Raw genomic sequence first — 144,179 nt, 5'->3', positions numbered from 1 at the left:
ATGTCGTTATTTATCAGCAACGCATCCACTAACCGCATATCATTATGTACAGAGCAGGATCTTAGATATACATCCCCTTGTAAATATGATTGAGTAAACAGTCGGGTGGATTTTCAGCCCGCTATTCCAGTTCGCCTTGGATTCGCCGTCGAGTTTCTCAACTCTTTCGTCGATAAATCACGCGTGTCTACAGATATTTGCCTCGTTTTCTGCTTAATCTGGTTACCACGAGGGAAAATTGCGTACAATGCCGACTAATGCGATTGTAATTGGACATTATTCGGCGCAAAACTTTTAAACAGAGGTTCAACTCTTTCCCTTATTCTTATAATATATATGACAACTTTGTTTCATTAGCAATTTTTAATTGAATAAAGTGTTATCGTTTATCAAATTAATTAATTTTTTTCTAAACTTTTACCACAATGATATTTATCATGAATTTGACGAGAGCATTTTATAAGTTACTTAGCAGCACTTTGTCAAGAATTATTAATCAACTGTGCTTTAATTTTAAAGTTATAAATTTATGAAAATTCACCAAAAATTGATTTTGTGGTATATTTTTATAATCCCTTTTAAATTCGGAATCCCTTGACCCGGCTCATCGCGGAAAATCTATCACGGCGTCTGCTATTTTTTCATCGAAGGCCTCGTTGTAATGCACGATGGCGAAAAACGCGTGCTGTGGCATTTCAATCGTGTCGGTCGCACATCGGCATCGTGAGCGCGCAGCTATTGCGAATGCAGCGATTTTTATTATTCTCTCCGTTGTTATTCGATACTGTCGATATTTTGCACGCACGCATGTCACGCTTCACGAAAGATAATATTACCGTCACATATTGCCGTTCTTCTAAGTCATAAATTCGCGGAGTTATAAAATTTTAAATCTCTCACAATTTCTTTTTAATTTTATATACATATTTTACATTTTACGAGGCAATTTAAATCAAACATTTTATATTTTTCTAAGCATTTTTTTCCGTACAATTAAATGTCATCGTTTTTATTTTATCTCCTTGAATTATAAGCTAACGTAACTAATTCATACCTCGTTATACCAAAGTACTTATTACTTATATATATGTACGTTTACTTTTTTCTTTCGCTCGCGCGTCAATTGAATAAAAAAGTTCTGCAATAATAAAATTAGCATCACGATACACGAATACAACACTCTGAGTCATTTTGCGGTTCATAGTACAAATAAAATCTTGATATAAAAAAAAGCATACCTATAAGAATTTAAAATCAACGATATCTTGTGTATAGCGGTCCTTTGTTAAATGATTTGACGTTTCCTTAATTGAAGTAATCCCGGTTGAAAGAATGGACGGAGGGAATCGATTAAGCCAAGGTTGGAGTTTAGCAATGTTACCTCTATCTCTTCCGCATTTGCGTTACTTTTACTCGTTACGAGGCATAGTTCACCGATGCGATTGCAAATCTAACGGGTCGCACGCCACGCCACATCGCGCGGCGAAAATTTTTCGCTTCGCGATTGCTTTACGACTCGCCTGATGTAACGGTCACCCGCAGCGGACTTTGTAAGTAGCCGGTTGTTAGTCGGCAATTTTCAACAGCAGGCGCTTGTCATTAAACGTCAGCGTCACTCTTAACCACTTGAGGCCCATCACGCTTAAAGCGAATCGGCCAATCGCGGCCCGTAAATAACGATCGTCGTCCTAGCCGGAGGTCTTACGCGCGAGTTGCGCGCGGCTAATTCTCTTATGCGGCGCGCGTCTCGACCGCGGTTTATGCAAGCGTCTGGCATGCCTAATAAACGATCTTTTTTTCCCCTTCGATCGCCTGCACTCACTGAGATTGTGTCGCGCCGGAGTTGAAATCTCGTTTCTCGGAATGTGGGAGGTTGTGTGTACGAATATATACGTGCCGTTGCTTCGTCGCTCGTAATCATTGTTCGCATAATCCTCGTCGTGTCGATTACGAAAGATTAGGCTCGTCGCCTTCGGGGATTATATATATAAATGGTTTGCTCTAGGGGATGCGCGAGAGAGGATGGCTCCTTCCTGCGGCTTTTTCCTCGCGTGAACGATCTCGTGCGTTAATCTCATTCCTATATCGCTATATTTACATTGCTGTGTAAATTACACGTTACATGTACTAATAATAAGCTGCAAACTGCCCTAATGAAACGCACTGTAAATTAAATTTATGCGCGCTTTTACAGGCCGAAGAGATAACACACTGTGTGTGTTCATGAGTACCTACAGTTTTATATGTGTTTCACACATATTTTATTTATTATTTATTTTTTTATTGTAAGGAGGTAGTTATGTACATGGAATAAGTGGTGATAATCTTTCAAATAAATGACCATAATAAAAAACACTTTAGAATCCTGACGAGAGCAACGACTTCGATTTACTGACACTTTAACTACTCAGCGATGCAGTTTCAACAGTCACTAAACAGACTGATGCAAAGAAATAATAAAATGTTACATTTCAGTTAATTTTATGTAGAATTATAAGAGATAATTTTATCTAGTAATTAATCTTCAGACTTTCCACGTCCTATTAAATATCGACAGAAAAAAATTCTTTTCATCTCAAGTCTCTCTCTTAAATGTTCATTAAACGTGCTTATTACTGACGAATATTCGTAGAAACTACTATAACAAAGAGTTATTAAATCTCAAGAAAATTTTGGTACATTAATTAAATAAATTTTGAGCATCGCGACAGATTTTTTCATGCTGCACCATCTGCTGAAATACGGAGGGCTTATAAATAGGGTGTCTAGGATGAAATCACATAAGCGCGAGCAAGGAGTAAACTTCACCTGTCGGTCGCTTTCTATATATCGGCACGCAATTTCATTTATTTCGATTCGCATTTAACTTTTCAGTCGCCAACGAGCCTGATATAGACCGAGTTATGAATAGTGCAACGTCGTTCTCGGAGCGTTCAGCATCGCTGTTCCGCGGAGTATCGTAATTCTCTTTATCACGTCATGTCTGCAGTCTCTGCCTCGCGCTCTCTGTATATCAATGCGATACGAACGAATATGCAGAATGCATACATATATGCATGCAGTGCATGAGGAAAATCGCGCCGGAGCCGATAAGAAGAAATCCAAGCGGCACGTATCCTCTCGCGAATACAAGCCTTTCGTCGTCTTTCGCAAACAAAGCAGTGTTTTATTTAAGAGATTTACGTGAAATATATCCCGAATTCTCTTTTAAAAACAGGAAAAGACTTTCTATGTAAAATATATTTGAGAAAGATATTCTAATCTTTAAATAAGAAATATCTAAATAAAAAAAATAAAAATATTGTAATTTATAAGCAAAGAGAATTTTTCCTCTTCGTTTAATTAGCATTTTTTGCAAGTATTTGCAAGTATTTGACGACGCTCAATATATAATTAACAAGTATCTCGAAGATATATCGGTAATAAAATTTACTTGTAAAATACATTGATTTGAAATGTTTTTTAAATTAAAATAATCAAGTTGCGCGAAAAAAATCTCAGGATCAATATCCTGAGAATTTAGCGACATGAAATATCCGTCGTATTTCCTGATTTTGTTATTTCGACATCTTGTACATATCGATGTATGTATTTCGAAATCTGGACATGATCGTTTCATTGTTGGGGAAAAAACAGTATCACAATCTCGCAGAAAATTTTCTGCTAATGAGCGCAATGTCACAAATACAGTTACATGTTTCTTAATAAATAAGCAATGTAGCATCAATCATTTAATACACATGCAATGATACGCGCTCTTTTGCTACAAAGATTATTTATAAATATATATCAACGATGATTAAAAACAGCAAATCATTGTAACCCCATGCGTTTGCTGTTGTCTAGATAAATGTTTATTATGCATTTACGATCACTAAAAATAGTGGCGATGTTATTGTGAGCTAATGACACATATTTGTTCAACAAATAATCTCTTCAGATTTGACCTATATGTGTCAGTTTTTCATATTTATCAAACACGAATTAATTGTGCAATATGAAATTTTTGACGATATATGTAATATGAATATTTACGCGACGAAGCACGTATATTTGCATAAGCATATATATAATGTTTATATAATTTTATATATGTCCCGGAAAGCAAAATCCTTTTTTCACTCCTAAAGAAATATATTTTCATAATTTATTACATATTTATACGACAATACAAAGAAGAAATATACAGAATTTTAAGTATATGTATATGTAATAACTTTAAGACATTAAACTTTTTTAAAAATTACCATTAAAATGTTCCTCTTATAACTCAGAAAAAAATTAATTTTTATTTTGTGATTTAATAATTTTTCTTTATTTTCTTTATTTTTAACTTCAAATTATCTACGATATCGTATAGATATTAAAATAAATTACTCGGATAGGAGTTATATAAAAATAGGAAGGACATCATACTTTATTTGGCGAGCGCGCTTAGGGAAGATCTTAATCCGTGATTTTAGTAATAGTAGACATTTGACACTCAGCTCTATTTCCGCAATAAGAAATCAAGATGTTTTATCCTAATGCGATGATATTTAGATAGAAAATTATTTCTTGCAAGTTGCAAGCATTTTGCACCATGTCGTCGATTTACATAAATTCCAGCTCAATAAGGAGAATAAGACGCGAACTACCTTATTACCCGCTTCCATATGACGGTCGCGTTAAAATAAACGCGGCGACTAATTTCCTCGAGGGCAGCATCGTCATTGCAAAGTCTGCTTTCGACATCGTAAATACTTCGAGTTCTCACAAAAGCAAAGTATTCCGATAGTGCTCGAAGCGTTTGCGAGAGAAAGACGATGTACAGGATATCCAGGAAGCAACTCTTGCTTAAACATTATATATTCTATATTTATGTTAAAAGTTCACTACAAAAACAGTATTGGAGAAATATAATTTTCTGTCTTATTAGACATTAATTTATCCATATATTTATTTTAGAAAAATATACATCATGTAATACGGTGATTCTAAAAGTTATTTAAAATTTAAAATTTAAATTTCTTCTTAAATTAAAATTTCTACATTTTATATAAATAAATGAACGTTATATATACATATATTTCTGAAACTTGCGATCGGGCATCCTTCCTTGGACATCCCGTATCGCGTTTTTGCGCTCGCGCGAATGCAGGAAGGGAATGAATATTTCGCAGCCGCGTCTTGTCATTTGCAGTCGCCGCGACTATTCCCGATGCGGACCCGCGGATTCAATAAGTCGTCGGGGCCAGTCTCGTCTTCTCGCTCTCCGCCTTGTCGACGACGATACAACCGCGCGTATCCGCCGCCGGGTTTTACACGCAGGATGTCCCGTTTAAGAATATAAATGCGGACTTATCCCGCTCGCGAACGCGTATCCTTCCTCGTCTGCGAGAATTTTTACGGGACGCCCGTAAATGTATATACGTCTTGTCTTATTATTCAACTTCCGATAGAACGGTCAATCAAGATTCGCATCATGTCGGTTCTATTAATTCGACGCGACTGGTTTTTTCCTTCTTTCTTTTTTGCACGAAGAGTTAGTTATCTTCTTTAAGTAGCAAACAGTAGTAATTTAAAAAAATATATATTTGAGAAATTACCTTAATTTTATTTCATTCATATGTATTATTATAAAACAAAATACTGAGAAATCTAATAATGAATTAGCCAACTAGATTTTATAAATGCAATTTTCTTATTAATTCATAATTAATTATTTGTTTTGGTGCTAATTTCCCGCTCTCAAGGTATGATGCGCATAATCTTGAGCTGGACAACTATCTTACGCCAAACGTTCATATGCATAACGGCTAAGGAAAAAGGGACGAAGAGCCGCACTTTTCTCAAGTCGGAAGACGCACTTGTCAACGAGACTGTACCTTGCCCGAGTCGCTTGAAAGCCCCGTGGTTCATGTACGGTTGTGTCGGTGAAGGAGCTAGCGTGTGAGACTTAATTTGTGGTTTTGTGACGCGTGCACGTACGAGTCACGTACACGGGGAACGGCGACAGCGCGGCGTGCGTGTGAATGGACCCCGAAGACTCACCTTGAAAAGGAGCGAGGTATCGAAAGAGAGTCTTGTGCCGCGCGGCGCAAGGTATAACGTGTGCGACAAATATGTGTGTGCATCGCGGCCGTTGTACGCGGGACGAACGAGACGCATTTTTACAGACGTGAAAACCGTTAGGGCAACGCCGTAATTGTTAGCGATTGAAAGTGCGACCGGACTCATCGCTACCACAGCCAATCGCCTCAATGATCGATAGATTCAAGTACTGTGATCTTTACCGGACAAAGGCGATTCATTGTCAAGGCGATTGATTAAAGAGTTTCTAAACCTTGACCCTTCGATTGGACCATTTTTTTTATGCGAAAGGAAGCGTTTGAGTTTTATAAATGTTTTGAAAATTCTCTGATATTTTAAAAATACATAGCTCAATGCTAAATACTCACAATCCCTTTCTAAAAAGGGCACGTTAAGTCGATTCTCGCAAGTATTGTTGCCTGCGAATCGAGACAGTCAATCAGCATCGCGGAAAAGATGCAACAATACTTGCGAGAATGGACTTAACATGCCTTTTTTTAGAAAAGGATGTTATAGAACTTTCAACTTGATCGTATTAAACAATTTCTCACTCACCGATACTGCAATCTCGGAGTTGTAGTACACAGCATTGATCTGAAAACAAAATATTCAAATTATGTATATACAATACATGTGTGTGTACAGGGTGTTTGAATAGTTTGAAAACGGTCAAATATCTCAGTTTAGAAAAAATGTTTTTAGGTAGTTTGCATACCTCATAGTTGCCTCGCTGTCGCCCGATGCCTCCCCGGGCCTCCTCCTCCTCTCTTGGTCCATGGTAGCACTCGCGACACTCGCGAAAATACGAATAATTACGATCGCCCGACACTTTACACGGCACTCCCGATACGCGAAACTTTACACGGCACTCCCGCCACGACGCGTGAATCGCACTGTGTATCGCAATGCTACCTGTAACAAATAAAATAAAATAAAATATTACTATTTTCATTTTTATAACATATTATTATTTTAAAATTTAATTAGCAAATTAATGCTTTAATCAGCTGATTTCTATAAAAAAATATTAATCGAGTTTAAACAACTTTATATATATTTTTTTTAATATCATTCTTTTTAACATAAAATCGAAGAATGGCGCGCGCTTGTGTTGTTCTAGTTATTTAAAAAATCAAAAGGCACTATAAAAATTAAGATTTAAATATAATGCTGAATGTAATATATATGATCGTAATTATCGGTGTAAAATATAATTAATCTTCAAGATAATATGAAAGTCACGCTAATCTTGTTATTTCCAATCGCAAAGATAATAATGTGTATGAACGTATCTCTCGTCATTCTCGAAGATTGGGAGTGTAAGCTTTTACGAGAAGGTACGCGCATGAATTTACAATCCGACAGAGAGACACGGATGTAAATTTGTAAAGGAATTAGGAGATGCCATAAACAGATCATTTTTGCAAGTACGAACTGGTTACATACACTCGTGTATATCAAGCTTGCATTTATCGAGCCGTTTTATTTTGTCATTGAGAGAAAAATGAAAAATAATACTCCATGTATGCTAAATTCTTAATTCGCGTATATCTCGATATATGTGTGTGTGTGTGTGTATGTATACGGTAATTCTTTATCAAATCTAACACATTTCTCTGCATTTTCGTTACCCACGCGTCAACAAGCTCACTGATCGTAGATAAAAGCAGACACGTCTCGAACACCATGTACATATATCGCGGCAAGAAAAAGTTTAAATCGTACGTGGTGCCCCGTTTTGTCAACGCGCCGTCCTTTTGTAACGACTTATCGTGCAAGTGTTATGTAGAAAAGCATGTCACATATATGCATAAAATCCTGTTTTATAGAAAACTCGAGATATACATTCTGTGTCTCCGGATTGCCCGTGAGAAGGATCCGCCAGAACTTAGGGAGTTAGGTATTCAGAAAAGCGCGCGGTTCGTAGGAAGTCTGCTACGTGCCGACGATGTCAACCCGAGGCAAAGAAACGAGAAATTATTTAAAAAAAAAAAGTAAACAGAGAGAGAACAGAGGAAGAGAGAGGAGATTACGAGTAGAAAGAAACGAAGAGACGGGCGAGAGGCGACGACGAGGCGTTCGACCGTTCCATCTCTCGCATATGTAATGTATCCTTAAGGAATTTTTTCACTATACGCTCCTATCTTGACTCTTACCCGGACGACAATTTCGTCGGAAACTTGTTTCCCAATCCTCAATTATTACGACGGAATCTATCTTGTTTTAAAAACATATCTTATGAAAAATATGTTATGCCTCTTTTTCTGTTTTTTTTTTTTGCAGTCTTCATAATTTTAAACGTGACTATTCTTTACTATTATTTTAACAAGTAATTTAATGTATGTGATAATAATTATGCTATTTATTTTGTTTTGTTAGAATTATTATTGGATAATTGTCCAATGAAAAGATTTCAGTACGCGAGAAACAACGTGACTGGAGCTCGCTGTTAACCTTGTGATATTTATGGACCAAATGGAGAGCCAAAACAGAGGACGCGGCCCCTCCCGGACCTCCGGAATTATCTTCAGAACGACGCGGGTCTATACATACTCACACCTGCCAACTCCTTAAAAATTCTGAACAAAAAGAAGTGTTCGATCGACCATTGTATAGTTTCGATCTGATCAAGCGACACCCTATCATTTGTTTTTCTATTAAAAAAAAAATCTTTAAGATCAATGCAAATAAATAAATAGACGGTCTTCAACTAATAAATAAATAAATTTCAAATTTCGTTGAAAAATTGACTATACTGCTGGTAATGTTCTCTAATAGCAAAAATTTAACTGCAATAAATGTTTGAACTACACATGGAAAAATTCGAAATACAGATAAAATAAAGAATATACATATATATCTTATCTAACAGCAATACATTTTTGAGATATACTTTTGAATACTATCTTTTCTTTTGAATCGACTGACTTTTATTTATTTTCCTTTTTGAGGATAAAAAAGATCTTAAAAAAGGTCAGTCTAACTTTCTTTTATCTTAGGAGAGCGTTGCTAATCGCATATTAAAGAAAAGCCCGGCTTATCTTAAGCCGGAAATATCTTCAGCAAATTGTTTGTGATATTTGTGTATTTCAATAAAGGATAAAAGTCTATACATGTATCGTCTAATGATTTGATAAGCAAATAAACTACAGTTTTTAAATTGTTGCAAGCGTAAAAAATATTAAATGGACGGCTGATAATTTCGGAGACAAAGTGACGTCATGGCCGACGCCAACGAGGGTTGGTACATTATGACAAGAAGGGACCATTTGACCCCACTCATTGTTTCTAATCCCACAATAAATTGAAGCAGCTGTACCGGCAATTGATACAAATTTACGTACAGTCTGACACATAAGGCGTACTTCTTACTCGTTACGACACTGCTGCGACTTAGTCTCTGCGCGCATGACTCGTTTATTAAATTGTATTCCGTTCTGTATTTTACATATAAATCATCACTTCGATTCTGATGAATCATAAGCTATTAAGAGCAATATGAACATCACAGCTTTTATATCATTGAAATAAAGATAAATATAATACGCAAGTTTCAATTATTGATATTATATAATATTGATATTACATTGAAAATCATTAAAAAATAATTTTTTAAAGTTTTTAAACTTTTTCTATATGATACATATTTATGTGAATATATTGTTGTCAAGTATTATGTTAGCATGTTTAATATACATCATATTTAAAAATATAATTATACAGATATTAGTAAAAAATGTAAAAAAAATAAAGTGTTAAAGATAAATTATAAGTATAATTTATCTTTATAATTTTAATAATTCAAATAATCTGAGCCTTGATAGATTTATATATGTATATAGTACGTTTGCAGCACTTTGCTTCGTCGATTTGACAGGTGAGCAGAAATTTTGTGCGCTTTTTGCGAAAAGTGAGTGCACATATTAACGTCAGCGATTGATCCTTTTTCCATTTCCTTTTTGCATATCAAATTCGCATTATTTTTAAAAATTTGTCTATTCCGCGAAATATAATCCATGCAAAAATATTTTATAAATCAAGAGTTCTAGATTCGAGTGACTAATATTATTAAAAAACTCCAGAAAAAATCCGAGGATTTTCTCCTCAAAAGAATCATTTTTCAGGATTATGTGTCTATACATATTTTATATCGTTTAAAAAAATGCGATGTGCAACAAGCATAGACTTCATCGCAAATATTGTACTTTAATCCTGAAAAGTTGCGCGAGAAATATGCGTGACATTAATTTTTTTTTTTTTTTTTTTTTTTTTTTCGAGAAAATAATCGCGAGTATCAACAGGATGCAGAAGAATCTGATTTTTGTTATTCATATTCGATTCACGCCACTAGTGATGGTTCCTGGCTGTCACATATCTACAACGAAGATAACACGGATTGACGCGAGCAGACCATGCGATAACACATGGCCGTTGATTTTTCTGTGGAGTCAGTTGAAAGTTATCAGACAGCCTCCGGGAGGTCAGACTGGGGTTCGACTCGGTTTACAACCGTCACTTCTCTTCTTCCAGGCTAACCTTACGGTCATCTTTCTTTGTCGGTTCGTCTGTAGAATCGTCAGAAAAAAGCGATGCTGTATCTTTATAATATAATGTGCATAATATACACTCACATTGTACGTGCATTTTTTTATGTGACACACATGTTTTGCAATATTGTATTTTTTTAAAGGCATCCATAATTTTTCGATTCTAATCGTCTTGGATTTTTTATTCGTATAACTGAAGAGAAATTCGGGATGTTAAATTTATATATTTTTCTTCTCAATATTTGTGAATCAATTCACTCTCTCGCTAAGCTGCTCTCTAAGTTTTATTTTTTATCTTTTACTCTTCAATTTATTGTCAAAGATGCTCTATCGGTCAAGTATATTTTTTATATGTATAACCGATCAACCGTTTTTCGCAAAATAACAATGATTTTCTTTTAATACGTCTGACTCAATTTAAACGCTCGGCTGCGTGCTGCAGGCTATTATTTATTTTTATTCTTTCCGGAACAATTTCAGTGTCGGATTGATTGTAGGTTGCATCCATTTTGCCAGGAGAGGCTTTGTTTGCGTGAAACTCTGTTTGGTGGTTAGTTAATCGCCGAGCGATGACGACACGCGATTTATCGTGCGCGTATAATTATAACTCACGATAAAAACGGCATCGGCCAGCTTTAACAGTGAGATTGGTTGATTATGTGTCGGTCGGTATTATTCAAATTAATTTTGTGATAACCGGAGATAACCCCTTGCAGAGGCTAGATAACGCTCGTCACGGAAAATCAAGGAAGTCTCTCTCTTTCTCCGCCTCGCTCAATCTTACTATAGATCTTCCATGGTAATTGTAGGCATCGCGAGATGTATTTCTCGATTCTTAAGCACACTCCATGAACATGATATCTCGATCTGTTTAATGAGCTGTTCTTAATAAACCATGTTCTTAATAAACATGTTTTTAATTTCATAAAATTAGTATTAAAAACAAAAGCATTATCATTGATGCAAAAAGTATATTTATAGCATATTCTTGAAGATCTTTTAAAGCTTTCAATCTATTTTAAAACTTATTTTAAAGTAATTATATTAATAAGAAGGGCAGTTATTTATGTTACCAGAAAATCGATATCTACATAAACAGATAAAGATTCCTATTTATAGAAAAAAGAGGTGTATACGAAGATGGTCAGTATTATTCTAGAATAGACCTTTCTGCAATAATTTTGAAAAGAAAAAATTGCGTAAAAGTGTCCGCACACTTTTCAACGCCGAAACAAAACAAGTACTCGATAGTGATCTTCGATCAGTGATTTCCAAAGGCCCTAATGATAACGGTGGGAAGAGGGTCGCGATCGTGGGAAGACTGGCGCGCGGGAAACGAGTTCACGCGGTCACCTCACCTCTTTACCAAGCATGAAAATTAATTAATCTGCCGTCGCGTAATTATTTTACGCAGAAATGTGTGGCGCACACTTTCGATACCCGATCCGGTCAGCAGTGACCACCGCAATTATAGTCGAATATCAGGGAGCAATATGTCGTACGGTGAATTGCTCCTGCTTGCGAGACAACTTACGCAATCCGCGAAATGAGACGGCATGGAAGCGCGCGCACGAGCTCTGGAAGTTTATCAATGGCTCGCGGAGAGAGCACAGAGATCTCTTCTCTCTCAGCGCACAACGGGTACGTCAAGATTACTGCGCGCGAGAACCTTTGATCCGGGCGTTTCATCTCGGGAAGCCTCTCGCAGACGCTCTTGGCGTCTCCCATCTTATGTATTTATACGTGAAAGCGTGCCCAAAGTTGATGGCCTCCGCGCATTAACCCTAGAACGTGTAACTTGTTTTTCTCATATTTTTTATTCACGAAAAGCAATAACATAAATGATGAGTCTGAAAGTTAATCACGTTTCTTGTGTAACAATTCACTTTGTGCGTTTAATTATTTATATATGAGAGTGAAATATATATATAGAGAACGAAATGCATTTGAAATAGAAATCTCTCATTCTGGAAAATGCTGTTTGTGACAATCTTCTTTGGCCGCAATTAAATCGGAAAAAATATATTTTAAATTTTTTCACGGAAATAAATATTGCTTACTTTACTTTTTCATTACATCTTATTATAAATCTTCGATCATTTATAGATAAATTGTTGTTAAGTTAGGAATGCTTTTATATAAAAATATCGCATAATATAAATTGCTTTAATAATTATATACAATTACGATTCTTCTTTTCGATATTTTAACTGTGCTTTTAAAAAAAATATTTTTTTAGAGTTTATATTTCTATATATATTCTATAATATTTTTTCATAGATACAAGCTTTTCAACTTTTAAAATTATTATTTATGATTTTATATGTATAATATAATTAGTATATAATAAGAATAATCTTTTTATTTATGTGTTATGTACTGCATATATGTATATAAATCATATAGAATATAAATCGGAATAAATAAGGCATCCTAATATTAGATATATTTTGTACATGTATTATATGTTATTATATATATTAATGCAAGTTTCTTTGTTCCATCACACAAAACGTACACGTGCAGGAAAACAATATGTAATATAACGGTAAACATGACCGAATTTTCTCCCCTCATATATTCTAACAATAAGTTTTTATGATTGCGCATTTGAAATTCAAGCTATCTCTATGCCAATTAAGTCACATCGTCAAAAAAGGTCGTTAAACCTTTCACTAGAGATACTGTTGAGGAAACGCATGCTGAATATGTTTAACATTTGGAACGAAGTCTCATCTAATTGACTTAATATTATCTCCTTTAACCCAAATTCGACCCTAACGGGTTATGGAAGCGTTATTCCTCGTCTTTCTTAAGCTATTTATATTTCTCATCGACATCTTATATATAAACAGTTGTGTACTTTTTTGTATGCAGTCAGTGATCTCTTAGACATTGTATTTTAATGTAAATTTATTTCAAATAAATATAAATATGAAAGACGCGTGATATATATAGTGGTTTGCGACTATTGTATATGAAATATTAAATATAAATTTCTTTTTAAAGCAAAGCATTTTTAAAAATCTTCATGGAAAAAGAAAAAAAGATACATATAAATCAATCAATAATTTTTAAGTTATATATAACTCACAGATAAGATAAAGTTTACATTCAGTTATATAGCTACAAAATATAAAATCTTTTAAATACTTTTTGGAGTATAAATCCATAAAAAGATAAGATCCTTCTATTTTCCATGGCAACATTTGCGCATCAAAAGGCTGGTTATGTGTTGGAATATTTTTTAGTTACGTTCGTTTAGCATCTCAAGAGGCTTCGTGAGCTACGAAAGCTCGTTGATCCTGACAGTGAGCGATCCTTCCTATGTGTAGAGAAGGAATAAATTGAAAGGATCTAACTGGCAGCAGTCGAGGATCGATGGTTATAGAACAAGCGAGCCACTACGAAGTGAGAAAACGAGATGAATGACTGGCTACGAACTGGTCTGGGTTCGAGTGTCTATTTATGTATTGTATGAAGTCGGAAGTATCGAAGTATATATACCTGCGAGATGTGAAAACTTAAGTAACATGACATATTCTGTCAGGAAACGTTTAATATAAAACAAACTCGTTGCGCGCATAAAAAATAAATAATATAAATCTTATTGAATATCAGAAAGTCGGAAATTAAATTTATATAAATTCACAATAAAGAGAGAGAAAGAAAAAAAGAAGAAGTCATTATATGTGCGAAATTTAAATCAAGCTATGTTTACTTTATTTATTAAGCTTTCGCGCTTTAAACTAATTTCATCAAATATTAATTTTTTGTTAGCAATTATATGTTATAAATATTACCAAAAATTAATTTCCGATTTCTTTGAGATTTTTATAAAAATTCGCAAAATATAATTTAAATGCTGCAATTAATTTGTTTACATTAATTTATATATTTTTTATTATTTTCGCAGATCTTTTAAGAGACTCTTATTTATCTTCTTATTACCCTTCTTTATTTTTTACTCTTATTTATTTTGTGTCTAAAATATGGTTAAATATATGTACGTGTTAAGCGGAGGTGTACCTCTGTGGAGCAAAGCTGTTATCAAGAAGTCCGTAAAACTAAAGCAACCGCGCGACAGGATGGAGTTATGAAAGAACGAGAAGGCTGTCCAACCCTTTCCTCTGATAGTAGAACAAAGGAAATATACGGTGGCGATAGCAAAGTGACTTTCAACACGATTCTTTCTCTCGTCCTCTTTTTTCTCCTTTAAAAATTATACGCTGTTGATGCCAACTTAAAAAAGCATACAGATTTTTTTATATGCAAAATTAATCATTTTTACAATCGTACTATGTAATTTTTAAAGCTCTGTCGGGCATTTAAAACCGCTGAAACTGCCAACTTATTATTCACTTCATTAACACAGCCAAGGAAGAAAGAGAAGGTGCAACTGTGAAGCTCAGCGTCTGGTGTCTGAGAAACACTGCTGCTTACAACCAATGGACCAGACCCACACGCACACCCATACGGAACACATGCTCTTATCCGAGAGAGATCCGTAATTCCAAGAAGCGTACAGTCATCGGAAAAAGTGAAGGGGGTTTCTGGCAAAGAAAAGTGGCGGGGGTGGAAATGCTGAACAGCGCTGGTGCGCATTACCAGTTGAACATATTCATGAAAGTTCCTTGACATCGCGCGAAAAAGGAAATATCATTGAGGATTTCCTATTGTTTCGTGTGGTTTCGGTCGCGAATTTATCGTAGTAGATCACAGTTTTTGTGTTTAATCGCTATAACGTTCTGATTGTAATATAGAGATTGTTATTTCGAGATGGAGATACTACGATGTGTGTATATTTATATATGTATGTGTGTGTGTGTATCCCTTTGAAATAACGTATATCAATGTGTGTTCAATTATTAATTAATCTTAATCTGACATTGTTAAAATATAGTCAGATAATAAATGAAATATATACTACATCTCTCTTGCGCGACTATCAGCATTCCTTTTATTACGAAGGAATTACCCAAGCAATTTGCAAGTCGTTTATGTGTAATAAAATTTTTTTAAATTGTAATCTTCTCGTAAGGTTTTAATTTTAAATTCTAAATCTCCTCTTTTTGTGATGATCAAGTATTAATAAAAAATTTATGCAAGTACATAAAACATGCATAAAATAGAATATTCATAAACCTGATAAATGCAAATTCATAGTTTTAAATACCTATAAATAAGAATTATACAACGAGTTTTTTTAGATATCAAGCAAAATATGTAGTTTTTATATTTATTACGCGTAAACGCGATATTATTAAACAGTGATGATGAACCAGCAGATTACGTACATTTATCAAATCTCTTCAACACTTTTTGCATATATATCATATATTTATATCTGCTTCGTAAACGCTTACGTTGATGTTCAATGTAAATGTTCGTTGTAAAAGAAATAAGCGGAGAAAGGGTACGAACATGTAAGTAGGTCCTATTTTCCACCCGATGAACACCTTCGACTCTTCCCATCCCCGTTCGCGTATACGGTTCCTCCTTTTTGCCTTATTTTCGTGTCCGTTAGCATGAAAGAAGCATATTCATGAAAGATTTTTTTTTTCATGTCGACGACCTCGCGCAACCGTGAAGGGACGTCGAAGGAAGAGACAAGGAGTCGCTTGTGCCACTCCGTGTGACGTACACTAATCGGACGATTTCTCGAAGGGTTCGCATCGTCAGTTTCCAAACAGCGCCTATTTGCATCCCGATAAGCCTATTCGATACACAGTCTCCTCCTATAGAATCAACATCGCCCTATGCATTTTTCATACACATATGATATTCATCTAGGCGGGAAGCTTCTTTTTAACATTGCACGAAATGTAACGTCTTGACATCTACAATTTCTTTCTCTCACATATGTTTTTAATATTTTATATAATAATTAAATAAACCTAGTAATAGTAATGCTAAAGAGAGAGTTAGTTTAATTTCAAGAAATAGGTAATATTATAATTTTTACTATAACAAGTTGGAAAGAAAAGATAAAAATTTTCGGATCTGATTGCTTTTCGTTATAACAAACAGACCGAAATAGTTTCACATAAAATTATGAAGATGTTACAGAGAACAAGAAATCTAGAATTAAACTATTACGACGATGTCGCGACTGTTTTGCGTGTGGATATATAGGCTTGTATATTTTAGCGTGCGTCATCTCGTTAGTGAGCTACAAGAACGAGACATGATTAAAAAATTTGGTCCGCTCGGCCCTACCTAACTTATTATGTTTAATTATACGTCATTGCAAAGACACAACAGCATGTCAGCAGTTAAACGCAGCTGACTGTTTTAGAAATAAATGCAACCTCGATAAATCTCGATATTATTATAAAATAGTTGCTGCTAATTTAATCGTAAAATGATACTTTAACATAAACAAGTACGATCAAGATTAAATTTAGTGATTAATAAGTCTGAAGGAATATTCTCGTTGAGCGACTAAAAAAGAGATGAAAGATATAAGAGTGACTAATGATACAGCAAAATCCGATACTTCAGATTTTTATTTATAAGTTTGCATTTTTAGATTATCCAGTACTATTAATCATAAATTAATCTCAGCGTCCAAAACTTAAATAAATAATAGTCCGAAAAATATAATCAATAAATATAAATAACGTTAACGCGAACGTAAATATTCATAATAATATTAATATAACTATATTGAAAAAAAAAAACTATGTAATATTCTAATTACTAATTTTATAAAAACAGTAAAAAACATTGCGTCAATTCTATTTTTCCATTAATGAGATTCAGAGTAAACAGTGCTTACATCGCATTCCATGAAGTTTTTCTGATCGCAATTATTGAATTTCATTTACGTTGCATTTACGCGGTGCCCGATGCTCCCTCGCGTGATCCTGACGTCTTTGCAACGATCGACTCTGCGTAAACAAGTTTTAATCCCTTGCCACATAATAATGCGCCACGCCTACTTTGCAAAATTTTTCTATATACTCATATCTTAAAATAAGATCATAAATCAAGTAAGATTACTTTTATCGAACGATTTCTTCAATCGTATTTATCAATGTAGTAAAAAAATTCTATAAACTTATAATGAAATACACTATATATATATATATGAATCAACCTCTTTTTTTACATATATTTTATATATAATTATATATTTTAAAAATTATCTCTTCTCTCTCTCTCTCTCAAACTATATTTCGTGCGTAAAATAATAGAATCATATAAGTAAAAAAATTTAATCGCTTTTATGCAACACATATGCAATTGATTAAATAATATATCTCGTCATATATGTGTGTTGGGCATGCATAATTTTTGCAAGTATATGTGCATACAAACTATAAGCACAAACTATAACCTAATGTTAACAATTAGATTTCTATCGATTGTGACTAGATGAACATATGCTTTACTTCTGTGAACAGCTGATTTACGCGAATACTTTTTACGTATGGATTTACACAAACATTTCATGCTATAGATAGATTGGTTCAGCAGTTTATGATACATATTTAATGATATCTCAACACGCGTGATTTGCATATGAGATGTATCTGAATGAGAAGCGAAAACGTACTTAACAAAGTGCATTTATCGCGTTAAAATGCTATGGAGATATTTATAACTCTAAAAATATTACAATAAATGTTAAGATTAAAATTAAAAAACAAAGATTGGAAATTTATGTGTAATATATGTAAAATATAATCTTGTCAAATTAAAAGATACATATTTTAAAATATATATTTTAAAATATATATTTTATTTACTCGATTTGGATGTCATTCTTGTAGAAGAATTGAAATATTTCGTTTGTATTTGTATTTTTTAATTTATGGCTACATTTCAATGTTATAGTAAACATATATCTTAAATAATTTTGAGTTTCTAGTTTCAGGCAGATTTCGATTAACAATAGCAAGTTTTAAGTACTATTTTTTCGACAAAGAAATTAGTCTAAACGGCACGATTTTGACAAAGAGTCTTTCTTTGGAAATTTGCTTACTTTCGCCACCGGTTGTTTCCAGAAAAAAGAAACGATTTGGGTCCAACGATCATCGACCCGGCAATTAAGACAAAGTAGACCACACGCGGGTCTGACCCCTGGTTTCACATAGTCGCGCGTTCATCGACGAACAAAGGGCAGAATCTGTTTCGCTGGGCGACCTATACATGCGAGCGATATACCTGCGTACGCGTAACGGATACGCAACATGTGCGTGCGAGAGGGACCAGTGCTTTACGACGTATACACACGCCTTCTACGGCGACTACACGTGGCCCAACATTGGCATCATTGACGAACAAAGAGAGCGCGATGAGCTTTGGTAATGGGCGACCCTCACTCCCGCCGGAAGTCACCGTATCTTTCTGTCGAAGTCGCGAACTTGGGCCTCGACCCTGCCTAAGGTGAATTCTTTAATAAGATACGGGTAGAGAGAGAAAAAGAGAGAAAGAGAGAGAGAGAAAAAGAAAAAATCTATCAAAGTATCCTATTATATATCTTTTGATCTTTTCTTCGAGAGTCAAAATATTTTACATTTTTAAAATAAGTATTTCTATAAGTTATATAGAAGGAAAATATGTTCTTTTACAATACATTTTTAATAAATTTAAAATTAAATGTAACAAACAGATTAAAATATTTTCAGAATACAACACATTCTTTTCGTGTATTATGACTTTTTAAATATAATGGTTTTCAGAATAAAATAAAGCTAAAATAGAAAAATTAACATGGTCGCAAACAAAATTACAGTTTCTAAAATCTATTGCTCAATTAGTCCGTTTCAATTCGACCCTGTATGTTCTGACTGCTCGATTAATAACTTAAGCAAAGATATGAGAAGTGCATGATCAACGACCCGTGTGGTGCAACAGCTGAAACGGTCGGCTTTTTTTTCCCGTGATGATGTCATATATCTGGCATAATATCGCGTCTTCTCCTTACCCTTCCTAGATAAAGGAAAACGCAACGGAACATTCTACTCCTTTTCTTCACCTCCCCGTAGCTTCATTCTCCGTCCCGTTTTCCCTCCCCGAAGCGTGTTCCTTCGTTTCTCGGCCACGTTTTTGTCTGTGTCCCGACAAATCGTTACTGCTAAAATTACACGAACCGCGCCGGAGTAACCGCAACGCACAAGTCGACTTATAGTTGTGGAGACTATGGTCGGTCAACGAATCGGTTTTAGAAGCGCACGATGTCTCGCGTTTAAGTTAAGAATGAACAAGTTTCATCAAGAAACGCAATCAAACTCTCTGCAGTTTGACATTAAAATATATCTGGCAAAATGGATTCTAATTTTATTTGATTTATTTGCTAACGAATCACAGTAAATTCAGTATCATGTTGTGGTATAATTTTTTATCTTAAAATTCTGGTAAAATCCTTGATAATTTTAATTTTGATATTCCTGATATAAAAAATACAAAATTAATAATAAAAATCAATATAAAAACTACATATATTTAAAACTATTTATATATAACGTGAAATAATTAATAAATGTATATTAAAAAATTAGATTTGACATATAAAAAAAGTATTGGTTATCGAATATGATATATCACATACACAAGAATTAATTAAAAACGCATGAGACGACGTTTAAGCACGAGCTCGCGTATCACAATTGACAATTAACGAGTGCATCAATGCAGAACGTTAAACCGCGGCGAGTTCCGCCGCAAATAAGCAGTCGCAACCGCGAACAACGTGAAAAACGCGGTTCTCACTTTATTGACAGTTAACATTATGATAAACGAGTCGATTGATCAAGAAATAGCGCGGAAATGTTCAGCTGCCTTTCAACGGTAGGATCAGATTTCAAAAACACGAAAAAATTTATTTCTCTAACAAGCGATCATTTTTTTTCTGCCCTCACTTCCGTATAGTCAATGGAGAAAATCGCGACTCTGCTCGAGATTAAAGTTTTTGCAATAGCTATATGTATATGTATCTTTTATCGATCAGAAATAGAGGGGCAATTCATTATTACATATTTATTATATTGTAAAAATTTTTTCGAAAATGGAGTAAAAATAGTTATTTAAATGCGATAATAATTTATTATGCTATTTGCTATTTAGTATAGATTTCTCAAATCTGGATTGTAGGTTTTCCAAATTTTAACATAATTATCAGAAAAAATTTGCTTATTTTATAAGAAAAATAACGTAGTTACAGTGATTATGTCTGTCATTTAAAAAATGATCTAGAAAAATCATGTCTTTTATTTTGAAATTATTGCATTTATTAAACATTAAAAATATATTTATATGCTTCTTTAAATTATAAAAGTATATATTCTTAATATAGTATTCAAGATTTAAGAAGTTTAAACTATTCGAAATGTTCAATCATATCGTGTTTCCTTAATTACAGAATTTTATTTAATAATAATATAAAAAAAATTATACGAATGATTCAACTTCTTAAGTTTGTGACTCAGATCATATCGTGTTTCCTTAATTACAGAATTTTATTTAATAATAATATAAAAAAAATTATACGAATGATTCAACTTCTTAAGTTTGTGACTCAGATCACTTTCATAATCATTATTATTATATTAATATTATCGACAATCTGTTGCTTTATATATCGAGCATTATCGTGCACAGCCAATTTAAAAAAACGATTCTGAGTTTCCTTGAAATTGACACATCATTGTTATTCAGCGTAAAATGTATTCTCTCTTAGTCATAAAATATTTATTGTTAACGTTGTTGATCCGTCGATGCGGGCTTCACCGATAAATCGTTATATAACCGAACTTTAAAATTCTGAGAAAAATATCAGGCAAGGAAGAACATTCAACGTATTTTTTTTTCGCGGAAGACTTTTTTTTCATATCCTATCATAAGTTAGATATCATCACGACTATTCTAGTTTCCTTGACAGCTGTCCTAACCAACTCATGGAAACTATATATAATTAAATTCTTTTTTTCAAGTTTCACACAAACATTACTAACATTTACTCCCAAACATATATTTTTATACTTACAATTAAAGAGAATAATAATGAAACTGATTAACCTAATGAGCGAAATATTATACAATTAAATAGTTTACACGTCAATCTGGAATATTACACGTTTTTCAGGTAAAATGAGATAATTTCAATTGACAATGATTATAACAGAAAACAGCAATATTAGTAGTTTAATTTAACCTTGTTAAATTTGTATCTATTACAAATGTATCATTCGCTAATTATAAAAAAAATGTTTATACATATATGTATATAATATAAAATAAACATTAAAAAAATGAGAATAAGCAAATGATACACTTGTAATAGATAAAAGTTTTATATAATTTTTTATGTATTATTCTTTTTCTATTGTTACTTATTAGATGTCTTGAAATACATTTTTTTACGAACGATTTTTCTAGCTTAGATAACTAACTAATAGCGAAATGAATAGTCAATTTGCATGGTGAAGTTGCGTGATCGACCTGACGCATTAAAAGCTTGCTCGCGCTCCGCGATGCGTGTAGTGTGCTTACTAGCATCATGTATAGTGTATGCACAATTTTCCAAACTGGTTTCTCGATAAAACAAACGGGTTTGCTACATCATGCATTTATTTCCCAACGATTTTTTGTTGACGAAGCGTGCCACAAAACAAAAAAGCGAACAGTGCTCGCCATAAATAATGCGAAAATCAATCGCGTATATCGAAAGCATTCACTTTCCACTTCTCTCGATTCGTGTTTGTATATTCGATTGAACTTTGAGAAGCAAGATAATGAAATTAACACAAACGAAGTAGAAACATATTAGTTTAAAAGTTTTAAAGATGATTTTGAACGACGTCAAAAATGACTTTGAATCGTACCGTTTTTCTTTTTACGTTTATGCATATAAATGCAAGAAATGCAGAGAAACTTCAAGAAAAATATAAAAAAGTTAATTGCAGAATGTAAAATTTAATTAATTATTTTAATTTTTAAATGTATTTGTAATGCCAGAAACTTTGCTTTTTTTTTATCTTCATATAATTTATATATCTCCACTACAAAAAATGTGCAACTTTTAAAAACTATTCAAAAAATTCAAGAGTAATCTGGTTAAAACCGATATCAAATAATTAATGCAAACTTATGCAAATTAGACAAATCAATTCTAGAATAAAAAACTAGGATAAGAAACTCGAACTAGCTTCGCGACAAACTAGCATCATCGTCATCAAAACTCATTATGACGTTTTTGCAAGATCGTATCTCTCCCGTTACGTATTACCATGAAGAGAATGCCAAGAAGTCGCATCCGGGTTTATCAAAGAGTTATTTTGAAGTTTCTTTTTGTGAGGATTCTCTCACGGAAAGAGTTGCCATCGCTGTATAATAACGCGAAACAAATTGGAGACAGTTAAAACAGTGTTTATAACTTTTTTTCTTTCTTTGTGCGCATCGTACTTTCTTTCTAGTTGAAATTTTTGCAGGTAAATCGCATAATCTAAGAAGTTAATAAGAACATTTAGATTTGACTTATATACGCGTAATTAATCCTTGTCATCTCTGAAGATATATAGCTTTCATGATTATCGTTTCACGTTTGGAATGTGTAGATCACGCTATAAAAATATTTAATTTCTAAAATAAAAAATTCGTGAATTAAAATTAAGTCAATACCTATCGCGCACATTAATATTTAAAAAAATATACCTTTATAATGCGTACAATTATTAAGGAAATGGAATAAAAAAATATAAATATTAATACTTATTTCTATAAAGAAGAGCCATATACATAAGCTACATATTATAAGTTTACAACACACAATAAGTCTAAGTTTAAATAATTATTTATTCTAAGAACAGGGATGACTCTACATTAAATCTACTTATCTGCAAGAAGAATATATAAGATAAACCGCAAACCGATAAGATCAACGATGAGGACAACGATGAGATGGTAATGTGATTTGCTTCGCGTGCTGGAATAAGACTATTTACTCCAATCGGAGATTCTATGAATCGATAAACTATTTCAGAGAAACAGCACGAGTGCACCCTGCATCCACGCGTGTTTCATAACGTTTATTCGCGCCCCTTGCACCGTGCACAGATACGTAATGGCACAATTATTGTAATTGCGTCTCGTGCATAGATAATGCGTTTACAAATAGATATATAGATGTACGTTCCTTCTTCTTCAGGAATAGATACAGTCAATTATAATAAAGAACGTTTTGCGCAACGATCATAATCTTCCGATTTCTTCAACCACGCTACAGTGGCATCAATTCAATACGTTCGCGGCACTCAAGGTAAACGTATACTATGTTCACTATTTTTGCAGTTTCATTCTTGTGGCTGTCTTTTTTTTTTTTTTTTTTTTTTTTTTGAAAGCGCAATATCGCAGATTATATAATAAAATATTCCTCGCAATCGTAAGAAACCGTGAACCGTATAAAGTATGTACAAAATATAACGAAATAAACTTCAAACGATTTACAATTTTAAATGGTAGAAAAATTTTTTTTCTGTTACTTCATACAACTGTCAGTACTAAGAAAACGTCGTTACTTTTTAAATATTTATTTATGTAGAAATAATATTTCTATATCAAATATATATGACAAAATTTTTAAATAAAAAAATTGTGAGAACGAATTTTCAAGGCTGCTGATGCATATGGTTCATCGACTATGTTTTCATCTGCAGGCATGCTTTATTTCGGGTGACTCGACCGGGGGAAAACACATTCGACATCAGTACTCAGCGGGCATTTCGGAAACTTGAATGGACGCCAAAATCCGTGCACTAAAATAGGCACCGAAAGATAACATCTTTTTCTTGCACGTGGACGGAAACGAATATTACTATGTATAAACGCCAAACATTCTTTACGTCTTCGATCGTGTCCTAGGTCTCTCCCTTTCGTACAAATATATAAACTATGTACGGTGTGTACATATCTACACAAAGTTAGACAAAAAGGAGTATCTTTTGGCGATATAAAGTAAATTGTCCATGTTAAGAGTATTTTTTAATGCTAAAAAAATAGAGGTATCAAATATATTCAAACTTAATGTTATATTGTATAAACTATTTATCCGAAATTGTGCAATATGTGTTTTTCAAATAAATAATATTAATTTGAATCAATTATTCCATTGTCTTAATAACCGAAGCAGCAAACTTGAAAATTGGAGACTAGTATAATTACATTCCATTGTCGAGAATATCAAATGGTTGCAATAATTAATTGAATCCTAGTAAAAGTTATAATTCTGCGCCGCAGTGAAAGTGGCTCTGACAAGACAAGAAGAATTCACATCTAGCGAATAAACGCTAATATTTGTAATAGCAATCAATCCGTGATTAGAACCGCTCAAGTGTGGTGCATACTTTAGTTACCGAGCAGTTATCTTTCATTATAACTGCTTCGGTATTTTTCAAAACCGGTCTAGCGCAATCTGAGCATGAATGCGTAGTATCCTCTGTCATCTTGAAAACACCTTTCCATCTCAAAAGACGACGAAAAAGATATCTTTGTAAACATACTATTTAGCGAGAGGTTATTAAGTGAAAGCTTCTTGAACAAATCGCTATGTAACGCACCCTCAATTATTATATCAAATTAAAACTCAACCTAGTGACACAATTATAATTAAAGAATACTGCATAACGATTATAATTTTTTATGATTATTTTATATCATCTGTCTTGGACGAAATTAATAAAATCATACAAAATTCAAACCGAAAAAGAACTACGAATGTACATTGAGAACATTGCCTGATCGGCAGAAGTCACGAACACAAAAGGAAGACAAGGTAAAAGAGAAAAAAAAATAAAACGACTCCCAAAAGCTGCACAGCACGTTCGGTTCTTTTGTTGAAGATTTAATCGTAAGTTTGTGCAGTAATTAATAATGAAAATTTTTTAGAAGCTCTCTTATTTAAGATATATTAACATATAATAATTATATAATATATTATAATATATTATAATATTATATTAACATATAATAACAAATAGCTAAAATTATTATTAATATGCAATTTGTGTTGTAGAATTTATATATTAATAATAATATATTATATACATATATATTTAAAAAAATATTTTCTCTTTTAATTTTTAAGTTGTATGTCGCACACAAAGAAATAAAATAATCTCCAATTTCTACGAATAACAGAGCTCTAATAATAATATACATATATTCACATATGCAAAATATCGACTTTAATAGAAAGCGGGTCTATTCTGGCGAAAAAAAATACAACGCATTATCGAGCGGTCGAGAGAACTTGAATTGAATGCCGAGATAAAACGACAATCCGAAGCGTCTTGATGGTGCAGTTTCGAGATTTAATAAACGACTTCTCTCACTATCGGGGAGGTTGCTTAATGAGCAAGAAAATATCCTGAGTGCGTTTCCAGTGTCTGGTACATATCATGTGTTTCTTCGAAATAAGGAGGAAACCAGAGGGGAAGAGAGGGGGGGGAGATTTCCAGGGGAGCACGATGGAGAAAACTCGGGTACTCGATCGTTATTTCTAGCATGCGGGAAGTGGTCGGTCTGACAGGTCGAGATGGTTTCTGACCTGCTAAAACAAACCCCGGACCTATCTTGGACCGGTTTTTATCTCAGCCCTCTCTTTTCTGAACCTAGCCACGTCTAAAACGAGTGGATACCCCACTGTGTTGTCTTAGTCCCTGGCTAGGCCGTTCTTCGAACGGATATGCGAGGCCAAGGTTCGAGTTTATACTAGAAGATTCTCGCTCGAGTACGACAATATCAACATTTAGGCAATTATCACCAAAATATCGCTTGCGAAATAAAAAATAAGTCTAATTCACGACAAATTTCTCAACACTTTCGTAGTTGCTCGCGTAATGCTAGTTTTGTGGCATAATTATGAGAGAAACACGTTTCAAGATTAAATCTGATACAAATTCTTTTTCTTATTTCTTCTCCCTTTTGTAGCTTAGTACTAAACAAATAAAAATGTACATATAAAATTTGACCAAAATTAAGCAGATATTAAGTATATACTTTCTATAAACTTTATAAATAGACACACTTAGAAAATTAATTTAATTAGCCCAAAATCGTATAGAGAATCCGTTTAGAATCAAGTCCCAAATATATATTATTTTCTATTTCAAATTTATATAATAACTAATATATATTTTACCAAATTAAAGAATTTCAAAAGATATAAAGAAACGTTTAAAGAAGAATATAAATAGAATATTATTTATGCCAACATTTTGTCATAAACATGATTTTATATCTATCTTTGTATTTTGCACAAACAGTTTATAAGATTATTGTTAAAGATAATCGCAAATATCATTTCACAATTCTAAAGTGTTGAAAGTAATAGCATAACAAGAGACACAACGAAATTTAATTCGTTGTTTAAAGTTCTCTGAAACGTTCTGATGCGGCCTCGTAGGCATACATCCTGGTAATTTAATCGTGACGCTCATATTAACTCCATTAAACCTCCGTCCGTGTTTTGACATTCCATAAACGGGCCAATGGTCATGGACAAACTTAATATCGTGAACCAATCCACCGAGCCTCTTGCTATGCGCCTCACATACGGAACTCTATATATAAATATTTTTTCATTGAGTAATCGAGACATTGAGTATGTCGTGGTTACATAAATGTTACTCAATGGTACGAGTTTGAAGAGATATCTATCGATCGTGTAAAGTCAAATCAATTAATGAAAGTATAAATTGAAGTTTTATGCAATGTTTTATGAATTATATATAATGGCGCTCTTGTAATATAAACAAAACAATTACATTATTTCGTTGAGACAATTAAAATCACGGTTAATGATAAAAATAATTAATATTTTAATTTTTTATTTCGTTTAACATGTAATGTGTTTATTTTTGCGTAATAATGGATATATATTTTTACATCAAGCAACTACGAAACTGTGTAAAATGAGGATATAACATTGGAGATAAGATTAATTCGCGTAATTTAATTTGATTGTACCGCATTTTATTATAGTTCTACGGAGCGGATGATGCACCAGCATTACTGAAAATAAAAATACTCAAGTAAAGCGGCAAACTTACATTTACGTTACACGCGATGCAACGCGTACTGCACACGAAACGCATACTTTGAGTAAACGCTCACTCGTTCGCTTATAATAAGCAGTGGATGCACCGCGCGCACGCGCGGATGTTTTATGCATCTCCCAAACAAAAGATTACATAAATTTTTATTGTGCGTATCGACAAAAATAATGCCGCATTAATACTACATGAGACTGGCATGAGATTGTAAGCAAAATCCAAACGTTTGTTCGTTCGTTCGATATTCACGTCACGTATTATCGCGGATACGAAATATTATTCGCTAACCATCAAACATTTCAGGTTTATTTAATCTGATATTTCTCTCTTTTCTCTCTCTCTCTCTCTCTCTCTCTGTCTCTCTCTTTTATATATCTGTCATATCTTCTTTACATTTCACACAAAGTAGATTTTTATATATAAAATTTTAAGAAATATAATATATTATTCGCACACTTTGTTATATAATTATATATTTACAAGTAATAATATCTTCTAATTATTAATTTATGTGTACTGTTCATCGTAATCCAATCGTAAAAATATGCTACAGCAGTAAGTCGATTCAAGCGCTCAAACCGAGCCAAATAAAATTAGAAAGGATACGAGGGAGGTAGTAGCTTTTTCATTTTTAACGACCTCATGCCGAGCGGCAAGTGCAGAGCACGCAGTGTAAAGCCAATAAAAAAAGAGGAGAGTGAGGAGAAGAGAGTCGTCCTTTTCTCCCTCGAGGGAAGCAGTTTCTTTCTTCAGGACGCGAACATGAGAAATCCGCTCACTTATCATGTGACTCTCCGGGTTAAAGATATAGTTTAAAGTCAAGGGAATATATTTAAAAAAAAACGAGAAAAAATAGATTTTGTTCTTGGCTGTCGCAATACTCGTTTGCTACTTCATTGTTGATTTCGAAATAGTTGATTGTGAAATAATACTCATTTTTTACATACATCAACAGTATTGATGTAAAAACATAAATTTTGATTCAGTTAACAAAGAAGTTAAATTATTTGTACATTTTTTTTATATTTATCCTTTATTATTATATTTGTTTTACGTATTATACCCACATTGGTTTATATAACTACACTCAAGTTTATTCGACGACAACTTATGACCATGACTTACAAAGGTTCATTCAGCGCTAGAATAATGGTTAGTTCCCAGTTACGCGACAAAACCCTGAATTTACTTTCAACAATATTCAGAATATGTCTCAATTACACGTTTAATGTTTCTCAAGGACTAAAAGAAAAAGATACCCTGTACTAAAAAAAAAAATATATATATTTTTAAATAAATTAATTATGTATTTTTTTTTTCTTCACAAAGATAATTCAAAAAAGATATATTTTCTTCGAAAACACGCGAGTGTTTCGATCTCTTGCTCTCTAAAACCGGATAATTACATATATATATTTCTCCTTCTATTCTAAATATACGCTCACGTAATATCAGAGAGTGAATGGTACCCTATGAATCAAGCGCCGTATCCGTATTATATTTCATACAGAAAAAATGAATCGCCGTTGAGCCATTCGGTCGTGATTACAACTTGTAACATGAGATTCGAATGAACTGGTGAAGCTATCGCTTTGCAGTGCAAACGTATGCATGGGGAGGCACATGGATCGGACGAGGGACAAAACATTTACGCCGGTGATCGTGCGCCTCGGCAAGGGTGGGCGAGATGTTTGGCTTCGAGGAAAATACAAAGATTTCAACACGATTGCCGAGAAAATCTATCGTTGAATCTGGCGCTTTTCTCGCGAAACACGCGGTTTCCGATGATGCAATCTAAAAGCTGCGAGAGAGAATGTGTAATTTCTAATCTCGACGAAGGCAACCAATCGACCAGGAAAATAAACGCAATGACCGCCGAGCGTTTTCCATGGACGGACCTTTCCGAAATTTGCATGTTTATACAGATATTTAATGTTGGTTCTACCGCGATAATGATACAAATTAGAAGTGCGAGTATTTTCTATGTAATTCTATGCAATTAATAAAAATTAAAAATAGAAAATTAATAAGCATTTGTTGCCTTTTGTTTTCAATGTCTCCTCTCCTCGTGTCTTAAATTATAATCTTAAATTATTGCAAAAATGCAATTTGCGATGTATTATGCAATAATATTTTTATATTTGTCAACTCACATACGTACAATTGATCGTACGACGTTGTTCTTACTGACAATGAGTGACACAATAAATGAAGAATAAAGAAGAAAGCAACAGAAAATTATAGCAACAATTCGATTACAAAAATAACAATTTGCATAATGCATGCACAAATGTACAACTGGAATATTAATCATTTATTCATTATAGATGCATATATATATTTTTGCTCATCGACCGCAACTTGCAATTTACGAGGAAACTGATGAAAGTAGCAACATGGTAATGACGATAATTTGAATTAATGTAAATGCTACTGGAAAAATATTAATTTCTTGTCTAATGTATTTAGATAATCAATTATTTTTCAACAAATGCTATTGCAATCGTTGATTTTCGGACTGAGGGAGAGAGAGGGGGGGGGCAATGCAAATAGAAAAAAAACAACAGTGGAGGAAAGAAAATGTTTCGTCTCATAGATTCAAAATCTCAATTTTAAAAAATTTTAATGAAAAAATAATAATAGTCAAAATAATAATAAAATGATAATTGAAATAATAATGATCCATTGCAATTATCAATAATTAGTATTATTATCTTAAATTTACTTAAATGTCATAAAGAAAACATTCCTTTTTTTTAATCGATTGTTTTTTCTAAATATTCGTTTGTACTTCAATAGCTTTTTCGTGTTTATAACTGAAAAAGCTGGTAAAATAATATTTCATGAAAAAACATTTCTTTATAAGAATGAAACAGAATGTTTCAAGGGAACTCGCATTAAAAAATTTCTTAAATTTTTTTTAAAGATAATTGATCTGCCTTGAAAAGATAACCCAAAAAATCCCAAAGAACCTTCGAACGTCCTTCTCTCTATTTTCAAAAGAGGACCAGATAACTTTAGAACTCATTTCTATGGTGTCGGGACCACCTGTAGCGCACGCTTTCGGTTTTAAAACTCAAAATCTAAAGATCAAAGCAAATGAATGAGACATTGTATGCTCCATAATGAGATTATAAACGAGGGATATTAAAAAACCACATAACCCCTTTTTGCAGATTTTCTGATTATTTTAAAATTTATTATTGCTCAAATGTAAATGTTCGCATGTCGACTCTTAACTCGTATATAATATTATTATTTTGTACTAATACTTTAGCAATATATTTGTAAAATAATTATTATAAATATTAACAAAAATTATAAATTAATATAAGTTAATAGTTAATACCTACATACATTAATATAAATTAATATCAAAGTTATTAATTTATTAAAATAATACTTATTATCATAATTAATAACAATGTTTAATATAATATTGTTATTAATTACATAATTAAATACAATAATAAGTATTATTTTAATAATTAATAACTAATATTAATTTATTATAATTTTATGACATGAGTTAATGCTAATTCAAAAAATGTCAATATATTGTTCATATAATTTTAAAATAAAAAGAAGCAGAATTATTTTCAACTTTTAATCTCTCGCATTAAATCGATGCATGAACGAAAATAGATTGTTACTAGTTTCTCGCAAAGTTATCTCACGCTTCAGTCTTTTTCTATTTTGTAACAGCTGTGGCAGTAGATGCGTTTGCACCTGCTGAAAAGTGACATGTTAGTGTCGTCATGACACAAAAACACGCAAGCAAAGTCACGTTTCGATGTTTTCACACTCGGGCGTGAGCGATAAAGCGAGTTTCTTATCATCCGCATCTGTATTCACATATACTCGTAGATGGCACGAGAAATGTAAACAGATAGTTTAGTAGTGTGTTTTTCCCATTCATTTCGTTAGAGAATTTTCTTCTATCTATTGTATGTTTCAATATATAACGAAAGTCGACGATTACGGAAAAAAGTATCCTACATCAATTTTTTAATTTTTATTTTATTCAATCTTTGCAAATAATTCCAAAACTATTAATTAAATTGATAATAGGTAGAGAAACAGGAAATAATGCAATATTTTATGTTTTTATAATTGTAATAGTAAAAAAATGTTGTGTCTATTCAAATTATTATTAAATATTATATTATTAAATAGAAAATTATTATTAAATAAAATTATTTTTAGCTTGCATACTTTCAAGTTGTAATCAATACATTTAAAAAAATAATATCCGATAGAGATTTATTTTTCAAAATTTAGGCAGCAAGAATGAATTAAACATTAAACGATTAATAACAAATAATAAAAATTTATATATGTCTTTATATGAGTGTGCCAATTTTATCAATTTCTGAATATTCTATAAGGGAATGCCGATTGTAAATTGGCCGTTAGAGGAAAGTTGGACAATCCTGACAATCTAACGTGAATCCGAAAAATGCCAGAGGAGAAAGCCGCTCCGCTATGTACATTTGAATAAATCCATTTCGCAAAAAAGTAGAAAAAAAATAGAAATGCATCGCAATCGGTTTGGTTCTCTGTCTATTGGCATATCCATTGTATAAATACCCCGACAGATTATGCTGAGCGAAATGGCAACGACTGACATTAAGTCCCGGAGTCGGCGCGAAAAAAGAAGAAATAATCTTTGAAAGTGTTTGCACATGTGCTAAAGAAAGTCAAAAGACGACCGTATGTGAGGTTCTTTTACTTTGGTAGATTCATTATTTTTATATTCTCGTATTCTTAATAATATTAAAAATATATTCTTAAGATAACAATATCTATAAACATATACACATACACAATTAGTGTATGCATATGTGTGTCTGTGTGTTTTATTAGTCTCTTTCTATTCTTATTTATAACGCAAATTATATATATAAATGTTTTATATCATCATATGCAATATGTGTAAAATCTCTATATATTTTAAAAAGCAATAAATCTGCAATATAATTAGAATATCTCAATATAATATTTTCAAATAAATTTCAAATAAATATATATATATATACAATAATGTGTATATGTTTGAATAAATAAAAATGCGGTATTATAATTTATGTCATTAAATTGGAAAATGCGCGCGTCAACTTTATTTTTTATTACTCATACCCTTTTTTAAAAAAGATATGTAAAGTCGATACTCGCATATATCGAAGTTTATTGTTGTCGCTTTTCCGCGATGCTCATTGGCTGTCAAGATTCGAGTTATGCGTTATATTCGTAGCATCGAGAGGCTGTCATCGCGAGAGTTAGCAGTTTAACAGTTTGTTCAAAATAAAATTAAATAAAATAATGATATTAGTTTTAAATAAAATATTATAATACTAAACTCGATTAATATTTTTGACAGATATCAGCTGATTTCTGTCAAAAAATATTAATTGCGGATAAAATATTATAACACATTATTTAAAACATATTATTTTATTTAATTTTATTTTAAATAAACTGTTAAACTAATATTAATCCTCGCGATGACAGCCTCTCGATGCTACGAATATAACGCACAATGCAAATCGAAACAGTAATCAGCATCGGAAAAGATGCAACAATACTTGCAAGAATCGACTTAACGTGCCTTTTTTAGAAAGGAATGTTATAATATTTTAAATTCGATTAATATTTTTGACAATTATCAGAGCTGATTTTTGTCAAAAAATATTAATCGCAGATAAGATATTATAACATATTATTTAAAACTTTTGTTACTATTTTAATATTTTCAACATATTATATATACCCCCATTATCGCTGTAGATCGAAATATTATAAAATAAACAATTTCTCACTCACCGATACGTGCAATAGCGGAGTTGTAGTACACAGCACATTGATCTGAAAACAAAATATTCAAATTATGTATATACATAATTGTGTCGAATAGTGTGTGTCGAATATCTCATAAACAATGCAGTTTAGAAAAAATGTTTTATTTTGCATACCTCATAGTTGCTCCGACGTTGCCCGATGCCTCCCCGGGCCTCCTCCTCCTCTCTTAGTCCATGGTAGCACTCGCGACACTCGCGAAAATACGAATAATTACGATCGCCCGATACTTTACACGGCACTCCCGACACGCGAAACTTTACACGGCACTCCCGACACGACGCGTGAATCGGTATGCTACTTGTAACAAATAAAATATACATACATATATTAGAATAATCTTAGTACTTCGCATTATAACATACACAATATAAATATGTAAGCTAGAATTAACGATAGATATATCTATCGCAATACTTTCGCACGCGCGACTACAGATTAAGTTGGGTTATGTTGGCAAGAGATTTTGCATCGGATTTTTCGCGAAATATGCGTTTCGAACAATTACGACTACATATTAACGTTGAAATTATGATATGCGATTGATAAATATTACAATACAAAGGTTATAAATGGTTTCTAACGATTATGCTTACTAATTAATCACAGCGGGACGCAGCTCCAACTGCCTGATACTCGCGGCGTTTCGGTAATGGCCGAGGCTACAAACATCGGCAACTTCACTCTAATAGCGCGCGCGCGATACTATATACATGACTTAAAATATTAATAATTAATTAAAACTCGAAGGAGATTCGTTCGAAAAGATATAGCTTTAAAAGATATAGAAAGAAAAAATATTAATCGAGAATAAGGTATTATAACATATTATTTACAACATATTACTATTTTATAACTTTTACCATGTTATTATTTTAAAATTTAATTAGCAAATTATAACATACACAATATAAATATGTAAGCTATATTTAATTAGCAAATTTTCGCTTTATTAATATAATATTTTTTGACAGAAATCAGTTGATTAAAGCGTTAATTTGCTAATTAATTTTTAAAATAATATGTTATAAAAATTAAAATAATATAATATATTTTAAATAATATGTTATAATACTTTAAACTCGATTAATATTTTTGACAGTTATCAGCTGATTTCTGTCAAAAAATATTAATCGAAAATAAGGTATTATAACATATTATTTACAACATATTACTATTTTAATTTTTTATAACATTTATATTTAAAAATTTAATTAGTAAATTAATGCTTTAATCAACTGATTTCAGTAAAAAAATATTAATCGAGTTTAAATAAACTTTATATTATTTTTTTTAAATATCATTTTTTTAATACAAAACCGAAGAATAACGCGCGCTTGGGTTGTTGTAGTTGAATAAATAATAGATAAAATAGCTACATATATGCATAAAATTATGAGAAGACATTTAAAAAATATTAAAAATTTATCTGAAAATATTATATTGAGATATTCTAATTATTGTGCAGATTTATTGCTTTTTAAAATATATAGAGATTTTACACATATTGCATATGATGATATAAAACATTTATATATATAATTTGTGTTATAAATAAGAATAGAAAGAGACTAATAAAAAGCACACACACATATGTATACACTAATTGTGTATGTGTATATGTTTATAGATATTGTTATCTTAAGAATATATTTTTAATATTATTAAGAATACGAGAATAAAGTATATATATATATATACGTACAATTAAGATGGAATTATCCTAGTTATATATATATATATATATATATATATATATAACTAGGATAATTCCATCTTAATTGTATGTATAGCTATAATTGTCGCAAATTTTCCAACTATTGTTACAAAATCATGACTAACGATCGTATGATTTTAATGGAAGAGCGTTTCGAAAACCATGGAAAATTTTGTCCTTGTGATTACTCATCATTACTATGACACATTCCTAGATTAGAACACTACATTACGTGTATTTAATGTTGCTAAAAAAAACTCGAAGTAGCATCTTATCAAATTTAGAAATTCATAGAGGAAAGAGATAGTAATAAGTCCAGAATCAAATATTTGTGAAACAAAGATTAAAGAATAAGACAGAATAAATAATATCCATTCAGTAGAAGTTAAATCCGAGAGTCCATATAAGTACTATTAAATTTTACTTTACATTTAGAGAATTCAAGAAGAAGATTATGGCGGGATAAGAACGGGTAATATTTGCTGTTGGATAAAGTGACAATATTTTTGTAAAAGTATGAAAAAATATAATATATATCTAGAAATAGCTTTGTCTCTAAAAAAATAATATTTAAATAAAGTAATAATTTATAAAAATAAATTAATCAAATTTTCATTGCTATAATAATAAATTCCGCGCGCAAAATACCGATATATCGTAACTTTTCCTTGAACGAATTGAATATTGTGCGAGCCTGGAAACAATTTGCGTCTTTTAAACAATACAGTCATTATTTTTGTTAAATGAACAAGATTGAAATTGATCCAGTGGGTTAAAATAATACAGCCGTTATTTTTATCAAAGAGATTATCCGGCGTGCGAACTCGACGTTTCTCATTTATCATAACTTCAGCAGAACCCGCCCTTCGCAATTTCTCATCTCGAATAATGCATCGGTTTTCAAGGTCACAAATAAAGTATTGTTCCATAGTTCAGAGATGAACAAAATATATTTAAAAAAAAAAATATTTAGCGCTAACTAGATATATTTAATTACTATTTTTATTATTGCATTATAAATAATTAATGCGAAATAAAATAATTTATTTGTACGTGAATTAAAATTCTATTTAAAATATTTTAAGTTACTTTTATACAAATCAGAAATAAATATTTCAAGTATATATTATATTTTTCATTTCAGATTTCATAGACAATTAAACTTATTTCCCTTATATGGACAATAAAATATTTGAATATTTCATTTATTCTATATATATTTTTCTCTTTATAGTTCTCTATAAATTTTTTAGTTTTACTTTATTAAATTATATAATTTTTACTTGGATTTCATTATTGTATTTTAAATAAGTATTTTTCCTATATATTTGTATCACTCTATCCATTTTCACGAATAAATATTTAAATAATATTGTATATAAAAAACTATATATAAGTAATTATCTTTAATATTCTGCATTTCAAATACAGATATCCAAATTGTTTATCCACAAATGTCATAACTGCCTGTTGCAGAATTCTGTACGGTCAAGCGCGTGCGCGCACGATTACGAGCGCACAGATGCTTTACAATCGGCCATCGTCATAATTTACGTGATTTAATTTGCCGGCTTGTCAGTCATGTCGTCCTGTCAGCTATTAATCTGTAGGGGACATCGTTTTCATCATGTAACGATGTAGTTATGCATTTATTTGATGCAGCCATCTCGATGTGCGCGTCAACGCCGCTCAAGGATTTCCGGCGTTCGGTGTTCAACATCCGTAAATCCGTATATTTAATCGCGAAACCAGTCGCGAGAGCGCCTAATCAATCACATCGAATAAGCTTCGATATCTAAAATTATAACTGATGCTGTATTCAATCATTTGCATTTTATAAGAAACATTTTTTGAAGAATTCTGATGTTTAGATGGAAACTAATATAATTTCAATTAGTCATGTTTAAAATGTCGTTGCGGTTCTAGATTTTCAAAATAAATTATATTTTACAATACATTATAATACACTGTATACACTAAACAGCAATTTATTTTTTTGTCACGCACAGAAGTGACTAATCAAAAAAATGGGCAAAAAATTGCAATAAATAAACAGATCGTCAATAAATCATGCTGGAATACTACCGGCACCATATTAGGCGCTTCTAATAAATCGGCTTCTTTCGGAGCGCGTAATTTTCCAGCAATCCGCGCAACGAAATTACAGCACCATGTACGGTGGCGCAGTAATCAAGGTACATCGTGTATATAAGGAAAACTGTGCGCACCGCGCGTGGAAGACTATGGCATTAAGCTAAGCCTCACGCGAGAGCAGCTTCGGTCATGGTTGGTTAAGGTCCTTCGAAAATGGGTGAACAGGACACGAGCCGTAGCGTCTCGTTGTTATGCGAGAAAAAATAGGAGGAAGGATAGATCGTATATATATGATATACTTCGTGCCATCTCTCGTTACGTGTCTCTCGTCACGTGTCTTGCGCAGACTAGCAAGGATGATACCATATCATTCTGCTAGTATGCATTAATGAGGAAAACATGTTTTAAAATTTGTCTTAAAAAAACAAAAAAAAATATACAATCTATATATAATTACATTTAAGACTATAATAAAATTCAATAAAATTATAGTTAAATAAAACATACGGAATCGTATGTATATTTTTGAGAAATTGAACGAGATTTTCTTCATTTTAGAGGAAGATTATTTTTAATTTGCAACAAAATTCAATAATAGAATTTTATTTATCTCATGTTGTGTATATATATATTCAAATTTTGTTACACCACTACATCCTTAAATTCTCAAATTATAGATTGTCTAAAACAAGCTTTAAATAATTAATTAATTATAATAATGCTTTAAAGATACGGGAAGACAAGGAAAGATTTATATCTTAGCGTGCTATTTCTATATACAACTGAAAGCGTATTAGTTTCGAATCTAATCTGTCGCATTTCAGAGATTTTTCGAAGATGAGAAACTCGCTGCTGCAGACTCGCGGTATTTAACGCGCGCGTGATAAAGCCGGAAGTATAATAGTTCTGACAATAGGAGATTCCAAGACGCGATTCATACGATTACGGTCGCGACTTTTCGCCATACGGTGTGGCGGTCAGTGCATAAAGACGCTCGTAACGCTCATAAATGTATGCGCCGACGTTGTTCTCTCGTTGGTCGTTACATGCCTGCATAAACGCGGGATATCTCGACGGGTTTTAATGAGTTTCGCGGCGCGAAGAGACGAGGCGGGAACGGAAACGGCGCAAGGCGTTACGAGACGCGACGCACATAGGGCTCGGTGATTTTTATTTCTAGTCCTCGCTTTTATTGTTACGCACCCTATTGTGCATCGATGGAGGGCGTGGTCGAACAAGAGACGTTGGCTCCTGCCTCGCACTTTCGATGCTCCGATGCGCCGATCCTATCTCATCCCTCTAACTGTGCTGCACGATGGCGAATTAAAAAGCCAATCGTGATTTGTGATAATTCATCATTCGATTGCGAACAATATCGTCTAAAATATGTGGACCATTGTCCACATAATTAGATTGATATGTAACTGATAATTTATAGAATTCTTTTTTTATAGTTTTCTTTTTCAAGCATCTGTACAATCGATTATGTTTCTATTCATATACTTTGTTTTTAATTTTTTCAGTCAGTTTATTTATTCACTTTCAAGAAATTTTTCCATTTATCCGTAATTATTAAAAATGATTTATGATTCGTTGAGTAGGTATTTATTGTATATAAAACTGGAAAAAGAACTTTGAAAAGAACTAGAAACTAATCAATCTTTAATGTGATAAATAAAACAATTTTGAAAAATAAAAAAGAATATATAAATGTAAAAGTAATGTAAGAAAGAAATGTACTGCTATGTCAAAAGAGACAGACATGTCAAAGAGAAAGAATATCCTCCGTTATTCATAACGTTACTTAAAAAATTCCGAAATTTTGGATTTAACTATGTGAAAGGCTATGGTTAAAATGCAATTTCTAAAACCTTAAGTTTTTCCGATATGAAAGAGAACTGGAAAGTTATTGTGTCTTTTCCTTTTGCCTGAGAAGAAATTACTATAAGAATACTACCCATAAAAAAAACAAAGATCTCAAATACGGTGAAGATTGAAATAAGAAACGACAAAAAGAAGAATTTCTTTTCAAATTACAAAAGAAATTTACTTCTTTTAACTATAGAAATAACTCTTAGCAATGTCCCATTAATATATCTCACGTGTCACGTAAACGGTAACAAACTCCACGAAAACATGACGATACGTTAAAGTTCGCTTGAACCGATTCATTTGAAGCGTACCATATTAAGTTCCAGTAACTGACAACGTGCGCGAAAGGGGAGCCGGATACGATAAGGTGTTATCGTTTGGGGGCACAGACGTGCGCGCGCGCATAGACGGGCCTACACATATATAAGACCTCACCATACATAGACCTTCCTTATCTTTTTCTTTCTTTCTCGTTTGCACACCCGATATATCTTGCCATGAATATATGTACTTGGAAAACTTGTACGGTACAAGTGTGTATTTCTCGGACTTCAACATTACTCGCGTGAATTCCTCTATTTAAATATTGCAGAAAGGTGGCTTAAGATTAATTTAAAATAACAAAAAATTGTAAAAGAATAATTTAAAAAGGACTAAATCTCTCACAATCTTAACTTTTACTTAAGTCTCTTTGCTAACAGAAATTTTTTATTCCTATAAAGCTCAGAAGTTGGTTGTCTATAATTACGCGATTATTGTTTCATGTTACAAATATTTATTCATCTTTTTATAAATTTGATAATTATAATACATATTTAATGCACGTTATTTTGTAATTCAGAAAATATTTATTTGGTATATATTTTATTTATTTATTATCACATAATGTTATAAGAATAGAAAGAAATCGACTAAATACATATACACATATGTACGTGTTTTATGGATTTTAATATTTTAAACTGTGAGAAAAAGAAATTAATGTTAAAATTTCATTAATATTGTTTATAAGAAATAGAATATTCTTTCAGCAACTAACTTTACTTATGCCCGCTAAGAGAAATTTTTCTAGTACAAATAGAATATGCTTCTTTAGAAGAAATTTCTTTTAGAATAAGAAAAATTAGTGCTGAAAGGGAATATTCTATTTTTTATAATCAAATTTTAACATAAATTTCTTTTTCTTTCAGTTAAAAATATTAAAATATTACACGTATGTATTTGTTTAGTTGATTTCTTTCCATTCTCGTAACACATTATTTGTGATAATACATAAAATATATACAAAAATATTTTCTGAATCATAGAACAATATGCACTAGATATGTATCTTTAATCATCTTTAAAGAACAAAGAAAGGTGAATAAACATTTGTAACATGAAACATAATAATCGTGTAATTAGAGATATCTTCTGAGCTGTATAAAAATTTTTTCGAATACTGTATTTTGGCGGGAAAATAAACTTGTAGGAACGTTTCTCTTTGTGCTTTGTTGCTTCACGCGTTGAAATATCTTTGCATGCTGGAAAGTGTTTGCAGATCGAAGATATTTTTGGACGTGAAAACGTTTCCACGATGTGAAGAGGTCGATGTAGTCGCATCGTAAAAGAGAGACCGATAGAGAGAGATTTGCGAAGATGCAAATCTCCTGTCGCAAGAACGTTTTCTTTTCATTTACGTCACGTCACACATACCAAGAATAATTAATGACTATTGTATTTTGTTCACGTTCATTTATATTATTATTTATTCCAATGAAATTTATTGTATTGAATTCAAAATAATAAATTGAATAAGTATCTATTAATTCTTGGCAGATCTTAAATTAATTAAAATATGTTCATTAAATTTTTGTGATAATATGTCAAACTGAAATATAGTTTTTAAACAGAAAGTAAAATCTTACGTTGCTTATATTCGCATGTTTTAATTTTGTATTATCTTCATACATATACAGTTATGATTTTATGACATTATGAGTCATTTAGTTTTGAACAGAACAAATTAAGGATTTATCTTATGTCAAGGATTTATCTTATGTCAAGGATTTATCTTTGTATCAAGCACAACATATCGTCGAATAAGCAGTAGCTTGCAGCAAAAACAAATGCTGTGATATAAATTTATAAATGTCGATCAAAACAAATACACATATACATATACCTATCGACTATTTTAATATATAAATATAAAATAATACAGAAAGCAGATTTATACACGATAGTAAAAGCGTGATTTTATATCAAAAATATCTTATCTCGAAATAAACAATGTCGACAAGATAGTAATTTACTGTAGTAAGACAAATAACATTCTTGACAAATTTTAACAGATTTATCGTTGTGCGACATTCTCTGGACCTTGTAATTCATCTTTCTTTCTCGTAAGTACAAGTATAAAACTTGACGCAAGATATGCGCTATCTGTCGAGAGAGGCACATAAAATTTTAAAGAATTATCAGAAAAGTCTTTTTATCGTCGCTTAAGTGTTTATCGTAAAAGATAGAAAAATTTCGTAAAAAAGAAATTTATGTGATGGTGAACAATTTCTCACAATCAGAAAGATTTTGAATATTATTTTTACACTGAACTTACAAATGCTGCCTAATAGTACAGATAGATTAAGTAGTGAAAAAACATAATTATGCAACAGATACAACCAAATCTTAATTACTTTTACGAATAAGATTAGTATTCTTTAAATAATTATATTTGTATAGAATTTAAAATGAAGAAATAATAAATTGAAAAACACAATATAAAATAAATAAAATAAATATAATATATAATATAATAAAACAATATTTAATATAACAAATTTTAATTAATTCTATAAATGTGTAGATGAAATATCAGAAATGATTATCATTAAGCCATCTGTGAAGCATGCGATAAATAAAAAAGCATATATTGATCAAATATATGTATACATATTGTGTGCGTGTGTGAAAACATATATCGATACCACATAGATCACCCGATAGATTATCGTGAGATACGCTTATATATGATAAGATTTACAAATCCGACATTTAATTTTCACAAACGATCATTGATTACCCGAGCAATTCCAAATTAATTTGAATGCATGCGCCATTAAAGAGTTAATTAATGAAGGATCTTCGATATGAAAGCGGCAACAGGTCCATAGACTTGGCAACATCGCCATCGGTTAAAATGTAAACAACTGAGCATAGTACAGTTTCTGCTAGAAGTTAAAGAAATACTGAATAGTACAATTCACAACAAAAGTATCATTTTACTATATGTGTTCTGCCGAGAGTTATTTATGAATAGAATAAGATAAATTAAGCAAATTTTTTATTAGTTTATATTCATCACAATTACTGACCTGCTGTAACAGACAAAGGAAAGTAAATGCGTCCACAATCCTGAAAGAGAAAGAGAGAAGAGATCCTAAAGCGAGAAAGACGAGAAGAAAAATGAGGCGAAATCGTTGAAGAGAGTGAGGTAGTTATGAAAGAATGAGACGAAGAAAGAGGGAGAGAGAACCAGCAGCAGGTCCTTAAGATCTCTTGAAAAATGAATCTCCCACAGGTTCAGGGTCGGCAGGGCCTGGTTTTTGGTCTGCATGAGCCCGGACCGAAAAGCATCCCTAACCTGCGTCAAAACCTTGTAGAATCGAGTTTTTTTTATCCCGGTATACTAATACCCTGCCACGATTCCAATCTCAAGATTTACGGAAATATGACGTCTACCCATCAAGGCACTTTCGTTACTTAGGCCCCCACGACTCTTACCAAGATTAGATTAACTTAAACTTAAGTGGAGACTTTTCCATCGAAAGAGAAAAAGAGAGAGAGAAACTAGTCGAGAATTTATCAAAACTTTATTACACTCTAAATTAACTCCTTGTCTTTGCTGGTATGTAAGTATGTAAAAGAATTTTTATAATGGAAGAGAAGCTTGTCTTATAGAATCTAACGGTAAAAATCATATAGATTTTTATGGCCACATTTATCTTTTATTAATACATTTAAATTTGTCATATGTAAATAGAAGATTTAATACATGATTAAACTCTTCAAAAATATTTTTTCTTTTGAGATTATATCTATTTCTATCTTCTTTTATTTCGTAATTTATATTATGTTTTTGAATATTGTAGATTTAACTTTTTTATTGTATAGATGTAATTCTTAAATTATATTTAATTGAAGTCTATTTTCAAAAATAAAATATTAAACTCTCTATGTTCAACGCGATGAAAAATAGACAAGTCCGCCATACAAAAAAATTGTACTTTTCGCTATGATATGATAATTTAGTGCGTGTTTAAAGATAGCATCAATTATCATCGCATCTGACATTTATGTAGATCAAGCATACAAACAATGTCTCGTTCATTGTTATTCCGAGGCCAGTCTAAAGTGCATGTTCAATCTGTGAATATCTAAAGATTCTATAGTGTGTTATTGCGTCCACTAAAATGTAAACCGAAATTTTAATTTAATCAAAAAGCATTATGTATACTGCAAAATATATCTATAATATCAAATATATGCCCAATAAAAAAATAAACTTGCGTTTCTTTTAAAAAATTAATGTCAATGTTATTGTTAAAAGTTTTCTTAATCTTATTAGTATCTTGTATTATCAAAGAATGTTCGCGATGTTAAATAATTTGAATATATATGAGATTCGGCTTCTTATAAAAGAATGCCGGATTGCAACCTGTTATTTAAATAACTATCGATTAATAATATCCTTTAATTTTTCACTATCGAGCATTTATTCATGCAACTTTTTTCTATATTGTATGACTACGTATTGATTATAATGTATTAACTTGGATGATGAATGATGTTTCTGTAGGTAGCGCTATTATTGTAATATAAAGGAATCCGACACGAAAGAGAGAGTATAAACGTATTCATATCCTTCTTTTTTGTCTCCCTCTATGTTCTACAACGTAGCACTCTATATGCACATCCGCGGAGTGTCGCGTACGATAATGGATTTCCCTGGTTGGAGTATCACACAACGAGCCGCCTCTTGCATATTATAAGTGCCATCGAACATGGCGTGCCGAAGAAACTGAACATCGTTCCGTTCAGTATCTCAAAGTCGTCGGCATATAATGCCGAAGAGATAAGCAAATAATGACCCAGTTACGAAATTGTTAAAGTTACTTGCACATTAACTTGCACGTTAAAAATATGAACAAACTCACAACTTTCATTTGTCTAAAATATTTTTTGTTTATAATTATTAAAATTTATATATTTTTTTCGCACTTATACATATCCATTCATTAGTTGGTTGGTTATTGCAATAAATTGTTTGTATCGTCCAATAAATACCGAGACTCTCGTTTAAATTCGTTTTCCTTCTTTTAGCTTAAGACTTATCTTTTAATTCATTGTAATGAATGGGATTATCGATCTTTCGGTAAATGTACTTCTTCGCGTAAAAAGTTACACTATAGCAGTTTGTCCATACACGTAAAATTGCGTGATCGATTGCGATCGATAAGCTCCGCAAAAACTTCGTCATGCAAACCAATCGACGACAAAAACACGCGATATGAATGGAAGATTTCACAGTGGGATCCGAAAACTTGTTCGCATCTTTGCGAAATTACCTCAATTGCAAAGTTGCAGTCACGTTCTTACATCACATTGCGGTATTTGTGTCACGAAAGTCTTCGTTCGTAAATCCACATTCTTGAAGTCTTAGATTGATCTTAGAATACTGTGGATTACTTGAAATATTAACAGAGCATTAGCATAATGCTGTAGGATCTTACAAAAGAATTTGACAAAATATCGTGAAATAATTTTAATATAATTCCATCTAATTAAAACGAAAATTATAATTTAAAAAATGTAAGTTAATATATAGTCTATGTATGTAACATTTTGCATAGACATTTGCTCTTAATTTCCTTTAGAAAAACTGCCATTTTTCCTGCGAAGGCTTTTAAACTTCCGACGTGCTCGAACTAATTATCACGCGTAAGACGCTGATTAATGTTGCAAAAAAGAAGAAACATGCATGCGCGCACCAGCAATCTCTCGCTCACGATCGAGAGTAATAGGACATTTCGTGTGGTCCAAATAGTGCAATAAATTCTTAAATTACTAATCTGGACTAATAAAAAGGGGAGGCGCACAAGAAACGACTCGATGTGTTTATGTAATTTACATGACAATGGTCATGCCATCTACAATGAAATTTTGAGCAATGTATATCATGACATACCTACTTCTTTTTAAATAAATTTTATTGACATACAAATATACGGAATTAAATTATTAAATTATTAAAAAGAAAAGTGACGATAATGATCTTTCGTTATTATGTCTTTGAATTCCCTTCACTCGGCATAAACAAATCAATTAGTTTAACTATGTTAATTAATGCAATTCTAAGTGTTAAATATCATCAGAGAGATAAGAATTTTTTAAATTCTTTTTAATCAATTTATTTTCTACAAATTTACATGCGTGACGTGTAATAAAACAAACTACAAAAAGACCCTGAAATCGGCCAGGAGATATAATTTTTGGAAGCAGCTGTACTGCTGCTATCGTTCTGTTATTGCGGAGAAATTGATATAACCCTACCTACACCGGGCCCTTTGCGTATATGTAACCAAGTCCCGCCTGTCTGGCCCGATATCGCAGACATGAGAGAAAGAGAGAAGGACCAAGATGAACGAATGGAGAGTGAAGGAGACGGAGACTAACTACTCATAATGCCAGAACGAACAGGACAGAAACCTTCCACAAGATCTGAGCTGGAGAGATATAGGCCCGCACGAAAAGGACGCGACACGAGAATCTGAGAGAGATGCAGAGACGCCCATAAGATGAGATTACGAGAGACACGAATGATCCGTAAGATCGAGGGAGACATACTGCTAGCAAGATCGGAGTGAAAGAAATGGAAACATACACACTTCAACGAAGACTGAAGATCCTGCGGAGTGATGAAGGGAATCGGGGAGGAATGGGTTAGATCTCGAAGACGAGAGAGAGAAAGAGAGAGAAGATAAAGGCGATAAAGAGAGAGAGGAGGAAATGACTGATTGAAGGAGTGGAGGGAAGCCTGGTTCGAGCGAGAGGAACTGAACGATCGAAGCGGGAAGGGGAAAGTGCTTCAAGCCTTGAGGCATCTTGGGGGAGATTTTTTATCCCTTCAAGGTCAGACCTTCAATATGGCCGTCGGTGGACCGCGGACTCTCCGGACCGGAGAACAAGAAAAAGATAGAGAGAAAGAGAGACGCAGAGGGAGAAAAGTTAGGAGTGTCGGGCGGCTTAAGAGGACCGTAAACACCTCGGCCGCCCGGTATCGACGGTGATACCGGCTTCGGAATACTCGACCGGTTCTCCTCGTGGTCGTATCTCGTCGTCGAAGAAGATACGTCTGGCAGGGCGACGCTAATTAAGCGGAATCGCGGACGAGCGAGTCATTTCGCGGTCGCGTACGCGCGAGCGCGACAAATACGTCCCGTAAGCTACTGTCGGGGAGATTCTCGTATAATAATAGAAACTTAGATCTCCACGCATGTCGGATGCAGACTAGAAGATTCGTGACTTCATTATAATTCGAGTCGAGATAAAATTATTTACTAAATTAGAAACATATACCTATGTAATAATCGTATTAATTTTTTCTGTATGAAAAATCACATAGAGAAAAAAAGTTATTAATTTATAAAATTTTTAATCTCTTTTTCGATATTTTAATATTATTACCCGCGTTTCATCATATTTACTATATTATTATTATTAATATATGCAATAAAATATTATTTTATATAATTTTTTTATATTATAGGTGTTATACATATTTTAAATATGTTTCTTTATATCTATTTTTATATATATACACACACATATATTGCTTCAACTTTTATAGGGAAATCTGCAATAACGACACAATTCGAAGTCAACAACGAAAAATCATATAAATAATTTCCTTATGGTACCTACACATAATACGCAGTGTTTGAAAAAAATGACAATGACGATAATGACGAATTGTAAAAACAGTCATTTTTTTTTTACGCCGAATATCGAAAGTTACCAGACTATAAATCATGCAACGTCCCACGTGTTGGTTGTTGCGGCTTCTTTCTATCTGCATACGTCATCACAGGATCCGACAGCCGGAAGCGAGTCTGAAGAGATTCTGCCTTGTTATGATTTAACCCACTTCTCGAAGGTCATGCCGAAATTAGAAACTCCTACGATTCGCTTCTCTCTCCAACTTTCATTTGCGTTCGCACTCGCGCGATTACGAGCAAGAATTCGAAGTGGAGAAAGTGCTTCTTCGAAACTCTTTCGAGAGAGACACGACGATTCCACGAGAAGAAGAAGAAAGATCAGGAAGGAGAAGGATAAATTCACTTTTATAATTGTGGAAGAATGAAGAAAGAGAAAGATATATAGTAATGTATAGAAAGTATAAAGAAAGAGAAAGATATATTTCTATTTGAACTCTTATGCCTTGATAAAAATATAAGAGGAATGAACATCGAAAAAATATTCAACAGCAATTAACACTATAAATGTAAGTTAATGCAAAAACATAAATTACTTAGTTAAGTGTTTAAATAAAATAAGCAATAATATTTATTAAAAAATATTTAGTAAAAAAACATATCTAAAATACATTAATAGATTTTCTAACATATTTTAGATATACTTGCATATCTCTGTGCTATTCATATTTTATTCGTGATAAGTCATACAATAGGATTAGATAAATCTGAACAAGAGAAAGATAGAGAGAGGATGTGTGTAACTGTGTGTAGGATTGTAACGCGGATAAGAGACACGGTGACATCGAACAGTCCGAGAAGCGGACCGGTTCCTTGTCTGATTTCCGTTCCTATAATCTTTCCGTGGGAGGAACACAATTTGAAAATTGTAAAATAAATCTCGGAGATTTTCCGAGTTCAAGCCATTATCCTGCACGATGTGCAACTATGTCGGAGGGAAAAAGGGTCGCCGAACAAAAAAGTATTGCTTTACAACGCCGTAGCATTCCTCGATTGACCCTTTTTTTGAGCTCACCCTTTTTGTATAAAACAACTTTCTATATATTTTACAAGGAATATCAGCATTATTTATGGTAGTTCTTTATAGGATATACCGAAATCATCGTTAATGCTCTCAACGTACTATTGTTCTCAAACATATATATCTTATAAATATAATTAAAAGAATTTTAGCAAAATTAAAACTTTATATACACAGTGGAGAAGTAAATGACAAAAAATTATATTCTTTAGTTTCTCTTTTATATAACATTTCAGAGAGATAAAATTATATAAATAATATATAAGAATTTCTGAAAGATCTCTCCAAAAGAAATATTTGTAATATACATATATCAGAATTATTAATATTTGCCAGATTTTTACATCAATCGTTTAAATAACGATTTATTAAAAGTAAGAAAACTTGATAAATTCTCAAAATATTTACATGGAAAAATACTCAAAATATTTATGTTTATAAATCGAAATCAGTAATAAACCTCATGATATCGACATCTTATGAACGTGCACGAAGATCAAATCGTTTGTTTACGAAATACGTATATGTATATGTATAAAAAAAATATGATGAACGTAACTGATGGTATTCCGAGCGTTATGCAATCGCCGGTAGGCTAGAATCAGCACAAAACACGACTTATCGGCGCTTTTATTTTTATTTATTTTATCGCGCAAGTGCAGTAATATTTCTTCTTAATGTTTCTTATTCCGATCGCGCGATAATGTCCCGCACTGCTAATCCATCGTCGGCCGTTAACGGACGCGTAAATAATCAAGTTAACGAGACGTTCGCAAGTTGCTGACGCAAATCACGCAAGTTGTAATCGATTGTTACGTAAGAGCGAAGATAAACAAGCAAACTTGTTAGACTGACCAGAATAATTACTCGTTAATTTTCCCACTATTACGCGCCATCGAGTGAACCAAAAATCTTGAAAACTTATTTCATGCAAGAGAAGATACAATGAGCATAATTTTTCCACGATGAGAGTAAGAAAATTTTCCTATACAAAACCACGATCTAATGATATCTCATAGAAAAACATGTAAATATCTGCAAATATGTCGAAATACCGAAAATATTATCGAGGATTCTTTAAAGCAAGATACTCTTTTTTTTCAACAATTTATCTCTTATGATAAATTTGTTTTCAAATATTCTTCTATTAGATAGTTACTTGACATTGCAAAAATTATTTTAGAAAAATTATTAATAATATATGTGCCCAACACATACATTATTGCTGTTTTTCTAGAAATATTTCAAATGTAACTCTATATAACAATGTAATCAGTTTCGATCTCCTCCTAATCTATATAAAATTAATATTTAACTATTTCGATAGAATAGATAAATTTATTGACTCTTTCAAAAAATTATTTTTAAGGTAATTTATATATTTTTATGGCTGAAAAAAGCACACAATGTTGTACTTGTTTCAATATTACATATGTAAAAAAATAGTTTAATTTGTTTCACAACAATATTTTCAACAGTAATAAATAATTGTACTCCGTATTAGTCGTAGGCAATAAATCAAATTTGTCAGCTTTTGTATCTGTAGTTGGAACACCGTACCACATGATGGCATTTTCATCCCTTGGGTTCACCATGCGGGACATGCCGTAGGTCGAGGCATTCATAAATTTCATAATGCAGGTCGACCGCGGTCGAGAGAGAGAGAGAGAGAGAGAGAGAGAGAGAAGAAAAAAGAAAGAGAAAGAGAAATTCTATCGGCTGGATAAATAAATATATAGACGAGACGCGGTCGAGCACACAGGTGTCTCATAGAAACGAGAAAAAGGGACGGGAGAATGTTATGCGCGTCACCGACAAGACGTGCGAGCACCTTTAGATGGGATTGGTGTGTTAGGGGATCGAATCCCGCCGCCGGACCCTCCGTTTTAAGAGGGCCCGAAAACCATAAAGGTTCTAGACATGCATATTTCGTTGCATCCCTTTTCCCTATCATCTTCCTCGATTGCACACCCCCGCATACGTTCCGCGAAGGAATAAATTCTCAGTGTTGTGAATAATGACAAATATGATATATGACGAAAAAAGAAGAAATAGAGAAAAAGTCTGTTTTTAAAATTCTGTCTATTATTCCCTACAAAATTAAAATTAATACTTCAAAAAATGAGTTACTGCAATAATACAATCAAATAATATAATTTTACATTAAAAAGCAATAAGGATAAAAAAGCAGATAAACATTTTGGATCAATAATTGTCTTATTAATATTGATTAATTGAAATATAAATAATTGGAATTTAAATTATTGCAAAAATAAAAATTTTAAATATTTGTAAATTTAAATATGTAAAATTATAAATTATCACATACACGTACATTGCTATATTATAGTAAAATAATAAAATAAAATATATTATTTATCATTGTATTTACTCTACAGATATATATCTATTTCTTCTTTATGTTTCAAAACTATTGATTCAACCGAGAAATTCGATCGACTGTAGAATCATATTCGACATTTGAAATGGTTTCTCCACCTCGATCAAGATCACTCTTTTTTATCGCGATATTCACCCTATCCACCTACAGTACATGTAGGGATGAAAGCCGCAGGTGCTGCAGTCTTCGCTAACCCCTCGTATCCAACCAATGGCGTGGTCATTACTAAAGGACCGAGATATTTCTATGGCAACGCGCGATTGATAGCGGTCCACGTATATAAAATCAAATGGAGGAGGAATTTCTATTTTTTTCTTTTCTATAAGTTAAATCTCGTAAGCAGTGGCTAAAATATCGTTTCAGAATTATATATAGTGAAATATCATTCAAATAATATATGATATTATGAAGAATAAAATACATTTTCACACACGCACAAATGATCAATATTATATGATATTGATGACATTAATAATCTCATAATATTAATGAATAACTAAAATTGCTTGCTAAAAAATTGTAATAATAATAATAATAAATACAATTATTTATATATTTCTGGAAATTATAATTTCTCTCTCTTTGTCTCTTTCAGTCACTCTCTCGTTCATTTAATTATACAAAATATAGAATTGTATCAAAGTTTATAAAAAATATAATATATTTAAAAAATATTATTTAGAGATATTTAAAACTCACACGCGCACACATACACGTGTATGTATGTATGTATATGTTAGCTACAATAGTATATTTACTTTTTATTTAGATTGCATATAAATATGTACCTATAAAATCATACTTCAGCCTGCTGCCAGAAACGAGTTTATTTTCCTGTAAATATTTATTTCGGTCACGAACTTAATCGCAAAGGAATCTATTTCAAAATGCGTCTACGCCCTTGCAAACGTCTTAAACATCTTAGGGATGCGACACACATGTATGCCCGTCGACTGAACATTTATTGGCCGCTAGTATCTTTTGCGTCTTTCTCATTCACTCATAACTATTATACGCGACCATATATAATCTTAATCTGAATTAAAATTAACCACGCAAATCGTATGTTTGTCCACAATTAGATTTTTCGATCAAATAAAATTAGTTACGAAACTCTTATATCACGGAACAGACTGGTCTAAAGTATTCCGTATTGTAGACATCTTTCCCACGATCGCAACGTATCCTGTACGACCGTTGGATGGTCCACGATGTTATGGGGGTGCGCAGGCCTGTTTTCACATATGGTTTGCGCAAAAAAGTTTCTATGAAGTATTGGGTCGGGACATGTCGGTTGACTTGTTAAGTATTTATAATGATATTTTATATCTTCAATTAAATATGAAATTTATTTCTTTGAGAATATATCTCTATGAAAAATTGACTTTTCCATCAATTTGCGAACCTATGTCTTGTGTTGAAATTATATCTGGTCTTAGTATATCATCATTCCAATCACTACATTTTCTAAAGATTGCGTTAAAGAGCATCGCGCGATAAAAACCGTTCCCGATGTAATTAAATTACTGAGAACGCAAAGATAGTTATTCTATACCGGCAACTTATCGCTTCATCCTCCTCTAATAATGATATTAATTTTGCGGCAACCCGGTATTTCTCACTCGATCATTACACCCTCGCAAAACTAACCGGCGATTTATTGGTACGAAAATTGCTACTAGGCAAACGGCTGAAAAAGATTGTTATCCCATTTCGAGCTTGCGCGATCATCTTGCGATAAAGATCTCATTATAGAAGCATGAAATTGCAAGCAGATAGTAAACGAGATAAACGACGAGAAGAAACGACGAAGAGATAATCGTCCTAAAGATTAAATTTTTGCTCCGCGTCGGATTAAGGGTATTACACAAATGTTGCAAAAAATACATTATTTAAGCATGTTTTTCAATTTTTTTTATCAATTTTCTTTTATAATTTTGATAATTTTATAATTTAGGAAACACATACACATGTACTTATAATGGTTATGTTCATTTAAATGCTATAATGTGAAGATTTTCATTTTATTTATTATAAATAATTAATGATATTATAATTAACCAAAGATTTTCTCAAGTTTTAATTTTTTCTACTTTGATATTTTTGTTATATTTTTATACTATGCTCGCAAATTTGCAATGCTTCTACACGCGACGATGCGAACGTATCTTACATAACGGTGTAATTTATGAACGGCGGACATTAATTAACTGGGCGATTTCCGGTAATCACCCGGTTTTTTCCGGGCGTCTTGGTGGTTTCTCTCCGCGGAAGTGCTCTCGCAACGCGCATGTAAGGATTAAAATAGAAGGATTTCTTGCCGCGGAGGCGAGCTGGTCATAAAGGACCGCTTATTATTGTAATCGGATTGCACATGACGAATCGCGGATGCGAGCGACAGTTACGGGAGAATATTGCCTGACAGAATCGATTTGGCGAAGATAGTAAAATTAGACATCGTGCACGAGCTTCAATAATCTCCGCCAGGCATTTACATAAGAATTAAAGAACTGGAAGAGGAAGCATGTCTTATTGCAGTCATTTGTTAAAGCATGGATTTCTTTTAATTATATGCTTCTTAAACGTAAAAATCAGAAAATACATATTCTATTTTTATCCTTCATTATGTGAATGGTATAAAGTCTGGTAAATAAAGACAAAAGCAAATTTCACGAAAAATAAGTTTATGTAATCAAAATTTAATTAATTCTTTAATAAATAAATTACAACTTTTAATTAGTTAAACCAAAAATTTGTTCTCATTAAAATTTGAATCAACTAGTCTAATCTAACAGTGACATATAATTGTATTTTATTTGATAATAAAATAAATAATATCTTTTTAATATATAGTTTTAATAAATAATGTTTAACATTTTTCAATATTTTGCATTAAAAAAAATAGTTTTATCCGCATTATTATATCAAGCGTATATAAAATCATCGTTATAAGTTATAATTAAAAATCTATTATTTTCTTCTTCAGACTTGCATGCGCATCGATATCGCATGGATATGGTTTATGGTTTATGCATTCTGTCAGACGATATTTTGTATTCGGTCATACATATGTAATGTCAAGTTAACCTATATTTCAGCGCATAATTTTGTATAAACCTGCTGATTTTTTTTTCCGCTCCGAATTCGATGTGTGTATTTGACTTTTTAAACGGCGAAAGTATAAAGTTCTCTACGGCAATACGTCCGCGCGATAATCGATACCGAGAATAATTTTTCGGTCATTGCTTGCTTCGGAAGTCAATGTGATAGCTCACTGTCAAAAAAAGAGAAAAAAAGAAACGAATATGGATTTCTAATTTCTTAATAAAGTCAATGAAGAAGAGAACACATTGTGACCCAATATTGCATATAAAAGAAAAATACAAATATTGTTCAAAACTATTGAGAATATATCAAATTACTAAGGACAAGAAGTTTTGGTCCATTTTGTTATTGTGTTTCGAAAAGAAATTTTGTAAAGGAATTTTCGACGTTTACGCGCGCAATTCTTAATTAATGTTACTAAAACATATAGAATGTGTTTCCATGTGTTATGTTGATGGTATTCTTCTATTGTAAAGAAAAAATAAGAAGTACGCGAATAGACTTGATGCACTTTAGCTATAATAAACAACTGAAAAATTGATCTTTGTTATAAACTCTACTAATTAGCCAATAGCCTATGATAAGATATCTTATATGGATCTATTTATGTAATTGTCAGATATTAACTAAGATATTATTGGCCTATAAAAAAACAATTCTATTAGCTTGTCTCGTTAGATAAACAATATAAATAATGATAAAAAAAAAGGTGCAGATTACCGGAATCGCGGATGGAATGTAGGGATTATCAGCCTAATGTAAAATTTCCGGAAGAAGGGAAGAGGCAGGTCAAAGAAAAAAAAAGATCAATGCGATATAGCAGCCGGCCCTCTCGACTGCGTGTCGCGCAGAACAAGGCCCCTAGGCTCGTTTCTGAGGCCTTTCTTCCTCGTGTATACGCAGAAACATGCGAGGTATCAAGCAAGGCCACGGGGGTGTATTCCTGGTCATGTACCACGGACCATAACATTCCCCAACCGCCACCATAACGGAGCCTATCCTTCTCGTATTTCGCACATAAAATTCGCGCATGCCATTTGAACTGGCATATTCAGCCCGCAACGTTAAAAATCGCATACATGCGAGTCCGTCATATATCAATAGAAGAAATTATCAATTTCTCACTCACCGATACGTGCAGTAGCAGAGTTGTAGTACACAGCACACTGATCTGAAAACAAAATATTCAAATTATGTATATACGTGTGTGTGCGTGTGTATACAGGGTGTTTTGAAAGTCCCGAAACGATCAACAATATCATAAATAATGCAGTTTAGAAAAAATGTTTTTATTTTGCATACCTCACAGTTGCCCCGCTGTCGCCCGATGCCTTCGGGATTCGTAATTATAGAAAATAATTACGAATAATTACGATCGCCCGACACTTTACACGGCACTCCCGACACGCGATACTTTACACGGCACTCCCGACGCGCGACACTTTACACGGCACTCCCGACGCGACGCGTGAATCTCACTGTGTATCGCAACGCTACCTGTAACAAATAAAATACATACATATATTAGAATAATCTTATTATTTCGCATTATAATATACATAATATAAATATGTAAGCTAGAATTAATGATAGATATATCCACGGATCGCAACACAGCTTAATTAATATTTTTTTTTGCTTTTAAAAGGCAGAACTCTTTTTAGAACGCATGTAGAATTATAAATTTTTATCTTGATATTTGAATTACTGATAAGGAAAATGCCATAGGACAAAGTGATATGCTGCGTGAAGTTGATATATCAATTTGTCCTTAGGCATTTTCTTTGGTTTAATCGCCAGAACTATTTGTTTAAACTCATCAAGAATTCTAGAATTATTAAAAATAAAGTCAGAACTCTCAATTATTTATGATCTGCCATTAAATAATATATGTTAGCTTCACACACACACACAAGAATATCTTGCTTGAGATTATGAATTATTATGACTTGTCGATCGTAAACAAATTAAGGTCGAACATGAAAAATAATAATAACAAGTTATATATAATATAACAATAACATGATATTGATTGTCAATTATAATTTTCTTATATTGTAATGTAAAAGAAATGCACTTGTTCTTAAACTAAGAAACGTATAGCAAAAATTATTCAAAAATGAATTAATGTGTTAATAATAATTTTTTAATAAAAATCAGCGGTAAACATTGAAGCGTCTCGCATAATGAATATTACTTAATCCTAATTCGTTGTGCACGATCGAACCATGTAATATTAACCACAGAGCGTATACTTTTCAGCAAAAAGTCGCATGATTTAACGCTATTACAGCCATTGAAAATATAATCGAAATTTCTAGGGATGCAAACAAATAATGATAAAAAAAATAATAATTTAAAACATTATATACAATGTGACTGGAATAAATCATCGCGCCGCACTCATCCGTAAAATCTTTAATCGACTGCAAAGTGTAGCGGGCTAATACATTTCGTATATATATATATATATATATATATATATATATATATATATATACTGTACTATTATAATAGCGTAACAGTGGCAGTATGAAAGATGACAAAGTAATATATGTATGTAGACATGAACATATAAAATATATCTTGTAATCGTGCAGCTTGCATTCGTCTCATTGTTGCTGACAGCATACGCAATAAAATTGTAAAGGTCTGAGAAACAATTTATGTTAATGGAGACCTCCTTTTCACCACGAGTCATTAGATAGAACGGCGCAATTAGCATCGCAAGTTTAGGTCAATGTTACAGCAGCGAGCGCACACTCTTTTCTACAAAGCTCCACTACCTACTCGCTCCGTTTCAATAAACGACGCTTACCGATTTCCGTAAAATTTCTCTGAACCAATAATGCAAATAACGCTGTCGTTATTATTCTGAAATACAAAATACGTCTGTGAAAACATCTGTTCGACCGACTAAATGTCGCACGCGGGTGCATTCGATGATAAGAATACCCGGATGTATTATACATGCCGATGTTATCATTGAAATTGACAAAAGTAGGGTGACGCATCAACATATCAAGGAATATAAAAACCAAACGAAAAATCTGCATCAGAATAATAATACTGTTAAATAGGTTATGATTAAATAATCAATAAATCTTTGACTGACGGATACTATTATAATTTGTGGATCTATAAATCGCTTTAGAAACTTTTAATACACATTTTAATGCAATAAATACAATAAAAGAGGTGCTTTAAGTGTTCTCTTTTTGTTATAAAAAAGAATAAATATTATTTATTTGTACTTTGCTTATATTTTTTTTTCTCTTTAATTATATATAATGTAATGTCATCTTGTACGTAGATAAAGAGTATAATTTTTAAGGAAAAATAATTTACAAATTTAACGAAAGATAAAAATCTTCTTTATTTCTTCCTGGAGAACACATAAAATCGAAATTCTACTATGAATTTAAATGGATGCGGTATCCGCTGTATAATTAGCGGTCAAGCAGTGCACCGTGCGAGAGTTATAAATTAATTTTCAATTTTTTAAAAATCTCTACAAGGAAGAAATTATATAAAGATCATCTGTATATAGAATATTTTTATCGATTGACAAAATTGATAAAATATACCAAGATGTGATAAAAGAATGAAATAAAAATTACGTGTAATAAATAATCTTTCTAATAAATAATAAATCTTTAAAGCCGCACACTCTTGCTACATAAGCATCTATCGGATGAACGGAGGCAAAACTATCCTGGCAAGTGACTTTCACCTGATCGACTTTCCCTTTCTCTCTACGGCGCGAACAGAGATAATTAAACACGTGGCTGGCTCTTTCTGGCATCGGAAGAGTCTGCTGGCCCACTTCCGGTTTAACTGTTTACGTTCACGAGACTACCAATACGCAAGTTTTCAATTCGTTAATTGGCGCTGGAAAGTCTCAAACGCGTATGTGTATATGCTAAAAAAAAGTTTTCTTTTTACAAACATGTGTCTGCGATTAATTAATTTGTTTATAGTAATCATTACTTGAAAGATCTAATTATAGAATCAGTCATTCTAATTGCGATAATAGTTATTATATACACATTTTTGCTATCTATAAGATACTTTTTAATCTAGAAGAATTGAAATGAAAATGGAACTATAAACGTTACTGTAATAATTTTGTTTAAATATTTTTTGTATATCTAACGTAGACTTTTTAGACTATATGAGTTTCACCTTTTAACTTGCTTACACAATCAAAATTTCAACATATTTGAGACTTTGCTTCTTCAATTAATCACATTGATAAATATTAAACCTTAGATTGCGCCACTTATTGAAATTAGATAAGATATTTAATATTAGATAAGACAACATTAGATAAAATATAATAGATATACAGTCACAATAATCTCTTATAGCAATATCATTTTTATTGCTCAACTTGATTGGTTATTGCTAATATCTTTTTCACATTTTTTCAACACAATAAATAATTTCTTGACAAGTATATTTTTTAACCCCGTTGTCCGTTTTCTATCCAAAAACTTAGAAAAGACCTCTAGATAACCTCATTATAAAGCTGGCTACTTCAAGCTACATAGGAGGTGATTAGAGACATAACGATAGTATAACGATTTATCAAGAAGAACCGTGTCGTGTTTCGAATGAAAGTGATACAGCAGAGTTTATCGGGAAGAGTCGTAGAGCTTAATGAATTATTACCGAGAAGTACAATTTTGTTAATATGTGATACGGCGTGTTATTCAAATATACTCGCGAAAATTTGGATCATTATTCTATAACAAAACGTTTTAATTCAACAAAAAAATTAGCAAAATATATTCGATAAAATATTGCTTTATTATTAATTTTTATGTTTTATTAAATAAAACTTGTAATTATTCAGTTATTAAAACAGAATTGGTTTTTGTAGAAAAAAAGTAAAGTATCGAATAATTTTTAATTGTGAATTGATCATCCGCGATAATTCTTTGTGTAATATAATTTTAAATTCAAATTTTACGAAACAAATTGTTGAAAAAATAAAAATTGCTTTGTTTTTAATTTAACATAATTTTCTTTTAGAAACTTTTTACAGGTTTCTTAGTTTCTTTTAAAAAACTTTTAGAAAGATCCAGTTGAATAGGAGGCGTTGATCTTACTAGAAAGATCCAAAGAGAAAAAATAATTTTACATTACAGAATCATGATGTAGAAGGTCAGAGGGTTCCTTATCTTGTAGATACACGTCGAGTACGTCGCCGCTGGAAAGGCGTAGAGATAGATAGCATACTAACCGGATATTATAATGTATTAAAAACCGGTTTAATGTGTATTCATTAATGCTAGAATTAATAACACGAATTTTAATTAATAGCTGCGTCCGTACTCACGTAATATGTTTGCAGCTTGTGAGATAAAAGGCGTATTAAAATAAATATATTATAACAAGATAAATAAAATTATATTAACAAAATATATTTTGCGCAAAAATAAAATTTTAAATTTAAATATACGACTGCTGAGCGATATACATATCCACGTACATTTTCCATAAAATAATTTAAACATAATCATAATATGATATCGCAATTTTTCAACAATAAGAATATTTTAGAAAATGAACATTAAAGGGCAGACTTTGCGGATCGAAGCGGTCCCAGAAGTTGTGTTAATTATCAATGTAAAGCGGCTTAAGCCAGTCGTTCTAACAGACTATTTTAATCCATGAGGTCTGTTTTTGCCGTTGTGTCTTTCGACCACTTCCGCCCCCGAATTAGAAGCGCCAATAAACGCAGAGCCCCATAGAGACTGCGTTGTTTGACCAAGTGCACGGCGGGGTCTATCTCTCTAATTTCTGTATCTATCCCCCTTCTCCTCTCTCTTTCTCTTTCTTTCTCTCTCTCTCTCTCTCTTTTTCTTATGCAACTATATATCCCTACGAGTCTTGAAAAATACCAAGAATACATTCATGAAAAAACCGACATTCAAGATGGTTAAACATAAGCTGTCTGCGAACGTTGCAAGTGCTAATGAATGGGAGACATGACGCGGATCGCTGCATGACAAGATCTTTTAAAGAGAGAGAACAGGAGAGATACATATAAGACCGTTCGAAATTCATATGTAATATAAAGAGAAAACATGGGATAAAAAAGAGAAGAAAAAAAGAAAGATACGAAGGGGGGACTTATGTTAAATAATACCTAAAACTATTTGATCGTGGAGGGTTTTATGTTAATATTGACAAACGTATGTTATCAAGTATAGATGTATACTAATATCCCTGTTTTTATATTAAGTTATATGTGTCAGTTAAACACATCAGATGTGTCATATGTTAATATATAAAACTATTTGATGATTGTACTAATATCTATTAAATAAAAAAGTACAAAGACAACTATTTCTGGAATTTTTAGTTTATTTCGTCCCGACTCTTGCTCCGATTCAGTATTCCTATTTTGAATTCAAATACTTCATGGAGATAAAAATGTAAAGTATATTAAACTGTATTTAAAATGTATTTTGTTAAGTTATTTTTAATACGCAAATAATCTCAAAGATAACATTTAGTTAATATTATTATCGAATGCTTAATTAAAATTTAATACAATTTTTCTAATATTTATTTGATTATTATACATATATTTTCTTTGATTGATATTAATTTTTAAGTTCCATTTCTATTTAATTTTTATAATCATCTAATCTAAAAATTAATCTAAATTTATCAATTTTGCTCTTATCCTGAAAGATCCGTAAAACAATTCTAGTGTAAGCAAAACAGATTTTCGACAAATTTTATGTATTTTTAACGTTTAAAGTTTTTGACAACTTTCCATAATTTAAAAAATTTCGATGAATTGTGAGAGAGATGATTTTCTTGCAACTTTAAAAAATTTTTAAATTTGATTTTTAGAAATTTTTGGATTTTGAAAATATTTTAATAATTTTAATTGTCATAGTGATAAAAACACTAATATATTTTTTAACGATCTTCTCTACAATATAATGCGCACGTTTCACGGAGGCCAATAGGCGTAACAATTCGTGCAATGCACAGGATAGGAAGAAAACTTGCGACTGCGTACAATACAACTCGTGCTGCGTTTGCGTGCTGCAAGGATAGGCGGCCGCTCTGACAAGTACGAAACTATTGTCGCCTGTAAGAAAACGTGCAGAGGGTCACGCGTGCATATATGTACGCGCCGCCGATATGAGTCGCTTGGCTCGGTCATCACGGCTCAAAGTGCAATGACTTTGGACCCCGCACGATGCTATCGTCGATCATTCATAGCAACACGATATAACGATAGCGCCCTTCCAATACCTGGCAATCATAGCTGATTGTCGCACTTTATGTCGCAACTCATTAGAAATTACTATGGGGTTTTTTCGAGCGATGTTTAAAACAATGGAGTTGACACAACATTTTCTTAAATGTATCGCGAGATTTTTTATCCACGAGAATTAATTTTTCAAATTAAAATTATTTTTAATTGATTAATAATGTTGAGAATAAAAAAAGACATTATGCTTCGTGAAAATCGCTAATAATTGTAATGGAAAACTAGCCACGCTGGAGCGTTGGAATAGAATAATGACCTCCAGTCCTCTAGCTGACATTATTCTTGTTACTTTACTGTTGCATGCGGTCATTAACCCATTGGCATCAATGAGCGGAATAATCCGCGTTCGCAAGTCGATTCGTATTATCAAAACGCATAATTTTAGAAGATGATTATTATAAATAGTTTTTAATAATTTTTGTTTCTACACATAATTTTATAGTAGGACTATTGAATATGTAGATTATCAATTTTTACAAATTAATTTCTTGATTAATTGTATAATATATATAAATCGTGTATAGTACATTGTTTAACATAAATTTTTACAAAAAAAAATTACTAAAATAAATTTTTTTATATAATTATTGCATTATAAAAATGTAAAATATAATGTTCCCTGGTTATAAGATTAATTTTTGCCTCGGTTACAAAATCGCGAATTATCCTTTCACACCTCGAAGCGAATCTCAAGAATCTTATTTGATACGAAAGCTAAGAAGTAGTCTTCGTAAATTTACTCTTTTATTTCACCCTTTTATTTCCCTCACTCACTGAGCAACAATCTTATAATCACAGAGAGAATTTTCTCTTAGAATTTACCCTAAAAATCATGGTAATCGTGGAACAATATGGTATGGAAAGAATTTTATAAAAATTTCTCTGATTATTATTTATCACAATAAAAATAATAATATCTATTACAATAAAATATAAAACATGTTTGATTAATTTTACTATGCAGTTTAGTAAAATATAAAACATGTTTGATTAATTTTACTAAACTGCATAGTAAAATTAATCAAACATATTTTATATTTTATTGTAATAGATATTATTATTTTTATTGTGATAAATATTAATCAAAGAAATTCTCATAAAAATTCTTTCCATGCCATATTGTCCCACGATTACCATGATTTTCAGGGTAAATTCTAAGAGAAAATTCTCTTTGTGATCAGAAAACGCTATTCTGAAAATGCTTGCAATATAAAAATTATTAATCATATTGTAGACTGCAACTGTAAATGCAACTATAAGAGAAGTGATAGCGATTTATGTAACACGCAGTTGTCATTAATTTAAGAGATTAATGTGAAATGTGAAAGTTTCGATCAGAATGGCGCCTGGCCGTGGAAACGTCAGAGAATAAGAAAGTAAGAGCGCAAAAACAGCTGATATACGTAAGCACTTACGCACTTATATACGCCATTATTGACTATGGGTCCGGCGCTACATGCTACGTAAACTAAGCAAATTATGTAAAGGCTACGCTAATAAGACGACAAATACCACGAAAAAATATGTCAAAACGGCACCGTTCAATTTTAAAATGATGATATATAGATAAATGTTATCAATTTTTACTTGATGTTCCACGTAACTTGCAATTTCTCCAGAGTACTTTCTAATAGCATTAATGGTATATATTAGCTATTATTGATTTCCTCTCTCTCTCTCTCTCTTTCCTTTATTTATTTTAAATAAAATAATGTTATTAATTATTAATAATTTATTAAGTTTTATTCAAAAAATATACAAAAAAATAAAAAAATTAGTTTAAAAAATATATCTTCTAACATAATTTAATATTTGTTCAATACATATTTTTTGTATTTTAACTTATCTAACTTTCCTAAGTTTTATACATCTCTCTTCACTTCTAAAAAAGCGCCAGCAACACGTTGGAGACACAATAGGTCTGTTCGTTTTGACTGTACTGGCACTAGTTCAGAGTTTATCTTTTTTGCTCGACATTGGAAAGAAAAAGACTAACCTCTGAACTAGTGCAGCCAGTTCTGTCAAAACGAACAGACCTACACAGGCTTTCAAATAGAAATATTTATATAAACATTAGAAATGAATAAATATTGACTTGTTAGCTACATTTCGATATCATTTTCAAATATGTCCGAGAAAGGTTGCCACGAATGCTTTGTCGGAAATAAAACTTTACGAGATACCATTCACAGCGCATTTAAAGAAATCACCAATGCGCACCAATAACGACAACTTTTTCGCAAAGCAGACTCCGAGAGAGCTGCTTCAACGTTCAAGCCAACGTTACACAAGCCACCTTTCCGCTCTGTCCGGTTTAGCCGCGTGCATTTACCCGTGTTGTTATATGTCTACCTGCCCGCCTTGTGTCGTTGCCTTGGCCTTTGCAATTCTTGGAACGATCTTCGCTCCGATCTATCGATCTGCGATCTACGGATATAGGTACCTGTGCACCAACGTAGGCGCCAGTTTGCCGAAAATATTAGCCGGAAGGTACTTAAGACGGTACTTAAATAAGTTGGAAATTTTCCAGGGAAATAATTATATTTTAAAAGCATAAAAAAAATGTGTATTGAATAGTTTTTATGTCTCCGATTTATAGTACGCGTTAATTATATAGCAGATGCATCATATTTTGCACATAATGAAGAATATTTTCAACAAGAAACGGCGATGTTAACAGCATTTTCGATATCATATAAATATCTTTTGTTTCGAGTATGATTCAGACGTTATATGAATTAATAAATCTTAATTTTTTTCACCGCGCACCCACATACATATGATGAGGTAAGATGTAAGACGCTATAATATGATGCAGGATTTGTATTGATTAATTCCGCGACTTGAGCGCAGCTTCTTTTGCATCTCCTTCGCCCTGTGACATTTTCATCGTGATATTTACCTCGCGATTCTCTAATTACATAACTTGAATATACAAATTTTTATTGCAACCATGACTTTTCTGTGTATCCCACGTATCTTGCGCTCCTTTGACGGAGAATAGAGAAAAATGTTCGTTGAATCACACCTATTCAGCATGTGACATTTTCAACACACTGATTTTTTCTTTATATTATCAACCATATTAGCAAGATTATTATATAATCGCGATATATAAATGTTCATTTATACTAGGTACTTTCTTTTCTAAAAAAATTATTTATTTATATTTTATAATATATTTTTTTCTCTCTCTTCGATTATTAATGATATCGAATATTAATGAAACATAATAATATCTTCTTGAAAAGAAATTTTTTAGAGCATGCGCGCGACTTTCTATTTAAGATTAAATTCTTTTGTCATGTTGACAATAAAAATTTATTAAACATCTGCATATTTTATGTCCGCAGCTCTTTGCAAAATAATCATTGCAAAATCCTTTCTATTTAAACCTTCTTTCTTCTAAGAATAACCAAAAAAACCTTTGTATTAGTCTAACAAAAGAATTGCCTACAAAAGAGAAAAAACCTAGCGATCAAAGAAAGGCTGCAGAATGTATAATAATATATATATAAATCTATTAATAATATTAAAATGTATTGTAGAGAGCATCTGCTATAGACGTATCGTGTGTGACTCATTTCGATATAACTGTGACGTACTTTATTCGACAAAATGACGTTATAATATATTTTTTTCTCTCTCTTTTCGATTATTAATGATATCGAATATTAATGAAACATAATAATATCTTCTTGAAAAGAAATTTTTTAGAGCATGCGCGCGACTTTCTATTTAAGATTAAATTCTTTTGTCATGTGTTGACAATAAAAATTTATTAAACATCTGTATATTTTATTTTTATGTCCGCAGCTCTTTGCAAAATAATCATTGCAAAATCCTTTCTATTTAAACCTTTTTTCTTCTAAGAATAACAAAAAAAAATCTTTGTATATATTAGTCTAACAAAAGAATTGCCTACAAAAGAGAAAAAACCTAGCGATCAAAGAAAGGCTGCAGAATGTATAATAATATATATATAAATCTATTAATAATATTAAAATGTATTGTAGAGAGTATCTGCTACAGACGTATCGTGTGTGACTCATTTCGATATAACTGTGACGTACTTTATTCGACAAAATGACGTTATAAAAATTCACAGCCAGCAATAAAAAAATCAGATGACGTTGTATTTCTAACACGTCATCATTACAAGACTGCAAGTGACGTCAACAACGAGAGAGTCGAACAAAGAAAGTGAAGAATTCACTTACGCGTGTTTGAACACAAGATCTGTCAAGGAAAAAAACCGCGTGACGTCATACGATACTCTGCGTGTGACATTTCCAGCATGCCCACTTTGACCTTTGTTTTCTTTGTCACCAAGAAATTTATAGACAGCACGGATTACCTAAAATAGGATACACGCCTAAGAACATACATCTAAATGTTTAACGAACAATGCTTTTTAGAATGCATTTTAGAAAGCCTTGTGTATAATATTATATTTATTATATTGTTATTCATTTTTTTAAACATATCTGGGTCAAAATGTTATCAAACTATAATCGTTATTGAAATGATAATAGCCTTTACTTCAACCGAAATTTGCGCACCGAAATACACAACACCAAGATAAACGCAGAATCATGCGAAATTAATTACAACTGTTTCTCTCTCGTTGCTTGTGTTTCTCTTCGCCCATTTCTTTTGCGTCTGAGACAGCAGTGCAAGACGTGATGTTGCAAGCAAACATCAGGTCCCTAGCTCTGAGTAACATTTCTCTGTGTACCATATGCGTACGCCCATGCGCTTTTCACGTGCCTTCCCATAATACTCGTATATTCCCATGATAATAGATACATATACAATGGATACATATACTACGCATGTGTTAAGAACACCCTCGGCTAGTCATTTTCTTTACTTATTTTTGTGCTATAGATTCTTTTTGTCTTTGATGAATTTTAAAACGTGTCGAAATTGCGCGCGAAATCTTCATGTCACAACTTTTCCGTTCATGTATATTTTTGCATATTTCAATTTTATATACAGTACTTTTTATACCATGGATACCATGGATAGAAAAAAATCATTTCTCTTTGCTAATTACAGTCAGGTGCGTTAATAGTGCCCAGGACGAATGTACGATCAACGGTAAAATTTGTCTCTAATATGTAAGATACCTTTCGTTCATATCATTAATCATATAGTTTAATTTTATCATACTCTAAAGAATAAAAAGATTGGCGAAATTGTGAAGAATCATAAAATGCGAATTGAACCTGTAATTTCATAATGTTACAATAAACTTTTGATAGCGTTAAACATTTAAAAATAATAATATATATGTTTAAAATTTTGTTATGAATTATTATTATGAAATATTAACTTTCTAATATTGCAAAAGTATAAATTATGAAGCGTTGACATATATTTTAAAAAATCAGGTATAAAAAAAAGAAGTATATATAATTTCTCATAAATATTTAAAATGAAATCTGTTTAATATATGCACTACTATGTTTTTTATCTACGCGTCAAAAATATTTTCTCTACAAAAAAATCGGATTAAATATAAAGTAAATAAAAAATGATACACAGAGAGAAGTTTCTCTTAGAATTTACCCTGAAAATTATGATAATCGTGGGACAATATGGTATGGAAAGAATTTTATGAGAATTTCTCTGATTAATATTTATCACAATAAAAATAATAATATCTATTACAATAAAATATAAAATATGTTTGATTAATTTTACTATGCAGTTTAATAAAATTAATCAAACATTTTTTTTATATTTTATTGTGATAGATATTATTATTTTTATTGTGATAATGTATTAATCAGAGAAATTCTCATAAAATTCTTTCCATACCATATTGTCCCACGATTACCATGATTTTCAGGGCAAATTCTAAGAGAAAATTCTCTCAGTGTAAAAGCACATTGAACATTTTATTTTTTTAATTAATCTGGAAATTTTACGCTTAATCATATATATGGTTATAAAGACCTAGCCGGGAATCTTTCTCTTTCTCTTTCTCACGCCCTTCACAAAGAGCCCGCATGTTTGATATTTCTGTATATAGCTCAGCCATCATGACGAAAACTGACTCCCATTAGCTGTTAAATTTAGTGGCATGAGAATCTGTTCAGGGTTGAAAACACCTCTCTCGCTAGAGATTCGACAGTTCACCCTCATAAACCCATATGTTACAGAGCATACCATGATACTCCGTAATTAGACAAGAGTCAGACTTTGTGCCTGTCGTGCACGACCGATTAGATCTGCGATAAATAGTTAAATTTGTCCCGCGTGACTAATAAATTATCTTCAATTCGTCATTACGAATTTAGCTTCCAAGTTTTCGAGCATGATATTCGATGTATAATTTAAAATTTATTAAATTATTTGTAATTAAATTATTATTTTTTTTTCAAATAAAAGAACTTTGTTTTCTTTTAAAATTTTAATTAATTAAATGATTAAGAATTAAAATAGCTTTCTTCAGCTATAAATTATTTCCTCCATAAATAGTTTCCTCATAAATTGTTTCCTTTTTGATAAGAATATAAGGAAATAGGAAAAAGGAAAAAATATATATCTATAGGAAAAGATAAATCTTTATCTTATTATCACTTACCTTACAGACGAAACTTTTGTTCAATAGTTGACCTTTCAATCGGGACTTGACATTGCACCTCTGTGAAACTGGTAGGAGTTTAACTTCCTAGTCGTGCGGCTGAACTTCCGGCTTTCCCTTTACGAAATGTTACTTCCTCTTCGATCCTGACTGATGTCGTTGGTATGCACGATTCTATAAATAAATTTATTCCAGTTAGTTAAGCAAAAAATTTATTAATTATTGATCAAACATTGTAACAGTTTTCTCAAAATTGATATTGCTTTAGCATGTTTTCATTACATACATTTGCATAATTAAAATGTAATTTTTAATTTTATTTTTTTTATTTTTTATAATTTTTAAAAATGTAATATAAAACATATTGATATTAAATTCAAAAAAGATGATAATAAAATTCAATTAACTTGTAACAATGATTAACAATATTAATTATATTTTTCAAAAAACATTTTTTTTGTATTAATAATAATTGTGATGCTGCATATGCTGATCATATATTATAATTGTATATTATAATTTGCATTGTATATTATAATTATATATTATAATGATATCCCCCCCTCTCTCTCTCTCTCTCTCTCTCTCTCTCTCTCTCTTTCACTTTCTCCCTGTTTTCATTAAAAAGAAATTAAAATAATTTTTCATATTGCAATATTTCATTTATTATCTCTAATAAACAATTTCTATGTCACACTCAATAATAAATCGATTGTTATAAAATTACAAATGATTGTGTTATTAGTAGCATGTATGTTTGTAACTGTAAAATCGTAACGGAGATGGATAACAAAACAATCGAAGCGAAGATCTAATCTAACGTAGACAATTACTTCGACAATTGCTTCGAATTTGCGATTTATTTCGCGCAGATAAAATTAATTCATGCTATATTATTTGACTATACGCTCGATTTATCTAACCTTTAAGACTAGAATAGTTAAATTACATTAAATAATAATACAATTCCATAGCTACATTCAGCTTAGATTTATTCTCCCGGAGCGTTTTATGTATTTAATTTTTAATATTGATTGAATGTGATATCAAAACGATCTTTGCAATTATGTTTAAAAAGCACACATCTTGTTTAGAGTGCATTTTTTCTGATAAATAAATGCGATATATATAAAATTACATTCATCATTAAATGCAGGACTTCTTGAAAATCCGACTAGCCTTTTTATAAAAGTTTTCTTTTGTAGAAATATCTTGTATGAATCTAAATAATAAAGTTGGAAACTAATAATGTATTTGTAATTGAATAATCTATTGGTATTTATAAAAAGGCTGACGTAATTTTTAACCTCTTAATTCATATTTTTAAAAAATAAGAAAAGCAAAGAGAGAGAGAGAGAGAGAGAGAGAGAGAGAGAGAGAGAGAGAGAGAGAGAGAGAGAGAGAGAGAGAGAGAGTAACTGTATGTAGTAAGGTTACTTTATACTCCATAAAGCCATGCCGCCGTCCATCGTCTACATCGAACCCTGCATTTTGTTGAATATAAGGATGCCGAGGGATGCGATGCTACCCCGAATCTACCCTCTAAATCTGCCCAATAGGAAATTCAAACTTCTACCATTGGAGACCGTAAAGTAGAAACGTGTATGTACGTTGCGACACTCGAAAGCCGCCGTGCCGACACAAGCCAACTTCACGTGAGCCGAGGGAATGCGTTCGTAAGAGGCGCACGCGCGCACATCAGCGTTGCCACGTCGGAGCCCCCCCTTCTTTACGAGACGCGACGTGATTGGTCGGCGCGTCGGCATTAGGGAGTACTCATCTACATGCTCGTTCGTCGGAGCACAAGCGGCGACTCTTGCTCAGCGGTAGTCTCAGTCAGTCTTGGGAGGCTCTCCTGTAAACATTGAATTGGATATAAGCCGGACAAATAATTCCCCCGATAAATTTCTTCCGAGAGAGAAAGAGAGAGAGAGAGAGAACCGGGTATACTCGCGTCGAAAGAAAGTGCCAAGTTCAAGTTCAGTAACACGCAGACTGAGAGAAGCATTGTACGTACGCGCGACCGTTGACGACAACAACGACATATCGTTAAACACGAGAAGACGAGAGTAATAACATCACTGTGTTGTCGATCTACGAAGAGCCGGTTGATTCGTGCCAGGAAACACGAATCATTTCGCCAGTTCTCTCCATATTCGTTCGCGCGCGCGTTTCTCACGTTTCGCCCGCATTTTTATATCAGTAACGAACATCGCATCGATATACACACGTGTCGATCGAGACACGTATTGTCTTCGTTTTTTCTACGTTTTCTCGTGGGTGCTTTCGATGCGAGCTACAGCGGTATCGTATAACAACGCATACGGTCGGAGTGGCAGTTTTATTGTGTTCTCCTGAGGAAAGTTTCCTTCAGCCACGAGAGAGAGAGAGAGAGAGAGAGAGAGAGCGAGACGCCGCTGCTACACCTTTTCGCCCCCGCTGTGAAGGACGAGAGAAAAAGGAAGAAGGATTGGACGAAAGAGAGGACAGAGGAGAACATCAAGATCACACAGTGTTTTGTGCGAAAAATCGAGAAACATGTCGACTGCCGTCATGAGTACTGGTCCCATATTCGATTGCAGCGAGCTTCTTTTTAAGGTAAGATTCAGTAGATATTAGCATATTTTTACGTCATTGTGTTGTCGTGCACCTTATTTAAATACAATCAATTCCTCTGGAATGTTGATCGAATTTGCGAAAATATTCGCAAATGAATTGCCTCAGCAAATCGAGTTCTTGTGCATTATTTTGAAATTATATAAATATTTAAAGCTATATATATATATATATAGATATGTGTGTGTGTGTGTGTGTGTGTGACACGGAAAAAATACACAATAGATAAACAATAGATAAAAAGATGAGATGACATTTCTACGGTTTAATCCTGTATTGTTAAAAAAAAATAAGTAAAATCTCCCATTTTTCAAACGATATTTATAGAATATTTCACGATATAGGTTATAAATAGCCTATAACTATACAAGTTTCTCTACCTAAATTTCTGTGAAAATTTTTTCCTTATCCCTTACCTTTTCTTGCTTTATGTATTCCCGTCTACCTGCTCCTTTTCAAAGACAGATTCGCAACCGGATATTCACAGGTAGATGGGTATAATTTTGATGGAACAGAAAATACAAAATTTCGTTCTTCAACTTCGTCGAACTTTGAATATATTCGTTCACATTCACAGTCCGATTTGCTGATGTAATATATATATATATAAAAGTTTTAATTAAATAAACTTATGTGTGTGTATGATTTTTTGACACTTGCGCGCGCTTTTCCTTCATTGTTTTCGTTCGCTCACTATATGTATACTTTAATCATCTTTGTTCTACAATTTGAACACTGCAAAATATAAAATCGTTTTTCAAGAACGAATTTTAAAATGACATTTCCGATACCATAATTTATTCTAATTTTTATTACACACACACACATTATTTGGAGATTATAATATAATTTATTTCCCTCAAAGTAATAAAATCTTTGGATATATGTATGCATTGTATAAATTTTTTCTGTCTAAAATCAAAAGACCAATCAATTCATTCATTTTTCGATTTGCATGTAATTACGAATCATAACGTCTTATTATATTTCGTATATGTATTCATGTTTGTGTGTGAACGTTCATTTGTTTTTCCTTTTTTTATACATATATAAATACAAAGCAAGATAAATCAGATATGTATGACAACGATCGCGCATTCCTCAGGAATTATTTACAAGATACGATCGAAAATATATAACGCCATGTGTGACGTCAGGAGGACATTACAATGATCGTATCGTTTCGGGATGGTTTTTCTTTGTTGCTAGCAGATTAAATCTCTTTTCTACATTATCATCACATTCGCATTTCCGATATTTCCGAGAACGCGGCAAACGACATCGTGATGTAGCTCGATTCCTTGAATCGAGATTTCGCACGAGATACCGGAACAAGGTTACAAATCGAGATAACGTAAACATAAGAGCGGAAAAAACGGGCATGGAAATGACTGAATATTAAGAGAATTTATTAGTTCAATTCTACGCACCAATATACTAATGAAATATTAATATATAATTCACGGAAAATTGTGTTATTGAAATATGTAATCACACCTATAGAGAGTAAATCAATAGATGACATGTTATAATTATAAATTCTCTACAGTTTATTGGATTTTTAATTTCTTTTTTATCAGTTTTTGTTTTTATCAGTTTATTAATCAATAATCCTTTATAATGAATTCAATTGGATGCATTAATGCAATTTGGTATGCATTAAAAACTGTATACAAATTTTTTTTTCAATATAAGTAACTAAAACAATAATAAGATAGTTGATACGAAATATTATCGTTATTTTTATATTAAATAATAATAACTCTATTAAATTATATCTTTCACAATCTTGAAATATCAATATTTTTTTCATCAATATGTATATCTATTATTTATATCTTGATTCAAATTAAAGCACGATATGATACAGCGGTATATTTCCAAAATTTATTCTCTTGTCAATTGTAAAGGTCTTCAATTATTTTGGATATGATTAAATCGAATGTCTATATAAGTTTATTTTTAATTAGAGATGCAAGAAGGAATACAATGTTGACATTGTATATACACTTTACATTTGACTTAAATTTTCATCTACACTCTAATGTAGATATATAAATTGATCTTTTGATATGAATAAAGTTATAAAAAATTATTTATATTAATAACATTATAGTTTAGCAATTTATCAGTTAAACGTATTAATAGTAATCATCGTCATTCACACGTATTCTTCATTTCGCGCTGATAGATCGTGGGGTCTTTATCACGTGGATAGACGGTGCGATCTCACATTCTCGCACGACGTAAATAAAAGACTTGTCGCGCGAAGCAAGAGAGACTCTCACCTTAGAGAGAACTAGGCACAACACTCTCTTTGGTTTCTCCTCCGACACGAGTTTCTCTGTACGAGCGAGTCTCACGAGCGTTGGATTTAAGAGGAAACGTGGAATGGAACATGATCGAATGATCTCGATCATTAATGCTTTAATAATTATTCAAAGTCCAATGACAAATATCGGAACGGTTCGTGTGATAACTTTAATGGCAGGCTCATTTAATGATCCAAACATTTCTGTTTTTCTATTTCCGTACACTAAAAGAATTTTCTCTTAGGGCCACTTCGACCAACTCTAATTAACTTTAATCGACGATTAAACTATATCTCTGTCTCTTTTTAAGAACGTATCTGAAAAGAGACAAAAGATATAGTTTAATCGTCGATTAAAGTTAATCAGAGTTGGTCGAAGTGGCCCTTAGAAGTTACCCTGAAAATCATGGTAATCGTGGGACAATACGGTATGGAAAGAATTTCATGAGAATTTCTGTGATTAATATTTATCACAATAAAAATAATAATATCCAGTACAATAAAATATAAAATATGTTTGATTAATTTTACTATGCAGTTTAGTAAAATTAATCAAACATGTTTTATATTTTATTGTGATAAATATTAATCAGAAATTAAATTCTCATAAAATTCTTTCCATACCATATTGTTCCACGATTACCATGATTTTCAGGGTAAATTCTAAAAGAAAATTCGATCTGTGTATTAATTTATCAATATGTCGAAAAACTTGTTCATGTTTAAATTAACAAAAATTAATGGATTATCTGAGAATTCCTTTAAATACATTCGCTTTAGTAAAAACGCATTTCAGTTAATTAATACGATTTGCTATGATTGATAACAATATTGAATTAATATTAAGTGCTTCAAAGATCGATTAATTCCATAATGCATCTATTGTTTCTGCTCTTTAATTAAAAATGCATTCATAAATCATAGTTTAATCCGACACGTGTCTCACGTGTCTACACTTCGTTGTATTAATTAAATTAACGACGAGGCACTTTGTATTTTTTAAATATATTTTTTTATTGATTATACGATTATTTTCGTATAAGATTTCACATTATTTAGTTTTCTGGCATTTAAAAATATAAGATGTTAATTAGTAATTTTATTTTTCTAAGAATATAGTTATTGAAATCTAATATAATGCAATACAGGATCAAGATTGACGAAACAGGATAAATATAACAATGAAATGCAATTATTACACACTTTGTGTAATAATTGTATTTCTATATTATTGATTTAAATCAATTTTCTTTGGAAATCAATTTATCAATAATGTATTTATTAATTATTATCAATCAATTTATATATAATTCAATTTTATTAATCAGCTACTACAATATTTTGATTATTTTTTTTCCCATTGTAATTTCTGGGGAATTTTTAACCAGTATTCTTAACAAGTACTTCAAGTATTCTCAATCAAAAGTGTTTTATTTTCACATTTTTTATCGATTCTCTCTCGTGAGGAGATGCGTTTGACACATGTCAGCGGGAATTCGCGTTATTCTTCGTGCGCGGAATATTGCTGGTACTTGGTGGTACCGCTTACGTGCGTGCGTGTATTGGTGCGTATCTGTTGGATTAACAAATGCATTCTCGCTCTCGCCATTCCGTTCAGACCGCACGTATGCTCGATTGCGTCGTAGTGCGACAGAGTGCGATAGAGACAGAGACGTATTTGTTATGTGTTTTGGTACAGTGTTCCTCTCTTGAGCGCTCCAGCAAATTTATATGAATATTTAATCGGAAAAACTCTAGTACACGTAATAGAAACGAGCATAAAGACGAGTCTTGGATTTTCTGGCAGAGAAAAGTTAATATATGTACATCGTCAACGAACAGTATGAGCCGTATTCGTTAAATAATTTTACTAATGATAAGGAAAGAACTCTCTGATATGAAACAACAATACGAGCATTATTCTTGATAGAATCAAAGTGTTGCTATTCTTTTTTAATACATACAACCGAAACATATATCGGCAATCTTTTCATTAATACGTAGAGTTTTTAAGAATTTATAAATGTTGAATATGTCGACTATTACATATAGGCTTTAATATTATTCAATTAACATAATAAATAAAATTTTTATTGAAAATAAAACATATCAGACACAGAAAATCATCGCTTTTCACATTGCAAATATCTTTTCTGAAACTACGCCATAGATAGTCTGTTGAAATCGTATCCTAATGTTTTATTTATTCTTGAATTTCACGTGTCAAACATGAGACGGCTGGTTTTTATATATTTGTACTGTGTTTTGTGTATTTATAGATTTTTTTACGTGACCTTAGGGATTGTTCGCTACGGTCTATTGTACGAAACTCGTACAAATAAGATGATCTTATCAATATTGAACTCGTGATGTTTTCATAATTCTTAAGACACAGTGTATATAAAGTTAGAGATTATGATATCGGTTTATTTTCCTTTATTTTGACATATTCAAAATCAGAAATTTTTATACACGAAAAATATCAGATCGTCCTTGTATTATGATATTGCTAAATGTAATGATATTACCGTTTCAATTTTGTATATATATAAAATATACATATTGGTTATTTCATTATATTTACCAAGAAATTGACATTTATATATAATTATGTGTTAATCTTTATGCAATTTTTTATTTCTTGAAGCAAAAAATACAAGGAAAAAAATAATAGAATGATTTTAATTTAACATATCACATATAGATTTAAATGAGTAAAAATATGATAAGAGCGTGAATAAGTAAAAATTACAATATAAACGCGTCTCATACATATATGCATGTCATTTAATTAATATTCAATTATTGGCGAATACAACCTATATATTACGAAAGGAACGATTACGATCTCTCTGTAAATATCATTTTCAACTGTTGTTTATCCTTCGCTTGTCCATTATGGGGAATAATACAAGGATACGCAGTTGCTTCACGCAGAAATATTGCGAAATCATTATTTTTTTCTACATGTATATGTACAATACGGTATCGTCTATGCGTTATCGTGTTTGTAAGCGATACTGATCGAAAGATTATAAGCGAACGAAACGATGATGCTTCGGTATTTTTCCTTTCAATCAATGCACAACGTTCAAACGTGAAACGCATATGCAGGGAATCGGCGAATGACAGGCGCACATTTAACATACAATTTTCGATCCTGTAACAAAGAAAACGGCCGTTGTCTTTCTTAGCTTTATTCGTGAGGATATCCGGCGATTCTCGCGAATATACCTCGTGTAAAACAGAAGAAACCAAGAACATCAGGCATTCGTACAACAATCTCACGTATCAATTTCATTATTTCTGAAGGTATGCCCGCATATGTCGCTATACGCACATTCGTCGTGTAATTATGCATGTCGCGCGAGCACGCGCGTGTATCGTACGATTTCCGGTATGAGTCTACCGCGATGCGGCTCACTTGTCATTTCCCGTCTTACTATCATGCGAATGCGGTTAAATGCACGTAAATTCTAGAAAAAGAGAGAGGAGTATGGGGAAAAAAACGTCTCGAAAATAATTATCGCGTGAGTGATTGCGACGTCGTTGCCGACCTTTGCCAAAGAATGATAGCCTCTGTATATATATAATCGCGACAAAATCACAAATCGCGATACATACTATAAATACGTGAAAATAATCTTCATGTTTATTTGCGATAATGAAAATACGTCAATTAGCGTAAGCTATATTTTTCTATGTACGCATGCTGTGTGTCGAGGATTTATCTCATTGAAATTATCCTAGTTTCGCAATTCAGTTTTGTTTGTTGTTAAAAGATGCATTACTTGATATAGTATATATGTGTGTGCATAACTTCAAAAATTATAAATTTTAAATTATAAATTATAAATTATACATTTAAAAATTATAAATTATAATATTTTTATTTTTCTGATTTGACTCTCGCTATTTTCGATTTTTAGTATTGCGTTGCGAGATTTATCATTAATGATTAAACACATGATATGTGTTTTTGGAAGATAATCGTCGCAATCGTGACTTTTCGGTTTCGTTTTTCCTTTCAACCACGCGATGTGTATTTCGCTGCGGCGGAAACGCATCTCTCCTTTTTCTCTCCTTTAACGATAACCGCGTGTAACTTTCCTCAGCAATTTCTCCTCGGCTCGGTTTCGAAACTCGTTCGATCGGGTGGACTTTCGACTTTCGATATTCGAGCGCAAGAGCAGTCAAAAATCGACGTGGATTGTCGCGAAATGTGGAATTTTGTGGAATGGACCGACGCAACATGACTCTCTCGTCTTGGGTTTCTCCCGCTAAAAAATTCACCTTCGTTGTAAATTCCTACTCGGTGTATTTGTATCAATCAGTGCATGTTAATTACGATTTAACAGATTACACTGAACGATATTACGGTAACCTTTTTTTACTCTGAATCAGCTATTATACATTCAAAACAAATGCTGTACAATTGAGTCATAGAAATGAAAAATTAAAGCGGAAATTTACAACGAAGATGAAAAATTAAATAAATAGCGGGTAGATTTCATAACAAATAAATAACATACTTATCACATTACGATATCTTGATGCCGTGTAACAGATAATCGCTAGGAGCAATTAAGAAGCAATTAAGAAGCAGTTTTTAATAAAACTATACAAAATGAATTATATTTTGAAAGTCTATTAAGAGGAATAATTTAAAATAATAGAATTAAAGTTGCTGCATAAAATTATTATTATTTTAATCTCCAAAGCAACTCTTCAAGGCAAAAACAGATTTGAAATTATTAAAGCTGAATGTATCTTGTTTCTCGTGAATACGAGAGTTTTCCGCAAAAATTAGTCTCTCTCTCTCTCTCAACTCTTTCTTAAATCTTCTCTCAAATCTTCTCGCGAGACTCGCTGCTCGCTGCCCGAAGCAGAGATGTGCGTCAACAGAATCCTCTGAATTTTTCTAAAAGCGGAAACCTCGCCCCGAACGTACGACGTATACATCGGCACCGGGCAACAAAAAGCCGCTCGGTGAACGCGAGCCACGAAGAAGGGGAGTAGGAACCTGTTGCTTCAGGTTTGCCGCCGGTGCTAAAGAAGGAGTGACCGAGAGAATGAAGGGATGGGCGAAGAAGTGGCGGGATATCGGGGGGGAAAGAGGAGACTCCTCTTTGTGCGCCGCTCTGCCTGTGTGCCCCTCCTGTGCCCGGACTCTCGGCATCATTGGCGTAGCACGTATCAGGGGCTTCCCCACTCTTTTCTACTTCCCTACGATCTGACAAATTTTCCCATATTTTTGAAAAGACCTGCCTGTACCATGCCCCGTCACAAAAGGATAACGCGACGACTTCGTCCGTTCTTCTGCAACTCGTTGCATCGATTTCTGAAACTGCTTTTTCGCGAGGCTTTGTGTAATCCGGCAGGTTCGGCCAGTTTTTGCGCAGGGATTTTTGGTGCGATCCCAATCTTTTATGTGGTTGACGAAATATGGCTGTTTTCGTTCACGACTTCTCACGATGCAAAAGTGAGCAAAGAACGTTAGAACCAAGACTTTAGACGTGACACAAGTTCGATAATTGAAATATTACGATTACTAATTTTATTATATCACCAGACACACACCGTAGAAAACTCTAAAATTTAAAAAGTCAGTTTTATTTGTGTGGTTTTGTAACGATTTAATAACTTTAAAGTGCAATGTTTGGAGTTTATATTCATCTTAAAGTGCGATATGTCAAAGCGACAATCTATAGAAATATCATTCTTTATATGCTACACATTTTATAAATCTACTCCATATATTTCAAATACTCACACAATTTTCTCTAAATGAGTACGCATCGAAAAAATTTTCAAAATTTATTTGATTAATATAGTTTAAATCATTATTATCTCTATTAAACAGAAATATTTTCTTTGTTCATTTTAGACTTGTTAAGACATTTATTAGAAAGGACAGTATTACAGACTGATTTATTTGTTATTTTTGATCGTTTGTGAATGGCAGGACTGTTCTTGTGTGCAACGGGTTCTTGTCACATTAAAAGCCAGTTCCTTTCCCGTATTCATGAAAAAGACTGACAAGCACAAAGGACACGCAGGGGAAAGGACACGAGCCATTTCCGCGCACCTTGCACTTTCCGCACTGCTCGCCTTCATCGATGCTTTTTGAACTATGCTATGCTAGCTTAACCTTTCGCGATTCCCCTTCGAGATAATCCCAAGAAATTACACCACATCGAACGTCTCGTGTTTACGTCAGTATTGTCATCGTTGCGTAAGATTAATCAATTTTCGCGTTACATGCAATAACAGATTATATAATCGAAAAATATCCGGCTTTAGGGCGGAGAATCAAGTAATGTAAGTCGATAAAAATAAAATCAATTATATTTTGATATAACAAGAAGTTAAATTTTTTTTTTATTTAGAAAGTATATTTATTTTTTATATTTAATTTCAAAGAGTATAATTTTTTCTTTCTTCTCTCTGCCTCGCACGAGAGAAAGCGAGAGTGCCGGGGAACGTCTACTTTGCGGCTCTCGATTTCACTTTCACGCTTGATTTACGCGATGATTCTGGAAGTTTCCAATTCGAGCTGTTTCGGTAGCTCCAGACATCGTCACGCTCTGGAAAAAATGAGGGACCGGTTTTCCGCGGGCGGTTCTGTTTCCGCTCACACATGAACAGCGAGGTGTGTCGATTGCATTTGTCGTATTGTTGATATTATAAAAATGCGAATAAAAGAAGAAAAAAGAGGTATTAACGTCTTTAACGAATCGTAGCTAATTATTGCATTATCGCTGTCTTGTGTAAGCGAAGGATATAAAATCATTCTTTTTAGTGGAACAAAAAATATGAATTATCAGGATAATTTAAAACCTATATATACATATTTGTATATAGAAAATTTGTTATGTAATTTTTTTAATTTATCGATTATTTTAAAAATATACTTAAATATTAATGCGATATATTCAAAAATTATAGGGTTATTTTAAAGATTGCTTTAGACAATGCAGGTTTAACGAATTATGAAAATAAAATATAAAAATAATTTAAAATATATACAAAAACTTAGGTCACGTAAGCATATCATTAATTTAAATTACGTGTCGTTTCGAAAATATTTAATTAAAATTCATTACTTTGTTGTTATGACATTTGTTTTTTCGACCTTAACACCGCGATGAATTAATCGCGTACTAAAGCAACATGCGTCTAAATTGAGATTCGAAAAAAGTTTTCACCTCAGAGAAATTTTCTTGCAATCGTCATACTTTCTTCTTGATTAAAGTTAATAGTTGTAAATCTCTGCGCATTTTGTGCGCTATTATTTTTCTGAAAACGTCGCGTTTATCGATGTGATTTATTTTCTCGGCCACCAAGCTATAACATTAAGATATGAATGATAAATTATACGAGACCATTTGCGCGAATATTCATGACCTTTGCTATATTAGACTTCGTTGCAATTATCGTTCACCTGAATCGCTTCTTCTGGTTGAGCCAGGTAAATTGCTGAACAATTCATGCGATTCGACGAGAGCTAATATTTCCTGCTGTCTTTAATTTCGATTGAAATTGAGACGCGATATGTTTTTCTTGTCTTTTAACTTATAAAGCAGATTTGAAATGATTTATAAACGATTCCACAGCGAAAGATAAGATTAATATTTACGTCGTTTGTTTTATTTAAACAGAATTCAAATATTTTCTAATTTAACTGTTTCGATGAAGTTATAGAAAATATCGGGCAGAATTAAAACCTATACATTACGGTTTAAAAATTGTATAACATATTTTCGTACAATATTTTTACGATCGTATGGTAATCGTACAATATTTTTTACGATCTTTTTTAAGGCGACACGAGTAACAAAAGATAAGACAGTAAATCTAAAGCTATTCGTGTATTGGCTGCAATTGTCACAATAATGCTATCGCATATAGCATAGCTAAACAGTCATTTTTAATTGTTATTGTAGAAATTAATTATTACTTAATTATCTAAATTAATCCTGAAGTAGAGATTCTTACTTAAAAAAACATTAATTAATTCTGAATAAAATTATTTTTGAATAGAATTAATTTTTTAGTATAATACTCATACACAGTTTGAAAATTTGTGTTTTCTTGTTAAAAACGGTCCCCGTTAAAATTTTTGTGTTAAATATTTAACACATTCATGTGTTAATTTAACATATTGCTGTTATGTTAATTGGACTCAAATGTTAAATTATTAAAACAACTAAAAAAAAGTGTAAAAATAACACAATGTATATCTATTTTTAATTTTACACAATAAATATGTTCCGTATTATTAGTGACAAGATTTATCTGTTAAAATTTACAGAAAAAAAATGTTAATTTTACTTTATAATATAAGTGGGGGTGATAAAATGTAAAATTAACCATTTTTTTAGTTAATGTTTACATTAAAACTATGTTAATTTTACACAAAATATATTTTAAGTTTATTTGAAGTTTGCATTTATTTTATGTTAAAATATTAACACAATATTCGTGTCACCATTTAACATATCCGTATTATGTTAAATTAACACAAAAATTTCTGTGGACCGTTTGGGACAGGTGATATTTGTTAAATTTAACACAAATTTTTCAACTGTGTATGGCTGATAAATACGGTTGATAAATAAAAATACATTAAAAAAATTAATTTTCCAAAAATTACAAAGACAGATAATAAATAATGATACAAGTAACATTGCCATTAATGTATGTCTATAATTCTGTATCTTTAAATACATCGTATGTAAGTTGCTTTGCGACTTGATTTACGCACGAATAAAAAAGTACATTTCTTTTCACGATCATAAAGGCAAAGATTAAAATCCCGGTTATTGCGCTCAAAGCATTATTAATTCAGCAGGTAATATAAAGAATGAAATAACACATACCTTTTAACATGAAACGGAAATATATCGATGTAACGCCCTCGGCGAAATAATTGTCTACGTCCATCGTTTATTTTCGAGATGATCATACGTTGAAAGTTATACGATACACAATCGCACGTGACCACAGTCACGTATTTTCCACGGTTCGTTCCAATGCCGGAAACTCTGCATATTACCGTTAATTCTCATTCCGTGATACCAGCGATATACCAACTCGGTTATTTTTCTGTCGCGGAAGACCTTCGGAAATAATTGAAACTGCCTTACATGTAGAGTTGGATACATGTATCGGTATAAATTTTTTTTTATTTGTTGGAACGATTTTTTTTAGAAATATTAATTGCTATTCAACAAAATTTTTAAATAGATTTTTGTACGAATTTTGTTCTAAATCTTTACGTATGAGAGTTTTTCTCTGTCACGTTTTATATTGTGGGGGTTATAAATAAATATAATATATCCAATATTATTAAAAGTATTTTCATCATCATTGATTATAATTGTAAATCTCAATCTTATTTCATTGAATGTCAATTATATATAATTTCTCTATAAATTTTCTATTTATTATCTATAGGTCTTATTGTATTAAAATTATAATAGATTCAATATTTCAGAATTGTGCAATAAGAATAATTTAATGGTTTAATGCATACAATATTTAATCTCTTGCGTAAGATCGCGCATTAAAGAAATATGTAGAGTCATTTGATGGCCGCAAATAATTCTCGGAATAATTTTACCATCGGTTGTATTTCCGAGTAAACGCGATTGCATAAAAATTGCAAATCGTGTCTGACATTCGTCGTAGAATGATAAAATGCGAATAGCGACCCGCGTAAGTCTCCCACGTTCTTTCTTCCCTTTTGTGAAGAAAAGAGCAAAGCAGGAAAAAAAGAGTAAAGTACAAGGAGTGCGTGGGGGCGAGAGTGTGAGGTCACGAGGAGAGAAAGGGGGCAGGGGAGATAAAAAAGAAGCAACGAGAGACGCGAGAGACAAAGAAACCCAGGGTGAGCCGCGGTGGCATGAAAACAGCGTGCAGGACTGCAAACGTGTGCACGCACACGCGTGCAATGTGCATCGCTCGTAAACGCACGTGTGCGGGCCGCGCGTGTTTTTATGCGCAAGAAAGTCTTCGCGGTCACGCGGCCGACCGACGCCTGAATCACGCGTCTTATTTTACGAGCAGTCGCGGGGCCTTCGCGCACACGTACATATATACGCACGTATTTTAGTATATCCATATATCATCCGCGCGTGTTTCTCGCCGCTCCTGTTCTTGAACCGCGGTTTTACGCCCGACGCGTGCTTTTCTCCATTAATTGACAGCCATTCATTGTGCAACTGGTATAATTTTGATACTGAAATATATTTATTTATTTAATTGCATCTTTAATTATTCTATATCTCTGACAACATGCAAGTTGTAAAAATTCGAGATATTTAGAATTACAATTTATTTATATATCTATTTATCATTGCATTGTATATATATAAATCATTTCTCTGAATGATTTTTAGTTATTGCAATTGCATTAGAATTGAATTAAATGTGAGTCACTGTCGCTTTGCTTCTCGAATAGATGTATGAATGCGGACTTAAGTCACGTCATCTGCTTTCACACGTTGCTTGTTCGCTCATCAAAAGTGATTCTGATAACGTCAGCTGTTCGTCGTGTATATTAGCTGTCACAGCCTCCACGTGTCCACCGAGATAAATTTAAATTTCGCGACATCGGCACTTCGATCAATATCTCATTACGTCGAACCATTTTATTGTTTTGACACACTTGTTTTTACCGCGAACTGACAAACACCTTCGATATTGATGAAAAGAGGAAAAAAGTGCTCTTTTCTTATTTAATTACACGCGAGTTACACACGAACATGAATATGCTCGAATATCTCGCGCGAACCAAATATTGCCGTTTAATTCCCAATTAATTTACATGCGATACGATCTCGCAGAGACTAATTGAATTCACCGGCGATTCGCGATGGGGATGGCTGCGACTTATGTATTATGCTAACATATCGCTTTCTGTTTTATTCTATTTTAGTCTTGTTTATACATCGATTGCATATCACTTTTATTTTTTAGTCGGCGTTATGTTAGAATAGTATGTTAGAAAAGTAAATCTTTACTATCTGTACGAGCTCTCGATGATATATTAAATCGAGAATGTTTCACACTTCCTTTTAATTTATCTTATGCTGCCTATTTACAATTACTTTCAATTAATAAATATTGTATTTAATAGTACTGCAATTAAACTTCTAATAGCCGCGCATGTTTTCACTTAAATTAAAACAGCGATGAAAGATATACTTTTTTAATTCATTTATTATATCGAATTATATAGTTATTGATATAATTTTTGAACGATATGAATCAACGTTTAATTTAATGATTAATAAAGTTTTTAATACTCATGCACTTAAAAGAAAATTAAATAAGGAATATTATAATATATTTACATAATATTTAATATCATTCTCTAATTTATTTCTCATAAAACTTAATTTTCCCGTATCAATGAAATAAAATTAAACTTCTTACATTTATACGAATATTTGATAAAGCTAAATTGTGAATTTAGATGAAAAATATTTCTCGCCTCACAAAATAATACAGCTATAGGAAGATGCTGCTTCTCTCTCGGCGCAATGACATTTTTTTTATTTCATCCATTTAATGACGAGTCATGAGGAAAACGGCAACAAATGTACCGTGTCCGTTTTTCTCGCTAATTGCGAGGAAAAGAAGCATCTTAAATTATAGTTTCTCTCTTCCCTGTATATACGCATCGATTTAAGACACTTGAAGTCATTAGCACGGAACAAGTCTGAATCAGGCGTGATGCATTTCATGAGTAATTAAACCTCTTATCCACGCGCGCGAAGAAAGAAAAATGTCACCGGTTCCACGATTATTCAACCGCGACTGGCATCCGCACATTGTTGACTGTACGGTAATTCTCGGGAAATACGTGGCAGCGATTACAGATTCACTAACATAAATTTATGACGACCTCTTTGAACCACGAGACAACCCGCGTCGGAATATGCAAAATTGCTTATCTTATATATACGAATGTCAGAAGTTATGACTTTCTGAAAATTGCTACTCTTTGAATCTGCATTCTACATCACGTTCTTGAACTTGATGAAAAATTACTTTCCACTGGATTATATAATTATTGTATATTTTGGACTAGAGATTAATATATCGATTTTTTTCGTTGCAAATATACTTAGCGTATATATCCTCAACCATAAATTTATACGAATCAAGCGAAAAATAACTGATGATCCGCAAAAGATCATGAAATTTTTATATAGCTATTATCGTACTGATTGTATATCATTATAGCACACACAAACACGAATTTCGTCTTTGACTTTTAAGAGTATTGTTTATAGCGGCGCAATTTAATAAAATTGCGCGTATTGCTTCCTTATGAAATACGATCTTTCGACGATTGTATATCATCTGCCCGTATAACTGCAACATATTTCGCAAATGCCGCTTCGGCTTCACTGACAGAATATCCTATACATGCAAATTGCCCTACACGTGCAAATTCATATGCACGCAGTCGTGACCGACTGAACCGTGACTGATTCACGATGACAGTGTCAACAACCGCTACAGTCTGCAATAGTTTGTCTGCATTATTTTGTGTGATTCATAATAATCTGTCTGTTTCAAAAAAGCTTTAACAATCTGAACATTTTATTTTTATCGCTGATAAAAAAGTGAGAGCTGTAAGAGAGTAATGTGTATTTGCTTCTAACTCATTCTAAATCACTACGTTTCTTCATAACTACATATTATGTAGTTTATATGTGTATTTTTTTTTATGTAAGGATATAAAGCTGTTGCTTTCTCACTTGAAAAAAAAATTTAGATATTGTTTTCTACTATTCTTATGATTCTGTTTTTATACTTTTATTTTTTTACTTGTCGCATTCTTTATTAATATTCTGTGTTATGTTTAATAAAAATCGGGCAGTATAAAAATCTGTTTTTCTGTGACAAATTTTAGTATGATTATTATAAAAAAAACGAAATTAAAACAGAGAATTTGATATCAATAATCTCTAGGAAATAAAGAATATAGAAAAATCACATTCATTTGAAATGCATAGCGTAGATTATCTCAAGCTAAAATTACTACATACACACTATACAAGTCTGTCAATTTATTATCTTCTTTACTAGCTGCACGTTTTGCTGTACAATGTAACACGGAAATATCAAACGTTACTAACGTTAGATTTTCTGCAGATAAGCTAGAAGATACCGAATAAAGTGTGCTAAATCAGCGATAAAATCTTCAGAAGTATGTGTGATTCTCGTACCGGAACTTTATCATCGCGATTATTCCGATTATGTACTGCTATAAAAAGATCTCTATTTTAACATTTTTTTCTCTCGTATACTGTTTTCTCGTTTTATGTTGCAGCGATGCCTGCTTCTTTTAAAAGGCGCGTTTAAAAAAGATGCACGCTCGCTTTTCCGATTTTCGGTTCCCTTGCCCTTTTTTTGTCGCGCAATAACGGTATATTGCACTCCATTTATTCGTGTTTGTCAGAGAGATTCGTTTTTTCACACGATCTCTTCACGAGACGCGAACAGGCGAGTCACACAGACACTCGTCGCGGCTACTTTGCTCGCGCGTTTTACACCCGACGTATGAAGGGGAAAAAAAAAACAGTATGTCGAGTGAACCGTGACCAAAATGTGAAAACCGCCGCGTGAAGAGACGGGAGTTCTCTAATTCAAATAGATACAATGCTAGCGCTTCCGTGAAACTCACAGCTCCGCGATTATTGCGGATGCCGCCATGTGGAAAGTTCGCGGAAAGTCGCTGAATCGCGACTACTTTGCTGGTGAGCGCACTCGCGCGTTTCTAGATCGAAGAGGAAAGTCTGTAATATGGTATGATAGCGGCGAACTAACTATTATTGTTGTTTGTTGCATGCCTGTATAAAATATTCATATATATATATATATATATATATATATATATATATAAATATTTATTTATGAATAAAAATATAAATTTTTTTTATTCTAAAAAATTCTAAAGAAAACGAATTTTTCATATATCTATCATAATTTACAAGCCACTTTGTCTTTCTCGGCGTAACTATAACGTAATTTAATATTCTAATATCTATAGATGCATTTTATTATTGAATAAACCAATTGTAAGAAGAAATATAAGTAATATAGTTACTAAAAATAAACGGAGTCGTATTCAGAGAAGCGTCATCATCAAATGACCAATCGAATGTGATTCACGCTCGCTTTCGGAGAAAACATTCGCTCATTAGGTACTTTCGCCGTTTTATTATAGTGATAATTGAGCGCACGAGATAATTGCGATTCTAATCCCCATTGTTATCATGAGTAATGGCGCAATTTTATGATTTTTTTCACGCGGTGCGTGCAATATATTACACATTCGACGCGTCGTACATATATAATATATTTCCGTACTAGAAATATTCTAATTATCTGGATAAAAATTAGAAATACGATTCAATTGATAACTCGGATTTCCTAATCGTTTTCTCGCCTCTTTCACTTCGCCTTCGATCCTAGAAGCGTTTTTCCCCTGGGGAAGAAAAGAAATTAAAGTTCACACTATACATATATATATATATAGATATATATTTATTTATTTTTATACATATATATACGTACTTTCACTTTCGCTATTGTGCATACGACACGCTCGCGCGCGGCATAATTGCGCGAAGTGTGCGAAGTTGCATTGTTGCAGCCGCGGCGCATTCCGGTTTCCGTGTGTGCGGTTTCTTTACGACTCTCGTAGCTCTCCGTCTGATTCATATTGCTATTTTATTCATTCTGCAGTCGTACTCTGATCAGTTAGTCTCATACGCGTGCACTGCACAAGGTTCGCGAAGGAAGTAGAGTGGAAAGCCGCGCTTTTTATTTATTGATAAATACAAACCACGATGGACACCAAAAGAGCAATAGGTGAAACTTCGCGTTTGTTTTCTAATTTTATTCGATTCAAAAGCTATAAATAACTTGACATTGAGGTCACAGTTCTTCTTCTTTAATCTTTCTAAGAGATGTTATTCGTAGAAACCGCAAAATTTTTGAGATGGTTAAAGTATCAAAAGCCTTGCTGACCTGAAATTTGCGTGGAGTCTTTCATACTTCTTTTGTAACGCGGCTTGTTTTTGCTTCACATGTTTATGCGCAAGTAACTTGCAAAAAAAAAAAAAGGCGCGAGAGAGTTTCGAGGGGCGACACGCTCTTCTGGGCCGGAAAGCGAAATGCTCAACGTTTCTTTCGTGTTTCTTTTGTTCGCTCGTCCATGAGTGAAAGACGAGGAGGAAGAAAGAAGCACGTAAAACACGTCAACAGAGCGAAAGAGAGCGAGACAGAAAAATTTATTTATTATTTTGAAGCACTGTCGAAATAAATATAACTAAACAATAGCGTGTTATATCAAGTATGCAAACATAATTGCTTCTAGAAAAACAAAACAGAAGAAAATGTAATTTACTTAAAAATATGCAATTAAGGTATATTTATATTATTAGCCTATTTAATACCTACAGCAAGAAATACATAATTTATTTTTAAAAGACATTTTGTCAAAAAAATTAACGAAATATATCTATTCGGAAAAACCGCGTGAAACTGCGCTAATGCGTTACAAATCGATCGAAATCATGAGGCTCGAGAAGAAAACACAGTTTTTTTTTCGATCAATTATATGAAAACGCGAGACCCTTGATAGAGCAAAGAATAGACAGCTAATGATCGACAAGAAAATTCAACGCGAACGTTGGGGCGTAAGACGGACAGGCAAGTAATTAAGAGTCTCTGCGACGTGACGCGGCGTGTCGCGCTCATTACGTAAGGATCACGGCGCGAAACGCCGCCGTTCCATTCAGTCAGTCGACCGGTCGGCGCCATGCTCGTTCTCTCAGCTGGCTTCTATCTATCTCTCTCAATTCTTCTGCTTCATCGTTCCCTTTATTACTTTCACCTTTGACCTTCGAGATTCACATTTTTAACCCGCAAATACGTGCTTGGTTTCTTCTAACGGATACATATGATGTATGTATGTGTGTGTAGTCATGTTTTTATTTTCAGGAGTGGGAAGTATAATTAAAATACGATATAATTACAAATTTTAATTAAATAATATATGCATAAAGTGTAACCTTGCAATTCTGAACTATTAATTCTTCATATAATTTATATTTTGTCTACAAATACATTTAATTTAAATCAATCAAAAAGTTCTGTCATGTATCATAAAAAAAGAATCGATAGTATAAATAAAAAGTAAGTGCTGTGTTCTATAACATCCGTAAAATATGAAAGTTTTTAAATTTTCGAAATGTAATCTTTTATAAAAGAAATTAAATTTTGTTCGAGTTTTTTATATTTTTTTCTCATTTCTTTATAACTCGTCTTTTGGCAAACAAATTTTGCGTTGATATCAAACGTGAGATTTAAACAAATCTTTCATTGGTACTTTTAACACTTTGATTCCTGAACTTACTTTCACTGCCGACCGATCTTGAATGCCGATGCTATTAACTCTTTGAATAACGTGCGTTTTTATCTTTGTTAGAGTAGAGTGAAAGTATATATGTGAGCTATCTTTGTATTTTTTTGGAAGTTGTAGATAGGAATACATTATATCTCGGGAAACGATAGGGGTGATACTCACATCGTTCTGAATTTATGCTAGACGCTAGACGTTAACGAGCAAATTTCTCCATATTGATAGGATTACCTTTGATCTATCAGCGCTTTTGATTTCTCTAAATGACACGTGTCATTCCCACGCGAAGAACCTAACATACTTCGACGCGTACTGTCATTAACGTCTCTCTTGTGATTTCAACATTCTTATTTAATTATGACATCTCTATAGTTATTAAACTACACATAACTGTGACGCGAAGTAATCAAATCTCGCGAGTATATCACGATTGACTCCCTGAGTATGTGTGTGTCTTGTATAAATAATAATATATTTCAATTTATAAAAATATTTGCAGCTCCGTATATTATTTTATAACCATTGAAAGTAAAATATAAAATATAATCATTCTCATTTATACATTTTATTGATTATGAATATTTTTAATTAAGAAAATATGCGATCTTTTCAGTGATTTCAGAAAAAATGTATGCTGCAATTTTTATATATTTTATTTCATAAATCAATTATTTTTTAATTATTCACACACATACAGAGAGAAAGTGAGATAGGATGCTGCTGTTTAAAGATTTTATCAGAACGAATAAAATTTTGCTTTTTAATTAAAATTGATGTTAAGTAATATAAGAAACATAAAACTTAAAATTTTGATACGCAAAATATTTATACTGATAATTTTTAGTGAAATAAAAATTGTCATTTAGAATTTAGCTACATCACTTTCAAAATAAAGGAATCATAATGTAAATTCTTCGCAGTAATCATCTTTCATTGTTTGTTATAATTACGTAAACATTGCCGACACATGCGACATATGTGTTATCGCTTTTTATTCTTCACTTTATCAAACAAAAATCATCGTTTTTTCGTCAAAACTTCGTATAACCACTGTTGCAAAGATAATGGCACGTTCGTTATTAAAAATAATCTTCCTAGTGGCCCTGACGTATATATACGTATGAATCATACATATGTCATATCGCGAGTCATGTGCATCATGCCATTTTCGCGAAACTAATGCTGCTTTGCGTCCATTGGCTAGGATCGATATCTGCAAACAGCAACTGTTAAATAATCATCATTGTTCGACATTCGATACGCAGAACGCGGTTCATTTACGTGTGCATATTAAGTTCATAAAGTGAGTAATAGGGCAAATAAAGTGGAATTATTAACGCGTGCGTCGATAATTATACACTGCTGATCGTTCAATGGATATTGACAACGTTTGAAGAACATAGATAAGAATAAATAGAATTAAATGTATATTAAAACGCGTGAGTAATTCGGTATATAAATATATATATATATATATATATATTCGAAAAATACATATATAGTATTCCATTTCAAATTGCAATCTTCCAGAAGCTTTAAAGATGCAGAAAAGATCTTATCTAGAAGAAGAGTGAAATAATAAAAATATATTTTTTTGTATAATTGTCTATTTTTTATGTAAGTTTTAAATTTCCGAATTTACACATTTTGTATGTAAAATGTATTATACAAATCTTAATGTGTCAATTATACAAATCAACGAGTAATATTTCGATGTCTAATATTAATCTAATATTAATTTTTATTTGTATATTTAGTAAAAAAGATATTTGCAAGGCATATGAAAGTAAAATACAGCGACAATGTTTTCATATAAAAAAAGAATTAAAATTATTAATGAATTATGAAACTGTTCTTAAAAACAAAATAATATGTGTGTGTGTGTGTGTCAATGATTTTATTACAATTTTCTAACAATTAAAAAAAGTAATATATACTATATGTTAAATAAATATATACTTCTGTCTTATAATATTCTTATTTTTGTCTCATTTTTATGGAACTTGATTTCAAATTTTTTTTTCAAAGTTTTCTGTTTAACAATAGATATCATTTTTATCGGTTTTTCATATTTCACTGGCAAAATAGAATAAAACGTCATGTGTATGACACGCGTAGAAATTAAATTCGTAAAATCGTATATATGCTCGTCCCCGAATAAATAAAAACGTAGTTTATTCTGAGTTCTTTTGGAACAAGCTAATTCTATTACAATGATTCATCAACAATGTATAAAGAAAACACTGCTTATATCATACATCGTTAACTTTGCAGGATTGCAACGTCTACAAGGAAAACTTAGCCAGTTTATTTCTTCTATTACCAATATAGACAGTCTTTTTCGCACATTATGTTATGAAATATACACTGCCCAAAGTATATGTTAAAGATGTATGCATTAACAAGCGAGATTTATTTTTAAAAGGCCCAATTAATTTTTTCTTTCGCTTTCTTTTCTTGTTTTTATTTTTTAATAAAATAGATTAATCTACAATACTTATATCTTTTATTTAATCTATAGAAAATTTTAGAAAAATGTTTTTATTACTTATATTTTATTTATGTTTTAGAAATTATATACATATATATTTTTTATATTATTTTAAATATTTTAATTACTTGCTATTTGCTAAATTAAATAAAATTAAATTTCTATCGAAGGGAAGAGAAGTAAATACACTATACAGATAAATAAAATACACACGCACACGCATATTATACTTATTAATGTTTTCTCTTGGAAGTGTACGAGGAATTCGTGAAATGAATTCATAAAAGATGACTAATTATACTGCATTTAGAACAGGAATTTAGGCGATAATTCGAGTAGAGAAATTCAGGAATTCATAAAAGATGACTAATTATGCTACATTTGAAACAAAGAGATTTAAACTATAATTCAAAATAGTATGTATTACTTGCGCCAAAAAAATGATTATTTACTGATATAATTAACACATTTCGATTTAGTAATCAGACTTGAAAATTATTACAACTATTAGTAATTATTAAAAATATGATTTTGAGAAATAAATAATGAATTCTTCTGTTAGATTCTTCTAAAAAAAAAAATAAATATTCCTTTTACATACATTTGTGAAATACAAATTGATTAATCTATCGACTAATAATAACTTTTCTTTATCGTAATCAAAATGTAATTTTTCTTCGGCTAGAACGTTTTTCACACACACAACCTATACTATATCAATATATTATATCAAACTGCCTTAAATAAGTGTCGAAAACAAATAATATCCCTTCGGAGAGTGCGAATCTGGCATATTAGATACGTGATATAGTTTTGTCAGCGTATGCGGTGCGAAGATTTATGCATATGTAATCACACACACACACACATACATGTGAGCGATAAAATGCGCGCGAATATGTTATACCCTCGTATATATGAATGCATGTGCCTGCGTGCGTGCGAACGATTACCGACGATCGTGCGCTTACGATAAACACACTCTTCAACATGCGGAGGCTACGCAGGAATAATTACGAGAAAGAGTTTGCGGATATATATATATATATATATATGTATGTGTGTGTGTTGGCGCTCGCATACAGACACATGAAACAAACAAGATCGCTCTGGCACGTATGCGAGCACGTGCTGATGGAAATTTCCAGACTCTCGTGAATCCTTCTGCGTGCGATCTCACGCTCGGAAAAATGCTGGATTTTTCTTTTTTTTTTTTTGTTATTAATATTTGAGCACTGACAATCAATGATTAATCGCGACAGGGTTTGTCGTCTTCGACAAGACGGAGTAAAAATAAGTTCGGAGATAGCGACTTCAACATTCAGATACACATATACTCGTTATATAGCTTGTCGCGATGTTTATTAAAACGCGACGTTCATTGGAACGTTAATAAATCGTTTATTGTAATCAGTAATACAGTAAAATGTAGGCAAAATAATAAGCAGAAACTTATAATTTCAGACTGATAATATCAATAATATCCTAATAATATTTATTATATATAATACATATAATTATTTATAACAATATTTTTTCTTATTACTAAAATCTTTTTTAACTATATAATATGATTTTTTATTTTAAGAAAATTAAAAGAAATCTTAATCTCACGTGTAATCTACATAAAAGAGACTACACACATCTTACATGAAACCTATATTTAAAATTGTGATAATAAAGTCATATTATAAGTTTACTGAGCACTTTGCTGCTGCTGATTCGATTTTGCTGTGATATCTCTTACCGAAATTCTACTTCTCTGTTAGGTATATTAAAATATGGCTGAAGAGATGATTATTATCGTCAAACTCGTTGATTCTCAGAACTCCCCTATATGTAATAAAATTTCGATAACCAGTCACGCCTATCAATCTTCACGACGCGATATATGAAGATTAAAAGTAGTTGATTTACGCTGTTATCTGCACGACAACATCTAGATAGATTTACGTTCTGAAACATTTATTATTACATACGATAATAATTATTGCACCACAAAATAAGGCGTGGAAGATATTGTCCTTTTGTAATTAATGGCGTTGATTAAATGACGCAAAAAGTTGTATTCCTATATATTTATTATATTTAGATTCTTTTTTTTACAAACTAAAAAAATTTATGAACTATGAAACTCTTTGACGTCGTCTTACCTCATCAATTTATTTAATCGATTAGTTATCGCTACGTAGTTTTTTTACACATCACGTCTCGTCTAAGTTTTCTCTCGTCAAATGTTGATTATTGTATTCTCATATTTTACGTGACTTATCATGCCATCAGTTTACAACATTGCATAAATAATGTTAAAAAAAATCATTACCATATGAATACTCATATTGTTGAGAATCAAATAATAATATTCTGAAATTTTCCACGTGTCTAATAATGATTATATCATTTTAATGTGTTTAGTTATTCTGCTAACTTAATTTTAGTCTTATTTGATAATTTAGTTCTTTTACTCTAAATGTGCATTTTATCGCACTTTTTTAAATCGCACGTTACATGGTTTAAATTAAGCGTTTTATAAAAAATTCATACAAAGCTAGTTATATGTATTGTATAGTTTATGAGAATTAATTTTTTTTGGAAGAGATAAATTTTAATATAATGAATCAGAGCAACTCCATTCGGTCATGATTCCTGGAAGTGTAATGCTTCGATGATAATTGCAGTAATTGCAGTCATCGAGAAAAGTTATATGCGATTTCCAGGAAGTAGGACACATGAGACGTTCCTTCGGGTGCATCATTTTTTATAAAAGAACATAACATCGAACATCACCAAACTACGATATATACATATATTTATATATTCTCTCTCTGATTATTCATTGTTTAATAGTATAAAATCTCATTTTAAAATTATGTTGCTTGTCTGTCAAAAATTTTAAGACTTATCAATTTTAATTTATATATATAATTTTTACAAGATGCTTATAAAATTATTTAATTTAGGATATAGTTTAAATTTTTTATATCTTCAAGTTTTTCTCTATGTAAAAACAAATAAAAAAATAATTTTAAAAATTATATTTCTGTCCAAAATAATAAACTAATTTTAAATGCGCATCTGCTTTCTCTCTCTTTCTCTATTTGACTTTATTATTTTTTAAATCTGAAATTAATCTGATTATCCCAACTTATCCTCACATTCTTCTTATTATTAAATAGTAATTAGACAAAATGTTTATACTGCCGAAGAGGAAAGATCTAAATTAAAGATAAAAAGGGTTAATTTTAAACTGGATTGTGCAACAAATTGTTGCAATCGCAGTTGAGTGGTATCACTCGAGATACACTACGATTTTATCTGGCTCTATTTATTTTTTATTTTCTGTTATCTGTCGATTATGAACGATGAGAGATAAAGGCTTGATTATTGACTCATAAACGAGATCTTATTGCTGAGATTTTTTAATATATCTGTTGTTTGTGTACTATGAACTCATTTTCGTGTGCGTTGAACTATGTTATTATTCTCATTTGATAAAGGCTTTTTGTTTCAATTGCGTAATAGAGTCAATCTCATACATATTATGCATGTATATATAAAATTATCAAATATTGCATAAGATTATTTTTATAAATAGTTTTCATTAATTTATCATGATTTCAAATTTTTATATACTTATGTAAGTATCACCTTTACAATTTAATCACGCAATATTATTATAGTGTCGATATGCATTGCAATTTGAGAAATTTTCTTTAAAAATTTCTTTAAAAGAGAATTTCTTTAAAAATAAAGTGAAAGTCGCGTAACAGCGCGTTGAAGTTAGATATCATTAAATGGAAATCTTAGCACTTTCGAATCTTCCCAAACTTTATCTGTAAGAATCACTAGTATAAGTGACTGTCGCAACGTCTGCCTTCCGTTTTCTAGCAAACGGAGTGCATTGTTCAAGTTCCCATTGAAACGAACGACAATCCGCCGCTGACTTGCTTGACACGCTATCTCGTCGCAACGATGACATTGCGGAATTACCAAGAGCTTGCTCGGTTATCATTTGCGCCGCCATTTCAAGCGCAAATTACTCGCATGACATTTCCTTTTCTCATTCACCCGATAACGCTCATTATTCCTATATGTGAATAATTACAATTTGAAAACTAATAGTTTAATAATCGAACGCGTTCTTTCTGCTTACAGAACGCAGCCTCGACCAAAGCAAAGGAATCACCATCGTCTTCGACAATGTCGAGCACCGCGAACAGCGGCGCCGCCATCAACAATGTCACCAACGGACACGCGCCACTAAAGCGCAGCTATACTTCCTTGGTGACCACATTGATCGAGCAACACCGGAAATTGGATCGCAGCGTGAGCGAGCCGACGTCACGCTACAAGACAGAGCTCTGCCGACCATACGAGGAGAGCGGCTCGTGTAAGTACGGCGACAAATGTCAGTTTGCGCACGGCTACGGAGAACTACGCAATCTCGCGCGTCATCCCAAGTATAAGACCGAGCTGTGCCGCACTTTCCACACAATCGGCTTTTGCCCGTACGGACCGCGCTGTCACTTCATACACAATTTCGAGGAGGCGCGCATACACAATCAGAAGGTGAGTGCCCAACTAGGCTCGACACAGCCGAGCATAATCGGCCTGAACCCGTTGATGAGCGCGGCAGCCGCTGCCGCAGCGGCGACCGCGGTAGGCAACGGTGCCATCGCCAACAACAACGCAACTACCGTCAACAATAACGTTAATGTCAGCCTGTTGGAGCATCTCACGTCGTCCCACGTGGCCGTTGCGGCCGCGGCAGCGGCCACCACGTCGAACCTTATGCGAACTAACTCGTTGAGCTTAGGTAGCACCGCGAACGCGAACGGTTACAATCAGCCGCCGTTGCTGCGAACGTCGTCGTTAAGCCTGGCTACGAATCATCATCGCGCGGTACATCATCATCAGGTGAACGCCGTCAATTCGGTGATAGGTGCGACGAAACCGAAACCGCTCAATCTCAGCCCGACGTTCTCTCTCGGCAGCTCCGCCGATTCGGTCTCGCCATCATCTAGCCTCAGTCAATCGCCGACGAACTCAATGGCGAGTTTCTTCAGCGACGACTGTAGCCAACAGGCGACGTCATGCACGAATTTGTCGACAACGCCGTTCAGTTTTGGTCAGGATTTCAGTCTGCTCGCTTGCTCGAGACAAAGTCCAAGTCCGCGCAATAACGGTGTGTGCAGTCCTCTCGCCTCCGATGAGGTGACGCCCAGAACACCATCCCCGTTGTCACCTAATACGGAGTCTAGGTTGCCGGTGTTTAATAGAATCAGCAGCACCCTGGGCGATTTTGATAATCTCAAGATCTAAAATGATTGCGATGCGCGAAAGGGAGGCGAAACTTTCGATGAGTCTCGCCTTTCGAAGAAGGAAGGGTCTTCAGGGGGATTGTGACTCGAGGTTTAAGCGAGGATAACTTTTCCCCGCAGTGGATTCTGTCGGAGGAAAACGTCTTCTTTCTGCTTTTTTTTTTTATATATGAAGTATCGCGTTTCGCGCGATGCGATTCTCTTTATCCATTATCTAACTTTCTTGAAAAGCGCTGCGTTTTTTCTAAGCACACGTCAGGTTTCTTTTTTATCTTTGAGAACCCTTGTCTTTTTTCTCCTTTTTTTATATATATTATTACCATCATAATCATCATATATATCATATCACTACTATTGTAATATACTATTATATTACCACTATATTATAATTATTATATTATTGATATATTTATCATCTTATTCCTTTTTCTTTCTCTTCTTCTTTTTCGTATTTTATCGTTAAGCGCGAGTTTAGCAGAAAAATGAGATCAGCCCGGAAGTCTCAACTCGTTAGGCGCGAAGATGAAAGTGCTTGGAGGAAGGTGTAAAAGGGGAATAGAGAGGGACGTGTGTGAAAGGATCAGAGGGCGAAAGAGGATACCGAGCGCAAATTTATTCCAAAATGTGACTTTCTTACGAGCAAGTTGTTCATTGATCTCACTTGGTGATCATCTTTGTCACGCCTTCCGGTCTCCACGAATCCCACTACCCACGATCTATCGCCTTCCTCCATCGGATTTTCGAGCCGCGAGTACCACGGCGTCATACGCACCGGGGCAGGTGAAACGTTGCAATATCCAAATAGCACGTACAGTTACATTTCTTCGAGTTTCTTCTCCGGAGGAGGAAAGGTGGGGAAAGTTGTCTCGAGAGTGAAAGGAGAGGCGAGAGTGAGCAACTTCGGCGAGCGAAAGAGCGAGAGAACGAGAGAGAGGGAGTGTATGAGAGAGCGCGATGGAGCCGAGTGAAATCGATTAACGCACTGCAAACGATGCCATCAAAAAAAAAAAAAGATTGTCATAAAATTATGTTTCTAGATTGAGAATACATTTATCGCCATCGTTCTTGTTCTGATTTCGGAAATCGGGATTTATAACACATCGCGGATAAATTAGCCGAATATTTCGGCGTAATGATTCGCGATACGTTTCCAGTTTCCGCAAATTTTTATGTTCGCATAACGCGACAATGTTTCAGTTACAGGGTAGTCTTGAAACGCATACGACTATGTGTTTTAAACACCGTGCACTGACTGGAACAAAAGGTTTCGTTGCTGACAATTTTCATTAAATGGACCGTAGAGTAGAGATTATAGCGAGTAGTTTTAGAATCTTTTTTTTTCTCTTGTTTTCCGTTCTATTTTTCTTTTATTATTTATTTAAAGAGCGACTTCCGAGAGCGAATAGATAGAGATTTTCTCTTTGAATATTTTTAGAATTATAAGGTTTCGTTTGCCGGTGCGTTAAAAATCATAAGTGGGTGCCTTTTTGTAAACTTCAATTGTCTTCCATATTCATACAGTGATTAGGCTACACAGGTGAGAATGGCGGGAGAGAATGATATTGAATGATATTGTAGGAAAGAGAGAGAGAAATTTATTGGATGAAGATGGAATTAGTTGGAAAATATAAGAGAAAGTGGTGGTGTGACTGAATATGTGTGTTTGCGTGCTGTTTTGTCTGGACAGCAAAATAAGTATGTGAAAAAATAAGTAGAAATATGTTTTATAGATTATACAAACACATAAATACTATACACACACACACACAAACACACACGCGCGCACACACATTAAGAGAAAGAGAAGATATATTTCGTGCGATTGAATCGTCTGGAACATCTATATCGGTTCCCGACGAGCGTTTCTCCTCTTTTCAAATTGAGGAAAGCGTTTCTTTCTCGTCGCGAGACTCGTAGACTTCTGACTTTCATTTTTTTTTTACGTACATATGTATATGTTATATATTTAACGATTGTTTATTGCACCCTTGATCGCGACGAGGAGAGAGAGAGAGACTCACTTCGGCGTGAACGACAGAACTATGGTGATGCCGGTTAATTTCGTATGTATTGTCCTTTTTCCCCAACAAAAAATGTGATAACTCTATAATACTAAAATATAATAATAAAAAATATGGTAACTATTGCATATAGAAATATTTACTATTATAAAAAATATATTATTATAAAATGCGCAAATATATGAGAAAGAAAGAAAGAGAGAATGAAAGAGCGATAAAGCGAGAGAGTGAGAGAGAGAAACGAATGAATGAAAGAATGAGAGGAAAAGAAAGAGAATAGTATGAGAGGCGGAATGCTCACGCGGGCCAATCGATTTCTCGAAGAGATATTTTTGATATTTGCATTTTTTTCAAAACGCAAATTTAAATTTGCTGAATTTTAAAAAAATTCGTCGCCAGCGAATCTCGACGAAAAAGCGCCGAGCCCGCGTCGCTTCAACGTGAATGAATAATTACAGAAAGGAAAGCAAGCGCCTGCAAGCTGACGTGGTTTTCAAGAATCGATATCACATTCTGTATATATATATATATAAACGCTAAACTCTTCTTATGCTTACACCAGAAATATTTTCGTTTAATTTATACTTGAAAGTAAACTTTGTTATAGATTTAGTTTATTATTATTATTAATATAATTATTTTTTATTAATTATTATGAACTAATTATTATTATTGCTATTATATTATTATTATTATTCTTATATTCGCAATTATTTTCGTATAATCAGCGCCGCCCAACCACTCCATAATCAGCGCCGCACACGAAATTTTTCTTTAAACGATAATTCAGTCTTGCCTTTCATTTTTATTCCCACTTTTTCTCTTCATTCAAATAAACGCGAGTGTCTCTTATCCCATCTTAAAATGTACCTTATGCAGCCGATCATCCTAGACACATCATTACGCGAGTGACATCAATTATTGATGACGCTTTAATTGTTATTACATTAATATATTATCACTATTTTATTCTCATTATACCTATCTAGCATCTAGCAACAACTATTTTTCCCTTATCGCCGTCGTCGTAAAATCGAAAAAAGATCATCGCTACTCGTATATTATTTATCAATCAATTGTATATTTAGTTTATGCTATACATATATAAAAAAATCTCAAAATTCATCTACGCGCGTGCGATTTACATTATTAATACGTTAATGGAACAGGGAATATGAAGACTTTAATTGAACATGTTATCGCAACAGTTGCATTTTATCTCGTTTAGAAATATCAACAAGATTAATTTAGGGATAATTTAAGCTATTCAAAGTATCTTTATGCAGCAAATCTGTCTATTTAAAGATAAATATATTTCGTTCTGATATTTATACTATAATAGATATTCATTATCTCTGTTTTCTTATCATACATTAGCGCGAAACATTTTCAAGATTCTTAAGAAATAAAGAAAAAAAAAAAGGAACCGATTTTTAAATCAATCATTCTGCAATCAGATCATATTTAGCCTTCAATGTGTTCAAAGTTTCTTTTATTCCGAAAGTACAATTCGAATACTGTTAAGATAACACCTTCAATTCCCACACCATTACCTGTCGGATTAAAAATCAATGCGACATCAAAATTAGAGCGAAAGAAGTAAATAAAAACATACTGAGAGACAGAAACGAGAGGAAAGTGAAAGTTTCTCTCTCCTTAATGCAGAGATGAATCGCAAGATGCGCAAGTTTCGTAAGAGAACCAGAGAAAAAATACGCGGCGCGACTTCTTTCGTCGATTAGTCTTTAAAAAAAAAGAAAAAATTTCGACGCCGTCCGTCGCGAAAGTCGACAAGAACGTTCGCGATCGACGACGTCGCCACCGGAAGCGACGACGGTATCCCGATCATTTCCTTTCCGAAGCAGCAGCGATTGCTGAACATATCCCATTTTGGAGTTCTGAGAATGCGTTCCGAAAATCGCGCGACATTCAGATTCTACCTAATTACCGGACGAAACGGGAATCTGCCGATCTCTCGAGTTTCCTCATTATGGACTGATCTTTAATTTTAGTTGGACTTGTGAGATTTTTTTATTTAATTGGATGCATGCGGCACCTTTATTTTGTTTTTTTTTTTTTTTCTTTTTTATTAAGAAAAGATCGGCATTACCGAAGTAATGTCATTCATGAAAAAAAAATTTTTTATTTCCATTAATATCTTATTTTCTTCATAATGAAAGTTGAATGCTATTATTTTCAAGACTTTTCTAAATTTGAATGTCTGATTCTTATACGCTTTTTGCTTGTATAATAAGATGAAGACGACTTATCGCATCATTTAACAGAGAAAAGAGAACTAAATTTTAGTTTCTTTTTTTTCATCAATTTCGGTAGTTATCTCTCTGCAGATTATATTAATTTTGGTTTGTTAATTTTATAGAATATTATTCAACGTTTGTGTGATACTTTTATATATGTAGTTCAATTTTTTTCTTTTAAATTAATTCATTAATCGCGATATATTCATACTTCGTCTAATATCAAATTTTGTTTAAAGAGTTAATACTTTTAATCCTTTGGTTATGAGCGCTGTATATACAAGTGTAAGTATATACACTGTTATATTAAGATTGAAAACTTTCTCTTTAATGAAAACAAATAGAACTGTAAGTAAATAATTATAATTTCTCATTTTTAGTTTACCATTATTTTACATTAATTAATATAAAAATAGTAAATTTAAACACAAAGTACGTCGTACTAGCGCATTTTGTTTGTTGAGAATTTTTAAAAAGTAATTTTTTACTTACAGCCAAAGGGTTAATTATGAACTCGGACGCATCGTAAGGAACTCCATATTTACCAAGCCAACCTCGCGTTTATCCTTCTGTTATAGACTTGACCTGCATATCTCTGCATATCAAATATCTAATATTTTTGCGTATAAATATCTAATGATAAATAACAAATAATATACTTTACGTGTATGTCTCTTTTTTTAATTTAATATATTTATTTTTTCAATCAAGTATTTATATATTTATACAATATTTTATACTGCGTTCTTCATACATACACAAATTAGATACACGCTATATGTAATGCGCGTTACGATGTAATGTGAAACAGGTCGATCTCTTGGCTCTCAGAGGAAAATATATCCCGCCTGCACACGTACATATATATATAAATATATATACACATACACACATACACACACATATGCATATATACATATATATATACACATACATGAATACATATCCCGCATATGCAGAACGAAAACGTTTGCGTTCGTTTTCGCGGCCCGTTTCTTCCTTTGTAACGCTCCCAAGTACATTTTCGGATTTTCTTTCGTCAATCGACAATATGTTTTTCCGTCCGGTCAAAGGCCGGCACGGGAGACGAGACGAGAGTGAAAAAAAAAAAAACAGAGAAAAAAGCGGAAGCTTTTCGCGTATACTTAACGCCTCAAATGTGATACACGGCTAATTATCCTCGCTTGTAAAGAAAAGGTATTCTTTAGCGAGCACACGATATTCAGCTGTGAAAGAAAAAAGTGTCTTCGGTGATACATACTAAATATATTATATGTGCGACAATCGAAATATATATGCGAAACAATGGGAGCCAATTGATAGGCTGGCGGGAGTCGTTCGAGTTTCACCCGTAAAGTCCAAAAAAACAATTTTTCTTTAATTTTATTCTGTATTTATAAATATATTTTTGTAGAATTTGCGATTGCCGTCTTTTTTTCTTTTTTAAGCTTCATTTGGACAGTTTATTCGAATCAAGTGGATTTGATACGCCCGCATTTGATTCGCCGTGAATTCGACTTCTTTATCACTTTGATTTTAAATGCACACACACGTGCTTTTTTTGACGGAATCGCGAGGACTATTGGCGATCATCAATAGTTCTACGAAAGATAAAGATTCGTCTTTTTAGACGGGCATGCTCGAACGACTTCGGTCTAATCCACAATGGGACCATAACCAATGATAATCGTGAAATGCGTTTAAGTTTTCGTTGTTCAGAGGACTCGCGGGCTTGGAAAAAAAATTGTGACGGGAAGAGGAATCGGAAAACGTTTGTTTCGAAGAGAGATCTCGAAAAGAATAGCGAAAATGTCGATTATTTGATTTTCATTTTTTAGTTTTGTTCTTTTTTTCCAGTTTTTCCTCTTTGAGACTCTCGGCAGACCGTTTCCTCTTTCCGATAATTTTTTCTTTTGTTTTGTTACGTAAAGTAACACTCGGTATACACGGAGTATACAGAGTCGAAGTCTCATATAACACACGGAAACGTAAAATGTAGTTTGATAAGTATTGCCAACGCTATCTATTTAATACATTTTATTATTACAAAATAATGGAATTGAGTTATTATTTCGATCGCCTGAAGTCTCTATCCAATCCTATATAATCCAATTTTCGAGCTTTAATGTGTTTGATAATATCAGATTCTTTGCTTCCAAAATGAATAAATTATATTTATATATCAATATTTTGCAAAGCATTTTATTTATATTATTTTTGAAATAAATGATTCGATATAGTCTGTTCATGATTTAAAACGTAAGATATTTTATAATTATAGATTAGAAGAATTATATTTTTGCACGTTACATATTTTATTACTTTATGTATTTATAAGCATCATGCTACAAATATTTTAAAATAAAATGAATCGATCTATGAAATAGTTATAGAAATGTTATCCATGCAATTATTTGTTGTAATTGTGCAAGCATCGTATTACAGCTTTGGGCTCACAATCAGTTGGAATACGAGGTAAGTTAATGAAAGTTCCATTAAACATATAATTTTAATATCTTTTATAATTTTTTATGAGAGATTGAAGAGATTTAATCATCTTTATGATATGTAAATATTAAATATTGGATAAATATTCTCAATTTTTTATAAATAGAATTAAAGAAGCATGTACCTATCTTTGATAAATATTAATTAGTATGTAATCAGTCTTTTTTTAAAACTTATGTGTTTTTACAATTCACAATTGAATTTTATAAAAACGACTTTTAATTGATTAAAAAAACTTCCGCATAATAAGATTAGAAAACTATATCTATATATGTATGTAAGACACAAGATATTTTTGATATTTTATTGTATTTATGCATTAAATATGGTAATTTTTTTATTCTCGTTGGTCTACCTGCAATTTAGAAAAATTTTCCAAATGTCCACATTTTCTTCTCGATCTTGTAGCTCGTCACGAGTATGATGAATGACACTAAACGGAATATATCAATTAAATCGACTGAAAATCGAGGTGAAACGATGTTCCTATTAGCATTTTTTATCGCGAAATTACGCTCACGCGAAAGGATCGTTTCTGTCGATATGTCGGAAAGATATCACGCAAATAATTTTTTAATTTAGCGATGCTGACTGAGATATCGATGATATTTATGTCCATCAAAATTACTCATAAATTACATTTTGTCGTGATGCAAAATTTTTTATCAAACGACATATATATGTAAATACCTAACACAAGCACAAAACAATATAATTGTAAAGCTCTTTCGAGGAGTTTGTATAAGTTCAGATAAAGATATACTACTCTTTAATATAAATGAAATAATTAAAAATAATTGAGAGAGTGTGTATGGATAAATATAATTGAATTGTGAAACTTGTATGTAAAATAACAAACCCTTTTGATATTTATTCTTCCGTTTTTTCTCTTCAAATGATTTTTATTACACAAAATTTTTGAATGTAATGAAATTAATATGGTAGAATCGCGCGATAATTTTAAACTTGCTGCTTTCAATCTCTCAAGATCAGAAATATGTAAATAAATATATATATATATGTATGTGTGTGTATAATAGTTTAAACAACATCGTTTTAATATATGTGAAGGCCCTCGAAAATGTGCCGTAGTCTTTTTAAATAAAGAATAAAAAATTTGAAATATCTTGCAAAGCTTTTATTTTTTAAATACTTTTACTTATATATTTTTTATACGTATTATTATAGATTATTTTAAAAAATCGATTTCGTGCAAATTTAAATGAGAAATTTTACTTAAAAAAACGATGCAACTACACTTTTCCAGTGCATCGTTGAACTCAATAAAAAAATGAGGTCATAGAAAGATAGCCATTGTTTCGTTCAACTTTTTCCTTTACTATTTTCCTTATTGTTAACCATTCTCAAGAAAATCATAATGAACAATTGTTTTGAAGCATTCTGTATAAATCTGAGTAATAATAATGGTTTTCTATATATATAGTTTTTATGACAAATAGTGACAATATTAATAACAGTCATAAATAAAATATTGATCGAATTTTTAACTATCAGATTAAAGAGAAAAACGTCTTGTCAATTTATTTACTGATCGACATCAGATTAATTTGTAAATTCCATAATAGCCGCGACGTCATTACAAAGCAGGAAATGCCGTATGCTACGTCAGCTCATTTTCTCATTCTCGAGCAGAATGACGTCACAAGGTCAATCCGCGTAGCTTCCTAGTTTGTGACTCGTTCAACAGCTTGACGTAAGTCCGCAGACTGCAAAAGTATATAGCAATATTTTTTATACGCCAATAAAATATGCCCAAATGATTCTATGATGTCGTACGCAAATTATCAATTTAATCGGTCGACAAATCAGTCGCTGCGGCATCGCCTTTATATTCGCTTCGTCTCGTCAATCATTCATTAGCATCCTTATTGACCGCATGTTATACGCTGACCATTTGGACAATAATGAAATTAATTTGATGAGATCATTGAACCTTGTTAAGAATAAGTTAATTATGTATTATTGATGAACAATTCCTTGCACATCCATGTATGAGATGTGTCTTCTGTTGGATACATATTCTCTCCACATCTTTACTTTTAACATCAATTCAATATTTTTAATACAACGATGATGTCGTTCTTAAACGAAGATCCATCGATGCGATCTTTCACAAACTTTGTGATAAAACTCGCGAGTGAAATAGAAGTCCGAAGAAAGCAACGCGACTAATCGTGTTCGCCATTCCGCAGGCTTTTGTAACAAACGACATTCCGCGTGCATGCATTTTTGTCATTATTTTTCTCAACGCGAATGGTGAGATTGCGGCCGATGTAAAACCAGAGAACGTCACACCTTACGTCAGCTATTCGTACTTTTACGAATCTCTATGCACAACATAGTAGCATTTAATTGCATTCAATCAGTGGCGTAACTAGGCAAGCAAGAATGCATACTGCATTCGCGTTGTACTCATGATTTTATGCGCATTCTTCCTTCTCTTCCTTCCCCTGCCGTTTGATACACATACACCTTTCTCTCTTTAAGGCGCAAATATGAAATTATTATAAATAAAACTACGTACATTATATATGCGATTAATTAAAATTCATTAAAAAATATTAAAAATGTGTTTAAAAGTATTAGAAAATATTAATAAAATAATCTTTTGTTTGATAATAAAAAATATTGAAAAAACATGTTAAAAGGTGACCATAAAATTATGAAAAAATTAATTATCGCCGATTTATAGATTGCGCTATAAACAATATAGGTATGGCTTTTAAAAAAATCGTGTGTTTTTTAAATTCACGCTAATATGAGAAATAATTTTGTTGGCACATTTAACGTAAACAAGAATTTAACTTTTGTAGAAAGATGTATACAGTATTAATTAACATTTAATAGGCGAATTAAATTTATTCACTTGTGTTATTCTTGGATTTTTATTATGGCATTATTATGCAAACAAAGCAAAGGAATGCATAAAATGTTTGTATATACTAATACATTGCATTTATATATTATATTTTGTACTATAGATAAATAATGTATATTATATAAAATTATATTTCTCTAATTATACATTACGTGCTATAAAAACATTTTTAATCTTATTTGTTGCTTTCAATATTATCGTTGAGAATAAATTATATTAATTAATATTAATAATACTAATATTCTTTTATGTATAAAAATGACTCACATATGAAAATTTGTTATACAAGAGTGTAATAGCATGTGATGCATTCGTCTTATTATTAGACAAACATCTTATTATTATGCATAATTCTGAATTAAATATAAAATCCTTGCTATGGGTTTTCAGTGTTATAAGCAACATATTATGCTCGATCATATCAGGTCCTTGTTCGCCGGCCCTGACCGTTCCGGTCTCGTTGCTCCTACCTATCGACGATTATGCAGAAAAAGACCTAATTTATGAGTTTATCACCCATTGATACTTAACTAATTTAAAGCTGTCTCAATCAATGCATTATATATATTTATTTTTACGCGTGAATATAATTAAACGCAACAAATGGAAACCAGATAAATCTATGGAGGACGAATGCGAACAAGGAAATGTTGTTTGATTGTGAGAAATTACTAGGTAACACATGCATTTTTATTTACTTTTATAAATTGCAATAATTTTTTATGAGAATGCATGTAATTTTTATATTGGTTTAAAAATTAACGCGAATATATATTTTTAACTTTAGTTATTCAATTCTGGAAAAAATTATAATTTTAAACACAATAATAATTAAAATGTTGCAATTTTTTTAAAGATAAATTATATGATTGAACAAATAATATAATTAAAAAAACAAGATTCTAAATAATATCGAAAAAAATCGAATACAAATCACACGTATATTTAAACTGAAAAAATTCTTTGAACTGATACTCGAGAAGTTTCTGACATGTCGCGCGTGAGAGTCACGTTCCAAGGTTTGCTGGTATGGTTTGCACATCCGGTTATACTTAACGTGGGCGCAGTACGCGATGCATTAGCGTATGACGAATCAAAGTGTGCTAGGTTGATTTTTATTAGCGGATCTCTAAACTATTTAATTAACAACGACGATGACGAGATATCGCTAGGAATTGACTCGCCAGATTTTAATGATCTAGAAATCAATAAAAACTCTCGTGAGAACCTAATTATACATCGTTTTCTCAAAATAAAATTAAAACGAATTGAATTAAGTGAAAACAATATACATATTAGACATTATTGTATATTATGTCAATTATATATAAGATTTTTTATAGTTTGATATGTCTGTTTATGACAAGTGTGCAAAAAATATTAAGTATATCAAAGACTCTTATCTCGTATATTGAAGAAGTTCTTAACTGTCCTTTGAAGATTATTTTTCCTGGGACATTTTATTTATTATTGTCAAAAATATTTGAAACTTAAAATTTTTGGACGATTAAACTTTGATCAAAATCCAATTAGTTTAATCGACGATTAATTGAACTGACAAAATCGCTAGCAGCAAACTTTCAAATTGGAGTTTATTGTTCCTAATCTAATCTCCCTCTTCTCACACGTCAGACAAAAAATTAATAACTCTGTCCATATATTAATAGAATATCGCAGGTATTATTTGATAAACTAATCGTCGATTAAATTAATTAAAGATTGATCGAAAAATGACCTTTAGATTTTTTCGATGTTTAATAGGTTTTTTTCTGTGTGCCGTTATAAATAAATATAAAGATGATGTGTTCTCTGTCTCGATAAAATACAACGCTTCAGTCAGTATGGACATTATGCTGGTTCGAATTCCCTGTGGTTTCCGCGACGCTGCGCTGACTCTTTATCACCGCTGTATTCCAGAGGTCATTAACCTCTTCCTCCATCGCTCTTTTTCCTCGTGCTGCTCTTCTCGAGCTTCTGCTTGGTCGACGTTGTTTCTTCCTCTTCTTCATCTGCCCACGTCTCTTCTTACTCGTGATCCTTCGTCTAAGGCCGACGCTGTTTTCTTCCACGGTTCTCTCTATGCTTTCAATCGTCTCTTCTCTTATCTCGTTTTCCCCCTTACTCATCTCGTGAGTCCGTGATGCGTGGCTACTTGGTCGCTTGGTTACTTGGTTACTCGGTTACGGACTATGACGGTACCGTCGAGGAAAAAAAATTTTTAATCGCTCACGTAAATTTGCATAGACTTCTTTCTATTGTGGAGAATCTTGAAGATTGTCGCGATGTTTGCATTTTTTAGTACAAAAGGCAGGGATAGACGTCAAAGATTGTTTAACTGGGTATATGCACGTACGAGTGAAAATTCCGGATCTTAATTGTTATTAAGCTCTTTTTTCTTCTACAAGATCTCCTAAGAAATGCAATAGTCATTTTTTTTGCACGTAACACTAACTTTTTTCTAGAAATTTTGTAACCTCAATGTTTTTAGCGTTTTTGTTGTTTATTCATCTTAAATTTATGCTTTCTGTCATAATACTATCATTTCACATACCTTTATTGATATTTCTGCTTATTAGCAAATTTTAAAGTTACGTTTTCTAAGAACTCAAACGCTTCAAATTTCAACGACGTTCAATATTAAATAATAATCATGCCATTGTGAAATATATAATTTCGTAATACCTATTGCAGGATCTATTACATAAACCTGTGTCTCGTTATGTGTAAAAAGTATGACACGTATATAATATTTGAAGTGAGATACCAATGATTTATGAGATCATTTTTATTTTTTACGCAAGTAGAGCGTTTTTCTTATAAATGACCTCGTTAAAAGATCTCCTGGCTCTTTTTATTCTTTTTCTCTTCTTCGCCATGCTCATATTTTGACTGCCCAAAATTAATGGAAGACACACACGTACATGCGTTTTTATGGCATAAAGTTAATAAGAATTTATAATTATATTGCTGGAGTCGCGGGCAAAGTCAGCATAAGAAACCGATGGCCGTCACTGTAGAAGTTATTCGTGGAATAATAGTCTTTTATTTTTATTGTTCGTAAAAAAGCCGGGAACAGGTAATAAATTTGTTCTCATTTTCGATATATCCGGTTTTCAAAATGGACCAGCCCACCGGACAGCTTTTAATCGAACTTATTACAAACCTTTGCAGATAATTGTTGAGCTCAAAAATGATTATAAATATCTTTCAACAAAATGTAATCAAAAAGACTACTGTATTATTTCGCAAAAATTTTGTCAAAGTGTTATTTATATATAATTAAGATTTTATTATTAAAACTCATTACATATTCTGTGTGCCAGGGTACCTATTATGAAACTGTTTGGCAAGATTTCCGATCGGCATAATTTCATTTTTCCCTAGATTTCTTATTACATTATATATCTAGGAAAAAACAAAATTATTCGGAAACCTTTCCAAACAGTTTCATAATAGGTAGCCTGTCTTTCACTGAAAACTACGGAAATGAAATAGATTCATGAAGGACTGCATTTAAATGCCTTGATGCATATTGAGTGTCTAATACATAAAATTGCCGTTATTTAAAAAAAATATATTTTTATTAAGAAAACTGTGTGAAACTATTTTTCATATAACAGATTTGTGTTATCTTTTATTACATCTTTTTACATATTTTCTGCAATTAAAATTGAATAAATATTACAAGATTATTTCTAAATTTTACATTTCTGTATAAATATCAATATACAAAATATTCTCTAGATACATCTAAAAATATAGTTAAAATATTAAATAATAATAAAAGAATTTTTTTATGAAATAGTATGCAATCTCTAAAAAAAAAAGAAAAAAATTGTTTGCTTCTTTGCGTTACTGTTTGCAGCAGAAAGCAATCATCGTTGGAAAAGAATCGATAAAATTACTCAACTGGAGAACGTCGATAAACTGATCGCGTTTCCATGTGAAAAACGAGAAAACCGAACGAGTGAGTCGGCAATGCGAATCGATATCGATTTACATCGGTTATGTCTCTTCTCTTATGACAGTGACAAGCACAAAATGCGCGCGCGAACGCTGTCACATGTGAGCAAACAGACAGAGCAAACGATCGTATATGCGCCTATTGGGATACAGATGATGATACGAGAGGGGACAGTCGGTTATTTCAATATTACATCACGGAATGAGCGAGTGATTTGTATTTGTACGAAAATTACAACAGGACACTCAATATTTCCAGATGCACATGTAAATGAGAATGGACATCTGCGATGTGCAAACAGTAGCGTTCGTTCGTCACTTATTGTGATTGACGGTGAATGTTAGACGTTATCAAAATTCTATTTCAAGTTAATGTTAATGCATTGTTCAATTTTTAATTTTATTCGTAGCAATAAAATACCTAGCACATTTTGATTAAATTGTGTTTAAATATAGCATTCATATTCTAAAAAATTCCATTATAATTCTACGCTGATTATTCATTTACATTTATATTCATTCTTCAGTGTCTTATTTGTTTTTTTTTTTCTATTTTTTTTATGGGGAGAATTTAAGAATTAAATTTCAGAATAAATCAGCATTGCAACTCAAATAATATTTGTGTAAATAAAAAGTCAAAATAATGTCGCAAAATCTTAAGTAGCACAAGTAGAAAATGTTTGCACATATATATTATAAATTATAAGTAAATGCAACATCATAATTGATGTAATAAAATTACTAAATCTCCAATGTTGATTTCGAGATGATGATTATGGCTGATATCATAATTATTAGTCTCATCAACCGATATGTTTATGGCATATTCATATCCCCTTTCCCCCTCTTTATTCTAGTGACAATCAGAGCGTGTGTATCCGAATATGGGAAAGAAAAATCTCTTTGGCGTTCGCGACTAACTCATGTGCGCCGTCGACCGGACTGGTTGCGTGCGAAGTTTTTTGGCTGCTCGAAAAATAGATAAAAATGCACAAATAAACGCCGGTCGCGGCTCAGGGACAACCGGTTGCCATCTTGCTTTCTTATATAAGTCCCTCCTTGGTCTTAAAGACGTTCCATCGCCATGCACTCGCTAACATTTGACTCGCCTTCGACTCTCTCGCTCTCTTCTCTTTCCTTATTTCTCCTTCACCTTTATATGCTCGGTTCTCTTTCTTACTTTTTCTTTTTCTTTCTTCTCTCTCTTTTGCTCTCGCTGCTACCACTATAATCGCTTCTTTCTCATTCTTGTTTGGCTTCATGTACATGCGTTTTCCTTCTTCAATTTCCACCTTTCTTCTCTCTGTTTGCCTCTCTCTTTTGCTCTTTGATGCTGCTATCTTCTTCCTTGCTGCCATCTCCTCGCCTCTGGATCTTCTCGACTCGGTCACATTTTCAAACATACTCATCTTCGCCAGGGTCGGACGATTGTTGCAAATGCGGTCAGATTGAATTCACTGATTAATGTGAGAAATGAGCGATTCGTTTCTTGCGCTCTACTCACATCTGGAATAAATTAGTAGCCGGTTACTTCCGTAATTTATTTATGATAATTATCAATTAAAGCTATTAGACTGAATAAGACGTAGATGAGACAGTCAGACAGTCCGCTTCTCTGACGTGTGATAATTTCAAGAATTTTGAAGCTGCAGATTTGCCTGTGAAAGCTCTTTAAATTACAACGAATTAATTGAATGGAGTAATGTATTATCAATAACTTGCAATAATTCTAAAGACTCAAAATCTTTTTCATCTTAAAAAAGCGAGGGTTAAATCATGTCTGCGGTCAACTTCTAAAAGCACCAGAGAGAAATCGATTTATCATAGAACTTTGGACGCGATTATATCATAATCAGTAATAAATAATTTAAGAAATAAATATCAGAAGATGGGGAAAAATGATGAATAACTCATCGACAGATTATCTGTTACAAAATACTTATAGAAATAATAGGAACGATGATATCTGAAGGAAGAGAAAGAAAGAGAACTTGATATGAATTAGAATTATTAATAGTACGTTAAAATTATAAGTGAGTGAAAAGAAGAGGTCGAAAAAATTCAAGATAAGGTCATTAAGAAGGGAGAGAATGAAGAGATAAATGAATACGTAATATAATAAAACCTATTTCTGATATTTGCCATCGCTCATCGATTACATTTCACCCCGTGTCACGGAAACAATGCTTTAATTACAAAAAACATTATAAACTTATCGATAGTAATGTAACTCATTATCAATATAATTAATGTTGGAACTTAAGTAAGAATATATCCGTACTAAAAAAATTATACTTTTGTTTTTATTTTAAGTGTTTAAAACTTTCTCCTCTAAACACTTTCACTTTTAATGTTAGAAATCTTCACGTAAAAAAAACTGAATTGTATAAATATTTTTAGAAGAAATCGAAAAAAGCATACAAACAATTAATAATTATTAACAATGCTTTTCTTACGTATCTTTTTTTACTTTTCTTACGTATTCTTTTCTTACAACGCATTATATGCACGTGTCATATTTTTTCCTATTCTGTACATGATTATTGTAGATGTTTATATAATATAATCTGAATTCTCTTCTACAGAATTTTGTGATCAATTGTATTCACTAATTTCGATTAGAGAATTACGTGTAGCAAAAATACAAAATGATGCGTTGTCTCCGACTGCGGATATTAATGATTGCCATAGACCCATAAGAAACCGCAGGGTCGCATATCATTTTTTCTATCAGGCAAATAGCAATTGTTATTAAACCTTAATTATTAAAGCACAATAAGGCTAATTGTGACACTGGAATAAATGTGACATTAAAATGCTTCCTAATGGCATACTATAGAAAGAATACAGTTGCAACTTCAAAAGTGAAATTGTTCAGGAGAAAGCTTAAAAGATTTGAGAAGCACAGGGAGAAAGTGGTAAATACTATTTAAAAATGATAAAAAATGATAAAAAATGATATAAATAATGTTTTCACTTTTATATTTAATATTATAATATATTTATATTTTAATTTAAAGTTAGTTAAATTTATTGATTGAAGATAGAAATAAAAATTTTGCTTAAAAAGTCATAACAGTATTTTCTTAAGATCTTGCCAAATCATTGTTTTAATAATTCGATTTACAATTTACATTCTTTGCAAATCGTAGGCCGTAAAAAACACTCATATATAGATGCAAAAATTTTAAATTGATTTTTTTTCTACAGTCGTAACTTTTTCCTTCAAGAAATGTCATACAATGTATACCGGAGTTTGCGTTATCGGCCGTGAATTTTGGAATATTACGCGCAGACCAAATCATAGTTCTTATTGTTAGCATGATTAAGATACGGTAAATATATTGTTTAGCGCATACACGACGTTGAACGACAGTATTTTTCAACGTTCTAGGTTACAAGGTATGTTACCGCGGTTAGCAACACTTGACTCCACGGTGCAAGGTTACGGTAGACGGACTCTATCTCCTGTTTGAAGACAGTTGCATACAGGGTGAGATCATCAAAAGAGCAACTTCAAATTTAAAAAGTTAATTTACTCATTACGAATTAAACATATGGAACTAATTATTAATTTTGTGATTTTTATTACTAAATGTGTCTAACAGTTTATAATTTAATATATGTAGTATTTTCTGTGCAAATATATGTAAATTTATATTATTTATAACATTTTCTTAAATAGATTAAAGAGAATCGGAAAATAAATTCTTATATTATTATCTTTAAAATATATTTCTTTAAATTATTATTCAGATAATTATTTCACATTCCAATATGAACAACATATCATATAAACAATATAATACATTCTTCTGTATCTGATTTTTTAATTAACTGTCGAACAAAGTTGTTTGAGATATAACTATTTCTCTGCTTTCTTCTATAGCTTATAGTATTAAAGAGAATATTAGTTGATTAGCTTCTACAATACAATTTTTGCAAACTACGCTAATTACGAATTTAGAAACAAATTTGAATTATATTTTATGTCACATTATGTTTATTACAAGTATCAGTTATTATAAACTAAAGTTCATAAAATCGATGTAGTCCACAAGTTGTATCCTTGTTTATGATTTAAAATTGTTCATTTACGCATAAATCTTAATTAGCATCTAAAGAAATAAGTTTGGATACTACTCTACTTCCTTGGATACTTTCAACATTTTCACTGGCGTAAAAGATAAAAAAAATATGGAAACATTTCTCAGATAAGACAGCACATTACTGTATATATATAAGCCACCATGTATATTCCGGTTCCTCGTTTGTCAGCGTGTGCGTTGCTCGCAAGAAAACACGGAAAGGCGAAGAAGGATGGATGCACTGAGTTAGAGACGAAGAATACGTGTATGTAAGCAACGAAGATGAAAGAGGAGAAAGAAAAGGAAAGATAGAAAACAGAAGAAGAACAAAAGAAAAGAAAAAGGTGGACGTATGAACACAGACAAAGACGAACTTTCTAATACACACGAGTGCATATCGGTGCATCGCAGTCATACGACACTTGCTGCTAAAACATGTAAGCTTATCAATGGTACGTCAAAGACGAAAAAACATATGATATTGCAATATACTAGTATCAAGCGTATCTCTGTACTGTTTTTCTCTTTCCTTCTTTAAGATAAATGATATCAAAGTAGTTTGCGTCATGTGCGACACTTAATCATTCAGTTATTTATCGTAACCCGATGAGAATATACTCATCTGATGTATCATTTGTATGATACAATTCATGAGTTTTCTTGCATTTAAATTTTGTTTTTTATTTTATGATCTTTTTCCAAATAATTATACACATTTTAATTTTATTTTGAATTAAAAAATTATGAAATTCAAAATTAGAGAAATTATAATATAAAAATATTCTAATAAATACTGATTTGAAATATTAATTAATGATTAATATTATTAAATTAGTTAACAGTTTAAATAATAATCTACAAAAATAATGATATTAAAAAAATTTCGCCAATTAAAAATATAAATTTTTAAAAATATTAATTAAAAAATTAAATTAAAAATTACATATACATATACATATTAATTAGTGCAACTGATTTATTGTATTATATCTAAAGTTAATTACATTTAAAAATTATAATATGTTTCCACATTTTATTTACTAAAAATATGGGCAAATGAGTTTTGTAATTAACATGTTAAGCATGCTTAATTATTCAAATTTCAAAACAATCGCTTTAAAATCTAATTTATAATCCGTGGCTATAGAGTACAACTTGATTAGCTAATTCAATCAGAATGTCTCGTGGCCGCAGGCCGCGTGTATAAATACGCACGCACGTATCTATAATGTACCTCATATAACTACGGGATATAGGAATAGTGCAATTAATGTATAACGGATTCTCTTCAAACTTATCGATAAATCTAACAAGAGAGAAAGAAAAGCCATTAAAATTCTAATTGAAATATCCACGGAGGACACAGATTCATCCACGAAAAAACGTGGGAAAGTATATACACAATCATAGCGATAACGACGTTAAATGTTTGATATACGTTATGTATGTATAGAATGCATAAACTTTGACATTGATATTTAATTTTAATTGATACATTCTATTTATAATAATAAGAATAATTAAAAATAAGAAACATATAAAGCTTACAACTTTGTGTTCTATCAATCTTCTTTCATTAGTAATGTGTCTTGTTGATTTGAGATAAAAAAATTGTGATAAAAAAAGATTTTATATATTTATACATATATAAATCGCGCTTGATATAATGGTATATTTCTCTCTTTACAAGATATCTCATATAAAATATGTGCGATAATATATATCTTTGTGGATAAATGCTGAGAGAGAAAATGACACAACAATGTCCAAGAGAAACTTTGCAGCAAACTTCCAATTTCTTTTAAGAAACATTCCAGAAATATTTTTGAAAATATCAACTTAATAATTACATTTTTGAAACTATAGATATTATTATAGAAAAAATAATAATTTTGAAGAGTTCAAGTTTTGTCTGACTAGACGTCATTTTGTGCGGTAGATTAACACAGCTCATTCTAGGCACTCGGTGCCAAACGTTCCTTGAGACCAAGGTTGCCGCCGTTTAACACGCGAGGGAGCGATGTACTCGACAAGAACGGCCTCATGTTTTCATAAACTCTATTAATGAAACACACGCGAAATATTCCCTCTCTTTCGTGCATGCATCTCTCTCCCTTCATATAGCGGTTCGTCAGCGGGTCATTGAGGAAACAAGGGAGACATTCGTTGAATTCGCGCACTATTTCCAACGAACGGACAGAACAATGCATTTGTTTTCTTATGCTGTATTTAAGCGCGCACATATTAAGTATACTTAAATGCATGTATATAAGAGGAAATCTGTGTGTGTTCCAAATAATATTAACAGATGTACAATCTTTTAAAAAATATACTAATTTTAATATTTTATTTGATTTAAATATATTGCTATATTTCTCAACATTTCTATTAAGGAGAAATCCACTCCAATGGTCAGACCCCAAATGATCAGATTCAGTAGATGAGACTAATATAATTCAAAAAGATCCAATCAATTTGTTTAATTATAACAAATATTTTACTATAATAGAGACAATAAAAGCGCGTTAGGACTAATAATAGTTCGATCATATGATGATTCCGTTAATGAGAAATCGATTCGCGAAACGCTCTCGCGCTCAATCGTTCTTTGTTGCAGATGGAGCATGAAATACATTGCTGAAATCGTTGCTAGCTATTTCAAGCGAAAGCAACGAAAACTGTGTAGGCGTATTCAATTTATTTCTACGTAAATATATACGTTTGTCGAGAGAAGTGTGAGTATAAGCGAACATACTACCGATTTCTTAATAGCGCCTTAATTCTTACTTCGATGCATTTTAATGCAATTCGTTGGTACCTTGCCAAGCGACTCGATAAACACTCGCGTCGTTAAAGCTATTGATCCTACAGCTGACATATAAGACGCTTTACTTATGTATGTAAAAGGTCTGGCAGATTCCGCATAAATAATAATAAATTATTAAATTCGTTACACAAGATGAATATCCGAATTGAAATTCGTGGATACTAATTGTAGTTTCGATGCAATAAAAATTTTGTATAATTATGATAATGTCAAGATGTGAAAAATATTCTCATAAAGCGATTTAAAAACAAATATCTGACGAAAATAGAGTTGATATTTTTTGTCTAAAAATGCTTATGTTAATTTCTTTAATAATTATTCGTGCACACACGCACAGAACGCACAATTTAACTCGTTTATTTTAAGTTAATAATAATTCAACGACAATTAATGACACGTCGAAATAAACATTCCGTATCAGCGCCATGTTGGCTTGAAAGAGCTTCTGCATTACACTTAATTATAATAACAATAGTATCAGGATGATTAAAATAAAAGTGACAATAAGACGTGTCGACTTCATCGGCTCACTTCGTTGGCGGCATAATAACAAGATAATGAAGCTTACCATATTAAACAACACGCGATAAGACATACGAACGATAAGACAACCGATAAGAGCGAATCTCTCGAACGAGCGAGTTGGGAGACAAGTGCGACCGTAATTACATCCTAATGCTAGCATAAAGATGTAAAAATAGCTTTGCTTAATCATATTACATATCCTATTTATTATATTCAATTATCTTAACTTAATTATATCGAGTTATTTTATGAAATAAATATTAAAATTAACTTGCACTCTGCGACACCATATTATTGCCATTTATTGAAATATACTACCACAAAAATTTGTCAGCTATGCACAATGATAAATATTTATAAAGATGTGTAATTATTTCTAACACAAAAAATTTCTAATACAAAATATGAATTTAATTTTGTAAAAATGCACTCGCACATATTTCATCTTCAATTATTTTCTATATCAATTTTACTGTATAATATTATTTCATGTGATTATATAAAAAACATCCTATCTTTTTAATGATATTTTTAAAGGCAATTCATCTTAATTAATCAGTTATATAAATATTTCTTTTTTTATTATAAATGTTTCAGACAACTCTGGATTAAACGAGCAGGGCCAACCGTATAAATCTTTTTTAATTATATGTTACATAATATATTATAAAAAATTTATATAACATTATTTTAGACCATTATCATACAATTATCGATAAAAATATGCAAGCGAATACAAGGACACATTATGCATACAATGACGCGACAGACGTCTTTAAGTGTCCTTTGTACTTTGGGCCTGCTCATTACGCAAGCACAGATGTAATCGAATCGAATAGAGGTGTGTACAGGTGTAATCACATCAATAGCAGTGAATTGTAACATATTAAATTTTTCAGGGATTCTACAAAAATGTTTAAAATCAAAAGAAAGAGATTTTTTTCAAGATTTGCAGAAGCAAAACAAAAAAGCAAAATAAAACAACAGTTAACAAATTTTATTCATGTAAAAATAATTGCAAAATAATCTTCGCTAAATGTGATTATATTGATCATTGATTTTCGTGCTGTATACTTTTTAATATTTAATATTATAGTAATATTATATATGAGTGAGAAAAACACAAGATTTTTAATGTTAAACGTATGCGATGTAGATTTTTTGTTATCTTTCGCTCGTTGTTACAAGTGCTACAATATTGAATATGCCGGAAAATTGTAAGACAAATTTTACGATTTGTTTTGAAAACTAATAGCGATTGTATGCGATAACCAACGCTTATTTATTGTCTGCGTAAAATGCGCATCAAGTGTCGATTGGAGAACGAGCGGTTGGTGTGTTCAAACACTTGAAGTACTAATTAGCCCTAATTGGTTGAGGAGACAACGCGCATGAAAGTGTTGTAGCAAATACAATCGAAATGAAATATTATACTTTACTCAAGAAATTGCGTTCGAGTTAGGGAATTGTTAAAGGAACTTTTCATTTTAAAGTTGAAGTTTCATTTATGTAATACATACAATATCAAGTACTAGATATGCTATACGAAGCGATAGAAAATCAACTCTCTATTTAAGTTTGAGAACTCTTGACGATGAAAAGAGACAACTCGAATTTATCCTCGATGATAACTAAGAATGAAATATTTCGCACTGTATGAGAATTTGAGTACATACGCAGCTCAGGCGCGATCAAAGTACAATTTCGCGTCGAGCTAGCAAACCGTGACGTGTCCGGTTTTGCCGGTAAAATTTTCAGCGTCGAGGTATATTTTTACAATCGCGTGTTTACAGAATAAATTTGCATAGGGTTAATGCGCGCTAGGAGAAATTCCCTGCGCTTAGAGCGCAACGTAGTCGGGGAGTGGTAAAACGTCTTTGTGCCTCGATATCATATTCTCGGTTGTTGGCCGTTAATTTACATACAACAAAAGAGAGCAAGGTAGAAGACCTTGGTGAGCCGTGGTGCGAGCTGGGCCGTTGTATTTTGAGCTCGACATTTGCGCTGGAGAACGCATCCCGCGGATATTCATTTCTTTATGAAAGCAGTAAAATCATCAGAACATTATATTAGTATTCATTTATCGTCAATCATCACTGATCAATTAGAACAGCAATTATAATTACAACAGCATTATATTTTTCCATAATTTAATAATCGCAACTTTTTATTACTTTTATGACAATTAATGCGTAAGAAAATATGCTCTTTTAGTGATTTTATAATTATTTTTTATAATTACTATTGTCAGAAAATGTTGCATATTTCCTTCTCTTATAGATTTACTAAAGCTAAAGAATTGAAATCAACTTATCATTGAAAATAAAAAAGTGTTCAAATTTATTTTCGAGAAATGAGAGAGAGAGAGAGAGAGAGAGAGAAAGAATAATAAAATTATATTTTTTATTTATTTGCACACACTTTATCAAAAGTTGAAAAGTGAAGAAAAATATAATCTCTCTTTATTCGTGTCACATTTGAATTAATTCATATGCCATTAAATGAATAAATAAACATTCAACACAAATCAAAAGTTACATAAAAATATATACAATAAAACAGAAGAATTATTTGCATTTTTATTTTAATTTATTTTGTAATGCAAATATTCGTTTATCACGTTCATTTGCAGATATTTTGATATAGTGCCAGTACAATTTTTCTATACTAATCGATGCACGAGTGTTCATGGACACGCTCCAGTAATTCATTATCTACGCTATGTTATGACGATAAACTTTCGCGTCACGGTTTCATAATCGCTTCAGGGGCCAGATTATGGATGAATGACTTAATTTTATGTAATCGTGGAAGCGCTGTAATAAATATGAAAAGTAAATGACAAATGTGTATAATGTCAAAAAAATCTTTTTCAACAGAGGAACGAATCTCCTTGAAAAACTTCTTTTCAGCGTACCAATAAGTCAATATACCTGAAAAATTACAAAGATTGGCTTTATCTTATTACGTGTTATGTTAATTTTGACACAAACAATCTGCACCACATCCGTAAAAATCGAATGAAAAAAAATACACGACGTAAAGATTTAAAAATACAATAAAGCGGTAAAGACAATTATTTAAAGATAATTCTTGTAATGAAACACTCGAAGTAATAAAGCAAAGTAATGACACGATGATTATAAATTCCCACGTGTCTAATTCTACTTAATGATGAATATGATGGGGAAAAAAAACATAAATTACGATCGGGAGAAATAGGTCCAGATGTTGATGCCTTTAAATTTAACAGCTAATTAGATGCTAGATGCTGTAAAACAAATAGGCATACAACTCCAATAGCCCTATTTATACTTTTAAATCTATGTATGAAACACTATGTGTATGTTTTACCATTCGTGTTATTATTACACGCGGCATTTCATCACAGATGAGACGGCATTAGCATAATATAATGAGTTTATTGCGAGTAACTTTATGCCACATGGCCCGTTGCTTCGTACAAGATCAAACACAAAGTTTATTTCCTTAAACTTATAACTAATGTCTATACGCGGAGAAAATTAACGCTGCTGCTTATTGATTGTTATAATATATGTCTTCAATATAAATCTAGTCTTACATTAAAACACGTGTTTTTTTCGTACGATTAAAAATAATAAAAAAGAAGACTATTGTACAACTAATTATAAATAAAATTTTGAATAAAACAGATTTCTGATTTCTCTGAAACAATAAGTTGAATTATTTTTGTAAACACAAGTCACTGTTCATTTTTATGTTACATAAATTATTAATTTAATATTCTAATAAAATTAATTCATAATATATTAGCTCAAATTTTTTTGTACTTATTAATAAATTTGGTGAGTTATTAATTTTATTCATCTCTGTGTGTTCCTTCAATTCACATATAATTGAAGAAAGTTTTTTAAAATTCTAAAGTAGTATTTATGATCGAAAATCCTTAAAAGATACAAAAATTACATCACGAGGCGATTATTTTCAACAGTGTACATAAAACAGAGCCTTAAGATCCGAGAAACTCAACGTGTTTCAAAGAAATATTACAATTCAAATTATCATATCTCGGTTATTTTACGACTGACTACAGAGAATGAGAGAAAAAATAAGTATAAGGATAGCGCAAAATGCCTCGCAAATGCATTTCTATTATCGTCGCAACATCAGGACTATTACCGGAATATTTCTAATAAAGCCGAGTATCGAGTGAAATCGCATATATTGCAGCTATTTTGCAGTTAAAAATTGCATTCCCGATGTTACGATCTTTTGGATTGTTTTATGTGCACTTTAATGCCTCAATGGACGGATGATATGCTTCATGTCAGAGAATCTTAGGCAAAGAGTTCTTCAGGATCGAGCAGATATTTGCAGATGCGTCATGTAGACATTCCAAAACCAACGTGTTATACACTTGCATTACAGGACGAATATTGTACATTCGCAGATTGCAGATATGCGGGTATCCGCTTGTGCTGATTATGAGTTTCTATGATCGCGTTCTTACTAATATATTGTTAATACTGTCAAAACTTGTTAATAATAGATATGAGATTTGAGATATAATATGAATAATAGATATCAAATGTATATAATTTTATAATATACAATTTCTATAGAAATTACATTTTCATTAAATTGATTAAATTTAATTATATTCATTTCGATTAAATCATTTAAATTTCATTCTCTTTAAATTCATGTAATTTTTTAATTTCAATATCTAATTTATTTAATTCATATAGAGAGAGTTAACTCATTTATGTTAAATTTTTATTTTAATAATTGTGTTGCAATTAAAATGTAAATTTTTTAATTACTTTGTATATTCGTCTTTTCTTTAAAAAAATACATTTAAAGAATATTCTATATAATATTCTCTCTTTCAGGATTATTTCTTATGAATAAGCATTATCTGCGAAAACCTGTTAGATGATTACTATTCGTCATGCAACAATGTAGCGAAGACGATGCAAAGTGAAATCGGTTGCCGTAAATGAAAATATCTAATACTTGCATTACGCCAGACCATATGGAACGAGCTTAATTATGTCGATAATTTTAATTGAATATGTTTATTTGCGTAGAAAGGAAGCGCAACTAATGTATTTTTGATTTATTTTGAGTTATTTTTTTTCCTACGGATAGGCCGATGCATTCAACATTATGACAAATATAACATCAATAAACGAGACAACTCCCCTTTCAGATAAAAAAAGGAATATGTGCGCTGATAACAAAGAATCTCACCGGAAAATCTATTTCCTTTCTCGCATATCTTATTGCATACATATGTATAAACATACGATTTATCGGTACTTTATACTTTATTCGAGAGATATATTTTATCGTTAGATATCTGGTTTCCTCAAAAATGTTTTTATCAGCATTTGAAACTTTTTTGGAGTAAATTGTCCGGAATAGAAATAGCTTTTCTATATTTATCATCAAGCATATCTAATTACATACTACTAATAATATACATATATTTGAACGACTGCATTATATATAATGAATCATTAAAGTAAATAATTATTTTAAAAATCGTTAAATATTTCCCTCTTTAAATAAATAAAAATTAGTGAGTATATATCATATTAGAATTTAAACTTTATAAAATACAAGAATATTAAAAAAAATTTTAATAAATATTTTTCAATTTTTCTCTAGGTTTATTTTCATATTGTAAAAATATTTATTAAAAAGAACATCTCTATCTCATTAGATATTACTGATTGTTTTATTGTATACTAAAGATAAAATATATTATTTAGGATATAATATATAATAATTAAAATTTAATATTATTATATTTGCATTTTTAGAAGATGACGATTGTATTATTTTATATAATTACAGAGCAAATAATTTATAATATATTAATAAGCGATAATACATTTAAAAAATATATTTATTCTATTCGTTTAACATTGAAATATGTATAAAAATAAATATTTATTACACATACATATACTATGCTGCCAGCGTTACCTTTTTTGTTTGTATATGTATATAGTCACTGTGTATATCTGATGTTTCCGGTGGATTTTCCCCTCGATGTTTGCACACTCGTCGTGTCTTATATCCGACATTTATGGCACTGCATCAACACTTTCTTTTAGAAAAAGATCGCGGCGATCAACAATAAAAGCTAAGACGTCTCTGAAAGCGAAAGTTGACATGACACATATATAATAATTGTTATACAGATCTTGTCTCTTTTGCATAATTTTCTCATTCGTGGTATATTGCAGCGTGGAATAGAGGATGCCGTATATTTATTAAATTATATCGTGTTCACGCATACTTTAATTAATTTTATTTCAATCAAATAATTATATTATTTTTGTACAAGGCGTTTTTTCATTAACTTTCTCTTTACCAAAGGTGACTCGGAAGAGTTTTAGATATAACGCAATATTCTTACGAGAGAGGATCAGTAGTAGTAATTAAATACATTCTCAAGAAATTTATTTAGATACTGGTACAAGTCTCTGCGCCACAGAAACTAGATAAACTAGATATAAGTATGGAAAAAAAATATAGTCGGGTATAAAAAAGGTGCTTGTACTTCTCTTTACATCATCGGTGAGAGATATCTCGCCGCAGGCCTTTGTTCGCAAAATCGAATACGACGGGTCTGAGGCGCCTCTTCATCGAAGAAGAGAAGAAAGTCCGTCGAGATAAGTGGCGCGCACAGCTTTCGAAAGCGAAAGTCTTCGCTGTGCGCTTTCTCGCGCACGTTCACGCGACAAAAACACTGGGCACAACCGGATGTCGTAGCCCTGGCCACGAAAATTTGCCAGACTTTTCTCTCTCTCTCTCTCGCTCGTTCCCTCGGCCTGCTGGCCTTGACGAGTTTCGCGGCTCCTGGTTCTATTTTCAAATGTGCCCATTGCCGAGCCTCGCGATGCGGCGTGTTCAGCGAGAAAAAGCGCGTACGTCATTTTCGCATCCTCCACGTTTCCAAGCGAGATTGCTCCAGATGTGTTTTCAGAAGCATAAATTAACACTACGCGTGAGAGACAAGTTCAATAAATTAAATTTTAATCTTAAAATTAAATTAAATCTTTCTTTATAAGTCTGAGGAAAATCCTCAGGTTAAAATATTTCTAATAATATTTTATTAATTTATGAATTCTTGTAATGTTAAAAAAAATAATGAAATATGCCAGAGCAATTTTTTTTACTACATTTCAATTTTCAAGTTAAATAAATATTTAAATGAAAAGGAAGAGAATTGCTATAATATTATTGAGTAAAACATATTATCTGCTTCACTTAGTAATCTTATTGTTAATTGATTTCTTATTTTAAAATAATATCGATAAAGTAATTTCTAGCATTGTATAATTTTTACGAAATGACAAAAACGCGTAATTGGCGTGAAAACGCAAACGACATACTTTAATGGAATTGCGTTCACATTAATTATTCAGAGAATTAAATGTCGATTGAATATTTAAACCCTGCTCTCGTTTTAGCGTTTTGCGTTAAACGCTATTGTCATTGACATTTACGAGTTCGGCGGCGAGCTTTCTGATGCTTTTTAAGTTTTACACGTTTACACGCTCCCGCGCACGATGGCGGGAATCGAGATGATTAAGTTCGGACTGGTGGATTTAATTGGATGGTCGGAGTAAGTGGAAACGCGCAGTAACGAGCAGGTAATTAAGCAATTATCGTGGTAGCGGCATTCTGCTTCTTCTGGACAGCCGGCTCTGCGGACGCTCGCGTTGCTTCGCGACTTTAAAATTCTAATAAACCTGGGAAATGCAGGGAAATTTCGCCGCTGGATTTCAATGATTTTTGGTGTGCTCGATTTTGCAAACAAAGGCCTTCAGCAATCTTTCATCGGTAATATAAAGAGATATCTTTTTTATATCCTGGGCTACAATTTAGAGTATCTATATTTAGCTTACCAAGTTTCTACAATACAGATTTGTACTAGGATCCAAGAAATATCACATTATTGAGATCGTTTATAGGCATTTTGACATGTAGAAGATCTCGATACTTTTGTATGATTAATTAATTGTTGGTACAACATTTACTGACAATGAGAGCTCCAAAACATTTTCTAGCAATTATTGCATCGAAGCATTAGGAGAAATATAAAAACGCAAACGTTTTAAATCATATATAGTATAATATATGAGAAAGTTTGAAAAGATCGGTAAATCAAGAGGCACAATACCCAGGTCGGTGGGAAGTGGCTGAAGTATCGAGGCGTGTATAATACCTCATAGTCGCGTCTGAAAAGGAAACCGTGCAAAGGCAAAACATCGGGCTCGCCGCCGAGTATAGGTTCGCCAAGTGCCTCTCCTCCTCGGTGCGTGCACCGCAGGACAAGAGGTACAATATCGTGCACTACGGCCTGAAAAAGTCGTAACACGCGTGGGCAAACAACGGCAGCAACAACCGACGTGTACGTGCGTGCGTGCGTGCGTGCGGAATTACCTATGTACGCGCGATGGGGAATTTCATGGCGAGATGTCCGCGAGGCAAATGCAGGAGCACGTGAGATCGTATTTCGCACGAGGAGAAGAACTCGCCAGCTTCGAGTTTAGCCGCAAGCTTGCGAAAACGGTTAACACTTTGCGGTGGCGAACGTCTTGCTGCGAGTTGCTGCGTAACCCATTCTTATACCCTTAAGAAATCTTTGTTGGGGTTTGTAATGAGGTTTATGGCGAACAGAGCGTTTAAAGTTCTGATCAGATCCATTATGTTTCGGAATAAAAGATGAATACATAAAGAAAATATATACCTTTTTATAACTAATTAAATGTAAAATTTTTGAGCATTTTTTCATTACGTACGCAAGCAATAGTAAATAATGAATCAATTTTTAGGTATTTGATAGATTTTTTGATGAGTAAACATATGCCCTTGAACGGCAGATAAAATATATCTCTCATAAAGCATCTGTCAAGATAAAATTTTATTTACAGTGAGTATATTTATACGTTGGAGATAATAAAATGAAGTATCTCGGCGTTCGCGCGGTGGTCTGGTGCGAGCTGGCGTTTCTTACCTGATCGGAATAGAAACATTACAACGTTCGAGAACAGTACCGGAGCGTGTGCGAATTTGTAGGCTCCCAGGAAGACTATAATTACACTTCCTACCGCGTGTAATGCGAATCGCGTGTAAATGAAGAATCAAGAATGAGTCACTTAGTTTGCAGAAATTGAAGCAACTTCGTTAGTAGCTTTTGCTCGGAACTATCTTAATGTATAACTCGTTCTCGCTTGTTACAAATGATCTTAATGTTTTCATATCTCATTAATGATATATGTAGCAAAAGTATTTAGCTCAAACAAAAAGCATAAATGTGCGACAATTTTTTTATATTAGTAATAAATATTACTAATTATATTGATTTGTAATGTTTAAAATAAAAAGTTGGCTATATAGTTTATTTCAATAGAAATAAAATATATATGTGTATGTGCAAAATCTGTTCTTCAATATATAAAAATATTCATATTGACGATTTGTTCTTTATATTGAAGAATTTCTCATTCACATGTATATGTTTCCTCTCCATTAAATTAAAAACTAGCCAATTTTTTAACTTTCTTGCTATTTAATTTAATTTTTAATTTACTCTAATAAATTGATTTTCACTTGTGCAAATATTATTTAATTTCTTGATTCAAATAAAAATTTGCTTGTGTGCAGATTACTCTTGTTATCAAAAAATATATTAATTTTCTTCAAGCATTTCCATTTAATGATCGATAATTCGAATTGCATTAATAACGTAGGTCATAAATAAGGGTAAAACAATTTTCCTCGGATCATTTAGCCAGCGGCTGTAATAATTGGATATCAGAACTTATCTTGGTTACAATATTCTATCACAAATTAATGTTTCCTAAAATGGATTTTTTCGTCCCAGCGAAACGTGTAAGGCCGGACATGAGTATTTCTCAAGCGAGAAACATGCGTGGGCGGGTAGGATCGTTGGAAAAATAGATCCACGTACGCACTCGTAGAAAGCTAAAAATACAATGAGACTGCCGACTACACAACATCGATCGGTGCGCGAAAGTTCAGCCTCGCCCGTATGTTCTCGATTGAAGTGTAATCTCTTCCGCTTCCATATACGGCGAGTGCAAAGTAGTTTAATCTCTTACAGAAGGCCGATCATTGAATTTATTTTTGACGAAGCTTAAACCGCGGTCATGTATAAAATTGAATGGGCATGACTTTGATTCGCTCGAGTGCGTCAAAACATAGCGGTTTTAGGCGCTATTATAATTGTAAATACCACGATTTTCCTGCCACGTATCGAATATTAATGATCCTTATTCTCTAAGTTTAATTACTGCCTATTTACGCGTCCTACATTCGTTTGTTAACCGCGCATGTAAATACGTATTATTGATCGGCCATCATTAATATAAGAAAGCGATCTTTCCGTTTTAAGTATTACGCTATATTAGTTGCACAATGAATACGATATATCAATCTGCACGCTTCAATTAGTTTGAAACGCTCGATAATTGCAGCGATTGTAAATCAGCTTTGTGTGGCACACTTGGTACCGGAAGACCGTCTACGCGCTCATTGTTATTTCACAATTTATAGCTAACAAGCATTCGCATATCGATATTTATTACAACGTGCTAAAATAATGCGTGACGATAAATTTATAGAAATTGCAGTTTTAATGCACTTTCTACAATATTTGAAAGTTATCTTAAGTAGTTTATATAATCATAATGTACCTATGCGTCTCATGAATATGTGATTACAATTTAAATTCATTGAAAATATTAATATCAAAAACTTTTGGATATTTTCCTTCAAACCCGAAATTTTTGAAAACATCTTAATATAATTACTGCATAGACAGTAATATTATAATTATTATTATTTAAAGAAATGGACTTTAAACAGAAACCGGCAAGCGGCCGGTAGACAGGCGACGATGTTTTTAAGTAATTAAATGCAAGATAAGATACACACATACGGAGATAAGATCGTAAATCCATCTGTATAGTTTTCAAGCCAAGGTCGTGCGTTTTAGCCGAGACAAAAAATATCCGAAAGTGCAAAAATGTCGGTATACACGAGTTGTTAAGTGAGCTCGTTGATTGGAACCGCTGTAAATCGGCTTTGCACGCAGGGTTAACTGAACCCCGGAAGATGCAACCTCGTCGAGTAGGGATAAAGGCGAGGCCGCGATGTTGAAGCGAATGTAGCGGGCATAATAAAAGTCAATGACGGCGTTTGCCGAGAAAACCAACCGGGGACGTTCTTTGATCGCTCTCCAAAAGGTGCTAGTGCTAGTCGCACGTCACGGAAACGGAGGTCGCGTTCCTTACACCGGATTCGTCAGACGTCGTGATGACCTTGAGGCCAATTTCCCTGTTCCGCATTCTAAAAATATTTAGCCGTACAGATAACTCATCAGGATAAGCCGGCTACTATGCGATTCAGGATGCGATGATGGATTGGAAATCAAAAATAAAAAATATTCAAATTCAATTTTGCGTTTCCTTGTGAAAGAGAAAATCTCATCGAATTTTCTTCAAAATCAAGAGTGGAAATAGAACCCATTTAGTAGAAAACAATTAAATATTATAAGTAAACGAAATTTAGCGAAATTTCCTTGTATCCTATACAAATCCAAAATCAATACTAAATAATCCCTTTCTAAAAAAGGTATGTTAAGTCGATTCTCGAATGTATCACAGTGCACTCGAATGTATCGAAATCATCTCGAAAGTCTCGAAGTGTATTGTTGCCTCTTTTTTGCAATGCTGATTGGCTCTCTGTCGATTCGCGTTGTGTGTTATATTTGTAGCATCAAAAGGCTGTCATCTCGAGGATTAGCAGTTTGACAGTTAGTCCAAAATAAAATTAAATAAAATAATAATATGTTTTAAATAATATGTTATAACACTTTAAACTTGATTAATATTTTCGCGGAAAAGAGGCAACAAAACTTGCGAGAATCGACTTAATATGTCTTTTTTAGAAAATAACTAAAACAACACAAGCGCACGTTACGCCATTCCTCGATTTTATATAAAAAAGAATGATGTTTTTATATAAAGTTTGTTTAAACTTGATTAATATTTTTTGACAGAAATCAGATGATTAAAATATTCCATTGCTAATTAAATTTTAAAATGAAAATATGTTATAAAAATTAAAATAATATATGTTATAATGCTTTATCGAGTTTAAGAAATCATTTAAAGATCTCTTCAAGACCTACAAAATGAGCCGACAGAAAATATTCTAGGCTTTATAGAGGCCTTAATCTTTTCAAGTTTAAAGTTTAAACATACTTTTAAAGATCTCTTCAAGACGAACTTTTAACGATATTTAAAGATCTCTTCAAGACGAACAAAATGAGTTCTCAGAAAATGTTCTGCGACTTACACAGGCCTAAATTTTTGAATTCAAAGTTTAAATGTTTTTTGCGAAACTTAAGGCCTGTGTAAGTCGTAGAACATTTTCCTTGGGTGCGTTTTAAAGGTCTCCTCAAGATCTACAAAATAAGACCTCAAAAAATGTTTTACGACTTGCAGTCAATGTACTGTTAAAATATATAAAAGATAAATTTTTGGCGCGAATTAACATATTGAAAATTAAAACTTTTAAGCCGCGAATCCTATACGGCGCACAATTATATTACGTATATTATATCAAAAAGTTTGTAGGCTGGTTTTCCTATGGTACCATCATAATGGGCAGACAATGTACTGTTGAAATATATGAAAGATTAATTTTTGGCGCGAATTAACATATTGAAAATTATAACTTTTAAGCCGCTGATCCCATACGGCGCACAATTATATTTCGTATATTATATCAAAAAGTTTGTAGGCTGGTATTCTGATGACACCATCATAATGTGTAGACAATGTACTGTTAAAATATATGAAAGAATAATTTTTGGCGCGTCTTAAAATATTGAAAATTATAACTTTTAAGCCGCGAATTTCATACGGCGCAAAATTATATTACGTATATTGTATCAAAAAGTTTGTAGGCTGTTATTCTGATGGTACCATCATAATGTGTAGACAATGTACTGTTAAAATATATGAAAGAATAATTTTTGGCGCGTCTTAAAATATTGAAAATTAAACTTTTAAGCCGCGAATCTCATACGGCGCACAATTATATTACGTATATTGTATCAAAAAGTTTGTAGGCTGGTCTTCTGATGGTACCATCATAATGTGTAGACAATGTACTGTTAAAATATGTGAAATAATAATTTTTGGCGCGTCTTAAAATTTTAAAAATTAAAAATCTTAAGCCGTTGACCCCATACGGCGCACAATTATATTACGTATATTATATCAAAAAGTTTGTAGGCTGGTTTTCCTATGGTACCATCATAATGGGCAGACAATGTACTGTTAAAATCTATGTAAGATTAATTTTTGGCGCGTTTTAAAATATTGAAAATTAAAACTTTTAAGCCGCGAATCCTATACGGCGCAGATTTATATAACGTATATTAGACCAAAAAGGTAGTACGCTGGTATGCTTATGGTACAAAGATAATCTGCAAACAATACACTATTGAAAAATATATACGATGACTTTTTGGCTCGCCTTTAAATATTAGAAATCGATACTTTTTTACAGTTGACCCTATGCGACGCAAACTTATTCTATGTATATCAAGTTAAAACATTTGTACGCTGGTGTCTGTTTGGTACCAAATGATTCTGTAATCAATGTACTATTAAAATGTATAATCGATGAAATTTTGGCTCGTCTTAAAATATTAGAAATTGATACATTTTTGGATCTGACCCTATGCGACGTATCCCTATTTTATGTATATCATATTAAAAAATTTGTACGCTGGTGTCTGCATGGTACCAAAAGATTCTGCAATCAATGTACTATTAAAATGTATAATCGATGAATTATTGGCTCGTCTTTAAATATTAGAAATCGATACTTTTTTACCGCTGACCCTATGCAACGCAATTTTATTTTATGTATATCAAGTTAAAAAATTTGTACGCTGGTGTCTGTTTGGCACCAAATGATTCTGTAATCAATGTACTATTAAAATATATAATCGATGAATTTTTGGCTCGTCTTAAAATATTAGAAATTGATATTTTTTTGACGCGGACCCTGTGCGACGCATCCTTATTTTATGTTTATCAAATTAAAAAATTTGTACGCTGGTGTCTGGTTGGTACCAAATAATTCTGTAATCAATGTACTATTAAAATGTATAATCGATGAATTTTTGGCTCGTCTTCAAATATTAGAAATCGATACTTTTTTACTGCTGACCTTATGCGACGCAACTTTTTTTTATGTATATCAAGTTAAAAAATTTGGAAGCTGGTGTCTGTTTGGTACCAAATGATTCTGTAATCAATGTACTATTAAAATGTATAATGGATGAATTTTTGGCTCGTCTTAAAATATTTGAAATCGATACTTTTTACCGCTGACCCTATGCGACGCAACCTTATTTTATGTATATCAAGTTAAAAAATTTGTACGCTGATGTCTGTTTGGTACCAAATGATTCTGTAATCAATGTACTATTAAAATGTATAATCGATGAATTTTTGGCTCGTCTTAAAATATTAGAAATTGATACTTTTTTGCCGCTGACCCCATGCAACGCATCCTTATTTTATGATTATCATATTAAATAATTTGTACGCTACGCGCGCGCCATTTTTCGATATTTTGTTAAAAAGAATATTTAAAAAAAAATAAAATAAAGTTTGTATAAACTTGATTAATATTTTTTCACAGAAATGTGCTGATTAAAGCATTAATTTAATAATTAAATTTTAAATTAACAATATGGTAAAAATAGTAATATATTTAATAGTAATATTATTAAAATAGTATTATGTTGTAAATAATATGTTATAATACCTTGTTCTTGATTAATATTTTTTGATAGAAATCAGATGATAACTGTCAAAAATATTATAACATATTATTTAAAAAATTAATTAGCAAATTAACACTTTAATCAGTTGATTTCGGTCAAAAAATATTAATCGCAGCTAAGGCATTATAAAATATTATTTACAACATATATTACTATTTTAAATTTTATAACATATTATTATTTTAAATTTTAATTAGCAAATTAACGATTTATTTAAATTTTAATGTAATAATAATATGTTATAAAAATTAAAATAATAATATATGTTTTAAATAATGTCATAATTCTTTTTGACAGTTATCAGCTGATTTCTGTCATAAAATATTCGAGTTTAAAATATTATAACATATTATTTACATCATATTATCACATTTTTATGAAATTAATTTTATCTGATATAAATATTTAAAAAAAAAAACTTTGTACATTTTTTTTTATAACGATAATTTTTTCACATTAAATTTAACAATAATATTCAAAGAAATTATAATAAATTTTTTTTTATGTAACACATAGTAAAATAGATTAATGTATACCTAAATGATAACAATATATATAATTATTATATTATATTTGTATAACTATATAAAACTAAAAATTATGAATTAAAATTATTCAAATATATATATAATCGCATTTTTAAGAGCAGATGTTCCGGTCATTTTAATTACTTATTTGAAAAACATTGAATGCATTTTCATTTTGAATTTGACTCGTGCTTTATTATGTAATAAATTTATTTTTACGAAATTGGATCCATTTATATATTTATACAATTTAAATAACTGAGATCTAAGATCATTTCAATCATTTTAATTACTTATTTGAAAGACATTGAATGCATTTTCATTAGGAATTTGACTCTTCCTTTATTATGTAATAATTTCATTTTTACGATATTGGTCCCATTCAAATATTTATATAATTTAATTAAATTAGAAGTGTGATAAGTTTAATCATTTTAATTACTTATTTGAAAGACATTGAATGCATTTTCATTAAGAATTTGACTCTTCTTTTATTATGTAATAATTTTATTTTTACGATATTGGTCCCACTTAAATATTAATATAATTAAATTAAATTAGATGTGTGATAAGTTTAATCATTTTAATTACTTATTTGAAAGTCATTGAATGCATTTTCATCAAGAATTTGATTCGTGCTTCATTATGTAATGAATTCATTTTTACGATAGTGGTCCCATTTAAATATTTATATAATTTAATTAAATTAGATGAGTGATAAGTATAATCATTTTAATTACTTATTTGAAAGACATTGAATGCATTTTCATCAAAAATTTGACTCTTCTTTTATTGTATAATAATTTCATTTTAACGATAGTGGTCCCATTTATATATTTATATAATTTAATTAATTTAGATGTGTGATAAGTTTAATCATTTTAATTACTTATTTTAAAGACATTGAATGCATTTTCATTGAGAATTTGACTTTTCTTTCATTATGTAATAATTTCATTTTTACGATATTGGTCTCATTTAAATATTTATATAATTTAATTAAATTAGATGTGTGATAAGTTTAATCATTTTAATTACTTTTTTGAAAGACATTGAATGCATTTTCATTAAGAATTTGACTCTTACTTTATTATGTAATAATTTCATTTTTACGATATTGGTCCCATTTAAATATTTATATAATTTAAATAACTGGGATTTAAGATTATTTCAATCATGTTAATTACTTATTTGAAAGACATTGAATGCATTTTTATTAAAAATTTGACTCTTCCTTTATTATATAATAATTTCATTTTAAAGATAGTGGTCCCATTTAAATATTTATATAATTTAATTAAATTAGATGTGTGATAAGTTTAATCATTTTAATTATTTATTTGAAATAAGTAATTAGAATGATTAAACTTATCACTCATCTAATTTAATTTAATTATATAAATATTTAAATGGGACCAATATCGTAAAAATGAATTTATTACATAATGAAGCAATAGTCTAATTCTTCATGACAATGCATTCAATGTCTTTCAAATAAGTAATTAAAATGATTAAATTTATCACTCATCTAATTTAATTAAATCATATAAATATTCAGATGGGACCAATATCGTAAAAATGAAACTATTAAATAATGAAGCAAGAGTAAAATTCTTAATGAAAATGCATTCAAGTCTTTCAAATAAGTAATTAAAATTATTAAACTTATCACATCTAATTTAATTAAATTATATAAATATTTAGATGGGACCAATATCGTAAAAATGAAACTATTAAATAATGAAGCAAGAGTCAAATTCTTAATGAAAATGCATTCAATGTCTTTCAAATAAGTAATTAGAATGATTAAACTTATCACTCATCTAATTTAATTTAATTATATAAATATTTAAAAGGGACCAGTATCGTAAAAATGAAATTATTACATAATGAAGCAAGAGTCAAATTCTTAATGAAAATGCATTCAATGTCTTTCAAATAAGTTATTAAGATGATTGAAATAATTTTAGATCTCAGTTAATTAAATTATATAAATATTTAAATAGAACCAATATCGTAAAAATAAATTTATTACATAATAAAGCACGAGTCAAACTCTAAATTAAAATGCATTCAATGTCTTTCAAATAAGTAATTAAAATGTTTAAACTTATCACACATCTAATTTAATTAAATTATATAAATATTCAGATGGGACCAATATCGTAAAAATGAAACTATTAAATAATGAACCGAGAGTCAAATTCTTAATGAAAATGCATTCAATGTCTTTCAAATAAGTAATTAAAATGATTAAACTTATCGCACATCTAATTTAATTAAATTATATAAATATTCAGATGGGACCAATATCGTAAAAATGAAATTATTACATAATGAAGCGAGAGTCAAAATCTTAATGAAAATGCATTCAATGTCTTTCAAATAAGTAATTAAGATGATTGAAATAATCTTAGATCTCAGGTAATTAAATTATATAAATATTTAAATAGAACCAATATCGTAAAAATAAATTTATTACATAATGAAGCACGAGTCAAATTCTTAATGAAAATGCATTCAATGTCTTTCAAATAAGTAATTAAAATGATTAAACTTATCACACATCTAATTTAATTAAATTATATAAATATTCAGATGGGACCAATATCGTAAAAATGAAATTATTACATAATGAAGCAAGAATCAAATTCTTAATGAAAATGCATTCAATGTCTTTCAAATATATAATTAAAATGATTAAACTTATCACACATCTAATTTAATTAAATTATATAAATATTCAAATGGGACCAATATCGTAAAAATGGAACTATTAAATAATGAAGCAAGAGTCAAATTCTTAATGAAAATGCATTCAATGTCTTTCAAATAAGTAATTAAAATGATCTGAACATCTGCTCTTAAAAATGCGATTATATATATATTTGAATAATTTTAATTCATAATTTTTAGTTATATATAGTTATACAAATATAATATAATAATTATATATATTGTTATCAGTTAGGTATACATTAATCTATTTTACTATGTGTTACATCGAAAAAAAATTTTTTATAATTTCTTTGAATATTATTGTTGAATTTAATGTGAAAAAAATTATCGTTATAAAAAAAATTTACAAAATTTTTTTTTTTAATATTTATATCAGATAATATTAATTTCATAAAAATGTGATAATATGATGTAAATAATATGTTATAATATTTTTAACTCGAATATTTTATGACAGAAATCACCTGATAACTGTCAAAAAGAATTATGACATTATTTAAAACATATATTATTATTTTAATTTTTATAACATATTATTAGTTTAAAATTTAAATAAATCGTTAATTTGCTAATTAAAATAATAATAGGTTATAAAAATTAAAATAGTAATATATGTTGTAAATAATATGTTATAATGCCTTAGCTGCGATTAATATTTTTTGACGGAAATCAGCTGATAGTTTTCAAAAATAACAATCGAATTTTAAGTATTATATTATATTATTTAATACATATTATTATTTTAATTTTTATAACATATTATTATTTTAAAATTTAATTAACAAATTTTCGCTTAATTAATATTTTTTGACAGAAATCAGCTGATTAAAGTGTTAATTTGCTTATTAATTTTTTAAATAATATGTTTTAAATAATATGTTATAATATTTTTGACAGTTATCAGCTGATTTCTATCAAAAAATATTAATCAAGAAGAAGGTATTATAACATATTATTTACAACATAATACTATTTTAATTATATTACTATTAAATATATTACTATTTTTACCATATTATTATTTTAAAATTTAATTATCAAATTAATGCTTTAATCAGCTGATTTCTGTGAAAAAATATTAATCAAGTTTATACAAACTTTATTTTATTTTTTTAAAAATATTCTTTTTAACAAAAAATCGAAGAATGGCGCGCGCGTAGCGCGCGATTGTGTTGTTCTAGTAACTAGTATATAAAATCGAAGAATGCGCGTAGCGCGCACTTGTTTTTTTCCGGTGTTTAAGAAAAGACGTGTCATAACTTGAAGTCATGATAATTAAATCGCGACATTAAACAATCAAAAAAATTAATCATTGCACCTAATAATTAAAACTTATTAAAAAAGATGAAGAAAGAAAGAGCGCATTTAAATATATGAGAAAACATGAATAAAATAATTCTCACTTCGATAATAGAAAATGTTTAAAAAAGACTATATAAATTATCTTTTTTTTTTAAATTGAAATATTCATCCTAATTAATTGTGTGTTTATTCATTTTGAGGTAACGGATAGTAACTATCTACAATCTACAGTCTACAATCTACATTCTAAATCTACATCTCTACAATCAAATATTTATGAAACCGTTACCTCGTAATAAAATAATAGTTTATCACTTACCAATCGATGTTCAACAGCAGAGGAGATAACTGCATCGAAGCTACGTTGATCTGTAACATACAAATAGAATATAAATTATAACAGCGTTTTAAATAATTATTATCTAATTAGTATTTTAATATCTAATTAGTATTTTATACATTAAATTTTATATTCGACGCGTACAATAATCAGTAGATAGGTATATATAATTGAATAATTTTATAAATTTTGTAAAGATTATTTTTTTAAATATAAAAAACTTTTATAATATTTATACATATAGAGTTATTTCTCTCTAATTTTCCTTTATTTAAATTATTCAATATATAAATAGAATTATATAATATCTATGCGTAAAAAAATACGTGATTTATAACAAGTCAAATATTATACATATACATCATATCATATAAATATTATATAAATAATAAACACTCACCACAAAGTTGCTCCGCCGGTGCCTGATGCCTCCTAGTCCTGCTCCTCCTCTCAGGTCAGATTGATCAGGATTGTCCAATAATTCAAATCAAAGTCTGCTGATTGATGATAACGCGCGATACTTTGAACGACACTCGCGCACTTAAACGCGCGATACTTTGAACGACACTCCCGCACTTGAACGCGCGACACTACCGTCCGATTGTGTCTTATTGTTAGACCGTCGTGTTGCCGATCATATCGCTCAATTTTATGGCGATGTCAAGCACACCATATGTGCTTCATTAGTAATAACTGTCATTTCTTAATAATTACTATTCTATAATATCGATAACACCCCCCTTTAATGAAAATTATAATAAATTAATATTATATATAAAAGGAATTTTGTACGTTGTTTGTTATGAATCCGCGAAAATTCGATAATCAATTTTAATATATTCGCGGTTTGCAGTTTATTTCCGAATTACACGATAGCGCAATCGATGAATCACAAAAGTAAAAAAAAATAAAATAAAATAACATAATTCGTACTAAAAATTTTAAGATATTATCATGAATTTTTCTGCAAATTATATATCACTATTACTTTTTCTTTTAGTCCAAAATTATTATATATTCTCAAAATATCCGCAAAATATCTGATATGTTATATATTTTAAAATATAACTTTATTTTAACTAATGTAAACTCAAATGATCAATCAACATAAATGAATGGATTACAAAATATATAATATAAAATCTGTACATTATAATAATAAGTAATTATAATTATTTAATCATTTAAAATTTATAATCACACATACAATTAATATAATTGTTAGTATGTTCTTTTAAAATAAATTAGATTGAATATATTATGTATTACTATATAAAATGTTTCTTTTCCTTTTCTTAAACTGTAATTCTTAAACTGTATTCATAATCTTTATTATACTTTTAATATATAACTTAAGAAATATTTTTTTTTTTATACTTTATATACTTTTAATCTTTAATAACCCATTCATTTTAAGGTAACGGAACTATCTACAAAATCTACAGTCTATACACAAGCTACAATCTAGATCTACACATTTCCACACAATCTAATCTCTACAAAACCGTTACCTTTTGTAATAAAATAATTTTTCACTCACCGGTCGATGCACAATAGCGGAGTTAACTGCATTGAAGCTACGTTGATCTGTAAAATATAAATAAAATTCAAATTATAGAACTGCTCAAAATAATTAATACTTAAAAAAATTATTATTTTGTATGCATTAAATTTTATATTCGATGCATACAAATAATAAACAGCAATATAATTAAAAAATTTTATAAATTTTTATTTAATAATAATTGAATTAATAATAAATACTTACACAATAGTTGCTCCGCTGGTGCCCGACGTCTCTCCCAGACCTCCTCCTCCTCTCAGATTGTCAAGATCATCAGTCGTCAGTTACGTTGATCTGTAACATACAATTAAAATTCAAATTGTAGTAGCGCCAAAAATAATTAATATTTTAGAAAATTATTATTGTATGCATTGGATTTTATTTTCCATGCCTACAATAGAGAGCAACTAGAAATATAGTTGAATAATTTTATAAATTTTTATTTAATTTATAATTTTTATTTAATTTACAATTATTAAATTTTTATTTTATTTATAATTATTTTTCATTTGATTTATAATAATTTTAATATTTTATTTTATTTTATTTTATAAATTTTTATTTAGTAATTGAACTAAATAAAGTCAATAAATACTCACTCCATGATTGTTCGACTGGTGCCCAATGTCTCCCAGACCTCCTCCTCTCAGATTATCAAGACAGTCAGTTATGTTGATCTGTAACATATAAATAAAATTCAAATTGTAGCAGCACACAAAATATATAAATATTCAGATGGGACCAATATCGTAAAAATGAAATTATTACATAATTAAGCTAGAGTCAAATTCTTAATGAAAATGCATTCAACGTCTTTCAAATAAGTAATTAAGATGATTGAAATAATCTTAGATCTCAGTTATTTAAATTATATAAATATTTAAATAGAACCAATATCGTAAAAATATATTTATTACATAATAAAGCACGAGTCAAATTCTAAATGAAAATGCATTAATGTCTTTCAAATATATAATTAAAATGATTAAACTTATCACACATTTAATTTAATTAAATTATATAAATATTCAGATGGGACCAATATCGTAAAAATGGAAATATTACATAATGAAGCAAGAGTCAAATTCTTAATGAAAATGCATTCAATGCCTTTCAAAAAAATAATTAAAATGATTAAATTGATCAAACATCTAATTTAATTAAATTATATTAATATTCAGATAGGACCAATATCGTAAAAATGAAATTATTACATAATGAAGCGAGAGTCAAATTCTTAATGAAAATGCATTCAATGTCTTTCAAATAAGTAATTAAAATGATTAAACTTATCACACATCTAATTTAATTAAATTATATAAATATTCAGATGGGACCAATATCATAAAAATGAAATTATTACATAATGAAGCAAGAGTCAAATTCTTAATGAAAATGCATTCATTGCCTTTCAAATAAGTAATTAAAATGATTAAATTGATCAAACATCTAATTTAATTAAATTATATTAATATTCAGATGGGACCAATATCGTAAAAATGAAATTATTAGATAATGAAGCGAGAGTCAAATTCTTAATGAAAATGCATTCAATGCCTTTCAAATAAGTAATTAAATTGATTAAATTGATCAAACATATAATTTAATTAAATTATATTAATATTCAGATGGGACCAATATCGTAAAAATGAAATTATTACATAATTAAGCTAGAGTCAAATTCTTAATGAAAATGCATTCAATGTCTTTCAAATAAGTAATTAAGATGATTGAAATAATCTTAGATCTCAGTTATTTAAATTATATAAATATTTAAATAGAACCAATATCGTAAAAATGAAATTATTAAATAATGAAGCAAGAGTCAAATTCTTAATGAAAATGCACTCAATGCCTTTCAAATAAGTAATTAAAATGATTAAATTGATCAAACATCTAATTTAATTAAATTATATAAATATTCAGATGGGACCAATATCGTAAAAATGAAATTATTACATAATGAAGCGAGAGTCAAATTCTTAATGAAAATGCATTCAATGTCTTTCAAATAAGTAATTAAAATGATTAAACTTACCACACATCTAATTTATTTAAATTATATAAATATTCAGATGGGACCAATATCGTAAAATTAAAATTATTAAATAATGAAGCAAGAGTCAAATTCTTAATGAAAATGTATTCAATGTCTTTCAAATATATAATTAAAATGATTAAACTTATCACATATCTAATTTAATTAAATTATATAAATATTCAGATGGGATCAATATCGTAAAAATGAAATTATTACATAATGAAGCAAGAATCAAATTCTTAATGAAAATGCATTCAATGTCTTTCAAATAAGTAATTAAAATGATTAAACTTATCACACATCTAATTTAATTAAATTATATATATATTCAGATGGGACCAATATCGTAAAAATGAAATTATTACATAATGAAGCAAGAGTCAAATTCTTAATGAAAATGCATTTAATGTCTTTAAAATAAGTTATTAAGATGATTGAAATAATTTTAGATCTCAGTTATTTAAATTATATAAATATTTAAATAGAACCAATATCGTAAAAATAAATTTATTACATAATAAAGCACGAGTCAAATTCTAAAAGAAAATGCATTAATGTCTTTCAAATATATAATTAAAATGATTAAATTGATCAAATATCTAATTTAATTAATTTATATAAATATTCAGATGGGACCAATATCGTAAAAATGAAATTATTACATAATTAAGCAAGAGTCAAATTCTTAATAAAAATGCATTCAATGTCTTTCAAATAAGTAATTAAGATGATTGAAATAATCTTAGATCACAGTTAATTAAATTATATAAATATTAAATAGAACCAATATCGTAAAAATAAATGTATTACATAATAAAGCACGAGTTAAATTCTAAATGAAAATGCATTCAATGTCTTTCAAATAAGTAATTAAAATGATTAAATTTATCAAACATCTAATTTAATTAAATTATATAAATATTCAGATGGGACCAATATCGTAAAAATGAAATTATTACATAATGAAGCAAGAGTCAAATTCTTAATGAAAATGCATTCAATGTCTTTCAAATAAGTAATTAAGATAATTAAACTTATCACACGTCTAATTTAATTTAATTATATAAATATTCAGATGGAACCAATATAGTAAATATGAAATTATTACATAATAAAGCAAGAGTCAAATTCTTAATGAAAATGCATTCAATGTCTTTCAAATAAGTAATTAAAATGATTAAACTTTTCACACATCTCATTTAATTAAATTCCATAGAATCGTTTTCATTAGAGACTTTTTAGAAGTCATTAAAATATTCATGAGATTGTTAATACGAATGCTTATTGAAAATATATATAATGTATAATTTAAATTTCTTTCTGAGCAAATTTAAAAAATAGATTTTTTTAACCAATGTTATATTATTGCGTTTTTTGAAAAAAAAAAAAAAAAAAAAAAAAAGAATAACTTTAAGATATTTATGAAATTTTTAATGCGAGTGTTTATCGAAAATATTATAAATTTAAATATATGTATATATGTATAATGTAAATTTATTTCTGAGCTAATCTCAAAAATCAGTTTATATCCTAAACAATATTATGTTATTATTATATTAGCGGTTTTTATGTGCTGGCTAATATATATTTCAAATAAATGGCGATGATATAAATTCGATGATAGGTTTAATTAGTTAAATAAAATCAATTTACTCACCGGTCGTTGAAACGCGGTTATATTTTCGTTGATTGTTGCGTCGCTTCGGAAAGTCGTTCCTATAAATAATATTATATTATTATTATATGAGCGATTTTCATATGCTAGCTATATATTTCAGGTAAATGACAATGATATAATCAGGTAAATAAAGTCAATTTGCTCACCAGTCGTTGAAACGCTGCCATATTCTCGTTGATTGTTGCGTCGTTTCGGAAATCGTTCGCCGAGATGCATTTTCATCGACCAGGCATTACAGATTTCGATTTCCCGCATTAAATAATACGATAGAACGATCACCCGTTACTTTATACGGCATTCTCGACACCGATTGCACGCACTACGCACCGGATTGCATAAATAACAACGGATAAATAAGGACGATATATAACCATCCGCCACTTTCGATATTCGCGATATGTAGTGAAGTAGTACGCTGTGACGTAGTACATCGTGACGTAGTGCAACACTTTGTGCGGCGCGAACTTCGCGCGGTTCGCGCGCGACACAATCATCTCTCTCTCTCTCTCTCTCTCTCTCTCTCTCTCTCTCTCTCTCTCTCTCTCTCTCTCTCTCTCTCTGAAAACGATAAATTATGTATTGATTAAATATCTCACATCCAAAATATAGTTTTCCCAAAGCACAAAAGCTTGAACGCGATGCGATTCGTACAAATAAATGACGCCAAATGATACATACCTCTTAATAAATAGAATGTTCAATGAGATCGATCGATTCGGAGAAAAAGCGGCTAAGCGGCGTAGCCCGGCGGATGCAGACTGTCGTAGGTTGATTAACCGTGATCGCACGAGTTAATTAATACTTCCTGCTAATTGCCCGTGGCACGATTCAATACTCCCAACATTCGTTTGTACGCGGAATTCATTCTTAACGGGAAAAACGCGTGAAAAATGCGGAGCCGACTGAGCGCGAAACCGTGACTAGCGAGAGGACGCGAGGGACGAAGGACGTGACGTAGTAACTACGTAAGTCGACGCTCAGCGCGCCGCGCGCCAAATTCAAAAACCATTATAGGCTGTAACTTTTGTACTTGAACCATCGTCTAAATTATTGTGCATTCAAATTTATATTATATACGATTCAATATTTCGAATTGGTAATCACTGTGATTGTAATTTCAAGTGTGTCATTTATACGT

The 144,179-nt window shown here is 31.3% G+C and overlaps 2 protein-coding genes and 2 long non-coding RNA genes across 5 annotated transcripts in view; 1 reads left to right on the top strand and 3 right to left on the bottom strand.

Annotated features, from left to right (window-relative positions):
• Positions 1-33,827, bottom strand: part of LOC145946224 (neuroglobin) — a 207,179-nt gene extending 173,352 nt beyond the window's left edge. Inside the window, exons 1-4 of the mRNA XM_083055761.1 lie at positions 33,649-33,827; positions 33,500-33,541; positions 6,788-6,984; positions 6,628-6,666 (exon numbers count right to left, since the gene is read on the bottom strand). Coding sequence (XP_082911887.1) covers positions 6,628-6,666; positions 6,788-6,849 — 101 coding nt within the window. The 5' untranslated portion in view covers positions 6,850-6,984; positions 33,500-33,541; positions 33,649-33,827. The remainder of the gene's footprint in view (positions 1-6,627; positions 6,667-6,787; positions 6,985-33,499; positions 33,542-33,648) is intronic.
• Positions 33,828-54,282: 20,455 nt separating this feature from the next.
• On the bottom strand, positions 54,283-143,959 carry LOC145946050 (uncharacterized). The gene is made up of 11 exons (XR_014426969.1): positions 143,720-143,959; positions 143,188-143,535; positions 143,021-143,079; positions 139,922-139,999; positions 139,527-139,616; positions 139,299-139,345; positions 138,159-138,498; positions 137,738-137,787; positions 67,674-67,847; positions 55,078-55,272; positions 54,283-54,946 (listed from the first exon to the last, which is right to left on the bottom strand). It is a non-coding gene; the product is annotated as an uncharacterized LOC145946050 (long non-coding RNA).
• Tis11 (Tis11 zinc finger protein) lies at positions 69,469-103,195 on the top strand. 2 transcript variants are annotated; one of them, XM_083055393.1, is made up of 2 exons: positions 69,469-70,271; positions 95,664-103,195. In XM_083055393.1, exons 1-2 carry the CDS (start codon positions 70,212-70,214, stop codon positions 96,861-96,863), a joined length of 1,260 nt encoding a protein of 419 aa, XP_082911519.1. In that variant the 5' UTR covers positions 69,469-70,211; the 3' UTR covers positions 96,864-103,195. The 2 variants fall into 2 exon arrangements, with proteins under 2 accessions (XP_082911519.1, XP_082911528.1); XM_083055402.1 differs by having other exon boundaries at positions 69,471-70,271; positions 95,697-103,195.
• On the bottom strand, positions 86,257-87,500 carry LOC145946060 (uncharacterized). Its single transcript, XR_014426973.1, has 2 exons — positions 87,199-87,500; positions 86,257-87,109 (listed from the first exon to the last, which is right to left on the bottom strand). It is a non-coding gene; the product is annotated as an uncharacterized LOC145946060 (long non-coding RNA).
• Positions 143,960-144,179: the final 220 nt, after the last annotated feature.

This window comes from Prenolepis imparis, unplaced genomic scaffold, assembly GCF_030444845.1.
Source record: "Prenolepis imparis isolate NDT839.2.m4 unplaced genomic scaffold, iyPreImpa1.0 SCAF_2, whole genome shotgun sequence".
NCBI classification, from domain to species: Eukaryota; Metazoa; Arthropoda; class Insecta; order Hymenoptera; family Formicidae; genus Prenolepis; species Prenolepis imparis.
The sequence above is the reverse complement of the archived record's forward strand: the minus strand, read 5'-3'. Positions and strand labels throughout refer to the sequence as shown.

Bases quoted from the DNA above. Each gene is read 5' to 3' on its own strand.
- Tis11 (XM_083055393.1), top strand. From the start codon at position 70,212: ATGTCGACTGCCGTCATGAGTACTGGTCCCATATTCGATTGCAGCGAG. The intron at 70,272-95,663 runs GTAAGATTCAGT...GAAAACTAATAG, and splicing joins GCAGCGAGCTTCTTTTTAAG to TTTAATAATCGAACGCGTTC.